The 144,179-nt window shown below is 36.5% G+C and overlaps 1 protein-coding gene, 1 non-coding gene and 2 pseudogenes across 3 annotated transcripts; 3 read left to right on the plus strand and 1 right to left on the minus strand.

The window, feature by feature from the left end:
- Nucleotides 1-15,343: 15,343 nt before the first annotated feature.
- On the minus strand, nt 15,344-114,290 carry LNPK (lunapark, ER junction formation factor). 2 transcript variants are annotated; one of them, XM_040228207.1, is made up of 14 exons: nt 114,119-114,290; nt 108,831-108,919; nt 107,202-107,243; nt 106,315-106,502; nt 89,464-89,522; nt 85,610-85,650; nt 74,803-74,886; nt 74,672-74,723; nt 45,669-45,878; nt 37,312-37,417; nt 35,953-36,023; nt 35,004-35,174; nt 33,374-33,456; nt 15,344-24,573 (listed from the first exon to the last, which is right to left on the minus strand). In XM_040228207.1, the coding sequence occupies exons 2-14, from the start codon at nt 108,855-108,857 to the stop codon at nt 24,565-24,567; spliced, it is 1,143 nt and encodes a 380-aa protein (XP_040084141.1). In that variant the 5' UTR covers nt 108,858-108,919; nt 114,119-114,290; the 3' UTR covers nt 15,344-24,564. The 2 variants fall into 2 exon arrangements, with proteins under 2 accessions (XP_040084141.1, XP_040084139.1); XM_040228205.1 differs by lacking the exon at nt 33,374-33,456.
- LOC120855208 lies at nt 75,246-75,312 on the plus strand. Its single transcript, XR_005719177.1, has one exon. It is a non-coding gene; the product is annotated as a small nucleolar RNA SNORD52 (small nucleolar RNA).
- LOC120854297 lies at nt 101,979-102,454 on the plus strand (annotated as a pseudogene).
- A 24,329-nt stretch (nt 114,291-138,619) lies between the features above and the next one.
- Nucleotides 138,620-139,093, plus strand: LOC120854298 (annotated as a pseudogene).
- Nucleotides 139,094-144,179: the final 5,086 nt, after the last annotated feature.

The following is a 144,179-nucleotide window of genomic DNA, read 5'->3' on the forward strand; positions in this document are numbered from 1 at the left end:
ACCATTCAATTTTCTAAATCTTGGGGTTAATGAGACAAGTAATTTAAAAAAATTAGATTTTTAGAAAAAGGGATTCAAATGGGCAGCATTCAACCAGAGCTTCTTTTTTCTTTTTCTAATAGTGGTGAGTACAATTTTGGTTTTCAACCTCATTACACTTCTATTCATAGAGCATGGTATAAAAACTTTAAACCTCAAATGTTTTAAGAGTAAAACAAATCATGCATCTACAAAAAGATGAGCATAATGGCTTTTTTCATAGTATGCTTAATCCACTTTGCAACTGGTCTCATAGCATGAGCTGAAGAACTCTCATTAGCATTAATATTCTCTTAACTTCTACTGTCTCATCATTTAAGCAATAATTTGAGGATCAATTCAATTTCATGGGAATTTCATTATTCCAGGCCAGCTTAGTGGCTTTGCAGCACAGAGAATTTTAGTTGTTGGGACACTGAAGTTTTCATGGTCCTTTGCAGAATAATTTAACATATGCTTGCCCAGCACACACAAATCATTAAACTAATGTCAAGGATGAAACCAGTTATTGAATACAGGAATAGCTTCTGAAGTATGGATGCCCATCAGCTCCCCACTTTTCTTCTCTTGGCTCCTAGCTTGTTTGCAGACACTAGAGCGAGTAGGTCATCCAGGAAAATACCAGGGTGGGTCCCTGAAGAGATTTAAGGAGATGTTTCAGGAATACTTGAGGCTCTGTTTCATCTGGTTGCTGTCTTGGGTTAATGCATTGCCTTTTAGAAGGTCTCTAAGACACCAATTTCTGATCTGGGAGACTTAACTGAAACTGCTTTGCAGAATGCCCTACATGTCATAGGTGTTCAATATATGTTTATTGAACTGAAATAGCATCCATGAGATCATGTCCATGTGACCTGCCCAGTTAGTAATGAGTGAAAGCATCACAGGACAGAGCAAGAGGCCTGAGTGCAGGGGAGGGCTGGGGGCAGGGAGATGGAAATAAAAATCCCCCTTGGAAAATATAGAATTATTTTGTAACTGAAAAGGGTTTAGAAAAGAGCTTCACTGTGTGTTAAGCAAACTATATTCTTGACACCAAAAATATTTTTATTGGTTGCAGGAAAGTTCAGAGAAGTCACCCTATAAGCGTCAGTTCAGTTCAGTTCAGTTCTGTCGCCCAGTCATATCCAACTCTTTGTGACATGAGTGCAATTGTGCAGTAGTTTGAGCATTCTTTGGCATTGCCTTTCTTTGGGATTGGAATGAAAAATGACCTTTTCCAGTCCTGTGGCCACAGCTGAGTTTTCAAAATTTGTTGGCATACTGAGTGCAGCACTTTCACAGCACTCATCTCACACGCTAGCAAAGTAATGCTCAAAATTCTCCAAGCCAGGCTTCAATAGTACGTGAACCATGAACTTCCAGAATTCAAGCTAGATTTAGCAAAGGCAGAGGAACCAGAGATCAAATTGCCAACATCTGCTGGATCATCGAAAAAGCAAGAGAATTCCAAAAAAACATCTATTTCTGTTTTATTGACTATGCCAAAGCCTTTGTGTGGATCACAACAAACTGTGGAAAATTCTTAAAGAGATGGGAACACCAGACCACCTGACCTGCCTCTTGAGAAATCTGTATGCAGGTCAGAAAGCAACAGTTAGAACTCAACATGGAACAACAGACTGGTTCCAAATAGGGAAAGGAGTACATCAAGGCTGTATATTGTCACCCTGCTTATTTAACTTATATGCAGAGTACATCATGAGAAACACTGGGCTGGATGAAGCACAAGCTGGAATCAAGATTGCCAGGAGAAATACCAATAACCTCAGATATGCAGACGACACCACCCTTATGGCAGAAAACAAAGAAGAACTGAAGAGCCTCTTGATGAAAGTGAAAGAGGAGAGTGAAAATGTTGGCTTAAAACTCGACATTCAGAAAACTAAGAGCATGCCATTTAGTCCCATCACTTTATAGCAAATAGATGGGGAAACAATGGAAACAGTGTCAGCCTTTGGGGGCTCCAAAGTCACTGCAGATGGTCACTGCAGCCATGAAATTAAAAGATGCTTGCTCCTTGGAAGAAAAGTTATGAACAACCTAGACAGCATATTAAAAAGCAGAGACATTTCTTTGCCAACACAGGTCCCTCTAGTCAAAGCTCTGGTTTTTCCAGTGGTCATGTATGGATGTGAGAGCTGGACTATAAAGAAACCTGAGTGCCAAAGAACTGATGCTTTTGAACTGTGGCGTTGGAGAAGACTTTTGAGAGTCCCTTGGACAGCAAGGAGATACAACCAGTCCATCCTAAAGGAAATCAGTCCTGAATATTTATTTGAAGTACTGATGCTGAAGCTGAAATTCCAATATTGTAGCCACCTCATGCGAAGAGTTAACTCATTGGAAAAGACCTTGATGTTGGGAAAGATTGAGGGCAGGAGGAGAAGGGGACAACAGAGGATGAGATGGTTAGATGGCAGCACTGACTCAGTGGACATGAGTTTGAGTAAACTCCAGGAGTTGGTGATGACAGGGAGGCCTGCCATGCTGCAGTCCACAGGGTAGCAAAGAGTGGCACACAACTGAGCAACTGAACTGAACTGATTCATTGGAAGTAGGAGAAGCCAGAGGAATAAGAACATTGCACCAAGAGTGATAGTTGTGAGGCTTCCGAACTTTGACACTTGTGAACCCACAAAACTTCAGCAAGATTCATGTTGATGTTTGGCAGAAACCAACACAATTATGTAAAGCAATTAGCCTTCAATTTAAAAATAAATCAATTAAAAAAAAAAAACTTCAGCAAGTCTCCTGGCTGATCTTGGAACTTCTTCCTGTTATGTTCTTTATAGGTGATCCTAAGCGATTTAGCAGCAGCAGCAGCAGCTCCAACCTTAGTGTAGCTTCCTAGGACAAGTCCTGAACATGATCACTTATGACATCCATGCAACATGTGTTAAGAAAATGAAATAAAGGCTCTTCTGCTATAAGAGTGGAGAAGGAAATGGCAACCCACTCCAGTACTCTTCCCTGGAAAATCCCATGGACGGAGGAGCCTGGGAGGCTGCAGTCCATGGGGTCACTAAGAGCTGGACACGACTGAATGACTTCATTTTCACTTTTTCACTTTCATGCATTGGAGAAGGAAATGGCAACCCACTCGTGTTCTTGCCTGGAGAATCCCAGGGATGGGGGAGACTGGTGGACTGCCGTCTATGGGGTCGCACAGAGTTGGACACGACTGAAGCAACTTAGCAGCAGCAGCAATTAAGAGATATACGTGTTTCAAAAGATACTTGCATTCTTCAGTCACAGGATTTATAGGGAAAAAAGCAGTAGCAAACCACTCCAAATTTAAGCAACTTTGTAATAAAAATACCAACACAAAGAATAATAAACCTAATAAAAATATTTTCATTTTTTTTAAAGCTCAAGTTAACTTCCTAAAAGACTACTGTAAACACAGGAATTTTTACCTCTTTTTAAAAAAAGATATAATTTTTTACCACAATAAAAGAGAGAGAGAAACTAGACAGCTTGCTAGAAGGGATAAAATAAAAGACAGAGGCTGCTTATTTGAGGAGACAAGAGTAAAATACCCAAGGATCAGAGAGAACCACACACTCAGCACTTCTAAGACAACGCACATAGCCAAGCTGTTCACAGATTGGTCTTTTCAACATAGTTTGGCCATAGGTCCTATTTATATGGGGCTTCTCTGGTGGCTCGGATGGTAAAGAATCTGCCTGCAATGCAAGAGACCACTGTTAGATCCTTGGGTCGAGAAGTTCCCCTGGAGAAAGGAATGGCTCCCCACTCCAGTATACTTGCCTTGGAGATTTCCATGGACAGAGGAGCCTGGCAAGCTAAGGTCTGTGAGGTCGCAGAGTCAGACACAACTGAGCAACTAACACTTTTACTTTCTATATTCTATGTTCTTCTAACTTGCTGCATTCAGCTGCTATTGTTTAGTGATGCAAAACATTAATAATCTGAGGGAAATCATGCATGACCAACATGACTTCTGAGTTATACTGGCCTCATTGTCCTAAATATCAGTTGCATAAAAGCGAATTCTTATTTTAGAACCACTACAGATTCCCCTGGAAAAACTGTAGGTAAACTACAATAGGGCTTCCCTGGTGGCTCAGCAGTAAAGAATCCACCTGCCAACGTAGGAGATGCGGGTTCAATCCCTGGGTCAGAAAGACCCCCTGGAGAAGGAAATGGCAACCCACTCCAGTATTCTTGCCTGGGAAATCCCATGGACCACTCCATGGGAAATTTCTCCATGGGAAATCCCAGAGAGCCCCGGGGGCTAGTCCATGGTGTAAAAGAGTCAGATATGACTGAGCAACTGAAAACAATAACAGAACAGATGAAATAGATGACAATAAGTGTAGATACCGATAGGTAGGAGACCAAAGGGTTTCCCAGGTGTGCAAGTGGTAAAGAATCCACCTGCCAATGCAGGAGGTGCAAGAGACGCAGTTTCAGTCCCTGGGTCAGGAAGATGCCCTGGAGTAGGAAACAGCACCCCTCTTCAGTATTCTTGCCTGGAAAATCCCGTGGGCAAAGGAACCTGGCAGCTACAGTCCATGGGGCCGCAGAGTCAGGCACAACTGAGAGATATTCTAGTTCTAGGGCATTGCTCAGTACCTTACGTGGAGGAGGAATTTTTCAGAGAAATAATGATCTTGAAATTCCAACATAACAAGGGAGCTTAGTCAAATAAAAAGACAGTTAGTCAAGTCATCCATCAGGGATACCCATGCTTTGGGAAAACAAGTGTTCAAGGTCTATTAGGGTTTTAAAACCAGGAAGGATCACTTCATTTATAGCCCTTTGAAGAACACTCATGGAAACCAGCATTTCTACTCTTTGAGATTATTCAGCTTAATGCATGGCCAACAGGCTATGCTTTAATCTGTTGCTTTTTCGCCAAAAGAATTTATCCAGGCCCTTTTCCTTTAGGCTCTTCTTAATGCTAAGCAGTTCACCCTTTTAATCTGCTTATTCAGCACAAAATATGAAACACAAAATAAAAGCAGTGGTTGACTTTCCATAACTGCTTTTTGTTTTACTTTGTTGGCCCCTTTTCACCCTATTTGAATATACTGCATCTCCTTCACATTTTAGTTTTAATGAGGTTATTTACCTTGCATACCCAATGAGATTATACCTAATAAATTCTCTTCTCTGAGATGTGTCTGAGAGGGCAGCCTATTTAACCGTTAAAAGGATTAACCTTTTAACTGAGAGTGGTCTTTAGGCTGGACACAACTTTCATGCCAAGCTTTCAATTACTTAAAGGTGTCACCAGAGCATACAGAGGTGTTTACATTTACATATACTAGTAGATCAGACTTAAAAATAGCTACATGCTAACTTTGCACAATGGCTGGTAAAGAAAGCTCACTTTTGCTATGTTTCACTCTTGCTCATGGGTGTTAATGAAATACATATGAGCTAATAATGCAAACCAGGAAGTAAATAATATTTTTAATGCCTTAATATTGCTTTATATGTGCTAACAAAATACATGGAGAGACAATCCATGCAGACCCTTCAAATTTCCTTTTAGTCAATAATTGTTTTCTTCCCCACCCAACTTTTTACCATAAGTGATAATGTTAATTACCTTAATTGTTTTCATATTGCCATTCCAGGTGGGGAACAACAGAATTGGCCCAAAGCCTATAAACAGAAAGGGCATGCTGCTGCTGCTGCTAAGTCGCTTCAGTCGTGTCCAACTCTGTGCGACCCCATAGATGGCAGCCCACCAGGTTCCTGTGCCCCTTGGATTCTCCAGGCAAGAATACTGGAGTGGGTTGCCATTTTCCTTCTCCAATACATGCATGCATGCTAAGTTGCTTCAGTTGTATCCGACTCTGCATGACCCCATGGACAGCAGCCCACCAGACGCCTGTGTCCAAAGGATTCTCTAGGCAAGAATAGTGGAGTGGGTTGCCATTTCCTTCTCCAAGAAAAGTCATGAGGTAAAAGCAAATGACTTAGGTAATCCACCATTTGGACAATAAGTTTGGCTTTACTTCATCAGCTGGGGGTTGGGGATGGAGATGAGGGAGGTAGTTGGTAGTTGGGGGTTAGGAAAAATAGAGGAAAATACTTATTTAGCTTATCTAGATCATTGCATTTCAGATAATGTTAAAAGGAATTTTCATAAATCCTTCTTCCTCCGAAATCCAGTTGACTTGTGCATTACGGCATATCTCACTCTCAGATCCTCATAAACATTATCACTTAATCTGCTTGATTATATGTTGTACTGACCTAAAAAGCATCTATTTATAGTGATATCCAGGAAGAGCATCTCTCAAGTCAAAACAATTTGGTCTCTACTCTCAGGAAAGGAGTAATTGAAAGGAGAATCTCCCCCTTGGACATAAACCATCTTGTCCATCTCCCCCTGCAAATTCCCAGAAAAAATCTAGTTTATTTACTAATGTTCTGGGGCTCGTGGATTATTCCTAGAGAACATAAATATTTATTGATAACTACCAACTGCTATCTACAGGGAATATAGCAGGGAACAAAACATTCAGATATTTCTGGCAACATGGATTACTTTCTACAGGGGGAAGAATTGCAAAATGAAGATGCCAAATATATAGTACATTAGATGGTGATAATACTGCTATTGAATGTTAATGACAATAGAGAAGTTTTAGACAATTTTAATAGAAGAAAAAAGGCAGGAAAGGGAATGGAGGGATATTTTAAGGAAGGTGCTGTCAGGTTAGGGAAGGCAGGTTGATATTTGAGTAAAGACCTGGGGTTGGAGTGTCCAGCTAAGCAAAAATGTTTAAGACAGAAGGACCATTAAGAAAAAAAGGCTCTGAGGCAGGAGTATGGCTGGCATGTTGGAGGAAGACCAAGGAGGGCGGCAAAGCCAAAGAGAGATGGGATAATTAGAACAGGAACATCAAGCAGGGTCGAGGGCAGGTAGTGTAGGACTTTATAAGCCATTGCAATGTCTTCGGCTTTTACTCTAGGTAATATGGAGAACTGTGAACCGAAACTATGGACCTCCATGCCTGTCACAGATGAATGGACAAAGATGATGTGTTATATACACAATGAAATATCATCCACCCATAAATGGGAAGAAATCCTGCCCTTTACAACAACATGAATGGACCCTGAGGGCACTGTTCTAAGTGAAATAAGCCAGAGAAAGACAAATACTGTATGATATCACTTAATAGAGAGTCTTAAAAAGACAAACTCAGAGAAACAGAGAGTAGATTGGTTGTTACCAGGGTTTGGGGATGGCGGGAGAAATGAGGAGATAATGGACAAAGATTATACAGTTCCAGAGATAGATGAACAATTTGTGGGATCTAATACACAGCATAGCGATTGTAGCTAATGATGCTGTATCATATGCCAGAACATTACTAAGAGAGTAAATCTTAACTTTCTCACCACAAAAAGAAATGGTAACCATTTGATAGGATGGAAAAGTAGCTAATAGTGGTAATCATTTTACAATTTATATCAAATCAACACATTGTACATCTTAAACTTATACAATGCTACGTGTCTACATCTCAATTAAAAAACAAAACAATAACATGCGTGCTAAGTCGCTTCGGTCTCAACCCTATGTACCCCACCAGTCCACGGGATTCTCCAGGCAAGAATACTGGAGTGCGTTGCCATCCCCGCCTCCACGGGATCTTGCCAACCCAGGGATCGAACTCTTGCATTGGCAGGCAGGTTCTTCACCACTAGTGACAGCTGGGACAAAAGGATGGGAAAATATGGGAAAGTTTTTGAGTAGAGGAGTCATCACACCCTCCTAATAGGCTTACTTTGGCTGCTGCTAGGAATGGATTGTGAGTAGAGTGAATGAGTGCCTGTTACAAATAACCCAGAGGAGCGATGAGAAGGGCTGCAATCTGAGAGAAGTATAGAGCTCATGTCTGAACAGCATGGAGTGAGATTAAAGGCTGCCCACAGAGACTGCCAATATGTTACAAATGAATTTATTTTATAAATTCTAATTTACAACATTTATGTATTATGAAATCATTCCATCACTGAGAACACAAATTAGTGGCCTTCAGTGTTAAAAATTGTTAAATATATTGTGTATACATTTTTTAAAGTTACTACACATCCACATTAGAAGATAAGTCAAATGTTTGAGGAATGACAGGACTTGTGGAGTCTAGGGGATTTGTGGAATATAGCGTGAAAACCAGCACTCCCTAGGCTGCTAGGAGAGATGTCACATCCTGTGAAAGCTGATGGAGGTGGCCTCAGATTACTCTTGGGAAACATCAAAAGGCCGGGCCTGTTAAAGTGACTGGAAGCAACAGGACGTCCCACTTCCTCCTAACTCTCCTGGGAGGGCCTGAGTCTTACAGCCCAGAACTACTTCCTTACCTGCCTTCCCAAACATCTGGTGATAATGTCTAATAGCAACATGTGTTAGTAGAAGTTTGTAGAAAGCATATTCTTTGTGAATAGGAACATCACAGTGCATGAATTACACATAAGAATCAGAGTCATGAAAAGTACATGCAAAATCCATAAAGGACTGGGGGAAAGCTGATACCCCAAATTCAATAGAATAGGACATGCAAAGTCCTGGGGATGCAGGTCAGCAAAGGATGATCACAGAAGGAAGGGAGAGGAAGGAGGGGGAAAGGGCCTAGAAAGGCAGCTGACTAATGTGAGGTCCTTTGTGAAGCCAGTGCATGTAACCAAAGTTTAGAGAAAGGCAGCTGGTCATCAGCGCCTAGATCTCTAGGTAAAATCCAAGGTGTGGGAGCTGTGGACAGCAGCAGTCCATACCCTTCCCTCCCTGGCATCAGTTGAAGACCTAGAGGTACAAAGAAATTCAAAATCAAGGTTTCTTCATTTCATTCAAAAATATTAAATTTCAGAGATGATAAGAAGATAATCTATATCAGAGGCACAGTGCCCTGCTAAGAAACAATTCCAGTTCAGCAAACACTCATGAAGAACATACTGCTTGCCAAGCACCACTCTAAGTGAGAGTTGAAGGTATGTAAGAGACAATTAGTCCCTCAGTGATAGTGAGATCCAGGAAGAAATATTCATCCTTATCAAATAAGCATTTGACATGTACTCAGAAAAAGATTTTGATAGACATCTTTTTTTAATATTTCTCAGTGCTTTCAGTAAAAATCTCAATGGGAAGACAATTTTTTTAAATGGCACAGAATCAAATAATTTGAATGTTGGTTTTAGAAATTCATATAATACCAAGAATAGAAAGGTAATTTATGTACAGAACAACTAGTAATCACCTTTTCTGTTTTTGTCATGAATCAACTCAACTCTGTATGGTAGCACAAAAGAGACAGAGCTAACAATGAAAGCGGAAAGAATGCATACTGCCCCTAACTAAGCAAAGGAGGAGCCAACAAGCAGTACCATATTCTTTTTTAGCTTCTAAAATAATAGTAACATCTCCAATACTGTTTCACAAAATCTGGACAACCCAAGGAGTGTTCATCTTACCAAAAACACTCTTCAAGATTTCCCTCAGAGTATTACTATGGAACATTTTTACAGGATATTTTAATTGCTTTAATGTATACAAAGTAAAGAGAATATTGCTGGTAAAAAGCAAATTTGAACAAATAGGTAAGACTGGAAGTGGTGCAATATAGTGAAACATTTGTGGATCAAGTGAAGTCGCTCAGTCGTGCCTGACTCTTTATGACCACATGGACTGTAGCCTGCCAGGCTCCTCTGTCCACGGAATTTTCCAGGCAAAGATACTGGAGTGGGTTGCCATTTCCTTCTCCAGGGGGTCTTCCTGACCCAGGGATCGAACCCAGGTCTTCCATAATGTAGGCAGACTCTTTACCCTATGAGCCACCAGGGAAGGTTCATTTATGGATCAACCTAGGTTCAAATCCTGTGTTTGCCACTTATCAGCTGTGTGACCTTTGATACATTACTGAATTTCCTGGAACCTCAATTTCCTTATCTAAAGAAAGGAGATAAATAATTTTCTATTTCAAAGAATTCTTCTAAGGATCAAATTACACTGTATATATAAGATGTCTTATACCAGGTTGGATATACATTAAACTTTCAGTTAGTTACGGTTTCCCTAGTAGAAAACCAGCACATCAGAGGGGCCTCCTCCAGGTACACTGCTGTACATAAACAGACATTTAAAATAACTACCCAAAAAGTAAATATTTCTACAAAGCTCTAAATGTATTATAAATTTACCTATCTAATTCTCTAAATCATGAAATTCATTCTCATCTCTCTCACAAATTGCCACAAATTCTCAATTTGGGAAGCTTGAGTCAGATTTTGCTATGCTGCTGCTGCTGCTGCTAAGTCGCTTCAGTTGTGTCCGACTCTGTGCGACCCCATAGACGGCAGCCCATGAGGCTCCCCCGTCCCTGGGATTCTCCAGGCAAGAACACTGGAGTGGGTTGCCATTTCCTTCTCCAGTGCAAGAGAGTGAAAAGTGAAAGTGAAGTCGCTCAGCCGTGTCCGACTATTAACGACCCCATGGACTGCGGCCCACCAGGCTCTTCCGTCCATGGCCTTTTCCAGGCAAGAGTGCTGGAGTGGGGTGCCATTGCTATAACTGCTATCATACGACGATTCTAGAGCAATCTGCACTAAGATACATCACTGTATTCTGTATTTGTGATTATTTCTAAATGTTTATCAGAACCCAGTTTTAGGAACTTATTTAACCATCCTTAAGAAGCCGTCTCCATAACTTGTGAGATTTCCAAAGAAATATATTAAGGGAAGATTAAAGATTATGGTGTCATATAACATAAAAATAAAGCAACTACTTATTAGAAGACAAAAACCTTTTGATTCGTTCCTCTTAATTAAAGGAATTAATTAATGAGCTGTGTATACTGCTAAGTCACTTCAGTCGTGTCTGACTCTGTGCGACCCCATAGACAGCAGCCCACCAGGCTCCCCCGTCCCTGGGATTCTCCAGGCAAGAACACTGGAGTGGGTTGCCATTTCCTTCTCCAATGCATGAAAGTGAAAAGTGAAAGTGAAGTCATTCAGTCGTCTCCGACTCTTAGAGACCCCATGGACTGCACCCTACCAGGCTCCTCTGCCCATGGGATTTTCCAGGCAAGAGTATTGGAGTGAGGTGCCATTGCCTTCTCCGGAGCTGTGTATGACTTTGTGCAAATAAAGGAAGGAGGAGAAAGTATGTAGATGTACCAGGGCTTCCAAACCATTCTACATAGGCGGAGAGCACTTTATTTAAGCTGCCGAAAGAAAAAAAAAAATCTAAGTTTCTCAGATTCTTTCCTAATTTCTAACTCCATATTTTTTATAAAACATCCATTTCTATTCTTTATTCCAAAGTAACTTAACAGAGGTCTCTATATTTTTACTGGCCAGATAAACTCACTTTTTTCTCTGCCCTTTTTGAAAATGAACTGTTTCCCCAGAATTTGCACATACAAAAACGTTCTGAATTTGGGAATGAGAGAACTATTAACTTGAATTAAAAATCTTTCTGTAAAACAGTGATTCGTTGGAGCTCATTACTCTAGATTTTTAATTTAAAAATTAGACTTTCTAAAAGTAATGCACATTCTTGATATTCAGGTTTGGGAAAGTTTGGGGGAAAAGATGAAAAAACGGAGTAACACATACTACAACCCAATATAATCAGTTAAAATTTGTTATATTTGTATAAACCCCTCTCTCTCATACATCTGTATCTATTTATAGATAGATCTATATTTATATAGTTTTATTTTCATATACTTGTATATGAGACCAGACTATATACACACCTTGTAACTTTATATCCATGTTTCTCTTAATGTCAAATCTTGAGTATTTTCTTTCATTACTAAAAATACTTCAAAAATATTTAAATGCATTATTTAAAAACTTGCCCACTCCTGAACATTTTGATCATCCACTTTTTTTCACTGTTGTAATTAATTCTGGGATGAAACTCACTTGAAAATGCAATAGGTTTAGACCTACAAAGCAAATCTACAAACTCAAACTTAAGGTAAGCAGAGATGATAGAGAAAGGAGTAAAACCAGGCATTCAAGCCTTTGGCCTGCTTTTGCTTGAGTGTAAAGGAAAAACTCATTACCACTTGACAGCTGTTCATGGCCTGTAAAGGGTTAAGGGTTCAAACCTCTTCCCAGTGACCAAATGCCCATGGCTTCAGGTGCTAGGGAATGGTCAATATTTGACTCAAGATTTTCATAACAGTTCATGTGAGAAAAGCTAAACAAGTGGAACACCACAGAGAGCCTCTTGCTCACAGTTTGGTTTAAGAATAAAACTGCGTGGGGACGGGGCGGGGGCTGCTTCCCTGGTGGCTCAGTGGTAAAGAATCCACCTGCCAATGCAGGAGACACAGGTTCCATCCCTTATTCATCCAGGAAGATCCCAAACGCCACAGAGCAACTAAGCTTGTGTGCCACAATGACTGCGCCTATGCTCTGGAGCCCAGGAGCCACAACTGCCGAAGCCTGTGCGCCCGAGAGCCAATGCTCCGCGAGAAGAGAAGCCTGCGCACCGCAACTAGAGAAAAGGCTGCGGATACCCAGCACAGACAAAAAGCAATAAAGAATGCAACTGTGTTTCTATCAATTTATAAAGCACATACATAAGCTAAAAGGTCTAAAGAGTGAAAGGGAACCTAAGGAAGAGAAAGCAATTAATGTATTACAGTGATAGAATGCAGAGAGAATAGCTTTTAAAATTTTGATCATTGTACTTTAGATTTCCTGTATTAAAAACCAAGAGAGGGAGACAGAAAAATATTGGTGAAAAGCTAATTTTATGATATCATTTCATGAGCAGGAAGTTCCTGGGTTGAGGGGAGGGAATAAGTAGCTGTTGGGGGTAGGGTGGTGAAAATTTATAACATCAAAACCAGTAGGATATCTTGTGATTCCTTACAATACCCCTATCTTATTCTCAAAATGCAGTCTCACTAACCTGATGAGTTTTAAGCAATTCTCATGTCTTCTAAAAGTGATCACTGATAAAGCTATCAGCAATCTTAAAACATGCAAGACTCACACACTGAACTTCAGTTCCATTTTTATACTAATTTTGCCACTGCTGTGGCACTGCTGCTTTGTACCTCACATATAGCTTCTGGCCATGGGGATAATTTGATGGATTCTCTAATGCCCAAAGAAAAGGATCTTGAGATTCAATTGTTGTTGTTTTTTTAATATTATTAAACATTAATGTTAACCAGTATCTTTGGTAGTTAGCTATTCTCTTAGAAAAGAGCTGCAGCATTCCTGCTCTACTGACTTGTGATCCCCTTTGAAAATCAGATGAAAGTTATGTATTCTCTTCCTAGAAAAATGTGCACATCCACACATGAAATTCTGCAGAACATTTCCAGAGGCCCTTGGCCTCCCTGGATCCTTGTTAACAACCTCTATACCAGAAAGAGAGAAATTTATAGAGAAACAGTAAACTGGATGAGAGGTATAGGAAGAGAGAAAGAAAGGATCAGAAGTAAAAAAGGAAGTTTCCCATTCTAGTCCACTTTCCCTATTTAATTTTCACAGCAGCTCTATGCATCACATATCATTTCTCAATAGTCAAGGAAACCAAGGTTTAGAGAGATTACCTAACTTCCCCACAAGGTCATACTACTGGAAATTGGCTGAGTCAAAATGCAAACCTGGTCTCCTAACTTTTTAAGTCCTATGAATACTTCGCTTAGGTCTTACTAAGTCAACTTACTGCTTCTTCATCTTGAGACTTAGGATAGAACTTAAGACCTATTAGGTTAACCACTGAGTAGACAATGAACTCCCTGAGAGTAGGGTCCATGTCATACTCATTCTACATCTCTGGTGCCTGACACACAGGAGGCACTCATTAATGGAGAAATGAATATTTAAATTAACACACTGGGGCAACAATCCCATAAATAGTGGTAGAAGCTACATGCAGCTGTGTATGATCATATCATAAAGATCCTTATCACCACTAAATACTCCTTTAGATGGTCACTGGGCACATGTTTCAAACCACAAATGGTAAACCTCTTGTACAGAAGCAGCATTTAATCCTTTTGAAAAATCATGTATTTATAAAACACAAAGTAGATTTACAGAAACCTGCCTAACATTATCATGTCAAGATCTTTTGATAGTGAACTATTTCATCCTATGAACCCCAAACTCATATTGAATATAAGTTCATAAATTAGGACTGCTTCCAAAGATACTTATTTTGTAACTGTTATAATAAGAACTTAAATGCATTGTTTTGTTTTTGCAGTAATTGCTCTGAAGATGAAAACTAAAGTACCATTTCAATGAGGTAAAGGTAATTGCTGCATTTACTGCTCATGTCATGTTGATGTATAACCATGTATCAAAGGTCATCTTTCTGTACTCATACATTATCAAATCTGAAAGCACAATATTTGATTCTGACCAACCTTTAAACTGCCCACAATGTGTGTGAAAAATAGATAGAGTTCTACCTTGGGTTTAAAAAAAAAAAAAAAATGAACCCATGTTTTGGAAGCAGAAGGGTCAAGAAGCCAGTAGCAAGGTTAGATGTCAAGACCATGAATCTTGCAGTGTCTTAGCTTATCAGTGAGGGCTAGCACAATGATCACAAGCTAAAATTGCTGTACTAATGAAGACAAAGGTCTAAAAAATTAGACAGCACAGCCCTCCTCACAGAGGGCAGTATCTTGTGGGCAATAATGCAGATATAAGGACATAAATCACTTTAAAGACAATAAAACCTATAATGCACAAATTGAATTCTTTACATGTCTATTGGAGGAGGCACTGTTGAAAACAGAAGTGTCAGCCACATACCTCTTGTTACTCATCTGCACAAGGCAGTCCAGAATTCTTCTTCATTAGAAGTCCTCTGCTCCCCTTTTCCTCTGCCCACTCGAAGCTCACAGCACTACTGTCCTGACTCACAATTTAGTAGTCTTGTGCCACCCTGTCCTAAAAGGAGTGCTGAACATTCATGCTTGCTTCAAACTATTGCTAACAACTGTTTGCTAGGATAAACTGGTCTTATCAGAATCTACTAAAACCTGAACAGCTGCTGCCCCTGCCTTTGATGGTTGGGGGAGGGGAGGAGGTGTGGCAGGGTGGAGGGCGGGGGTAGGGGGGAAATGGCAGCAGGAAAGGAAAAATCCCCACTGTTCAGTAAGGACTGTGGCTGTATTAAACAAATAAAATACCATTGACTTTCATCAAGCCCAACTACAGGAGGTTGCCCTGTTGAAGACAGAGCATACAAACATCAAAAAGAATCCAGGTCTTTAAAAACCAAAAGAAAACAATCGTGTTGAAAAGAGTCTACAACATCCACCCAAAACATGTTTCAAGCGTATAAATTTTATTTCAGTCAATACTCAGTTCATTTTATAAAATTCACAACATCCTATTCTGAAAAGTCATGTATTCTTTGGCTGTATGAAGACTCATAATTGAGAATACAAATTCATTCCAAAATTTGATTTCATCTATTCCTAGGAAAGGTTTTTTTTTAAACCCTACTACTTATAATTTAATAAAATGACAACTCTTGACAGGTAGGCAAAGCCTTTATAATTCTTGCTATAGACATTAAGGCACAAGTAGCCTTTCTCATTTTCAGAAAAAAAAAATAGCTGACTATAATTCATAAACTATAACACACTAAGCAAGTTTGAATTATATTTGCCATGTACAGTATACCTCATGTTTAATAATTTTTTGAGGAAAGTATTCAACTTTAAGATGTTTTTGTGTCTGGGCTCCAACAGATACAATGTCCAAAACCAGCAGCTTAATCCAGAAAATTATAAGTTAATGTCAGTTGCAACATTAAAAGGTCAGAAATAAGAAAATAAACATTAAAATGAGATTTTTTAAAAACACCATTCCATAGGTAATTAAAATATGGGATTGAGGGTGGGGAGAGTAGGGATCTTCAAGAATGGAAATTTGCTAAAGAACCCAAATTACAGATACAATTTAAAAATCATACCCAAATAACAGACTCACGTGAATCAAGGAAGAGCTCTGACTCTGTGGTCCCCCCTCAGCACACCAGCTCTTAGGCCATCTTCAGCTTGGTTCCTTCACAGTTACTAAGCATCTATCTCAGACATTAAGAATTCAAAACAAATGAATCCTCGCCACCCTCAAGGTGCTCACAGTTTCCATTTTCTCATATCTTGAGCTAGTCCTTCTCACTTTCTATCCCCGATTCCTGTATCTGTAGGAGTTTCAGACAGAAGTAGCATACCAACTGATCAACTCAGGTCTATCACAGGAAGCCATTCTCTAAAAAGACAGGTAGCTGACACCATGCCAGGTTTCAGTTTTGTTTTAATCTGTGCTGTTCTGTTGGAGGAGTGCAAAAATGAGAAATACAAGACTGAGAAACATGGCCTTTCTTCTGTGTTACCAATCAAATGAGGGAGACAGACTAAACAAGAGGTCAGGAGATTACCAGTTCTACATGGTGTATAAAGAACAACAGGAACAAAAAGCAAGTAGCTGCTTAGGGAGGTTGAGGAAGTCACTTGGATTACAGAGTTAGCTCTTCAGGAAGTGAGAGTTGACAAGAGTAGCATCATGGAAGATCAGTGCAAGGCATCTCTCAGAAGTGTGGTCAGAAGGTGAGGGAGAACAGTAGGAGACGAGGCCAGAAAAGAAGGGCCTGCTTACAAGCCACCTAAGGAGGCCAGACACAAATGAGCCTGACAGTAGTTTTTGAAATTTGTGTTTTAGAACGCTCCAACAGCAATGTGGACAATGGACTTTAAAAAAAGGAAAAAAAAAGACAAAAGCATCAGTTGAAATTTTCCTAAGTTGTGAGGAACAAACTTTCTGGCCATTTCCCTTCTCAATAATTCAAATAATTTGAGATTTGCAAAATCCTTCACACTATAAAATCTGCACTTAAGACTATAGCAGTGTTTCCCATTGTGCATATGTGTAGGTTCACGCATACTACTCAACAGATAATTTATTGTCTCTTCTATACACCAGGCACTGGGAATGTAATAAGCAAAACCAGATATGGCCTTGACTTCAACGAATTCAGTCTGTTGCAAAAGATAATATTATGAAAGAATTTCAAGAGGAGGGTACGTCAGAGTGGAAAGTCTGACAAGTGTTAGGTTAAGAGAAGACCGCCCTGAAGAAGTAACAATTGAGTTATCACAAAAATGAGAAACCCAAGAGCCTGAGTCTATTTCTTTCAGCCAACAGAGGAGAAAGCTCATAGGTAGTGAAAAGGACAGAACTGAGAGATCCTAGGTTTCAATTCCATTTACAATATCCATAAATTAAGTAATTTTGGGGAATTCATTTAATCCCTGCTTGACAGGATTCCAGCCCCTCACATGGCTGTGTGAGACTATATGAGAATGTATATGAAAGTATCCAGGGCACAGGGCCTGACCAAGAACAGGTATTCAAAAAAAATGTTCATTTAATTCCTCACTTTCTTCATCCTTCAAAACCAGACTTAAGATAGAAATATTTATTTTCACAAAAATAAATTTTTCCCAGTTTTCCTAAATCAAGTGCCAGGGATCTGGTAAACGTCTTTGGCAGTTGAAAATTTGGCCTATTCTCATATAATCCTGGAATAAGAACTTAAACTAATTTATGAGGGAGATTTTGAGAACTCTTTTTAATCTTCTCAGAGTGCTTCCAGATTCTATCAATTTTGCTGCCAAAAAAAAAAAAGGAAGGCATAAATATATTTTTAAAAAAGAGAAAAATGCATAAAACAGAAAATCTAGGTTTTAAAAAACATCAATATAGAGCTATGAAAGTGGATAGTATTTTCTTTCCCTAAAACCCGTGAGTGGTATAAACTGAACTACATATAACAGGAGCTTTGGAGGAAAAAGAATAGGAAATTGAATGCAATCTAAGTTTCATACAAAGGTTAACTGATAAAGGTAACTGGGGGGACACAACTATCTAATAAATAATTTTTAAAGGCATTTTTAAATAGTATTAAAGTAGAAAATGTAGATTAGTTTCCAAGGAGGAAAGAAATTAGGCTGATACAATTATGGATTGATACAAATTCTGTACTCATTAATAATTTTAATTCTTCACTTTATTTATATTCTTATGGTTATATTCTAATAAATGTACTTTTCTATATTTATCAGTCCAAATTCAAGAGCCTGAATCTGTGAATATAAATCACTTTAAAGAAGGTCACCAGCACACTTGTTAACCAGTCTCATTTGCTTCTGTTTTTCTGTATGTGCATAATAAAGTCAACTGAACAAGTGACCATGAGGAGGACTGACTAGGGCTCCTGTCTTTTTTCTAGCAGCTGTTCCTCTTTATCTCTGACCGTGTTACTGTGTGATTATCTCAATTGGGTTTCACTGAGACAGAAACTGAAGCTCTAGCAATGAACTATTTAAAACTAAGACACTAGTTTATTGTTTGCAGTTAACAACAACAACTCTTTGTTTTATTGCTTTACTAATTTGGTGGTAGTGTTCAGTCGCTCTGTTGTGTCCAACTTTCTGCAACCCCATGGACTGCAGCACACCAGGCTTCCCTGTCTTTCATTATCTCCCAGAGCTTGCTCAAACTCATGTCCGTCAAGTTGGTGATGCCATCCAGCCATCTCATCCTCTGTCATCGCCTTCTCTTCCTGCCTTCAATCTTTCTCAGCATCCGGATCTTTTCCAATGAGGCAGCTCTTTGCATCAGGTGGCCAAAGTATTGGAGTTTCAGCTTCACCATCAGTCCTTCCAATGAATATTCAGGAATGATTTCCTTTAGAATTTACTGGTTTGATCTCCTTGCAGTCCAATGGACTCTCAAGAGTTTTCTCCACCACAGTTCAAAAAAAATCAACTCTCTGACACTCAGCCTTCCTTCTTTTTAGTCCAATTCTCCCATCCATACATGACTACTAGAAAAACCAGAGCTTTGACCAGATGGACCTTTGTTCCCAAAGTAATGTCTCTGCTTTTTAATATGCTGTCTAGGTTGGCCATAGCTTTTCTTCTAAGGAGCAAGCATCTTTTAATTTCATGGCTGCAGTCACCATCTGCAGTGATTTGGGAGCCCAAGAAAATGAAGTCTGTCAGTTTCCATTTTTTCCCCTCTATTTGCCGTGAAGTGACAGGATCAGATGCCATGATCTATTTTTTGAATGTTGAGTTTGAAGTCAGCTTTTTCACTCTCCTCTTTCACTTTCATCAAGAGGCTCTTTAGTTCCTCTTTGCTTTCTGCCATGAGGGTGGTGTCATCTGCATATTTGAGGTTATTGGTATTTCTCCTGGCAATCTTGACTCCAGCCTGTGTTTCATCTAGCCCAGCGTTTCAGGACATACTCTGCATATAAATTAAATAACCAGGGTGACAATATACTAATTTGGTAGAGTCAATATATTTAGGTCTTTAATAATTCTAAAACAAGTCAAATTACAAACTGTAAGATTTGGCAGATCATCAATTCACAATCATCTCTATCTTGGTCTGTCTTCATGTAAATACTTTTATTATTTTAATAGCTCTAAGAGTTCATAAACTATATGTAAATCTCTTCGATAATTCTTACAATGAATTGATGTTATACTAGATAATGACACCACATTATTTTCTTTCAATTTTCTAAAGCAGATCTGTATCCATAATTGTCTCAAAATTGCTATAATTCCACAAATTATCCTCATTCTTTGACCCTTCCACTAACTGATTTGAGCACAATCCAACAGGCATTATTGCAGAGTAATACTATAAGGTAATATAAAGGAAAAAATAAGAAGTTTTAAGATAGTTAAGTAGTCACTGTCAGCTGGAAATAGAAATAAACATGTTACATATTTTAAATACATAAACTTAACACCAATAATGATTGGCAGTATAAAAACAGTGGTTTAATATAAAGCATCCTACATTAAGAGCTGAGATTCGAGTTCTGACTTGCTTAGGCGCTAACTCTCCCCATGACTTCATGTAAGACATTTAGTATTTCCAGCACCCAGCATACAATGTTTAATGAAAATCATTATATAATTAGAACCTCTCCCTCACTACATGAAATGATAGCTCTTCAGATTCAGTTATGTTCAGCAAACAATAGTGATTGTGTGTCCAATGCATTGGGCTTCCCCAGTGGCGCAGACAGTAAAGAATATGCCTGCGATGCAAGAGACCCAGATTTGATCCCTGGTTTTGGAAGATCCCCCCGAGAAGGGAATGGCCACCCACTCCTGTATTCTTGCCTGGTAATGAGAAAGGCCAAGTACAAGAATAAAGAGCAAAGCTTAATAATTAGCAAGATTTCTAAACTTGGATTCTGACTGGAACTATTTCACTTGAATCCAACAACTGAGTGTCCTCCTGTCTGTGCAAGTGGGAAGATATCCCAGGCAAAGGAAGAGCACCAGGAGACCGGGGGATTAGGAAAAAAACACTGCATTTGCAAACAGAGAAAACTGTGTAGCTGTACTAAAAGTGTGCGCGTACAGGGGCAGTGGCAGCAGTTGCAGTGAGAAATGCCAGAAGAAACTAGGAGCAAAGTTACACAGGCTTTGTAAGCCTTATGGGTAACTTTGGACCTCATCCTAAGAACAGTGAGGGTTTAAGCAATGGTACGACACCATTTGTTTTCCAGTTATGAAAACTCTTTCAGGCTGAAGTAGACAGAATAGACAGCCATGGACAAGACTGGAAACAAGGAAACCTGTTAAGGAACAGTTTTGAGATGAAGGAGGCCTGAATTAGAAGGCAGTACAACAGTAATAAGAAGTAAGACTTCTAAAGTCATATGTGTGTGTATGTGTTAGTTGCTCAGTTATGTCTGACTCTTTGCAACCCCATGGACTGTAGCCCACAAGGCTGCTCCATCCATTGAATTCTCCAGACAAGAATACTGGAGTGGGTAGCCATTCTCTTCTCCAGGCAATTTTCCTGACCCAAGGATTGAACCTGGGTTTCCTGCGTCACAGACAGATTCTTTATGGTCGGAGCCATCTGAAGTCATTTGCCTGCATTCAAATCTCAGATTTTTCACTTATCCAGTGGCTTACTCTCTATAACATGTTTTCCTATCTATAATCCAGAGAAAAAAATCCTCATAAGGTTGTTGCCAAGGAACAAATAATACTCACACAACAGTTAGCATGTTGCTTGGTACATAGTAAGAATGCAAATGTTTACTATCATTAATGTAACATTACTGGGATGGAGAAATGAGAATATAACTGAAAGATGCTTAGGAAACAGAAATTGACAGTTAAGGTACAGGAAAAAGGGGAAAGGAATGAGTGGACAAACTCTAGTTTCTAGCTTACATAGTAGAACTATTTGATAAGATGAGAAACACAGAAATTAAACTGAAACATGGAAAGTTGTTGAAGGTTTTGAAGGAGACAATAGTGTTCACTTTTTAATAAACTGATTGGGAGAGACGTTCATTCCAGTAGGCAGGTGTATCTATCACTCTATAAGTGAAGGAAGGAGATCAAGGCTGAAGATGTGAGAATGAGAGAAACAGATGGTAATTAAGTCCATGGGGGTTGATGAGAGCCTTTAGAGAGAGAATACACAGAGTGAAGAAATGCTGACAAGGTAGAAAGGTGAAACACCAACATGTAAATGATGGGCAGAGGAAGAGAAACCTGCAAAGGACACTGAGAGAAAAGGGGCAGAGGAATAAGAGAACAATAGTGTGAGAACGCAAAAGCCAAATGAGAAAAAGTGTTTCAAACTAAAGGGAGCACGGAATAAGGTAAGAACTGAGTTTTTGCTGAATTTAGCAACAAAGTTATTCCTTCACATAATAAATAATAAATGTGTCAAACATTGTACCAGGCTCTGGAGATACAAAGGTAAATAAGACAGAACCTTGCACACAAAGACTCTTAAGTCTTGAAGAAATACAGTAAACTAATAAACAGATAAAATACTCACAGATTATAACAGATAAAGTGACAGGATCAAGTAAAAGGCAGAGACCAGCTTTAGACCTTGAGAGGGCATCTCTCTTGAGGAAAGAACATTTAAACTGAGACCTAAGGTGGGAAAGGGTTTAGCTTAGTTACAGAATTGAAAAGACACCCTAAGGCTACAGCATAATGGTAGAAGAGAGATGGAGAGAAAAGCCAGACATGTTTGTAGATTATGCTAAGGGCATAGTGAGTTTAGATGATGACCTGTTGAGCATTAGTAAGTAGGGAAGTGAAGGTTACTCTAGCTCACAGCACTGATTAGTTTGCTTTTCCTCATTTATACCAGTCTTAATAATCAGAAATAGGACATTATACCATTCTTCAACCATTAATTGTTTATTATAATATCAGAAGAAACTTTTTTATTTTAATAGGTACTACATGATTACAGCATGTTACCCATTATATTAATTTACCTATTTTAACCTTCTTCCATAGATACTTCTGATATCTACTTAATTCTATCACTAAATTATATTTCTCTGAGATCACTCATTTTTCAGAATTTGAATGTTTTATAACAAGAAGACTCAGCAAAGTGTTACTCAAGTGTTATGGGCCAATAACACACACACCAAAAAACTGATGGGCTTCATCAAAAAAGAAAAAAAGACTATATTCTGTATTATTATTATATTCCACAGTTTCAGGTTCCTATTGCCTTAATCTATGCATTTATATACATGTATATGATAAAGAAAACCTACGCAGAAAACTTTGGCTTGATTCTGATCAGCCAAATTATATTTCATATCTTTTTTTCATTTCCTTATCTGCAAGAAGGAGAATTCAGAGCCCTTCCACATTTCACAAAGATATCAAGAGTATAAATATCTACTATCAGACAGTCAGCTAGGCCCACTACATAAATTACTTTTTATTGTCCTCATACTCCAAAAAGTAGGCATTCTTCCAATTTTAAAGATGAAAAAACATGACCTCAGTGAGGTCAGGTGACTTGCCCAAGACTGCAGAGCTAGAATTCAAGCCCAATCCTGTAATCTTGAAAACTCTCAGACTATTAACACATTTGTGTTCATTTAAAAAACCTATCAGATATAAGATATTAAATCATAAAGATGAATTTTTAAATAACAAATGGTATTTTATTTAATTTTTAACAAACCATATATAACTTAGAAATACTTGCCATATACACCATTCCTGTATATTCCTTCCTTTGGCATAACTTGATAGTTTTTTCTTAGTAATAGATAAAAAGAAGACAGAAAAGATAACAATAAGAATTATTATTCTGGGTTGAAAAAATTGCCAGTTAGTCTTTAATACACATATTAAATCCAATGAACTACTAGTAATTAACTGCCTATTCTCACAAAACTATGTCTCTCAAAATTAAAAACTACAAATGGCCTAAGGTTTTCCTGAATCAGAAAAATCTAACCTCTGATTAGAACCTCTAAATGTCACTAATTCTCTGAACTTGAAAGGTAACAAATTTGAATAAAAGGATCATAATTTTTCCTCAGCATAATTTATAGATTTACTGATTTGTGAGCTCTTCCTACTAAGACTTTTCAGGTACCTAAGTCATCTACCAAGATATTGTCTGAAGTAGTCTAGATACTTAACAAAAAGAAATTGCTGCCAGATCATCTTTATTTTCCTTAACAAAATACACATAAGAGCACAAAATTCATTTATAATATCAGCATTATTTTACAAATATAAATAATGTTCAAAATTCAAGTACAGTCAAGTGCAGAGATATTTCCTATATGTTAATATGTAAACATAAGCTAATTATATACATCAGGTACCTCTGGCCCAGCTGCAAAATAAGAGACATCAAAAGTAACACTGCACTTGACTGTTCAACTGCAAGAATTCACACAAATGCCTATATTGTTACTGTAATAACTTTCATACCTGTTGATGTAAATGCCTAAATAGATATTTTACCCCCTGCAAATATCACAAGAGTTAAAATTCTATCCATTTTAATAATGAAGTATTAAAAATCTTAATTGAGTTTCATTCCTTAAAACAAATGCCATTAGAACTTATTCCTAACCAAGGTTCTTCCTATGCCAAATGTATTTACAGGTCACAAGTAGAAAACAAAACTTCTGTTATATTTGTTTACTTTTAGAACAGAAAAAATACCTAAACGTTGTCTAAACAGTGTGGGTTTCTGTACATTCAAAAGGATTTTACTTTACTGACACCATTTGCTTTTCATTTTAATACCCAGTAGACATAACTTTGACATATTGAAATAGCTAGGCAATCTGAAATTCAAACGATACCAAGCATGTCTTTGAGGGGGCGAAAAAAAAGAAAGCACTACCTAAAAAAGCAATAACTGACATCAGCAAGACTACAAATATCCAGTTGAAGGCACATGGAAGCATTTACTACATTGTCAAAGATTCTCCACTTAGTTCAGGATTAGGAACAGCATCAGCTTTGGGAACTGTGGACTTGTCTTCACTCATTGAGGTTTCTTCATTCTCGGTCTCTTCTTGTTTCTCCTCTGGTTCCTCTATGCCAGATGCTTGTTCAGTCACTGGGTTTGTCTGCTCTGTATCTGGTATTTTGTCATCTGTCTGTTCTGTACTATTATCTAGAACATCTTGTTCTTCTAAAGATTCTGAAAAGATAAAGAGTAAAAACTTCAGGAATAGCCAATGTTAATAACTATTAAATAATATAAGTACATGCAAAGAAACTAAGAAACAGAAGAATAGTCTAACATTATCCTTAAAATATATCTTTTTAATGTACTTAAGTACTTCATGCATGCATACTCAGTCGCTAAGTCATGTTGACTCTTTTGCGATCCCATGGACTGTAGATCACCAGGCTCTTCTGTTCACAGGATCTTCCAAGCAAGAATATTGGAGTGGGTTGCCATGCCCTTCTCCAGGGCATATTCCCAACCCAGGGATCAAACCCATGTCTCCTGCATTGGCAGGCAGATTCTTTACCACTGAGCCACCTTGGAAGCCTATCCCTATAGCATACCATATATGAAATGGTACGAATGAAGGAAAAAACAATTTGGGGGAAACATACCCATAAACATAATTTTACCTAAAGTCCCATTGTTCACAAAATAAATGAACTTTCATAATACTTAAGAACTTTCCTAAAGATGGATTTGAAAGCTGAATGTCTGAATATATCAAAATTCCAATAGAATTATATAAGACAACAGCCCAGCAAAAACAGCAAATGCATTAACTCCCAGATTATGTTTCCTGAAGGAACTAGTCTCTCTTGCGTCCAGGCAACACTGTGACCGATGTATAAATGTGTACCTTTGTAGGGTGCATATGTGTGTATAGGTGGTGTGATTTCCCACACTGATTTACATCTCTATTATCCATGACTGTGGGGGTCTGGATCCACCTTTTCCAAAGTTCAAACTCTCTTCTGAGTTTCATTAAACTCATATCTCTTAATCATAATTTAATAATAACTTTAATTCTTCAAAATTTAAAGAATAGGAAAGGGAAGGAAGTGACAGGAGCAGAGTTTTGGGCCACTCAATTTCCAAACTAAAGATAAACACCTAAGTTTGAGGTGTTTGTTTTGTTTCTGTAATAAATAGCAACTAATATTACTGCTAGGAGAAACACGGTTAAACTACATCAGCAAAGCAAATACGGAGATTTTCATACCCTCACAGATGATCTCTTATAATATATTACAAATGCTATTGATTCAAAAATCTGGAGGACAGGCCAGTTTACGCTAGTAAAAAGTTCTAGTTTTGTTCCCTGTAGAATAGTAACCCACTCCAGTATTCCTGCTGGAGAATCCCATGGACAGAGGAGTCAGGCGGGCTATAGTCCATAGAGCCGCAAAGAGTTGGACACAACCAAAGCAACTTAGCATATAATAAATGCCAGCATTTTGATAACAAAATTAATACTTTTTAAAGAAAATATGCACACATGTTGACATGGAGGTTTTATAAATTCATGGTTTTATCAGTTTTAATAAATACAAATTATATCACATACTCTATGTGGAGTTGAAAATAATTTTTAAACTTATTTTTAAACAGATTTTTTGACTCTAGTTTATGGAATTAATTACAATCTCTTTCTTTCTTTTTATATACAGAACAAAAAGCAAAAATTGCATAGCTAGGGATATCCAAGTTAATGAGGTTTATTGTATGGAAATTTCATATGCTCACAAAAAGATGAGGAATGTTCACATGTCACAAAAATGCTATTTTTATTGTAAAAGGAACATAAAATGGCACTGTGCACCACTTGGAATCTTACAAAAATCCAAAGTTGAAAAGCAGGAGGTCGAGTTGTGTTATACAAAATTGTGTTATATCCAGTGGTCAAAGGAAAAGCAGAAAGTGAAAAGAAACTCTATGGACATATACAGACCATTTCTGCCACAAGGGCAAGCAAACTCTTCAGTGGAAAACTTCAGGAGTCAATAAGCGAAAGTCACTCAGTCACGTCCAACTCTTTGCGACCCCGTGGACTATACAGTCCATGGAATTTTCCAGGCCAGAATACTGGAGTGGATAGCCCTTCCCTTCTCCAGGGGATCTTCCCAACCCAGGGATTGAACCCAGGTCTCCCGCATTGCAGGTGGATTCCTTACCAGCTAAGCCACAAGGGAAGTCAATAACCATCTGTAATTCTACCTTTACAGAATTTATCCAGGGTAGAATTTTAAGAGTCACTGTCTTCTACAACTCTCTGGCCATAGAGCAATACTTACTTGCCAAGAATTTTACAAGTGGTTATGAGAAGGGAATGGCAAATCACTTCAGTATTCTTGCCTTGAGAACCCCATGAACAGTATGAAAAGGCAAAATGATAGGATACTGAAAGATGAACTCCCCAGGTCAGTAGGTGCCCAATATGCTACTGGAGATCAGTGGAGAAGTAACTCCAGAAAGAATGAAGGGATGAAGCCAAAGCAAAATCAATACCCAGCTGTGCATGTGACTGGTGATAGAAGCAAGGTCCGATGCTGTAAAGAGCAATATTGCATAGGAACCTGGAATGTCAGGTCCATGAATCAAGGCAAATTGGAAGTGGTCAAACAAGAGATGGAAAGAGTGAACGTCGACATTCTAGGAATCAGCGAACTAAAATGGACTGGAATGGGTGAACTTAACTCAGATGACCATTATATCTACTACTGTGGGCAGGAATCTCTCAGAAGAAATGGAGTAGCCATCATGGTCAACAAAAGAGTCCAAAATGCAGTACTTGGATGCAGTCTCAAAAACGACAGAATGATCTCTGTTCGTCTCCAAGGCAAACCATTCAATATCACAGTTATCCAAGTCTACGCCCCAACCAGTAACGCTGAAGAAACTGAAGTTGAACGGTTTTATGAAGACCTACAAGACCTTTTAGAACTAACACCCAAAAAAGATGTCCTTTTCATTATAGTGGACTGGGAGGCAAAAGTAGGAAGTCAAGAAACACCTGGAGTAACAGGCAAATTTAGCCTAGGAATGCAGAATGAAGCAGGGCAAAGACTAATAGAGTTTTGCCAAGAAAATGCACTGGTCATAGCAAACACCCTCTTCCAACAACGCAAGAGAAGATTCTACACATGGACAGCACCAGATGCTCAACACTGAAATCAGACTGATTATATTCTTTGTAGCCAAAGATGGAGAAGCTCTATACAGTCAACAAAAACAAGACCAGGAGCTGACTGTGGCTCAGATCATGAACTCCTTATTACCAAATTCAGACTTAAATTAAAGAAAGTAAGGAAAACCGCTATACCATTCAGGTATGACCTAAATCAAATCCCTTATGATTATACAGTGGAAGTGAGAAATAGATTTAAGGGCCTAGATCTGATAGATAGAGTGCTTGATGAACTATGGAATGAGGTTCGTGACATTGTACAGGAGACAGGGATCAAGACCATCGCCATGGAAAAGAAATGCAAAAAGGCAAAATGGCTGTCTGGAGAGGCCTTACAAATAGCTGTGAAAAGAAGAGAGGTGAAAAGCGAAGAAGAAAAGGAAAGATATAAGCCTCTGAATGCAGAGTTCCAAAGAATAGCGAGAAGAGATAAGAAAGCCTTCTTCAGCGATCAATGCAAAGAAATAGAGGAAAAGAACAGAATGGGAAAGACTAGAGATCTCTTCAAGAAAATCAGAGATACCAAGGGAACATTTCATGCAAAGATGGGCTCAATAAAGGACAGAAATGGTATGGACCTAACAGAAGCAGAAGATATTAAGAAGAGGTGGCAAGAATACACAGAAGAACTGTACAGAAAAGATCTTCACAACCCAGATAATCATGATGGTGTGATCACTAATCTAGAGCCAGACATCCTGGAATGTGAAGTCAAGTGGGCATTAGAAAGCATCGCTCCGAACAAAGCTAGTGGAGGTGATGGAATTCCAGTTGAGCTGTTTCAAATCCTGAAAGATGATGCTGTGAAAGTGCTGCACTCAATATGCCAGAAAATTTGGAAAACTCAGCAGTGGCCACAGAACTGGAAAAGGTCAGTTTTCATTCCAATCCCAAAGAAAGGCAATGCCAAAGAATGCCCAAATTACTGCACAATTGCACTCATCTCACGAGCTAGTAAAGTAATGCTCAAAATCCTCCAACCCAGGCTTCAGCAATACGTGAACCATGAACTTCCTGATGTTCAAGCTGGTTTTAGAAAAGGCAGAGGAACCAGAGATCAAATTGCCAACATCCACTGGATCATCAAAAAAGCAAGAGAGTTCCAGAAATACATCTATTTCTGCTTTATTGACTATGCCAAAGCCTTTGACTGTGTGGATCACAATACACTGTGGAAAATTCTGAAAGAGATGGGAATACCAGACCACCTGACCTGCCTCTTGAGAAATCTGTATGCAGGTCAGGAAGCAGCAGTTAGAACTGGACATGGAACAACAGACTGGTTCCAAATAGGAAAAGGAGTATGTCAAGGCTGTATATTGTCACCCTGCTTATTTAAGTTATATGCAGAGTACATCATGAAAAATGCTGGACTGGGAAGAAACACAACCTGGAATCAAGCTTGCTGGGAGAAATATAAACAACCTCAGATATGCAGATGACAGCACCCTTACGGCAGAAAGTGAAGAGGAACTAAAATCCTCTTGATGAAAGTGAAAGAGGAGAGTGAAAAAGTTGGCCTAAAGCTCAACATTCAGAAAAGGAAGATCACAGCATCCAGTCCCATCACTTCATGGGAAATAGATGGGGAAAACAGTGGAAACAGTGTCAGACTTTATTTTGGGGGCTCCAAAATCACTGCAGATGGTGACTGCAGCCATGAAATTAAAAGACGCTTACTCCTGGGAAGAAAAGTTATGACCAACCTAGATAGTATATTCAAAAGCAGAGACATTACTTTGCCGACTAAGGTCCGTCTAGTCAAGGCTATGGTTTTTCCTGTGGTCATGTATGGATGTGAGAGTTGGACTGTGAAGAAGGCTGAGTGCCAAAGAATTGATGCTTTTGAACTGTGGTGTTGGAGAAGACTCTTGAGAGTCCCTTGGACTGCAAGGAGATCCAACCAGTCCATTCTGAAGGAGATCAGCCCTGGGATTTCTTTGGAAGGAATGATGCTAAAGCTGAAACTCCAGTACTTTGGCCACCTCATGCCAAGAGTTGACTCAATGGAAAAGACTGTGATGCTGGGAGGGATTGGGGGCAGGAGGAGAAGGGGACGACAGAGGATGACATGGCTGGATGGCATCACTGACTCGATGGATGTGAGTCTGAGGGAACTCTGGGAGTTGGTGATGGACAGGAAGGCCTGGCGTGCTGCGATTCATAGGGTTGCAAAGAGTCGGACACGACTGAGCGACTGAACTGAACTGAACTGAAGGTTTAGTAAACCCTCCAATAAAGTTACATGAAATGAAAAAACAAAAAGCTCAGAACTCAGGACTCAACTCATCAATAAGCATGCTTCAGTGAACATGGGCCCACATAGTTTGTTATCTATTTGATAGATTAACTCAGTGTTAAACAGGAGAGGTATCAAAGTTTATGATTTATCATATTAAAGCTTTGTGATATAATTAAACAGACACATCCCCAGTCAAATACAATGCAAATTTTAAAATTCTGGGATCTTAAATAAGCAGTTAATACAAAAAGAAAAATTATAATACTTAATTTTGTTAACGTATATAGAGGTGAATTCTAAGAAATACCATGTGAATTCTACGAAAGTCAATTATTTTCATAATTAGAAAATAGCATTATATACAAAACTTGTTCACCAATACTATATTATATTTCAGAAAATATACAGAAGACTAAAAAATGGTGAAATGATGAATAGGATTTGAGAACAAAAAGTGTATTAATGACTACTTTTCTTCCGCCGGGTTAATCTGTAGAAAAGTAATATTAATAGCAGTTAACACTACAAAAATTTGGTACATGTCATGATACCTATAATGCAGATATCAGCTAGTCTAAACAACATAGATATTCAATGTATGTATGTCAATGTCATTTTGTGAGAGGTCATCCCAACAAGCTTTAAGTGAACTAGATGCACAAGATTAACAGAGATTTAATAACATACCAGTTTAATAACTAAACCACAGAACTTTATAAAAAGATTATTAAATATATTCCAAAAGTACTTACTTTATTTCTGTGGGAGAGTATCATTTGCCTGTTCTAATAAAAACAGTAAATTTTTTCTGTGAAGCTGTTAGTTTATATATAATAGCTTGGTGGTATAAAATTCATTACAGTAGATGTCAATATTTGGGCATAAAATACCAAAAGAGAAACCATATTTCATGTTCACACTAATTAAACAGGTCTACTCTCCCCTGTGCAGCTCCAGTTTAAGACTAAAATTAATACAAGGTTACCCAAATAACCTAATTCCATCTGTAGGAAAATTTTTTAAATCACCTTTGCAATCTGTAATGCCAAGAAAACAATCTATCACAATGTGATAAAACAAAAATGATCCATGGGATTTGTTCCTTACCTGACTCCTTCCCCTTCTACTCTCCTACCCCAATATTCTTGAGAGAAAAGCTTTTCCCACCAAATTATAACAATTGGCTTCTGGTTGTTTGGGTAAAGCTTCAATTCAGCTAGATAGCTCAACCTCATAAAACTGAATGTAACTGTATAATGAACACTGCCATTGCCTCACCTATAAACCACAAACATGCAAAAACATTTAAGAAGACCACCGTCCCTTTAGGTTTTTATTCTAGCTCTTGAAAGGATAATTCTCCAATAAAATTGAAGAATAGTTAACAAAACAATTTCATACATGTCCAAAAGAAACACATAATTTCTGCAGCAAAATACATGATTCTATTTATATTATGTATTCCAAAACTCCTAATATTTTGGTGATTTAGATTCTTACTTCTTATTCCTTTTTAGAATAACTTTAAAAAAAAATTGCCTTGCTAACATATCAGTACCTACTATATGTACAGACTATAAAATTTACCCAAAGGAAATTTGTTAAATTGAAATGGACAATTTGTCTTTAACTCATAGATTTTAAAGTTTTTTTAAGATTTTTCTGCCTTAAGAAAAACAGCCAACTTATATTCAAGGACCAAAGACACAAATTTCATCACAAAATGCAACTTACTGGCTCAATGAATAAAATTCAAATAAATGATAACCACCTATGAGAAAATAGCTCTCTTTAAACATAAAAATGTTGTGTAATTATTTACCATTTGTGAACAAATCCAGCAGATGAGTCATTAGAATGTCATTATTAAGCAATAATGTAAAACTATTAGGTGAAGGTGTTTCAGAAAAGGAAACCCACAGCTAAAAGATCTCTATGTCTAAAACCAGCATGAAAAAAACATAATATAGGCAAGTTTACATCTTGAGTAAGCTATACATAGCTAAAAATAAAGACATAAGTTTTTCTGATCTGATACATAGAATTCAATAAAAATCGACATTATCAAGTAGTACAATTTCCTAAAGCACCTAATAAGCAAAACTAAAAACAGAACTTTCCCTAGTTCAACATAACCTAATGGTAACAGTATATTGCTGAAACAAAAGAAAGGGAAGAGCAAAAATCAGATTATCAAGATAAATTTCACCTTATATAAATTTTACTTGCTATTTTTGATAGTAATAAGTAGACGCCATGAGTTTTATTACTAGCAAGTTATTTCCAGTGAATAAAAGCTATATTCTACTAAAATAATTACATAAGATCTAACTAAATATAACTGAACAACGAAAACAATATTAACGTTTTTTAAACATGCTAACTCCAAGTCACTATACTGGAATATTAATAGTGTAGTAACCTTGTACTCTAATTATTACCATATCTAACAAAAAGAATGCTATGAATCAATTATTTTGAAAAGCACATTTAAAAAAGAAGAAAAACTGATAAATTGACTTTAACATGGCTTAGCAGACACTCATTTCCTGTACTATTCATTTCACAATAAAAGAAACCAAAAAAACTAAAAACCAGCTCATTACTTTGACATACCATATTTAGTATGCTCTTAGAATAAAGTGAGAATCTTAATTTTTTTGTTTTCTCTAATAGTTTATTACCAAAACATCTGTGTACATAGTTTTAGAAAAAATTTTAGGAATTCAAATGAGCAGTTAACAAGAGGAATTTCTTTCTTCTAGCACTCCTTCTTTGATGAAAACTTTCCAAGGTTTCATGTGTTGTTCCAAGAGTGGTCCAAAAATTTCAAAAGCCTTATGCCTCATCCTAAATGCAAAATATTCCAGTAGAATGAAGATAAAATTTAAAGTCTTGCATCATAAACTGAAAAAAGGATTTCTTGTATTAATTCTAGATTCACATAAGTAAGCGGTTATGAACTATTCTTTGAAAAAAACATTAAGATGAAAGAAAGTTACCTTTTGGTTCCATCTGTAAATTCAGTAACGCAATCTCAAGAAGCTGGTTCAATACTTTTAAAAATATATAAAAATTAAAACAGGAAAGTTTTTCTTTCAGACCCTGAGTTTTGTGTAATTATTCTACACAGATGTGTAGAAATCAGCAATCTAAGCCCTTCATCACATTGGCTGTCAACAGAGGGAGTAGGTGATTGAGATGATATGCTCCTTACTTCACAGTTCAATTTAATCATAAAGGTACGCCACAGTGTTTAAATAAATGCAGCTTTATCTCTTCATCAGAAATACTTCCCGCCATTTACTAATGGAATCCAGCTTGAAATTGATAACCGTATATCACAGTGTTGAGAGACAGGAGTCTTGGAAAAAATTTTGTCTTCTGACAAACCAAAGAAGTAAAACGATGCTCATAATAGCCATTTTGAAGAATCCAAAAAGAAGAATGAAGAAGTTACTACTGTAGTGACTATCTTAACCAAATGGAATTGTTGCTTCAGTTTCTAGCATTGTGGAGCTATCACACCCTGCCTCAATGTCTTCACCTATTAACGTTACCTTATTAGGGTTGAGTTTGAGCCAGTTAAACTTCATTCCGGAGGTTTCTGACAGAAAATGAGACATCTGGGGTATTGCTCCTCCTAGATTAGATGAGAAGGAAAGGTATAGCTGGGTGTGGTTTGCTAACTTTGCATCTTGACCTTAGCAGAAGATAAAAGCATGGGACTCATTATCAAGATATCTATTTTGTTGGCTGTTTTTTCTTTTTTTGTCCCAACTATTGGCTTTCAAATATTCACTTTAGCTTTCATAAGCAAAGTTACTCATGGCAGGGACTCCAATTTTTCCTCTAGGCATCTTCAGGTTGGAATTCTTTAATTTTCAGTTCCAAGAGGCTCCAATGGCAAGGCAGACGATTTGCATGTAACAGCATGCAGCTCAGAGCATGACTTAAGCAAAAGAAAAAAGTCTGACATTGTGTTTGGAGTTGATGTTGCAGACATGGAGAAGATAAATACAACGATTCAGCGTTGAAGTACATAGGCCTCTTGTCATGGCTATCTGTATTCAAATTCATTTTGATATTTGTTAGTAAGCCAAAAGCCAAGCCCAAGTCAACACACATATTTTAGGTTCATTCTTCAAAGTTTAAAAAAAAACAAACATAGTCAAATTCTCATACCAAACTTCAGATATGTGAAAATTCACTGCCTTGTACATTTTTCTCAGTTAAAGCACTTTTTCCACTACTCAGTGATTTTATAAAGAAATCAAATATATGTAAATGATAACTTCTAGAAGTTAAAAGAATGAATACTGACTGCTACCTTAAACTATATGAACAAACCTTCCCATGTGGATTTTTTTTTTCCTGTATGGGGTGAAGCACCAAAATATCAGGGACTGTATCATAACTTTATAATTCAGAGCTGCTTAACAAATAGTTCCTCACCCAATATTAATAACAAGAAATAGTTGGCAATTAATAGTCAGATATTCTATCTCATCTTTTCCATTTTTTCATGAAACTTCCTTAGGAATTCCTAAAACAGAACTGAAAGATAAGTTCTAAAACTCAATGAATCCTAATAACTTCCATTTCTTTAAAATAAGTTTGCTTTACAACAAAGGCATTCATCAGCAATATTAAATTCTGTGGACCTTGATAAATTGTCTGTTTCAAAGGAACGCCAGTCCTGTCAATATAGTCATCCAAAGAATGTAAGGCTGACTTTTCAACTATAGAGCTTCCTGTTTTCGAGTAACTTCTAGTCACAGAAATGGTAAGGCATAAACCTATATTTATCAGTGTTAACTATAATTATTATAAGAAATTGACCCTTATATATATGAGTAGTGGCTTCATAATTATCTTAAATCTGCTTCATTTACATAAATTGAAAAACAATTCCATGAAAGTATTACTAGTTAAATCTCCCAACAGTTAATTAAAAAGATAACTCCATAAATAATATTTACCAAGCTATTTCTAGATCCTGCTTAACACAATATATATTTTAAAACTCAAACACATCAAACCAACTGCATAGGAGGCCATAATATCAGAGCAATACCTGATATACGCATGCTGCAAAATCTGATCCATTCTTGTCTAAAACAATTATGCTTTTATTGTTGAAAGCAAACATTATCAAGAGACAAAACTTTTTAATTAACATATTCATACCTTCATTGATCTGGTTCTCTGATGAAATTACATTTCCTGAGGGCAAGGAACCAACTGTACTTGAGCCTTCCAATGCCTGCCTCTTTTCAAAACTAAATTCTGGAAGTCTTGGAGCCTGGGGTCTGGTTTTTCTAGCAGGATTCAAGAAAAAACAGTAGGCACAACGAAAAGCTGTAGAGAATTAAAAAAAGAAACAAAAAAAAAACCCATAAACCAAAGAAACTTTAAGGACTAATAAAGTAACCCTCAAGGTTATTTTTACAAAGAATCTTTCAAAAGCCATTTATTCCTTGTGAAATTACACATGGTTTTAATAACATTATGGCAGGTGTTCTAACCAAAGTTTATTTTAAAGCATATTTTTAAATTATTATTAGAATTATAATACCAATTTAAAGCAGAAAAGATAATGTTACATAGCAGATTAACTAATAGCAAAACAATAATAATGATCTAAATATATTATAGAAATTACACTTCTAGTCACCATGAGGTATCTTAAAAGCCAGAACTTTACTCATCTGCCCCCCAAAATGTTGCATGTTATATATATTTGAGAAGCATGATTAATTTAGTTCAATATTTTTAAATAGTAGCTGCACATGAAAATACTCTGAAGAGCTTTAAAAAAAATGCTGATGCCGAGGCCCCACCTCAGATCAACTAATGCAGATTATTTGTAGGTGGAACCTGGGCATCACAATGTTTAAAAGCTCTTCAGGTTAATTCTGATGCACAGTGAAAGTTTAAGAACAGCTAGCCTAGAAGTTGTACATTGTATGAAGAAAAAACCTGAGTTGTCTTTTCTGCTTTGCTGTGTGTTCTATAATATGCCTAAACAACATATACAGAGCAACACCTAAAACAAAATGGCATTACATGGCAATTGGCACAGAATGAAATATTTAAGAGTAAAATATTTAAAATCTAACTGCCAAATAATTCTTACCAATGTACTCAAATTCTTCTTTCAAAGCCATGCCATTGTGAGAAAAACACTGCTGACATATAAGGGCATACCTACAGCAAAAGGGAAAATAAACAGATTAGTTACAAACGCAGACAAAACAAGCAGGAGAAGATACGTTAGCCATCACAGCTGAAGTACACAGATTACATAGCATTTAATGCAGCTAGATGTGCCATAATAGATATTACTTTGTAAACAATAAACAACACTCTTTATGACAACAGTCAAAATTTCAATTATTTTAAAATATTATATATCAAATTAAAAATAAACTAAGAAACAGTCAAATAAAAATTTCTTAGTAAGCAGAAATGTATTTGATAATAGAACACTTAAATTTTAATGTTTCCTAACACATATTCCTGGGGATGATAGACCCCAAATCCGTGGTCAGATAAAAAGTGGAAAAGATGAAGCCTCTTAGAGATTCACAAATGAGTATTATTAAAACCTCTGTGAAGTCTTGTAGTAAAGAAATGAATTTAATTTTGTTTAGTCCAGTCCAAAGGTTAATTTCTGTATATCATGATTTCTTAGCAATCCCAGTTACACTTAAACATCTTCCACATTTTCTATTTATATACCCTTTCTGTTCTCTGAGTAAATATTTAATAAATACCTGGCCCTATCAAAAAACATTTTATCTGTTTTGAAGAACATATAATTTTTCACATTAATATTAAATTCTAGTCTCTTTATTAAGACAATAATATTAACCAATAACCTTATCAAATATCTATTCTTAAAATACCCTAAGAATTATTTAAAAGTCTATACTATGACAATTGCTCTGCTCATATCATACTTATAATCCTAGAGTTATTATAAGGATCAATTAAAATAACTGGAGAAGAATTTTGGAACTCAAGAACTTCATGTCAAGTACATGAAGCTGTCCTCACTGTTATTAAAATTATCACTATCATTACATCCAGTACTCATATCTATAAAACTCCATTTCTTATAACCTACCAACTTTTCACTATTTACAAACCTTCAAATTCAAAAGATTCAACAAAATGATTCAAATTCTCTAAAAATAATGTTATAGTAGCATTATAGCAGTTACAATATTTTTTTTGTTATATATAATACATTTTAAAATATTTTATCCAAATACTTTATCTAGATAATCTACTACTGAAAAATAACTGAGTATATATTCTTTTGCAAGGCCATAAAATACTCCATTATGTTCTAAAATCAGGAAACAACTACAAAATCAGAGAACATTTAGTGCATGTGCACATGTGTGTACACACACACACACACACACATACCCACTCTGACCAATAAACTTTCTTCATTTTCATTTAGCTACACCCTAGTAAACATTACCTGTTCTGTGGACCGTCACCAACTAAATATTCAACAATTCTATCCAGAGCACCTCGTTCTCGAGGCAGAATGGGTCTTGCTAAAGGTGGACCAGGAGGATGAAGACCTAGTAAATAAATATACACAAAATTTATATGTGTGAAATACATTTAATCTTCAATTCAGTTGCCAAGAACTACTTATGCTTAAGAGTTTTTTTAATGATTTTAATAAAACAAAAATGATACTATCATCTCTGTATTCAAATTTTCATTAAAAATACTACAGTACAAAAATATATTTATATATGTGCTATATTAGAACCAGCAACATAATCTATTAAGGAATAAAACTATGTTGAGTTCTGTACAAATTAATTTTTTAAATGCTCAGACTCTTAAAAGTTTATGTAATGATAAACTAGGAGACTTCCACTTTGTACCATAATACAGTAATCAGAGTCAGATTTAATCTCCCATTTAAAACAACTAAAATACCATGTAAAATATATTATGCAATGGTTTTAGAGACACTGGATATCAAGTAATGTAGGATAAAGATCCCCGAGACACATACAGCAAATAAGATGAGCCCTACAACTGCCCCAACTTATTGTCTGGAGAGTTTTCCAGGTAGCAATTCAGGCAGAGTAAATCCAGGTGAAGTTCATTAGTCTCTCTGAGTTGAAGAGAAGCTGGAATGCTGGAGAGGCCAAGGCAGGTTGAGTTCACTGGGAACAGTACCAGAGAGGAGGGAATGCAGAGACCCAGAACACCAAAGATCTGCCCAGGATGCAAATGAGAAAAACTACCTGAGGACAGAGAAAGAACTGCCCCCAAAATACTAAAGGTACCGGTGCTCACATGGGGCCAAAAATATCACATGTTCCCACCAGCCAGGATGGAAAACTTCGTAACTCACAGGTCACTGGGTAAATATTCAGAGAGGCCTTGTACAGTAATTTTAAAATATTCTGTACCCAATACGGCAAAATTTACAATGTCTGACATCAGATAAAAAATTATTAGTCATGCAAATTGTAAAGAAAATAAAACCCATAATGAGAAGAATCAATCAGAAGTGACCCAGAAATGATGGAGATGATAGTATTAAGAGACAAACATATTAAAACACTTATTATGACTATATTCCATATGCTTGAGAATCTAGATGAAAACTGTAATATGTTAAGCAGAGACATGAAAAAAATTTATAAAAGATCCAAACTGAACCTCTACAGATGAAATCTACAATGTCTTAGATTTAAAAATTCACAGATGAAATGAACAGCAGTTTGGACATTACAAAACAATTAGTAAATCTGAAGACAGCAATAGAAGCCATGCAAAATGAAACACAAAGACTAAAAAGTTTTTAAGTGAACAAATCATCAGTGAGCTGTGTAACAACCTCAAGCATCTAGTATACGTATAATTGGAGTTCAGAAGAGGAGAGGAAAAAAAATTGACTCAAAAAAATAATGCACAAAAATTTTCAAAACCTGATGAAAACCAAAAACATACAGACCCAAGAATATCAACAAACCCTAAGTACCAGAAATAATTTTACACCAAGATACAGCATAATCAACCTTCTTAGAACCAGTGACAGAAAATCTTAAAAGCAGTCAGAAAAAGATACATTAGTACAGAGAAACAAAGATAAGAATGACAGATTAACTCATAAGAAAATAAGCAAGCGAGAAGACAATGAAACAGTATCTTAAAAGTTCTGAAAGAAAAACTATCAAATTAGTGAAATTATCTGTATTAGTGAAGACATCTTTTTAAAAATGAAGGCAAAATGAAGACTTTTTTCAGACATACAAAACTGAAAGAATTCATCACTAAAAGAACTGTACTACAAGAAATGTTAAAAGAAATCCTTCATGCAGAAGGAAAATGACACCAGACAGAAAGCTGGATCACACAAAAGAAAGAGTACCTGAAATGGTTACCATGTGGGTAAATATATAAAACATTATTTATATCGCTTTAGAAAACAATTGATGGCCTAAAGAAAAAGTAATACAAGTTTCCCTTGCGATCCAAAAGTTCCCATGAAAGCTTTCGTAAGCCAAAATGGCATAAAGTGAAGAAGCAATTACCTTAGGACACATCTTGCTAACGGATGCACAAAATAAATTGAGACAAAGCACAGATGCTCACAGACAAAGTTCAAAGCTATGGCGGCTTGATGATGAGATGCTGAGTGTAGTTCCCAGGGAAGGAGCTTGGTGGTGCCACTCTTGCTGCTCAGGATGCACGCTGCCTCTACAACGGCTCGCTGCAAAACAAATGCTGAACGCTATTTTCGCTTTTCATCTTTTTTTGTAAAAGCGAAAACCTTCTTCCGATTCTTTCAATTAGTAGAAACAGGCACTAATGTAGGTCTTTCATAAAAGCAAAGTGGTGTAAAGTAAACTTTCAAAATGCGGAGGATATATCTGTAATTCCTTGTGGGGTTTATAACACATGTATAAGTAAAACGTATGACAACAATACCACAAAGGCCAAGGGGAAAGAAACATTAAGTGTATACTATAGTTTGATTCTTAATCTGTATGAGAACTGGTGTCATACCATTTGAGATGAACTATGATAAATTAATGATACATATGGCAAACTCTAAAGTACCCACTAAAATAACAAAAAAGCACTATAGCTAATAAGGCAACAAAAAATAAATGATTAAAAGCAATCATAAAAGATACTCAACCCACAAGAGGCAGAAAACAAGGTAGCAGAACAAATGGGACAAATAGAAAACTAGCGCAATAAAAGATTTGAACTCAAACATACCAATCATTACATTAAATGTAAGTGGCCTGAGCATCCTCATTATGAGGCCAAGATTGTCAGAACTGATAAAAAAGCAAGATCCAACAGATGTTGCTTACAAAAAATCCATTTTAAATATAAAAACACAAATAGACTAAAGGTAAATGACAGGGAAAACTACATAAATACGCTAACACTATTCAAAAGAAACCTAGAGCACCTGTATTAATAGCAATCAAAGTAGATTCTAGAGCAAAGAATATAAACTGGGATAAAAGTGTAATTTCATAATGACAAGGAGTCAATTCATCAAGAGGACATAATAATCCTAAACCTATGATGTATGTGCATTATAACAGAGTTTCAAAACACATTATGCAAAAACTAAAAGAAATACAAAAAGAAACAAATACACAATTATAGCTGGAGATTTCAACAGCATTCTCTCAAGCACTGACAGAATAAACAGACAAAAAATCATTAATGATATGTAATACTACCTACTTAACCAATTTGATGCAATCAACATTTACAGCCATTCTACCCAGCAGGAACAAAACATATATTCTTTCCAAGTGAACATAAAGCATATACCAAGACAAATGATAGTCTGAAACATAAAACAAATCTTAATACATTCAAGAAGATTCAATAATACAAAGTATGTTTTCTGACCACAACATAATTAAACTAGAAATAAGCAACAAAAAGACATCAGAAAAATACTCAAATATTTGAAGACTCAATAATATATAAATAATCCAAACTTTAAGAAAAATAAAGAAATTAGAAAGTATTTTTAACTGAATGAGAACAAAAAACCAACATATCAAATTTATGATATGCAACTAAAACAATTCATAGAGGAAAATTTATAGCACTAAACACCTATACTGCTAAACACCTACAAACGAGGATAGATCTAAAATCCATGAATTCAGTTTCTACCTTAAGAATCTAAAAGGAAAGAGCAAGTGAAACCCAAAGTAAACAGAATAAATGAAATAATAAAGATCAGAGTAGAAATTAATAAAAATATACTAGAATAATAGAGAAAAGATAATTCTTTGAGAAGACCAAACTGATAAAGCTCTAGTCAGACTAATCAGGATAAAAAGGAAAGATACAAAATATTAATATTAACAATGAGAGAAATGACATAAATCCAGATAGTAAAGATACTCAAAGAATAATAAGGGTATATTATGAATAACTTCATGCCAATAAATTCTGTAAATTATGAGAAACAAATTCCTCAAAAGACTACCAAACTACCACAACTTACTCAACAAGAAACAGAAACTTCAACTTGCTAAAATTTTGTTAAGAATTTTTGCATCTATAAGGATATTAGTCTGTAGTTTTCATTTTCTTTAAAAAAGTTGAATTTTTTTTAAAAAAAGAAAAAATCTTCCACAAAGAAAACACCAGGCCTAGCCACCTCAACCTGTAACATTTAAATTTATTACTAAGAAATAATACCAATTCTATACAAACTTGTCCACAAAACTAAAGACAAAAAAATGCTTTCTCATACTGAGGCCAGCAATACTCTTATACCAAAACCAGACCAAAAAAATTATGAGAAAAACAAAAAATTATAAGAAAACAAATGAACAAAGAAAACTGACAAAACAAAATTACAAGAGAAAAACCAAAAAGCAAAAACAAAACAGACCAGTATCTTTAAGGAAAATTGACGTACACATTTCTAACAAAATTTTAACAAACTGAACCCAATAATATATATATAAATTAAAACATGACCAAGTCAAATTTACCTCAGGAAAGCACAGTGGTTTAATGTCTAAAAAATGTCAATGTTAATGAGGTGGATGAAACTGGAGCCTATTACACAGAGTGAAGTAAGCCAGAAAGAAAAACACCAATACAGTATATTAACACCATACAGCATACGTATGGAATTTAGAAAGATGGGAACGATAACCCTGTATGCAAGACAGCAAAAGAGACACAGATGTATAGAACAGTCTTTTGGACTCTGTAGGAGAGGGAGAAGGTGGGATGATTTGGGAGAATGGCATTGAAATATGTATAATATCATATATGAAACGAATAGCCAGCCCAGGTTCGATGCAGGATACTGGATGCTTGGGGCTAGTGCACTGAGATGACCCAGAGGGACGGTACAGGGAGGGAGGAGGGAGGGGAGTCAGGATGGGGAACACGTGTATACCTGTGGTGGATTCATGTTGATGTATGGCAAAACCAATACAATATTGTGAAGTAATTAACCTCCAATTAAATAAATAAATTTATATTTAAAAAGATATTAACATTGGAATAAAAAAATCAATCAACATATTTCACCATATGAAACAGTGATATTAAAAAAAAAACTAAACTAAAACCCTATAAGAGCATCTTAATAGATGTAAAAAAAGGATTTGAAAAAATCCATCATCTGTTACTGATAAAAACCTTCAGCTAACTAGGAATGGAAGGGTACTTCTCCTCAATCTGATAGAAGCTATCTATTTTTAAAAAAAAAAAAACAAAAACCCTATAGCTTACACTGAGTTGAATGATAAAAAAGTAAATGCTTTCCTCCTAAGATCAGCAATAAGACAAGGATGTCTGCTCTCACCACTTCTATTTAACACTGCACTGAAAATTCTAGCTAGTGTAATAAGGCAAGAAAAAGAAAGGAATATACATTTAAAAGGAAGAAGTAGAATTGTATTTAGTCACCAACAATCTGAAGCCTGTTTAGGATATATTATGGAATCTATATAAAAGTTACAAGAACCAGTGACTTTAGCAATATTACAGGATATAAGATCACTATACAAAAATCAATTTCTGTGTACGTTACCAGTGAACAATGGAAACAGTTAATAAAGTATTTCAACTAGGATAAAAACATGAAATAATCAGATGTACATTTAATCAAAAAAAGTACAAAAGCTATAAACACTGCAAAACATTGCTAAGAGAAACTAGAGAAGATCTAAATAAATGGAGAGATGCATTGTATTCCTATTACAAATTAGCCAGTATCAGAGATGATGACTGGAGAGTCAGGAGTAGAGGAATAACTTAGAATTTAGTTAATGATTACATTATATAAAACAGTAACAAAAATAAAGTCACACATTCAAAATTATGAATTGTAACTCCATAATCTCTGAAAACTGAAAGAGAACTGTTTGCAGGATATTCTAAAATAAGAGACTACACAGAAGGCACTGAGAAGTTAGAGAATAAAATAAACAAGATGTGATGTTTGCCTTTGTAAAACAAGGCCAGATAAAAATAAGATAGGCAGCAATGGACGTTTACATGGAGACCTTGTAGAAGACTTCCAAACAAAATGAGGTCTTGTTGAAACAAGCCCTGCAATACATGGATTAAAGGTCTTCAAAATGACTGTTACAAAACCTTTAAAGCATTAAAAAATGGCTTTAGGGCAGCAATATGATATTACTATTCTAAAAGATAAGAGATTTGCGTTGTAAATAGTCACAAATCTTAAGGCTGTTACCATCTTAAAAGGGGGGGAATGATATAGAATCATAGCTAATAAATGAAATTAGATTCTAGAATAAGTTTTCAGTATTAGGAATCAAGTGCATTTTTCACATTTCATTGGCTATTGGCATTTCTTTGGCTAATGTTAGGTAGAGTCATACTTAACATTCAATCATTAGCATCAAAAAATAAACTTGAATGCAGACATTAAGTGTCATCCCTCATTATCAAATTTTCAACTTAAATAAGCACGCCAAATTAAATTCTGAAAGCATTTAAGCCAGCTTAACTTTTGCTGGAGTATTTTACTTCTACATGCTTAAAATTTAAATGTCCATAAAAGAATCTGGATAAATAAAACAACAGATTTCATAAAAATATCTTAACTCCCTTGCATGTTAATAACTTTTAAAATAACACATCTTTGTATTCATGCTGTTACGGGTAACAGTAATTAATACAAACATCAAGAGCAATCATTGTAGGAATATTGGTCATTTTTACACAGCTTGGCAAATTATCAAGTACCTGCTGGTTATTAATTTTCAAACATATGGGAGCCCTGTGGTAATACACATTAAATTGATTCTCTTTCACAAATATGGCATAATGAAAAAATGAATTATTAATCTTCTCTATAAGAAATCACTTAGTTCACTCACATTTTTGGCAATGTACAACTTAAATACAAAGTCTTTTACACAGAAACTAATTAAAAACTTTAGTAAAATATATTATGTTTACATGATCATGAAATGGTAGGCTATTGAAACCCTGTTCTTACATGTGCTATTATATAGTTTACATTACTCTGTATAAGTTGATAAACTCTAATTTCTTTAAAAATAGTCAGATATACAAAATGTATTCTCACAAAATACTTCTTCCATTAAACAATTAAGAGCTTTACTTTACAAGTCATGGGTATCTCAAATCAACCAGTAACAACTGAAAGATGAAAAATTTTCAACCAATTTACTCAATTTCACAAAATATACAGTTGCCCTGAGTGACATCATTATATGTTAAGTTTAAAAGTATTTTTTCAATAACCAACAATTAAAATTTATGATTTGTATTCATTTCATTTGTAGTTAGCTTTCTTAATATATTTATAAATTAATAGTTTTTTAGTTTTCTAAAATCTTATGCTGTTTTCGAAGAAAAAGGAGGGGGATAAAATCTACTGTACTAGTAACATTTAGATTGCTTACTGATTTTATTAAGTCTATGTAAATGCCCTGAGTATCTAATATCAACTTCTGACGAGGCTCAAAGTCATAAATTATATGTAATTAGTCGTGAAATATGAAATTAATCTAAATTAAAATTAAATATCCTAAAATAAATAATTTATTATCATATTTAAGAATCTGACATGGGACTCGACATACAATAATGTGATCTGCTGAAGAAGACTTTCATGTCCCAGTCATACTCCAAAAGAAAGCTGCAGGGTAACATAATCTATTACACTCCTAAAATGGGATCTTCCCCTAGAGATCTACAAAACTGAAAAAGGAGAATCCAAAGAGATGAAATAGTAGTAAAGGCAGTATGTCAATTCAATAAGACCTTATGTTAAATTATCTGTCAGAAAATATTGAGGCTCTATGGCTTAAAAAAAGAAAAAATCTACCAAGCTCACATTAACATTAGTAGTATTACACACTACAGTACATGAATATTCTTCCTGAAATGTTAATCTGTCAAGTTTAAAAATATATATGAAGGGTTTAGCAAAAAGCATGAATACATTCCCAAAATGTTCTCTTCTATCCTCATTTTATATAAATCTGGAGCCATTCTAAAGCTGAATATAAAAAGATATGCTATACTGTTGACTACAGAATACTACAAAGTTTTATTGCCATTTAAACAAAGAAGCCATAACAGCTAAATGAGCTCAAGAAATAGGTTTCAGTATCACAAGGTGCCAGCTGTAAAGAGTTATGGCTAATTGAATATGGAACTCCTGCTTAATCAGATAACTGCTCTGCTATTTCCAAATGAAATGCCATTTCCACACTGTCTGAAAATGGCCGGTTTTATTGGTAACCAGAGAAAACAATATAAACTGTAAATAACATTAAGTGCTCTGTTTACCCATTCCAGGCACTGAAGTAGCAGGGGATCCAAAACGTCTTGGTAACACATTTGATGACAGGGCTGGAGTAACAGTTCTTTCTGGGGGTCCACCAGGGGCTGAAGTGTCCTTTGGTGGTCCAGGAGAAGCTGGAATTTGCGGAGGAGGGCCCTGGCTGGAGCCTGCTGGTGGAGAAAGGTTTCTTTGAGCGGCAGTTCGCTGACGAATCTCTGAAAATAAGAATAAAAAGTATATATTAGGTTTAACATTTAGCATACCACCATCAGTCAATATCACAAACGACTTACATTCAATAAAGCTTTGCAGCGCTAGAAATCATCTACAAGGTCAAACTGCTTATAAATAAGAAATCTGTACAATGTAACACTGAAAACTGACTACAAAGTACTCCATTTCTGAACCTAAAATTCAACTACATGTATATATTTACATAAGTCTTGATCTAAGTCTACCTACTGATACTATTTTTCAAAATAAATTCAAATAAAATAAAATAAAATCACCCAATTATGCATTATATCTTTTTATAATAAATCCTTCCCAAGTTATGATAAAGAAAGTTTATCAGAATCAGTGAAAACACCAGTGAAAACTGCAGAATTGTTTTTTCAAGATAAAAAAATGATAATGCTAAGAAATGAGCAAATAAGTATATCTGGAATTGTCATGTAATTTATGAAGTAATTAATCTAAGTAGTCATAGAAATGCTGAAGAAAGGTACCATTTCTATTCTCCTTTATACTACTATCTTTTGGGGTCAATTTTTTTTTTTGTCAATACATTCAACAGAGGAAAACTTTCACTGTGCACAAACAATACATTAGAATAACAAATTTTATCTTTTTGATGCAGAAATCACAAGAAGTTGGTAAATAAGTCAAATCCAGGCTGCTGCCTCTTTTTGTAGTTTTTCACCGAAACACCATAACACAGTTCTTTACATACTGTCTATGGCTGTTTTAGAAGAGTTTGAGTAAACACACTAGAGACCATATGGCTCTCAAAGTCATGCACTACATTTACTATCTGTTCCTCTACAGAAAATTTGATGATCCCCCTCTGTACTCCATAACATAAAATTCAATTCTATCATTCCTCATTCTCACTAATACCTTACTTGAATGTTGACGGTACGATCTCAAATAAAGATGCACTTCTAACTTTGTAATTCTACATATCACCTTAATTTATTACAAATATTGAAATGGTAAGCTAAAACTAAAGAAGTTATTAATAAATTTTAATTGGCATGATTGGTAAAAAATGCAGTTTCAGAAGCAAAATACTTTAGATTTGGACTCCATTTGACAGTTAAAAGATTTTCATAAACAGCTCATTGCAATCACAACTTGAGCACCAGATTTCAGTTTACTATAGCCTCGTCAACTATTAAGAACCTGGGTCCTGCGGTCAAAAAGGTTTGGTTAGAATCCCAGCTCCATGACCCCAGATGGGTTAACTTTGTTAAGCCTCTATTTATTTGCAAAATTAGGATAATAATATCCTAACTCAGAATTGTTATGAGAATTAAATAAGATAATGTCTTTAAGTTGACAGATCACATTTATTGAATACAAATTTCAGATGACAGTGCTTTCATTCAGTTAAGTATTTTCAAATCACCATTTAGCTGTAATTACTAGGACCAACAAAATTTCCATTGGTTCTTAATTTAGTCTCTAACCTAGCCACTTCAATAATAAATTATAAGCATGTTATCACTATATAAATAGATAGGTCCTTATATTTGGCTATTTTCCTTACAGTTTATAGAAAATTTTGAATTTTACCTAGATTAGTTATATCCTAATTCCAGCAAATTAACTGGTCACTTAATTACCTTTTACTCACAAGGAACTTCTTAAAAGATGGTTACACATTAGGAAAGCCATTAAATTCTACAAAAGGTACTGAGATCAGTGAAATCATCTAAGGATCTGATTACTGGAATTAATTTAAAAAACAAGGCATCAACATTTTAAATCATTTCTTTAGCAGATTTTTAGGTAAAACATAACTCCAAAGGGCTTCCCTAGTGGCTCAGTTGGTAAAGAATCTGCCTGCAATGCAGGAGACTCAGGTTCCATCGCTGGGGAATGCAGGAGACTCAGGTTCCATCGCTGGGTCGGGACAATTCCCTGGAGGAGAGTATGCTTGCCTGGAGAATTCCATGGACAGAGGAGCTGGGCAGGATACAGTCCATGGCATCACAAAGAGTAGGATACAACTATGTGACTTTCACTTCACTTTCAACTCTAAAATGGTATTTTTCTTCCAGATAAATGCTTAACATTTATTAGACTATCTTAAAAGTCTTTAACTTCTTGAACAAAGACTTGAGACTGCTTCCTCTGAGCATGCATTTACCCAGCGAAAATTAACTAAAGCACACTTTTAATGTCACTCATATGCTACTGAAAGGTAAGGTCTATAACTAAAAGGAACACCATATCCAGCATTCCATAAAAGAGATTTGGCTTCATATTATTTCTAAATCTAAAATTAGGCAGACAAAAGGGAAAACTGACATGAAAGAGTCAGGAAAGGGAGAAAACATAGTTTCACTATTTACAAAGGAAAAGAAGGTAACAAAGAGTTACAATGACTATGGTTGAAAACAGCTAGCAATACAATACCAAATCTATATTTGGTAAAGTACTATAAAATATTCTGGTAGTCTCAATGAAAAATAGCTAAGATTTACCTACTTTTAGCTATGTGCCATTTACAAATGCTTTGTATTATTAAATCTCTTAAAAAGTTTCTCACACTCAACAAAATAGTCATACTGGATATACTGAACATTTCCCACATTCAAACGTAAAATATCATCCCCTAACAACATTTACCAAGCACTCCACATTAAGTCTCATTAGGTACAAGGACTATCCCACAAAGTTACCTCTCTAGAGGGCATCCTTATCAATGACCAATCAATAATTCAAAAAAAAATCACACTAAGTATGAGGACATTCGCTTCAGCCATGTCCAACTCTCTGAGACCGTATGGATTGTAGCCTGCTAGGCCCCACTGTCCATGGGATTCTCTAGGCAAGAATACTGGAGTGGGTTGCCATGCCCTCCTCAAGGGGACCTTCCTGAACCAGGGATTGAACCAGCATCTCTTAATGTTTCCTGCATCATTAGCAGGCAGGTTCTTTACCACTAGCACCACTTGGGAAGCCCAATTTTAAATTCAAAATGAATCAAATAGAATCAAAATAAGATTGAAAACTACTATTTTATGATAAACAAAAGGAAGAAAACAAAGCTTAATGACACAGAATATGTTTTATGTTGTTAAAAACATAAATTTTGGAATCAAATTGTCTGGATTTAAATTTTAGCTCCACCCTGTTTATTAGCTGTGCAGGAAGGCTTTTCCAAGTTGATGAAATCTCTCAGTTCAGTTTCCTCATAATGAGAATACTTACCTCTTACAGTTGTTATAAAGAATAAATGAGATAATCAACACAAAGAGCTTAGCCAGAGCATAAGAAAAGTACTTAATAACTATTAGAAGTGGTATACATCTAAAGGTTCCAGCTTGTATAATAAATCTAAAGCTGAGCAATCTAGAATTTCTAAAGTAATTATTAAAACAAAATATAGATATTAGTTTGCAAATTAAATGTTTTCCTAGAGTTATTTGTGAACTTGTTTAAATGTATTATATAAAACTTAAATCTATTACTCTAGCTTGCTATTAAATACTTCTTGAGATGAATGTTCTATAATACCAATAATTATCCCTTAATTTATCAGATTTTTACATAATGATTCCTGATACACACAGGTAGAAGGTTTTGTCTTTGTTTTGGTATTAAGGTGTAGTAGCAAAAACATCACACAACAGTTAGGAGGCCTATATTTTCATCCTAGCTGATACCACCATTTCCTTATGTGAACTAAAAGTCTTTTATCCACTCTGGGTTTCAAATTTCTTTAAAAGAGTGTTGGCAGAACTACAAAGACAATCCTCATATTTTCCCTAATACTGGTTAAAGGCTTTCTGAACTATCATGTCCAGTCCTAAACATCATACGAAGAAATTTCAATGACTTAGGATTTTAGCAACGAACAGAAAAACGTCTTTAAGTCTATGAATGATTAGCATATGCAGATGTGGACACTTAAATTCAGGGGAATTTGGTTCTTTATAAATGTGATCATGAGATGCAGTTAGGTGGAACACAGAGATATATTTTCAGGAGAGTTTCTACTTTTGAATTTATATAAATTCAGGTCTCTCTTGTTTAAATTGATATGATTCCTTTAAATAAAATAATAAAGATCATGCATCTGATATCTCCTCCTTTTACTTTCTAAATGATCTAAAGTCTACATTCACTGTATCATCTTCTTCACATTCTACTCATACTAAAACTAAGCTCCTTTAAATTCAGCTTCTGCCCTACTTTTCTATCTGATTTGTTTTCTCAATACGTCAATGGCCTTTTATTAACAAAAATGACTCCATAACCTTTTTCTTCCCATAGAGGCAAAGCTTTAAGGGAAAAAAGAAAAGAAGAAAAACTTTCCTAACAGTTCATTCTTCAACCCAATGCAATATGGTCTCTGTCCTCCTTAGCTACCAAAGTATCATCTACCACTCGAAGTACTATTGCTTTGGTTACCAACTTATAACATCATCACTGTTATTATACATGGTGGCAATGGTTTCGTCACTAAGTCGTGTCCAACTCTTGTGATCCCATTGACTACAGTCTGCCAGGCTCAAATCCCTACTATTCGCTAGTAACTATATGAGGCATTTTACTTGCGTTTACTAATTTCATACAGTACTCAGGCCAACTTTTTGTGATAACTCCTATCCTGTTTTCAAAAGAAACCAAAGCTCAGAAGTCAAGTACCTTCCCAAAAGTCTTACAATATAATAAGAGATGGAGACAAGATTCAAATCTAAGGTTTTATGACAGATACCCTCACTCTATTATATATCCTGTCAGATTCAATGGACTCATTTCTCTTCTATCCACTTGACCCTTTGTAGAATATGGCAGAGGGTATCATCCCTACTTATGCTTCAACTTTCTAGATGTCAATTTAGTTCTACTTTTAATTCTGAGCATTTTTTTCCCCTGGGATGCTCCTTCTCCATCTACCCTTAAATGCTAATGTTCTTGCAGATTTTCTTACTCCATTTTCTCTCCCTGGAGAGAAATTTTCACTTGATCACATAGTTTCAATAAATATCACTTATACTTCCCAATGACTCCTAATCTGTATCTATAAACTCAACTTGTTTCTAAGCTCCACTTGAAATACTTAACTATCTATACATTATATCACCTGGATTTAACTCCCACTCAACAGATACAAAAGCAAATTTATTATCTTTGACACAAATCTACTTCAATTCTTAATGTTCCTTATCTTGCTTAAAATACTAACATCTAAACAACTGCCCAAGCCAAAAACCTTTACTCCCCCTTCCACTCCACACTTTTCAAATCTAATCACCATCAAGTCCTGTTAATCTACTCTTTAAGTCTGAATTCTCTCTTAAATCTCTTCCAACATTGTTGCAATAATTTATCTAGTGCAGGCCCTTATCTTTTACCTATATTAGCTAGTATTCTAATTCATCTCCATGTGTTCAGCCTGGCATTCTGGAATCCATTATCCATGTTACCAAAAAAAAACAAAAACAAACAAAAAGGCTGTTGTTTCTAAAACACAAAGCCTCCAGTGGCTTTCCGTGTTGCATATAAAGACGCAAGCTCTGTAATGCTGCATACAAAATCTTTCATAATTATCCCTTTGTTGCTGCTGTTATTCACTCCCTAAGTTGTGTCTGACTCTTTGTGATCCCATGGACTCCAGCATGCCAGGCTTCCCTATCCTTCACCATCTCCTGGAGTTTGCTCAAACTCATGTCCATTAAGTTAGTGATGGCATCCAACCATTTCACCCTCTGTCATTCCCTTCTCCTCCTGCCTTCAATCTTTCCCAGCATCAGGGTCTTTCCAATGAGTCAGCTCTTCTCATCAGGTGGCCAAAGTACTGGAGCTTCAGCTTCAGTATCAGTCCTTCCAATGAATACTCAGGGTTGACTTCTTTAGGACTGACTGGCCTGATCTCCCTGCAGTCCAAGGGACTCTCAAAAGAGTCTTCTCCAACACCGCATTCAAAAGCATCAATTGTGCAGTAGCTTGTACAACCTGTTTTTATTCCAATTCCAAAGAAGGGCATGCCAAAGAATTTTCAAGCTACTGCACAACTGCACTCCTTTCACATGTTAGCAAGGTAATACTCAAAATCCTTCAAGCTAGACTTCAACAGTACGTGAACTTAGAACTTTCAGATGTACCAGCTAGATTTAGAAAAGGCAGAAGAACCAGAGACCAAATTGCTAACATCCATTAGATCATAGAGAAAGCAAGGGAATTCCAGAAAAACACCTACTTCTGCCTCATTAACTATGCTAAAGCCTTTGTGTTGATAACAGCAAACTGGAAAATTCTGAAAGAGATAGGAATTCCAGACCACCCTACCTGCCTCCTGAGAAACCTCTATGCAGGTCAAGAAGCAACTGGACATGGAACAATGGACTGGTTCAAAACCAGGAAAGGAGTATGTCAAGGCTGTATATTGTCACCCTGCTTATTTAACTTACATACAGAGTGAAAGTGAAAGTGTTAGTTGCTCAGTTCAGTTCAGTTGCTCAGTCATGTCCGACTCTTTGCAACCCCATGAATCGCAGCACGCCAGGCCTCTCTGTCCATCACCAACTCCCAGAGTTCCCTCAGACTCATATCCATCGAGTCGGTGATTTCATCCAGCCATCTCATCCTCTGTCGTCCCCTTTTCCTCCTGCCCCCAATCCCTCCCAGCATCAGACTCTTTTCCAATGAGTCAACTCTTGGCATGAGGTGGCCAAAGTACTGGAGTTTCAGCTTTAGCATCATTCCTTCCAAAGAACACTCAGGGTTGATCTCCTTTAGAATGGACTGGTTGGATCTCCTTGCAGTCCAAGGGACTCTCAAGTTGCTCAGTCATGTCCTACTTGTTGCCTGCTACACTGAGAATTTCAGCCTAATTTCAGGAGACCATACAAAAAAGCTTTCTTTTTCAAACATTTTCAAATATTATTATTTTCTAATAGTACATATGACATGCCAACATTTAGTTGAGTTCACTTTTTTGTTGCTCTGCTTTTTAAAGAACTATAAAGCAAAATGTACTTTCAATTGATCTAAACATTTACTTTTCTCCATCACCTTGATAATTTATTTCTAGTTCTCTCTTATCTCTCAATGTTAAACAACCTGCACCTTGCGGTTCATCAAGGTCTCATTTGGTTAGTCACATTTTTTATAACATTCAAACAAAATTTATGAGTTCTTTTAAAAAAAGTTTCCTTTTATTTCCTTTAACAACACATTTATTAAGCAACCACTATGAGTAAGGCACTTCAGAATGGGATTCAGAGTTGCATATAAAAGTGGCAAGCAAAGATAACACAAAATTACAAATTACACTAACTCAAGGTAAATGTCACCAAAAAAAGAACTAATAAGGTACTATGGAGGGTTCAGGAAGGATATTAAACTCAGGAATGGGCTGAAGAAAGGTTTTGTGGTAATGGTGGCATTTAAGATACACGATGAAAAATGAATGGGGGTAGAAATGCCTTTTGGAGAAGGAAATGGCAACCCATTCCAGTGTTCTTGCCTGGAGAATCCCAGGGACAGGGGAGACTGGTGGGCTGCCGACTAATGCCTTTGTTACCTGTATTAAGGTATATGTGGCTTTTTTAAAAAGAAGTCCAAAATTATTTGAGTTGCCGCCATTAAAATGGAAGAAAGAGAATGTCTATGTCTCCTCCCTTGAATCTGTACTACTGCTATTTGACCAAGAGAATGTAAGTTCTAGTTTTCAAAACTACTTTTCTATCTCTTGGGCAGCTTGCTCTTAGAATCCAGCCACCATATTAGGAAAGTCCAAGTGGCTCCACTAAAGAGATCCATGCAGAGAAGAACCAATGGCCAGCACCAACTTGTCAGTCATGTGAGTAGGCCATCCTGGTAGTAGTTCCTCCATCCCCAATCAGGTAGTTCCAGCCCATGTTGGGTAGAGACGAGATATTTCTACCAAACTCTGCCAAAACTGTAAATTCATGAGCAAAACAAATGAATGCTGTTTTCCGTTCAGTCCAGTAGCTCAGTCGTCTCCAACTCTTTGCAACCCTATGAATCGCAGTACACCAGGCCTCCCTGTCCATCACCAACTCCTGGAGTTCACTCAAACCCATGTCCATTGTGTAAGCCACTAAGTTGTGGAGTGGTTTGTAATACAATAAATAAAAGCACAGCTATAACATGTAAGAACACCCAAAAAAGTGAATTTGCTATTTTATGTCTTCCCAGATTTTCTTAATCAAATGTACATCCCCTGAAACATCAAAATATGAAATATCATTATGTTTACTTACAAAAGCAAAAAAGATTAATGATTTATACTTTAATCTTCCATATATGCCATGGAACACAAGTGAGTAAACTGTAAAAACCTACTTAAATAAGTTGCAATCCATTTGCCAGAACCATTAATTTTTTTTTCAAAACTTTTTGATTTCAAACTTAGCTGTGGCACAATTTTGACTTTTGACTGACCTTCCTTTTATTAACTTCACTAGTAGAGATGCAGGGTTATATATAAAGGTAAAAGAGAATGTATGAGTGCCTTCCTTTTAAAACAAATATAAGAGGATCTGTTAAGGGTTTATTTTCAGCTATCAGATGACATCCTCCAAAAATCTTATCAGCCTTCCTACTTCAGTCATTCACTGTTATGGTCATAACCTAGTTCTAGAACCTTGCCATTAAAGATAACTGAACACTCAAGTTCAAGCACCCCACTCTCAAATCACACTTACATTTCCTACTTCCTTCCTCTATGACTCTTTCAATTCCAAGGGGATCTCAGTTCAGTTCAGTTCAGTTCAGTCACTCAGTCGTGACAGACTCTTTTCGACCCCATGGACCGCAGCACGCCAGGCTTCCCTGTCCATCACCAATTCCTGGAGTTTACTCAAACTCATCATTGAGTTGGTGATGCCATACAATCATCTCCACCTCTGTCGTCCCCTTCTCCTCCCACCTTCAATCTTTCCAAGCATCAGGGTCTTTTCAAATGAGTCAGTTCTTCGCATCAGGTGGCCGAAGTATTGGAGTTTCAGCTTCAGCATCAGTCCTTCCAATGAATATTCAGGACTGATTTTTTAGGACTGACTGGTTGGATCTCCTTGCAGTCCAACAGACTCTCAAGAGTCTTCTCAAACACCAGTTCAAAAGCATCAATCCTTCAGTGCTCAGCTTTCTTTATAGTCCAACTCTCACATCCATACAGGACTACTGGGAAAACCAGAACCTTGACTAGATGGACCTTTGTTGGCACAGTGATTTCTCTGCTTTTTACATGCTAAGTTGGTCATAACTTTCCTTCCAAGGAGCAAGAGTCTTTTAATTTCATGGTTGCAGTCACAATCTGCAGTGATTTTGGAGCCCAAGAAAATAAAGTCAGCCATTGTTTCCACTGTTTCCCCATGAAAGTGCCATGAAGTGATGGAACTGGATGCCACGATCTTAGTTTTCTGAATGCTGAGCTTTAAGACAACTTTTTCACTCTCCTTTTTCACTTTCATCAAGAGGCTTTTTAGTTCTTCTTTGCTTTCTGCCATAAGGGTGGTGTCATCTGCATATCTGAGATTATTTATATTCCTCCCGGGCAATCTTGATTCCAGCTTGTGCTTCCTCCAGCCCAGCGTTTCTCATGATGTACTCTGCACAGAAGCTAAATAAGCAGGGTGACAATATACAGCCTTGACATACTTCCTTTCCCAATTTGGCATCAGTCTGTTGTTCCATGTCTTGCTCTAACTGTTGCTTCCTGACCTGCATACAGATTTCTCAGGAAGCAGATCAGGTGGTCTGGTGTTCCCATCTCTTCCAGAATAAGGGGATCTATAATCCATTAACCATTAAAGAAGTCAGCAAACTTTTTTTTGGTAAAAGATCATATAGTAAATATTTAAGATTTTGTAGATCACATATGTATTTATGTTGCATATTCTTAATTCTGTGTTTTAGGGGTTTTTTTGGAACACTTTTTTTTTTGGTATATGGCATGGGGATCTTAGTTCCTTTCCTCAACCAGGGATTAAACCCACACACCCTGCATTGGGAGCACGGAGTCTTAACCACTCAATGGCCAGGGAAGTCCCTTGGAACACTTTAAAATGTGTAACTCTAAGCTCAAGCACCACAGAAAACAGACCTTGGCCCAGATTTGCAGACTGAAGACTGCAAATCCCTGTATTATTAATAATACTACCAATACCTTTTGACTGTCCATCATCTCCCTGTTATATCATTTCCTTTATGATCATCTCAGATTCAATAATACATCACTATAATTACCTCCTTGCATACAACTTCACCTCCTTGCCCTTTGATAATCCATTCCACTAAACCCCAACCCTGCTCAAAATCAACTCTCTGCTTACTCCAAGCCTACACTCATACAGCTAAACTCAACTGGAAAACATTCAGACAATATGCTTTAAATACATAACTATTAACTTTAAGTGGACATAAATGCCCCCTAGTATTCCTACATTCTGAAAATTATTTTATTCCTTCTCTTCAGGTCCCTCAACAACATTTTCCTCATCCTCACTCTCATTAAGAAAATAAACACAATCAGAAAACAATTCCAATCACCTACCTATAACTGCCTAAGTTCTCTGTCTGCCTTCCTAATACAGATGACGTGAGCACACTCCTATCAAGAGCCAACTCCACACTTGTACACTAAATCCCATTCTTTCTTGTCTCATGTATGGTTCTCCAACGGTCGCACTCTCTCCATCATCAATCATCTATGTCTTCTAGGCCATTCCCAGTAGCACATAAACATGCTATCATTTCTTTCACACATCATGTTCACTCATACATACATACATACAAAATGCTCCAGCTACCCATGTTTTTCAAGTCTCTTTACTCAAAAGAATTGTGTCTTCTCATTGTTTACAACTTCTCTACTCCCTTTCTTAAATCAACTCTAATGAATCCATTCCTCCACCAAAACTATTCTTTTCAAGGTCATCAAGTTCCTCAAAATTGCTAAATCAATGGCTAATTCTAGACCCTCAACTTATTTGGCAGTGGTATTTATCACAAATGATCACTACCTAGAAACTCTTCAATTAGTGTTCAGGACACCACATACTTTTGGGTTTCCTATCTCACTGACCATTTCTCAGTTTCTTTTTCTGGTTGTTCTTCATTACTCCAAATATTTTAATGTTAGAGTATCCAAGGGTGACCTTGGTCCTTTTTCTTCTTTCTCCACATTTACATCCTTGATAACCTCATCTAGTTTCATGGTTTTAATACAATCCACAAACTGATGACACCCAAATTTGTACCTCTAATACAGATAATTCCTGTTTGCCAGACTTGTATTCAACTACTTCCTTAGAATCCCCACTTGGACATCTGTCTAAGAGACATCTCAAAGATACATATCCAAAATCAAACCCTGTTCTTCATCACCTCATCTGAACCCCCATTCAAAAAGTGCTTCTTTTGTAATTTCTACCATCTCAGTGGGGCTTCCCTTGTAGCTCAGTTGGTAAAGAATCTGCCTGCAGTGCAGGAGACCTGGGTTCGATCCCTGGGTCAGGAAGATCCCCTGGAGAAGGAAATGGCAACCCATTCCAGTATCCTCGCCTGGAAATCTCATGGACAGAGCCTGGTGGGGTAGCAAAGAGTCAGACATGAATGAGCAGCTAACACACAAACATACAAACACACGTGAAAGAGGTGAGGGGATGAGTCATGGCAGATATCTGAGGGAAGTTACATTCCAGACAGAGGGATCATTAAGTGCAAAAATTGAATACAAAGCATGCCTGGATTACTCTAGATTTTAATACCGTGGAGGCCAATATGGCTGGGACTGGGTTGAACAATTGGGAGAATAGAAAGAGAGGCAATAAAAGAAGCAGCAAAGGATCGTATCATGTGGGATCTTGTAGAATGCAGACCATTGTAAGAACTTCAGTTTTTAAAAAAGTTTTTTTTGTCTTTTGTTTTGAGCTGAGGATTGACATGATTTTAAATTATATTTTAAAAGAAAGGTGACTGTGTTGGGGCTGCAAAGGAAATAGAAGTGGAGTTGTAGTTACCTAAGGAAAGCACTGATGTGACCTGAACCTTTTAGTAACATAGAAGTGGTTTAAGATTCTGCATATATTTTAAAGTTGGAACCCAAAAGAGCTCCTGATGGATTGGGTATGGTTGGGGTCAGAGACAGAGAAGTCAGAGATAACATCCAGGATTTTGGCCTGAGTAACTGGCAAGGTATTTACTGAGATGGGTAAGTAAGAAAGTAAGTGTTAGTCGCCCAGTCGTGCCCGACTCTTTGTGACCCCATGGACTGCAGCCCACCAGGCTCTTCTGTAGTCCTCCAGGCTTCTCTGTCCATGGGATTCTCTAGGCAATAATACCAGAGGTTTTAGGTTGCCAGTTCCTTCTCCAGGGCATCTTTCTGACCCAGGGATTAAACCCAGGTCTCCCACATTGCTGGCATATTCTTTACCATCTGAGCCACTAGGGAAACCCTCTTTGATAACTTTGATCAAATGTTACCTCCTCAATGTGGCATTCCCTGACAGCCCTATGTAACATTAAAACCCCATTCTCCCTCAAGACACTACCTATGCATTATCCTTTTATCATTTTCCTCCAACATTATACAAATAAATTGATAAATAAAATTGTCTACCCCCACCAAATGCACAAAAGGTGGTTTTTTTTTTTTTACTATCTTTTGTTCACTACTATGAACTCAGGGCCTAAAACAATGCCTGGCAGTACATACTCACTAAACATTTATTTTAAAACAAAACAAATTTTTTAAAAATCAGATTAGCACATACAAGTCAAATTTATTCCCCTGTACCAGTTAAAACCTTAAAAAGAAATTTAATTTTTCACTAGCCCCAAATATCTATATTAATTTATCCTAGAGAAGCTATTCAGGAATCCGCACTATGGCAAATTCAGTTTTTCACTAAATCCAAACTTCATTACTTTTTAATCCAGTAAGGATATAAAATTCTTCCATTTCTCAGTCCATTATTTCTATAGAACTAAAATAAATGCTGCACATCTAGTAACTATACCACTCTATTTAATACATATATGTATATACACACACGGGCTCCCCAGGTGGCACAGTTGTAAAGAATCCACCTGCCAGTGCAGGAGATGCAAGAGATATGGGTTCAATCCCCAGGTTGAGAGGATCCCTTGGAGTAGAAAATGGCAACCCACTCCAGAATTCTTGCCTGGAAATTTTCATAGACAGAGGAGCCTAGTGGGTTACAGTCAATGAGCTCACAGAGAGCTGAGCAACTGAGCACACACACATATATACACATATACCTATTTTTTGGTCATTTATATTGGATTAGCCAACATGTTCATTTCCATAAGATATAATGGAAGTTTTTGGCCAACTCAATAAATTCATATCAAATGACAATACTGATTTTCTAAGATTAAGTGTTCATTGATTAAAATTCCTTATTAAAAAAGGGTCAGGGTCAAACAGTTAAGATTATCAAAACCAAAGAAAAGTCTGAGAAACTGGCACAGCCAAATGAAACCTAATAAACATAACAACTGAATATAATGTGATATCCTGGGTGAGATCCTGGAACAGAGAAAGAACATTAGGGAAAAACTAAGGAAATTACTATAAACCATGGACTTTAGGTTAATAATAGTGAATTACTGGTTCATCAATTTTGTTACTGGTCCATCAATTTTAACAAATGTACTACATTAATGTAAGACATTAATAATAAGGAGAAGGCAGTGCAAAGGTACATGGGAACTCTTTACAAAGCTATTGCTTTGTAAATTTTCTGTAAATCTAAACATGTTCAAAAAGATTCGATCTACTAAAAAGGGGGAAGAGGGCCTATATCAAGAGTACAGAGTAGGATAGAATGAGCATGTGCTCACCTCCTCCCACAGGCACACCAAAATTACAACTACTTAGAGAGTAACCATCTCTGAGAATGACCAAAAGACAAGAAGAGAAGACTTCCCATAACTAAGATATAAAGAAGCCACAAAAAAGCAGGTAGGAGGGGCAGAGACACAGTCTATTCAGGACCCACCCCACCACCCCAGTGTGGCAACCCACAATGGGGAGGAAAATCACAACTATAGAGGTCCTCCCCAAGGACTGAGAAGTCCAATCTGCACATTGGGCTCCTCAGCCCGAGTCCTGTATCATGATAAGACCCCAAAATGTCTGACTTTGAAAACCAACAGGGCTCACATTTGGGAGAGCCAGAAGGGTGTAGGAAACTGAGACATAGCTCTTTAAAGGTGCAGGAAAAAACACACACAATCCTAAATGAAGCACAAGACAGCAGTGTGAAAGATGCCAGGATCAGACCTACCTGCTGATCTTAAGAAGCATTCTGCTGGGACTCCCCCTGAGCACTGAGATGCTGTCCGCAGCCACTTCTATGACCTCATATTACCCTGATGACACCAGAAGTGGCAGGTGCCATTCTGGAACCCTCTCAAGCTTATTAGCACCAGGGGCCTACCTTAAACACCAGTGTGCTAACAGAAACTGCATGGCAGCAGGCCTCAGAGCCAGATGCGAATAGCCGGCACTGTCCACCAATGTACCCCTAGTGATAACATGAAGCAGGTCATCTCAGCTACCTTGGCCCAGGGACCAGCTCCACATACCAGCAAACCCATATCAGTTGGTCCTGCAACAATAGAAAGGTGCACAGAGTCCCCAAAGGGTACACCCCTGAAGCATCTTCTGATGGATAGAAGAAAGCATGCACCTGTACACCTCCTACATAAGACCACTTCTCCAAGATCAAGAAATGTAATGGGCCCACCTAACACAAAGAAACAAATATAGAGAAATAGGCCAAATGAGAATGATCCAAATGAAAGAACAAGATACTCTCAAAAAAATGACTAACTGAAATGGAAATAAACCATCTGATAAAGAATTGAAGGTAATAATTATAAAATGCTCACCAAACTCAGAATAAGAATGGATGCCCACAATGAGAGCTTCACAGAGACAGAAAATATGCTTAAAAATCAGAGCTGAAGTACAATAACCCAAATGGAAAACATACTAGAGGGAATCAATGGGAGATAAGATGATACAGAAGAACAGACTGGTTATCTGAAAGACACAGAAGTGGAAACCACCCATGCTGAACAGAAAAAAAAGATAAACAACTCAGAAAAATGAGAATAGTTTAAGGCAGGGGTCTCAAACCTTTGGGATCTAATGTCTGATGTGAGGTGGAGTTGATGTAATAATAAAAGAAAGAAAGTGTACAATAAGTGTAATGTGCTTGAATCATCCTGAAACGACCTCTCCTCCCCAGTCCGTGAAAAAATTGTCTTCTGCACCGATCCCAGGGGCCAAAAACACTGGGGACCACTGGTAAGGGATCTGGGGGACAACATCAAGTAAGTGCACTAGCATTCACATTACAGGAATTCCAGAAGGAAGAGAGACAGACAAAAGGGTAGAGAAGTTATTTGAAGAAATAACGGCCTAAAGCTTCCCCAGTGTGAGGAAGGAAACAAACATCCAGGTCCTGGAAGAACAGACAGTTCCAAAGAAGATAAATCCAATGAAGTCCACACCAAGACATATTATATTTAAAATGTCAAAAGATAAAGAGAAAATCTTAAAAGCAACAGGAGAAAAACAACTAGTTACCCATAAGACTATCAGCTAACTCTTCAGCAGAAACTTGGCAGGTCAGAAGAGAGTGGCAAAATATATTCAAAGTAATGGAGGGGAAAAAAAGAAACTTCAATTAAGAAAACTACCCAGCAAAGTTATCATTCAGAATTGAAGGAGAGGTAGAGTTTTACAGACAACAAAAAGCTGGAGGAGATCACTACCATTAAAACAACCTTACAAGAAAAGTTCATACTGTTCATGGGGTTCTCAAGGCAAGACTACTACTATTGAGAATCCCATGAACAGTATGAACTTTTCTTGTAAGGTCAGTTTAATGGTAGTGAACTCCTCCAACTTTTTGTTGGTCCACTGAAGAAGGCAATGGCAAACCACTTCAGTTTTCTTGCCTTGAGAACACTATGAGCAGTATGAAAAGGAAAAAGGATAGGACACGGAAAGATGAACTTCCCAGATCAGTAGGTGCCCAATATGCTACTGGAGAAGAGTGGAGAGTAACACCAGAAAGAATGAAGAGACAGAGCCAAAGAGAAAACAACACCCAGTTGTGGATGTCCCTGGTGATGGGAAAAACTCCAATGCTGTAAAGAACAATATTGCATAGGAACCTGGAATGTTAGGTCCATGAATTAAGGTAAATTGGAAGTGGTCAACAGAAGATGGTAAGAGCGAACATCAAAATTTGAGGAATCAGAGAACTAAAATGGACTGGAATGAGAGAATTTAACTCAGATGACCATTATATCTACTACTGTGGGCAAGAATCCCTTAGAAGAAATGAAGTAGGCCTCATAGTCAACTAGAGTCTGAAATGCAGTACTTGGGTGCAAATTCAAAAATGACTAAATGATCTCTGTTCATTTCCAAGGCAAACCATTCAATATGACAGTAATCCAAGTCTATGCTCCAACCAGTAATGCTGAAGAAGCTGAAGCTGAACAGTTCTATGAAGACCTACAAGACCTTCTAGAACAAACACCCAAAAAAGATGTCTTTTCATTATACGGGACTGGAATGCAAAAGTAAGAAGACAAGAGATACCTGGAGTAACAGGCAAATTTGGCTTTGCAGTACAAAATGAAGCAGGGCAAAGGGTAACAGAGTTTTGCCAAGAGAATGCACTGGTCTTAGCAAATACCCTCTTCCAACAACACAAGAGAAGACTCTATACATGACCATCACCAGATGGTCAATACCAAAATCAGACTGATTATATTCTTTGCAACCAAAGATGGTGAAGCTCTATTTGGTCAGCAAAAATGAGCCAGGAGCTGACTGTGGATCAGATCAAGAAGGTATTGCAAAAGTCAGACTGAAATTAAAGAAAGTGGGGAAAACCACTAGATTATTCACGTATGACCTAAATCAAATCCCTTATAACTATACACTGGAAGTAAGAAATAGATTCAAGGGATTAGATCTGATAGACAAAGTCCCTGAAGAACTATGGACAGAGGTTCGTGACACTATATAGGAGGCAGAGATCAAGACCATCCCCAAGAAAAAGAAACTCAAAAAGGCAAAATGGTTGTCTGAGGAGGCCTTAAAGTAGCTGAGAAAAGAAGAGAAGCTAAAAGAAAAGAGAAAAGGAAAGATATACACATTTGAAGGCAGAGTTCCAAAGAATAGCAAGGCAAGGTAAGAAAGCCTTCCTCCATGATCAATGCAAAGAAATAGAGGAAAACAATAGACTGGGAATGACTAGAGATCTCTTCAAGAAAATTAGTTATCAAGGGAACATTTCATGCAAAAATGGGCACAATAAAGGACAGAAATGGTATGGACCTAACAGAAGATATTAAGAGGTGACAGATTACACAGAAGAACTATACCAGAAAAAAAAAAAAAATCCTTATGACCCAGGTAACCAGAATGGTGTGATCATCCACCTAGAGCCAAATATCCTGGAATGCAAAGTCAAGTGGGCCTTAGGAATCATCACTATCAACAAAGCTAGTGGAGGTGATGGAATTCCAGTTGAGCTATTTCAAATCATAAAAGATGATGCTGTAAAAGTGTTGCACTCAATATGCCAGCAAATGTGGAAAACTCATCAGTGGCCACAGGACTGGAAAAGGTCAGTTTTCGTTCCCAAAGAAGTGAAAGGAATTTGGCTAGTTTTAATTCCAAAGAAAGGCAACGCCAAAGAATGCTCAAATTACTGCACAATTGCACTGCTCTCACACGCTAAGCCAAGTAATGCTCAGAATTCTCCAAGCCAGGAGTCAACAGTACATGAACCATGAACTTCCAGATGTTCAAGGTGGATTCAGAAAAGGCAGAGGAACCAGAGATCAGATTCCCAACATTCGCTGGATCATTGAAAAAGCAAGAGGATTCGAGAAAAACATCTACTTCTGCTTTATTGACTACGCCAAAGCTTTTGACTGTGCGGATCACAACAAACTAGAAAATTCTTAAAGAGATGGGAATACCAGACCACCTTACCTATCTCCTGAGCAACCTGTATGCAGATCAAGAAGCACCAGTTAGAACCAGACATGGAACAACAGACGGGTTCCAAATAGGGGAAGGAGTATGTCAAGGCTGTATATTTTCACCCTGCTTATTTAACTTAGATGCAGAGTACATCATGAGAAATGCCGGGCTGGATGAAGCACAAGCTGGAATCAAGATTTCCAGGAGAAATAGCAATAACCTCAGATACATAGATGACACTACCCTTATGGTAGAAAGCAAAAAACTAAAGAGCCTCTTGATGAATGTGAAAGAGAAGAGTGAAAAGTCGGCTTAAAACTCAACATTTAGAAAACTAAGATCACGACATCTGGTCTCATCACTTCATGGCAAGCAGATGGGGAAACAATAGAAACAGTGAAAGACTCTATTTTCTTGGGCTCCAAAATCACTGCAGATGGTGACTGTAGCCATGAAATTAAAAGACTCTTGCCCCTTGGAAGAAAAGCTATGACCAACCTAGACAGCATATTAAAAAGCAGAGACATTACTTTTCCAACAAATGTCCATCCAGTCAAAGCTATAGTTTTTCCAGTGGTCATGTATGGATGTCAGAGTTGGACAATAAAGAAAGCTGAGTGCCAGAGAATTGATGCTTTTGAACTGTGGTGTTGGATAAGACTCTTGAGAGTCCACTGGACTGCAAGGAGATCCAACCAGTCAATGCTAATGGAAATCAGTCCTAAATATTCACTGGAAGGACTGATGCTGAAGTTGAAACTCCAATACTTTGGCCACCTGATGCAAAGAGCTGACTCATTTGAAAAGACCCTGAGCTGGGAAAGATCAAAAGCAAGAGAAGGGGATGACAGAGGATGAGATGGTTGCATGGCATCACCAACACAATGGATATGAGTTTGAGCAAGCTCTGGGAGTTTGTGATGGACAGGGAAGCCTGGCGTGCTGCAGTCCATGGAGTTGCAAAGAGTCAGACACGACTGAGTGAGTGAACTGACAAGAAAAGTTAAAGCCACTTCTCTAGGAGGAAAAGAAAAAAAAAAAACTAGAAATACGAAAATTATGAAGGGAAAGCCTCACTTGTAATGGTAAATATATAGTGGAGGAAGTGGATCAGTCACTTATAAAGCTAGCAGAAAGGATGAAAGGCAAAAGTAGTAAAATCATCTTATCTACAATAAGTAGTTAAGGGATACACAAAATTAAAAATGTGAAATATGACATCAAAAACATAAAATATGATGTAGGGGGGTAAAAAATAAAAGGCTTTGAGAAAGCATTTGAACTTAAGATCATCACTTAAAACAGACAGCAATATATAATACATATACAGGAACAAATAAAAGTACAAAATACACACATAGAACAAAAAAAGAATCCAAACATAATGCTAAAGACAACCATAAAATCTCAAGAGAAGAAGAAAGAAACAGAGAAGAACTACAAACACCAGAAACAAACAACAAAAAGGCAATAATTATATATAAATGGACAAAAATACTGTTATCAAAAGACAATGGATGGCTGAAGGGGTTACAATTGGAAGAAACACAAGCTGGAATCAAGATTGCCAGGAGAAATATCAATAACCTCAGACATGCAGATGACACCACCCTTATGGCAGAAAGTGAAGAGGAGCTAAAAAGCCTCTTGATGAAAGTGAAAGAGGAGAGTGAAAAAGCTGGCTTAAAGCTCAACATTCAGAAAACGAAGATCATGGCATCTGGTCCCATCACTTCACGGGAAATAGATGGGGAAACAGTAGAAACAGTGTCAGACTTTATTTTGGGGGGCTCCAAAATCACTGCAGATGGTGACTGCAGCCATGAAATTAAAAGACGCTTACTCCTTGGAAGAAAAGTTATGACCAATCTAGATAGTATATTCAAAAGCAGAGACATTACTTTGCCGACTAAGGTCCGTCTAGTCAAGGCTATGGTTTTTCCTGTGGTCATGTATGGATGTGAGAGTTGGACTGTGAAGAAGGCTGAGTGCCAAAGAATTGATGCTTTTGAACTGTGGTGTTGGAGAAGACTCTTGAGAGTCCCTCGGACTGCAAGGAGATCCAACCAGTCCATTCTGAAGGAGATCAACCCTGGGATTTCTTTGGAAGGAATGATGCTAAAGCTGAAGCTCCAGTACTTTGGCCACCTGATGCGAAGAGTTGACTCATTGGCAAAGACTGTGATGCTGGGAGGGATTGGGGGCAGGAGGAGAAGGGGACGACCGAGGATGAGATGGCTGGATGGCATCACTGACTCGATGGACGTGAGTCTGAGTGAACTCCGGGAGATGGTGATGGACAGGGAGGCCTGGCGTGCCGCAATTCATGGGTTTGCAAAGAGTCGGACACGACTGAGCGACTGAACTGAATTGAATAGGTGGAAAGCAGAGGAATAGAAAAATATACTCCATACAAATGGAAACAAAAAGAAAGCTGGGGCAAGAATACTTACATGAGAAAAAAACAGACTTTAAAGCAAAAATTGTAACATGAAACAAAGGGCATTACACAAGGTTAAACAGATGAATCTAACAAGTCATATCACTTGTAAATATCTATGTGACCAACGTAAAAGCATCTAAAAATATAAAACAAATATAAAACAGACATAAAGGGAGAGACAATAATACAATAATAGTAGGGAACTTTAATGCCCCATTTATATCAATAGATAGATTAGCCAGAGAAAAATCAAGTTAAAACACTGGCCTTACATGACACATTATACCAGAAAGACTTTATATATAAATACACTAAACATTCCATCCAAAAGCAGCAGAATACATTCTTTTCAACTACACATCGAACATTCTCCAAGATAGATCACATGCTTGGCCACAAAACAAGTCCCAATAAATTAAGAAGACTGAAATTATATCAAGCATCTTTTTTGACCACAACAGTATAAGACTAGAAAACAATTACAAGAAAAAAATAGAAAAATACAAGCACACGGAGGCTAGGCAATATGCTACTAAACAACAAACTGGTCAACAAAGAAGTCAAAAGGGAAATTTAAAAATACCTTGAGATAAACAAAAACAGACATACAACATATCAAATCTATGGAGCACAGCAAAAGCAGTTCTAACAGCTAAGTTTACAATGATACAAGCCTACTTAAGAAATAAGAAAAACCTCAAGTAAACCATTTAACATTACGTCTAAAGAAACTAGGGGAAAAAAGAATAAACAAAACCCCAAAGTTAGCAGAAGGAAGAAACTAAAATAGATCAGAGCAGAAATAAATGAAACAGAAACTAAAAAATAATAAAGATCAGTGAAACTAAAAACTGATTCTTTGAAAAGATAAACAAAATTGATAAAACTTTAGCCAGACTCATCAAGAAAAACCCAAATAAATAAAATCAGAAATAAAAGAAGTTACAATCAACACACCGAAATACCACAGAAAGAATCATAAAAGATTACTGTGAATAATTATAAGCCAATAAAATGCACAAAGGCTTCCCTGGTGGCTCAGTTGGTAAAGATTCCACCTGCAGTGAAGGAGACCACCTGGAATGTAGAAGACCCGGGTTCATTCCCTAGGTTGGGAATATGCCCTGGAGAAGGAAATGGCAACCCACTCCAGTATTCTTGCTTGGAAAATCCCATGAACAGAGGAGCATGGCAAACTACAGTTCATGGGGTTATAAGAGTCAGACACAACTTAGCAACTAACCCACCACCACCACCACAAAATGCACAAAGCAGGAGAAATGGATGAACTCCCAGAAACATACACTCCCCCAATAAAGAAATAGCAAACATGAACAGACTACAGGTATCAGTAGTGAAATTGAACTGGTAATCAAACAAAAACCCCAACAAAAGTCCAGGAACAAATGGCTTCACAGAAGAATTCTATCAAACATTTAAAGAAGAGTAAATACCTATCCTCAAACTATCCCAAAAAAAGAAGGATCACTCCCAAATTCATTCCAACAGTGCTCCCTTTACCCTTATACCAAAATCAGATAAAAACGCTATAAAAATATTATAAGCCAATACTCCTGGATAAACAAAGATGCAAACATCTTCAATAAAATACTAGCAAACCAAATTGAACAATACATTAAAAGGATCATACAGCACAATCAAGTGGGGTTTATCCCAAGGATGCAAGGATGGTTCAATATCCAAAAATCAATTAATGTTATACACCATGTTAACAAGACAAAAGATAAAAAACCTGATTATCTCAATATATGTAGAAAAAGCATTTGACAAAATCCAACATCCATTTATGATAAAAACTCTCAACAAAATGGGTTTGGTGGAAATATATCTCAATATAATAAAGTCCGTATTTGACACTCTGCTTATTTAACTTACATGCAGAGTAGTACATCATGAGAAATTCTGGGCTGGATGAAGCACAAACTGAATCAAGACTGTCGGGAGAAATATCAAAAACCTCAGATATGCAGATGACATCATCCTTAAGCCAGAAAGCGAACAAGAACTAAAGAGCCTCTTGATGAATGTGAAAGAGGAGAATGAAAAAGTTAGCTTAAAACTTAAAATTCAGAAAACTAACATCATGGTCTGGTCCCATCACTTCATGGCAAATAGATGAGGAAATAGTGGAAACAGTGATGACTTAATTTGGGGGGGCTTCAAAATCACTGCAGATAGTGACTGCAACCATGAAATTAAAAGACTCTTGCTCCTTGGAAGAAAAGTTATGACCAACCTACACAGCATATTAAAAAGCAGAAACATTACTTTGCCAACAAAGGTCCACCTAGTCAAAGCTCTGATTTTTCCAGTAGTCATGTAGGGATGTGAGAGTAGGACTGTAAAGAAAGCTGAGTGCTGAAGAATTGATGCTTTTGAACTGTGGTGTTGGAGAAGACTCTTAAGAGTCCGTTGTACTGCAAGGAGATCCAACCAGTCAATCCTAAAGGAAATCAGTCCTGGTATTCATTGGAAGGACTGATGTTGAAGCTGAAATGCCAATACTTTGGCCACCTGATGAGAAGAACTGACTCACTGAAAAAGACCCTGATGCCGGGAAAGACTGAAGGCGGGAGGAGAAGGGAATAACAGGGGATGAGATGGTTGGATGGCATCACTGACTCAATGGACATGAGTTTGAGTAAACTCCGGGAATTGGTGATAGACAGGGAGGCCTGGCATGCTGCAGCCCATGAGGTCGCAAAGAGTCGGACATGACTGAGCAACTGAACTGAACTGATGACAAACCCACAGCTAAGACTCAGCAGAGAAAGCTGAAACCTTTTCCTCTAAGATCAGGAAAGAGACAAAAATGCCCACTCTCACTACATTTACTCAACATGTATTGCAAGTCCTAGCCACAGCCATCAGACAAGAAAAAGAATCCAAATTGGAAGAGAAGAAATAAAACTGTCACTATTTGTAGAGAACATGATATTAAACATACAAAACCCTAAAGACATCACAAAAAAACTTTCAAACCAACTTATGAATTCAATAAAGTTGAAGGATACAAATTTAATATATGGAAGTCTGTTTCATTTCTATACACTAATAATGTACTATCAGAAAGGAAAAAAATTAAGAAAACAATCGCATTTATAATTGCATCAAAAAGAATCAAATAAATAGGAATAAATTTAAGTAAGATACTGTAAGATACTAATCTGAAAACTGTAAGACACTAATGAAAAAAATTGATAATGAAACAAATAAATGGAAAGATATACCATGTTCATGGATTGGAAGAATTAACACTCAAAATGTCCATACTACAAAAAGCCATCTACAAATTCAATGCAATCTCCATCAAAATACCAATGGCATTTTACACAAAACTAGAAAAAAATAATCCTAAAATTGATATGGAACCACAAAAGACTCCAAATAGGCAAAGAAGAAAAAAGACAGAGTTAGCATACTCCCAGAGTTCAAATTATACTACAGGGCTATAATAATCAAAGGGCTTCCCAGATGGCACTTGTGGTAAAGTGGGCAATGCAGGAGACATAAGAGACGTGGGTTTGATCCCTGGGTCAGGAAGACCCCTTGGAGGAGGGCATGGCAACCCACACCGGTATTCCTACCTGTAGAATCCCATGGACAGAGGAGCCTGGCGGGCTACAGTCCATGAGGTAGCCAACAGTCAGACACGACTGAAGCAACTTAGCACGCATGCCAGTGCAGGAGACGTGAGTTCAGTCTCTGGGTTGGAAAGATCTCTTGGAGGAGGAAATGGCAACCCACTCTAGAATTCTTGCCTGGAAAATCCTACAGACAGAGGAGACTGACAGGTTGAAGTCCATGGAGTCACAAAGAGCCAGACACAACAAAATGACTAAGCATGCATGCACACATACTAATCAAAATAGTGCAGTGCTCACAAAAGCAGTCACACAGATCAATGGAATGGAACAAAACTCAGGAATAAGCCATGATTATAGTCAGTTAATCTATGACAAAGGAGGCAGAAATATCAAGTGGTGAAAGTCTCTTCAATAAATAGTGTTGGGAAAATTGGACAGTTAAACACAAAAGAATCAAACTAGACCACTTTCTTATACCATATACAAAAATAAACTCAAAATGGATTAAAGACTAAAAATATAAAACCCCTGTAAGAAAACATAGGCAATAAATCCTGACAACAGTATATCTTTTTGTATCTATCTCCTCAGGCAAGGGAAACAAAAGCAAGAATAAACAAACAGGACCAATCAAACTAAAAACTTTTGCATAGCAAAGAAAAATAACAACAAAACAAAAAGGCAACCTTTTTACTGGGAAAAGGTATCTGCAAGTGATATATCCAACAAAGGGCTAATATACAAAATATACAAATAATATACATGACTCAATATCAAAAAAACAAGCAATCTGATTAAAAAATGGGCAGAGGAACAGAAGAGACATTTTTCCAAAGATGACACACAGATGACCAACAGAAACATGAAAAGTTGCTTAATGTCACTAATTATCAGGGAAATGCAAATCAAAATCATGCTAAGGTATCACCTCACACGTGTCAAAATGGCTATTACCAAAAAGACAACAAATAAAAAAGTGTTGGCAAAGAGAAAAAGGAACCCTCACATGTTGGTGGGATAAATTGGTGCAGCCACTATAGAAAATAGTATGAAGGCTGCTCAAATAATAAAAAGAACTACCAAAAGATCCTGCAGTTCCACACCTGGGTTGCTATTTGAAGAAAACAAAAATACTAATTTGAAAAGATATATGCACACCTATGTTCACTGCAATATTATGTCAAATAACAAGATATGGAAGCAAACTAAGTGTCCACCCATAGATAGATAAAGAAAATATGGTATACATTTATGTATACAATGGACTACTACTCAGCCATAAAACAGAATGAAATCTTGCCATATGCAACAACATGAATGGACCTATGGGTTATTCTGGTAAGTGAAGTAAGTCAGGCAAAAAAAGGTAAAAACCAGATGATTTCACTCATACGTCATACCTATAAACCAAAACAAACAAAACAGAAACAGATACAGAGAACAAACTGGTAGTTGCCAGAGAAATGAGTTGGCAAATGGTCAAAATAGGTGAAAGAGATTAAAAGGTACAAACTCCATCACATAATAAGTTTTGAGGATATAATATAATGTACAGCATGAAGAATATAGTCAATAATAGTATAATAACTTTGTATGGTGACAGATGGTTGCTATACTTTCCAAGGAGAGCATTTTTTAATGCATATAAATGTTGAATCACTATGTTATACACCTGAAACCAATACTGTATGTCAACTATACTTCAATAATTTTTTAAAAAATAAATACAAGAGATAAAAAGGTGGGTGGGTAGGAGGCTGGCAGTCAGGTTAGTATTATATCAGTAAGTACTATATTCCTTTTAGTGCTAAACCTAAACAAATCAAAAAATACTATTCACAAATTTCATAGTAAATCTTAGTATAAGATACATTGTGTTAAGTCACTTCAGTCATGTTCAACTCTTTTCGACCCTATGGACTACAGCCCACCAGGCTTCTCTATCCATGGGATTCTCCAGGCAAGAATACTGCAGTGAGTTGCCACGCCCTCCTCCAAGGGATTCTCCCGACCCAAGGATTGAACCCACATCTCTTACATCTCCTGCACTGGCATGCAGGTTCTTTACCACTAGCGCCTTCTGGGAAGCCCATAATATATATCATTTACACCTAAATAATAAAAAATGAGAGAAAGCTATCTATTATACATGAATCTAAGTTCTGATTTAGTAAACATTAAAGAAAGGTAGTAAAATAAAGACACCCCAATTAGATTCAGTTTGGAGAGCAGATCTGTTCAAGGGCCACATAATGTACACACAAAACACCCTTTAGTAGTTTTCCCCCTTTCCTATTATATAAGCTCAGAAATAGGTGAAAGAAACAAAAGAGAAGAAAAGGAGGAGGGACGAGAAAAGAGTAACAGGGAGGGAGGAAAAAAGGAAGGGAGGAAGGGACTAACAATGGTTTAAAGCAAAGAAATAAAGACAAGTTTAAACTCACAGAAACACAGAACTTAAACATAAATAAAATGTATGACTAAGTCACCTATCAAAAGAATAGTAACAAGATCAAATTAACATGAAAACTATAATTCTCAATAAGGGGAATAAAGTTGAGATATAAGGGGAATAAAGTTGAGATACAGTTTATAATTTTTTTTAAAACAGGGGAAAAAATTCCAAATAGTAATTAATATCTACAGACCTGGAAAAGTTATTAATACTAGAATAGTGTACCCTAGAAAAAATACTTTAAAAAATAGATTATAAGCTTCTTAAGGTCAAAAGCCATACTATATTCATCTCTTTATTCACCCTGGTGTCTACACATAAGTTATTTAATACAATTTTTTAACTGAACAATTCATCTGTATTATAGCTAAATGTTAATTTTCCCTAAAAGAATGCCCAAAAGTAGTGCTTCAGGAATCCAAATCAGAGAGACCAGAGATGGTTTTTCTATAGTTACAATATGACATTAGAAGGAAAAAAGTTTGAGTTTCAAAAGTTTCTAAGGAAAGATAAGTTCAGATTCTTAAATGAATTAACACTGCCTAATTATTAATAAATGCTTAAGAAAGTCATACATCTGTTCTTTTATAATGAGAGAAAATAGATTTAAAGTAACAGCACCAGCTTTCTGCAAAATATCACATTTTAAAAATATATTCATGAAGGTTATTTCAAAAGTAACTTTGTAAAGTTAGTAACAGTTATATAAAAAAGTATAGAAACCTGGCCTGCAGGCCACAATATTTTTTATAATTACTAGTAAGAAGTATAAATTGTAAAAAAATTTAAACTGATTATGAAAGTAGGTGTTACACTGCAAATAATTTTCTTTTCTTTGGTCATGCCATGAAGCTTGCTGGATCTTAGTTCCCCAGCCAGGGATTGAACCCATACCCTGTGTAGTAGAAGTGCAGAGTCCTAACCACTGGACCACCAGGGAATTCCCTAAAATTAAATTTATTTTAATCATCTTTAAACTTTAACATAACTTTTGATAAACTTCTATATTCATCAGAAGAACAGGCTAATATTTCTATTAACCAGAATTCTACTTATGAAAGATGGCAGAGATGAGATTCTTTCCACATACCTCCACCAATTAGAATACCTGAAAGTATTATGGCTTATTAATACTCCTGGTCACTGTGGTAATTAATAAAAGTACTGACTTCTCAAAGTTCTAAATATCACCCTAACTTTATAAACCAGAATCCAATTCTGATGATTTATAAGAGTAAAAATTAAATACAGTATATTCTGTACTGCAACAAAAGCCTTACAAACTACAGGTATACCTCATTTTACGGTGCTTCACTTTATTGTGCTTTACGTATACTGAGTTTTTTTTTTTTTCTTTTTGCAAAATAAACTATACAAATTGAAGGTTTATGGCAACTCTGCATTACCAGATAATGATTAGCATTTTTTAGCAACAAAGTATTTTTTAATTAAGGGATATATATTTTTTTCTTGACATATTGCTATTGCACACTTAACAGACTACAGTATGGTGTAAACATAACTTTAATATATACTAGGAAACCAAAAAATTCATGTGACTCACTTTATTACGATATTTACTCTTGGGGGTGGTCTGGAACCAAACCTGCAATATCTCTGAGGTATGCTATGTATTATTATATTCTAGAGACAAGAACAAAAAGGGAAGCCAGTGCAACCTCAAAAATATCTTTTCACACACTAGTCATGGGAATACTTTATATAATCACTTAATAACATTTTTTAAATTACATATATTTAATGATATAATAGTAATGGTTTCACTAGTAATCTGGCCATATAACCTCAGAAAGCAAGAGTTAATGCTATTATATAGCAGTAATTCAATATTCTTCTCATTTCTAAATTATCTTCCTCTTCCTAACTGAAAGTGTTATTTTAGAACTCAAATTTGACAAAAATCTTCATTTAATTTCCTCAAAAATAAATCAGAAAGATGTAGGAATTTTCATAATAGCAGATATTCCAGGAGGCTCTTATTTAAAGGGGGGAAATTACAAAATATTGGTGAAATCACTTAAATTTCAAAAGACTGTAACCAATTATATATTTAATCTCAACAGATAACATCTTTAATGAAAATGAAATAAACTTACTGCCATCTACTTTAAGTCATATCCCAAATAACCAAATACAAATTTTTTCACACCTCTATCACACTTTTGAACTCACTTGGGTAAATAGGGATCTTTCCAACAGCAGCAGCAGTTTCTACAAAGTTTATTTACCTTGTCCAGGTCTTGGAGTTACAGTTGCTCCAGCGGATGGTGGCTCAAACTCCTATCAAATACAGTAATGTTATTACAGTGTCCTACTACAATGGGCAATTTATAATAAAACGGTGATATCACAGCTTTACCTTTGCTTTCTTTGAATCTGGATCAAACCTTTCAAGAATTAATTTAGCTGTTTTATAAGTTTCTTTTTCCATGACTTCTTCAAGCTGCAAACAAAAATTTTCACAAATTGTCACATTTTAAAACACTCATACACTACATATTTTTATAAGTCCTATTTAAAAAGTATTCAAGTACAAGGCTTAAAATAAATAGCACATAATATATCCAGATAGCACAAAAGACTTCCTACATTCAAATAATAAAATTCATGGAGAAGGAAATGGCAACCCACTCCAGTATTGCCTGGAGAATCCCATGGAGGAAGGAGCCTGGTAGGCTACAGTCCACGGGGTCGCAAAGCGTCGGACACCAGTGAGCTACTTCACTTTCACTTTATGTTGGTGCTATCATCTCTGAATGTTCTAGATTCTAATGCTGTCCTTCATCCAGATATCCCTAAATTAGGAATGATGATTTCTCAGACTAGAGTCCCTGATACTGGTCTTGATGTCAAAATTGATTTCTGACTCATTTAGGGGGGAAAAAAAAAAAAAAAACAAATAATAAAATTCAGAATTTAAAATGGCTTCTAACCTCTAATATGCTACTTGTATTTAACAGCTTTACTACAAGGAAATACCAAATATTGCTAATTGTTTACGTATAATGAGGAGAATAATTACATGCACCAACTTCAATAATGGAATGTGCAAAAATCTATCAGCCATCATTATTGGAAGTTATTAGACATGACAAGCAAATGACAGGCAATTCCTCAGATTTATTTCCTCACAGCACTTAATGCTATTAATTTAAAGAAGATCGTTAGCCAAGAGCTTTACAAAATAAAATCTCTGTGCCAATTAACTGCTGTCAGCATCGATTTTAGATTATTTATTAGCAGAAGCAATTAGCTTGCTGCAAAATTCAGTGAAAACTCAGTAACTGGGAGAACAGCCATGCTCTCTCATGGAATTTGCTCAAATGACTAGAGTGAAGCTCTCCCTTTTTTACTTCGATTCAAACAACTTTAGAGGTAAAAAACAGAACACAGTAAGAATTTAAGTTAAAATTTTACTGAGTTCTATGCTCACACTAGTGACTATAATTAAAGCACTTCATTATTATAGCATTTTATTTACAATGCACTCAAGTCATTTTATGGCTTAATATGTGGGTTTAATTTCAAAAGTAATCACTAGTAAAGCATCATTTTAGCAGTTAAAGCCCAATATCAGAAAAAGTTTTACTTTAACATAAGACAGTCATAATTATGACAGATAGCTAATATACAGAATGAAAATGCTTTTGCAAAACTTGGAAGAGGAACTTTTCCTTTTCAGTGACCACTAACAGCCACTTAGATTCATTAAATGTCATGATTATTACAAAGGGCATTTATTTTAAAATGCAAAGCAGAGCACATTTACCAAGTTAAACTATAACTAAAATATGCTGCCACAATAGTAGTTAATAAATTTCTCATTAAAAACTCAATATTTAAGAAGTAAAAGTGCTTAGATGAATGATTTATTAATCTCGGTTTAGTGAAACTAAAACATATTTCTAATAATTTCAAAATTATCATAAAGTCTTAAAACAAGCACATCTAAAATTCTGATGTAAAGAAAATGTTTGTAACATTACTTCTTTAGGGTTGGGGAAAAACTGGGAATGGGGACAGAAGGCAAGATATGATCTATCCCCAAATGAACATAATCTACATGAAATAGCAAAGAACTGAATCCCTGACCTCTACAAATTAATTTTTGATAGTCCAGACCACTGTTACAACAACCGAATTATATGTAATAATGAAAGTGGTTTATATGTACACAATACCACAGCTACAATACTATATGTGATAAATGATCACTTAAAATATTGCTTGTACAACTAAGGAACCCATCTGTAGCTTTTATTCTACTTTGTACTCAGTCGCTCAGTCATGTCCAATTCTTTGGGACACCATGTACTACAGCCTGCCAGGCTCCTCTGTCCATGGTATTCTCCAGCAAGAGTACTGGAGTGGGTTGCCATTTCCTCCTCCAGGGGATCTTCTTCCTCACCAGGGATAGAACCTGCATCTCCAGCATCTCCTGCACTGGCAGGTGGGTTCTTTACCACTAGGACCACCTAGGAAGTCTCTTTATCCTACTCCAAATAGCATAAATTTTAAAAGCTACATGAGTCTAGTGGCTGATTTGGACAGCACAATTCTAGAGTAAGACTACAGCTAGGTTTAAAAAGAAGATTAGATACAACTGTGATCTTTAAAACAATACACGAAACTAAAAACTAAAATGCCACTTTTACAAATGATTGTCACTCCTAATACATCATTCAGCAAATATTCATGTTTATGTCTATGTACATGTAAAGTATCTTAAAATCATTTTAAAAAGCAAAAAATACAAATCCATTCTTTTCTGCATTTCAGGTCAATTCAGTCGCTCAGTCATGTCTGACTTTGCGACCCCATGAACCGCAGCACGCCAAGCCTCCCTGTCAATCACCAACTCCCAGAGTCTACTCAAACCTGTGTCCATCAAGTTGGTGATGCCATCCAACCATCTCATCCTCTGTCGTCCCTTTCTCCTCCTGCCCTCAATCTTTCCCAGCATCAGGATCTTTTCCAATGAGTCAGCTCTTCGCATCAAAAATCTTTTTTCATGTAATAGCTTAATTAACACATTTATTCCTACTACATTTTAAGCGAATAATCTGTTTCATATAGAGAGACATCTGATCAGTGGGAAGAATACAAACTTGAAACCACGGCATCAAAAAAGATCTAGGTTCAAATTCTTAATTAGCTGTAGAAAGACTTTAAGCAAATCTGTTAGCCCCAGTTTCTCCTTTAGTAGAGCTGAAAAAATAATACTATTTTCTCATAACACTGTTGTGCAATTTAAATAATATAGGAGAGTCTACAATAGCACCTAACACAAAACACACGATCTTCTGCGATTACCTCAATTTTTCAGAGTGGATCTGAAACAAGCTTTCAAACATGTTTTCAACTTCCAACATATTAATACCAGGACTCAGGAATGAGAAACTGAACTCTCAGAATACCCAAAATTATAAATTACTCTGTATACTTCAAAATATTTTACATACTTTAAATAATAATGAATGATGTAACAAAGAATGCATTGCTTTTCTGTGATATTGATTATATTGAAAGTTCCAGAGTTTTTTACTTAATATAAAGAGGGAGTCCTTGGTTCAATTCAGTTCAGTTACTCAGTGCTGTTCGACTCTTTGCAACCCCGTGGATTGCAGCATGCCAGGCCTCTCTGCCCATCACCAACTCCTGGAGTTTACTCAAACTCATGTCCATTGAGTCGGTGATGCCATGCAACCATCTCATCCTCTGTTGTCCCCTTCTCCTCCTGCCTTCAATCTTTCCAAGCATCAGGGTTTTTTCAAATGAGTCAGCTCTTCACATCAGGTGGCCAAAGTATTGGAATTTCAGCTTCAGCATCAGTCTTCCAATGAAATTCAGGACTGATTTCCTTTAGGATGGACTGGTTGGATCTCCTTGCTGTCCAATGGACTCTCAAGAGTCTTCTCCAACACCACAGTTCAAAAGCATCAATTCTTTGGTGCTCAGCTTTCTTTACTGTCCAACTCTCACATTCATACATGACCACTGGAAAAACCATAGCTTTGACCTTTGTTGGCAAAGTAATGTTTCTGCTTTTTAATATGCTGTCTAGGTTGGTCATAGCTTTTCTTCCAAGGAGTAAGCGTCTTTTAATTTCATGGCTGCAGTCACCATCTGCAGTGATTTTGGAGCCCAAAAGAATAGTCTGTAACTGTTTCCCCATCCCTGATACTCTGTGAGAATCCACCTACCAATGCAAGAGATACAGGTTTGATCCCTGGTCAGGGAAGCTTCCACATGCCACGGGGTAGCTAAGCCCGTGTACCGTAAGAACTGAACCTGTGTCATAGAGCCAGGAGCTGCAACGACTGAGCCCACGTACCACAAATACTAAAGCTCGAGCCTGTGCTCCTCAACAAGAGAACCACAGCAATGAGAAGCCTGTGTACTGCAAGTAGAGAGTAGCCTCCATTTGCTACAACTAGAAAAAAGCCTGTGCAGGAACAAAGATCCAGCACAGCCAAAAATTTAAATAAACAATATAAAAAAGAGAAAAATAAACACATCATTGCTTATTTATTATGAATCAACATTATTTTGGCAAGCTTATATATTTTGAGAACATATAAAAGTTATTTCTATGTGATACAGAATTTCATCAGAGAACACTAAAAGAAGGGAACACTAACACAAAATGAATGTCTTTTTTTTTTTGAGAGGTAATTCTACAATATTTAAATTATAATTCCGGAAATAAAATTTTAAAACACACAAAACATTAATTGCCCTATCCAATATTCTTGATCCTTGTTTCATAATGAATACTCCACATGTAGAAAAACATCTTTTGGGGTTTCCCTGGTGGCTCAGTGGTAAAGAATCCACCTGCCAATGCAGGAGACACAGATTCAATCCCTGAGTCGGGAAGATCCCACATGCCTCAGAGCAACTAAGACCATGTACTACAACCACTGAGGCTGTGTTCTAGAGCCCAGGAGCCACATCTACTGAGCCCACATGCCTTACGGCCCACGCTCCATAACAAGAGAAGCCACTGCAATGAGAAGCCTGCATACTGCAACTAGAGAGTAGCCCCCGCTTGCCATAACTAGAGAAAAGCCCGCATAGCAACAAAGACCCAACACGGCCAAAAATATATTAAAAAATAAAATTTTTAAAAAGAGAAAAATGTATTTTGGACTTCCCTGGTACTCCATTTGTTAAGAATCCTCCTGCCAATGCAGGGGACACCAGTTTCATCCCTGGTCTGGGACGATCCCACATGCTACAGAGCAACTAAGCCGAAGCACCACAACCACCGAAGCCCACACGCTACAGCTACTGAAGACTGCATGCCCAAGAGCCCATGCTACACAACAAGAGAAGCCACTGCAACGAAGCCCACACACCACAATGAAGAGCAGCCCCTGCTCACTGAAACCAGAAAAAGCGCACACACAACAAGGGAGACTCAGTGCAGCAGAATATAAATACATAACATTTTCTCTAAAAACATCTTTTGTTTTGCATTGACTTTGGTCAAATTATTAAGAGTGTGCCCAAAAGCATCTTCAATTCATAGCTTTAGGGTACGTTTCACATTTAAACACATATTTTTAAAATGATAAAATAATGTCTTGCTGTAGTTGTTCAGTCGCTCAGGCATGTCCTACTCTTTGCAACTCCATGGACTGCAGCATGCCAGGATTCTGTCCTTCATCTTCTCCCAGAGTTTGCTCAAACTAATGGCCACTGAATCAGTGACACCATCCAACTATCTCATCCTCTGTCATCCCCTTCTCCTCCTGCCTTCAGTCTTTCCCAGTATCAGGGTCCTTTCCAATGAGTTGGCTCTTCTCATCAGATGGCCAAAGTATTGGAGCTTCAGCTTCAGCATCAGTCCTGCCAATGAATATTCCGGGTTGATTTCCTTTAGGATTGACTGATTTGATCTCCTTGCTGTCCAAAGAACTCTAAAGAGTCTTCTCTAGCACCAAAGTTCAAAAGTGTCAATTCTTCCACACTCATCCTTCTTCATGGTACAACTCTCACATCCATACATGACTACTAGAAAAATCATACCTATATGCATCTTTGTCAGCAAACTGATGTCTCTGCTTTTTAATACATTTCTAGGTATATCAGAGCTTATATTTCAAGGAGCAAGCATCTTTTAATTTCATGGCTGCAGTCACCAGCCGCAGTGATTTTGGAGCCCAAAAAAATAGTCTCTCACTGTTTCCACTGTTTCCCGATCTATTTGCCATGAAGTAATGAGACCAGTTGCCATGATCTTCATTTTTTGAATGTTGAGCTTTAAGCCAGTTTTTTCACTCTCCTCTGTCACCTTCATCAAGAGGCTCTCTAGTTCCTCTTTGCTTTCTGCCATTAGGGTGGGTGTCATCTGCCTATCTGAGGTTATTGATATTTCTTCTGGCAATCATGATTCCAGGTTGAGCTTCATCCAGCCTCATTTCACATGATGTACTCTGCATATAAGCTGAAAAAGCAGGGTGACAATATACAGCCTTGACATACTTCTTTCCCAATTTTGAACCAGAAAATATTGTCTGCTTACCCTGATTTTAGTTTTGCTGTTGAAATCAATATTTTTTTAATAATTCAGATTTTAAATTATTTTTTGATTTCATATAGGCATATTTCACAATAATACTAACTTCTCCCTCTGTATTTCTTCTGTTAAAGTATTTACAAAGATATGTAGCCTATAGTGAATATTCAGACACTGGAAAATGCCAGCAAATATTATTGGGTAATATATTTGAAACTTCTAGTGAGATTAATAGCCCCACACAGAATCATATGCTAAAATTGTCAATTTAAGGACTTCTTTTGCTTCCAAAATTTATTTCATGGAATGTCACTTTGTACAGGATTCTGTACAGAGTATACTACAGTATACTGTGAGTGACATTCCATGAAATAAACTTTGGAAGCAAAAGGAGTCCTTAAAAAATAATAAATAAATTTACTAACATTTATTTATAAGAATAACTCACTGTTATAAGAGACAAGGCCCATAACATACTTATAACATGGCCACAAAAGCAAGACTAAGTAGATTGTGCCACTTCTCTTCTATGTGCTTCTGTCCTGTTACCTGAAATGTCCACATTATACAGCTCAGCATGTCAGCTGTTTTTGCTCCTGCTTTCAATTGGCAGTGGATTCTTTTGAACCAGTAACATTTGTAGTGATTGTTAAGTTTTAATTCTCAGAGAATTATAATACTTCTTCCCATGTTCCCAATTTCTCAAACAATTCTCCTCAGGACTTGGAAAAATATAAATTGCCTGAGAAATGCCAGGAAAGACTTACCACACAGAAATATCTGTACTACTGAGAAAAAAAGCACAGAATTTTCATGAAGCCACTTAAAGAGGTCATTTTGACTCATGTTTTGCTGGATTTTGCCTTTGAACTGTTTTAATGGAATGCTCATGGATACAGATGGATTATCTGTTGAACAGTGATATTTTTTTAAACTAAAAGTTTAAAAAAAAAAAAGACCACAAAATATGTGAGTGGCAAAATGTTCACATCTAGACTTGGGAGACTTTTTAGGTAACTAAAGATTAATCCCTAGCTTTATTTTAGTAAGTAAATACTTAGATAAGTCCTTAGATTTAAAACATTGTTTTAAAAGACTGTTCTTACTCATTTTCCTTTCTAAGTAATTTTTAATCAATTGATAATTCATGTTTACTGTTACAAATTACACTTTCACAAATTTCAAATTACATTACAGATCTATCCAGATTAAAGAGATGCATCCCTGAGGAAACCACCTTCAATAAAACGTCAAGCAGTAAATACAATTTGTATTAATTTTTTTAATGAAAGAGTTAAGAGTTGGGTAGTTTTAAACTAATAGTTATTTGTCATGTCAGTATATTTAAAGCTATAAATGTAGGGTAAAACATTTGGTTACATTTTGTTTTCGCTGAAAAGCAATGTCCCTTCTTTCTCCTCTCATTACCAGTACAATCATTAGCTAACACTGTACTCCTTACAAATTCACCCTTTTAACACCCATTGTTCTAAACAAAGTATAAAGTACTTCTGAAACAAAGCATCTCTGTTGAGAGCTTGGGCATTAAAGACAAGGGACTAGTTCCCAATCGCAACAGTACTGTAACCTGCAACAATCAATTCAACATAAATTGTGTTCCCTTAGAGTGCAGCCAACTTATTTTTCTCTAATCATACTGCAAGAGAAATGCCATTCTGAACTATTCTGTAATATTGATGCCTCATAAACCATTTATACATACCAAACAATTGAACTTTGAACTGAATTTCCCAACTGGCAGACCTAGATGCACATTTTCTATTTTGCGGTTCCATCAAGGGTTATTTAAGATCTCTCATAGAATTTTCTAAGTCTGTTCTGTTCCTCTACTGAGAATTCTTCCCCAGTCATATATGTTCTCTAAGATTCTGTTTTCTGGTCATGTAATTCCACTGACATTGAATCAACTTCTCATCACTTAGAACTTTTCTTTTTTCCTTTTTTCTTTTGTCTTCCTCTTTGCCTTTTCTATGTTAATCAGTATTTCTCCATTTTGGTACAAGTAGGGCTTGGCTTTCATCAGCACTATCAGATCTTCTTCATCACATCAGCAAACCAAACTAATCATATCACAACTTCTATATTATTGAGAATCGTTGGCATTTCCTCATTTTGAACTTCTGGCTGTTCCATAACACACAAAATGCCAGAAATATAATAAGATACAGTGGGAATATGTTTACAACTCAATTTAGGACCATCAAAAATGTCAATGCAATTTTGATAAATACCTCACAGAACACTGAGAGACATCAAACAAAAAAGATTAAGGAATCCTTTCAAAATTAAAGCTTCTTTATTTTTCAGGTACATAAATCCCTTGACTAGTGTCTTTTCTTATCAATTCACAGAACAATTTTTAACATCAACCTTAACCTTCATAACTTTTATTAGTTTCATCCATAATTGTTACTTATTACATTGTTGTTGTTCAGTCGCTAAGTAGTGTCTGACTCTTTGCCACTCCATGGACTACAGCACACCAGGCTCCTCTGTCGTCCACTATCTCACTGAGTTTGCTTAAATTCATGTCCATTGAGCCGGTGATGTCATCCAACCATCTTCTCCTCTGACACCCTCGCTCTTCTCCTTTTGCCTTCAATCTTTCCTTCAATCAGGGTCTTTTCCAATGAGTCAGTTCTTCGTATCAGGCGGCCAAACTATTGGAGCTTCGACTTCAGCCTCAGTCTTTTCAATGAATATTTAAGGTTGATTTCCTTTAGAATTGACTGGTTTGGTCTCCTTGCAGTTTAAGGGACCCTCAAGAGTCTTCTTCAGCAACAGTTTGAAAGCATCAATTCTTCAGTGCTCAGCCTTCTTTTTGGTCCAACTTCTTTTATGGTATAGAAAAACCATAGCTTTGACTACACTGACCTTTGTCAGCAAAGTGATGTCTCTGGCTCCTTAACAGGCTATCTAGGTTTGTCACAGCTTTTCTTCCAAGGAGCAAGCATTTTTTAATTTCATGGCTGAAGTCACCAGTCGCAGTGATTTTGGAGCTCAAGAAAATAAAGTTTGTTACTGCTTCCTCTTTCTCCCCTTCTATTTGCCATGAAGTGATGGGACCAGATGCCATGATCTTAACTTTTTTTAATGTTGAGTTTCAAGCCACCTTTTTTACTCTCCTCTTTCATCCTCATCAAGACAGTCTTTAGTTCTTCTCTGCCATTAGAGTGGTATCATTTGCATATCTGATGCTGCTATTTCTCCTGGCAATCTTGATTCCACCTTCTGATTTACCCAGCCCAGCATTTCACATGATGTACTCTGCATATAAGTTAAATAAGGAGGATGACAATATATAGCCTTGTCATACTCCTTTCCCAATTATGAACCAGTCAGTTCTAACTGTCACTTCTTGACCTGCATACAGGTTTCTCAGGAGGCAGGTAAGGTGGTCTGGTACTCCTATCTCTTTAAGAATTTTCCACACTTTGTTGTGATCCACACAGTCAAAGGCTTTAGCAGAGACAATGAAGCAGAAATAGATGTTTTCCTAGAATTCTTTTGCTTTCTCTATGATCCAACGGATGCTGCCAATTTGATCACTGGTTCTTCTGCCTTTTCTAAATCCAGCTTGTACAACTGCAAGTTCTCAGTTCACATACTGCTGAAGTCTAGCCTGAGGGATTTTGAGCATTATCTTGCTAGCATGTGAAATAAGAGCAACTGTATGGTAGTTTGAACATTCTTTGGCACTGTCCTTCTTGGGATTGGAATGAAAACAGACCTTTCCCGGTCCTGTGGCCTCTGCTGAGTTTTCCAAATTTGCTGGCATATTGAATGCAGCACTTTAATAGCATCAGCTTTTAGAATTTTAAATAGCTCAGCTAGACGTTACACTAAATTACATTAAATTGATTTTGCATATGATTAAGTATCATTAAGTTTCCATATAACATGATACTCCTGTCAACTATCATTTTTATATTTCAAAAATAATTATGTGAAAAAAGTATATGTAAATTCAAGTCAAACACCAAGTCCAATTCACTTAGTAAAACTAATAAATATCAACTTATAAATATCTGAAGTCCTTCCTCTCCCTTGGTCCTTGTCTTTCCAACCCATCTGAAGGATGCATTAACTGGCCCCACAATAGATGCCCATGTAATTAGAACTGCTGACAGACAATGGAAGAAATCAAATAAGAAATATTCTCTTCCCCACCCCCACCTTTTCTTTAGGGTTATTTTTCTTTTTTCATTGTTAAATTTCTTTTATAACCAATCCTCTTGATTCCCCTCTCTCTTAGCCTTATTATGTCAAAAAAATCTGAGAACTGACATAATGTTTGGTCCTTTTTTGGCCCTAATAATAAATCTAGATATTCACCTTTTTACCCCTCTGCCTTATTTAGTGCTTCAAAATGATTCATTTACTAACTTCTCAGCTTCCAACTGATATGGACTCTGAGAATCTCATAAGTCCATCTAACTGCTTTTTCCTGTCAATCATTATTTACTAGCAAAAATATTCATAATTTAGCTTCACCATTAAACTGCTATTTAAAAGCATACGTGTTCCTTGGAGAGTCATTACTTTCAGCATATAAACATTAATTATTCAGTCCTTAATTCATTAGCTTTATACAAATTAACTTAAATAAAAGTTAACTTACTATTTTTTTCTTCTGGGATTTTAAATCATCCAATGCTTCATCTAGAAAACAAGATTTAAACCAAAACTAAATCAGATACTAAGATGCTTAAGATACAGGAAAAAAATCATGTCAAATGATATACATTAAGCAACTGCAAGAAAACGTTCTCATTTTAGGATTTCTCACTGATCTGTACAGACAGAAGTTATCTCATCTTTACCCACATATATTTTATGTTTGCCTATATTATATACTACAAGCTCAGCTGGGAAAAAATGGACTTTACATAGAATAAAACACTTTTCCCAAATGTAAAAAAATATATTTTTTAAAATATTTTCAGAAACATTACTTTTTATCATTTCTCCTTCAACATCCCACCGATTCTCTTTTTATACATTGGTAATAAAAATGTTCTCTTTATTTATAAGGAAAAAACATTTTATTAAGCTATTTGATCTCAAGAAAATGAGCACTAAAAAGAAAACCTTTGAAAACCTATAGTATTACACCTGAGGAGGGACTTGGAAAGGAAGATGATACTAATTACTTTTCAAAAATTAAACTTTTCCAAGATTTGCATGCTTAGTTAGGTTGCATTGGTAGAACATAAACAATCATTTCAAAGGATATAATTTATGTAATTTATGAACATCAGTATCTGCTTTACAAATTTATTTTAGGTTTCTAGTTTTTCTCTAGAAATATTGAACTAGCATACTATCCCAGTGAGAAAGAAGAGACTTAAAACTTGATTTAAACATTTTACCACCATATGTAAAATAGATAGCCAATGGGAATTTGCTGTATGGCTCAGGAAACTCAAACAGGGGTTCTGTATCAACCTAGAGGGGTGGGATGGGGAAGGAGATGGGAGGGAGGTTCAAAAGGGAAGGGATATATGTATAGCTATGGCTGATTCAGGTTGAGGTTTCACAGAAAACAACAAAATTCTGTAAAGCAATTATCCTTCAATTAAAAAATAAATTAATTTTAAAAAATTTTACCAAACAGAATTTAAATAATTGTTCTTTATTTTTCATTAAATTTACTTACAAAATTATCTCTTCATTGAAGTTTTGGAGTAGCAAACATCTAAATATCAATTCAAATAATATTATTTACATAAAAATTCAAAGAAATATAAACTTCTGAAAAGATGATTTTACTACATTTTTTCCAAAATGTATTAAGTAGTCTTTAATGTTATAGCTGACTTATTACTGAAAGGAGAAAAAAACTGCTGACATCTTTAAAGAGAACAATCATCTTTACTTAGATAAGACCAAGCCAAATATTTAGCCTCTAACGCAGAGATCAGCAAACTTTTTCTATAAAGGGCCAGACAGTAAATGGCTTTATGAGCCAAAAGGCAAAATTAAGTAGGTAATTTTAAAGCAAAAGAGTAAATGAATTTCCACAAAACTTTTAATGACAAAATTCAAATATAATAATAATCGTGGTCAACTGTTCGTAACATAGGTCTACCAATGAAAAGAAAAATTTTAGGAGGTAGGTGGGGGAATAACATTTCACTTAATTGAGACTCAAAATTAGTATCCCCTACCACCAAAACTGATTGGAAAAGTCAATCTGTTAGTTTATCTGTAATGAGATTTTATACATTTTATTTTTGAAAATTTTTTCACACAGATAGGTGCTGCTAAATATTTAAATCAATTGATAACCACATGATTTTAACTGAGCATATTCACTGTGTGAAAGGCATTTATAAAATTCTTTAATTTCTTCTCTTGATATTTGTCTTTATTATGTCACTGCAAATTAATCACTTTCAGTTAAATGGATTTTGAAATATGGAAATTTCCTTTGTACTCGCATGAGGTGTGAAAAATACTGCTGGAACTGCAGTTTGAGCTCATATTATGTATCTGCTACAAATCTGTGTAGGAATGGAAATCTCAACTTTTCATAGCACTTTTTAAAAATTACTTTTTGTCATTAAATTGTTATTTGCTTTCTAAATCACTTTTATAGCACTATAGATTTCACATATGAGGACTGTTTCACCTTGTAATGTTAGGCTGAGTTCATTAAGAACCATTATCAAGTCTGTAAGACCTAATTTCCAAAGCTCAGTTCATTCACAGTGATTAAAGGCAGTCTGCCTCAGAAACATTTCGATCCTGGCCGAGTTCAAAATATCATAATAAAATTTTACTACTATTACTAATCCATCCAACTGCTTCTATTTCTTTTATTTATTTATTTGACTGTGTCAGGTCTTAGTTGTGGCACGCAGGATCTTCACTGAATCATGCAGGATCCTTTTTTGCGGCACAGACTCCCTAGTTGTGGCTTGCAGGCTTAGTAGTTGCAGTGCATGGGCTTAATTGCTCCGTGGCAAATGGGATCTTGGTTTCCCAACTAGGAATTGAACCTGCACCCCTTACATTACAAGGCAGATTCTTAACCACTGGGCTACCAGGGAAGTCCCCTCACTTCTATTTCTGATAAAAGATCACATAACTGATGATGATTAAGTCTGTGAGAGCACATGAAGTTCCCCATTGACTATTAGAGTTCAATAACCCATGACAGGTTCAAATATGCTTTGCAAGTATTGATATCTGCTGTTGAGTAACAAAGTGAATAACCACAGAATTTAAACACCTCACAGTTTCATGAGCTTTGTAAATGAATCCACTAAGCCTTTTTCTGCTTCACACATATTTTTACCACCAACAGTTGTAAATGAATCTCAGCAGAGTCCACTTCAGGTTGTATTACATTAGTGCTTTTTCAACTTCTTTAAAAATATTCTCTCCCAGCATGTTCTACACAGACTGTTTACAGAGGCTAATTCTTTAGTCACATCAAGTTCAGTACTGACGCCTCAAGTAAACTAACTACAATTGAGCTATATCAGTAACATCTGTCAACTCATCAAGAACCAATGACAGGGAATTCCCTAGCCATCCAGTGGTTAGGACTCAGCACTTTCACTGCAATGGTCCAGGTTCAATCTCTGATCAGGGGACTGATCCCACAAGCCAAATAGTGTGGCCAAAAAAAAAAAAAAGAGCCAACTGACAATCACTTGAAATCATCTGTCTTGTTTTTAAATGAACTATGTTGCTTCCAGTGTTCTTAACTCTTCAACCAATTGTTCTTGCTAAAAAGGCTACTAGCCAAGCAAGTATTTTCCCTAAATACATTTTTTTCATCTGCTGCAATTACATAATTTAATTAACTCACAACTGGTAAATAGCTATCTTTACTTCAGAAATAAGCCACAGAAAAACCTACTTTGAAGTTCCATTTTCACTTTTTATTTTTATGAAGAAATTCTGCTATGATGAGATATCCCATTTTAAATGTTCTAATTTTTCTGACATTGCTTCTCTGTGTGTTGGGAATATCATAATGAATAGTTAGCATGGTAGTCAATATATATGTATATTCTTTTAGTATAATTATACTGTCAATGCATAAAAAGCACAATGCTTTGTGTTTTGGTAATAATACATTCCACACTACTGTGAGACTGAAAGGAATAGATGCAACTAATAGAATAAATCAAAAGATGTTTAACTGTATTTTACTCCCTAATAACATAAATTTTCTATAAAGATAACCAGTATAATTTCTCTTCATCTAAAGAAATGACTTATTTTGTGTATTGAGTAAAAAAAAATTCTAAATGGACAAGACAGAAATAATACAACTGAAAAACAGAACCAGTTTGATCATTCATAAACTTTCTTATGCTTTAAAGTGAACAACTTCTCAATATTTACCCCTGTCATTTCAGTATACCATTTCATAACCTGTCATTCAATTACAAACCAATGTACCATATAAGATGGGTTTTTAAAAAGTATTTACAAAAACTTCAAAATTAAACTTACTATTTCTTTCTGTTCTCTTGGAAAAGAAGAAAATAAGTACTGTTCTTATGCTCCAGATGCTACAGAAGAAGCAAAAATCAGAAACAAAAACCATAATTAGGATACATGAATTAGAAGCCACATTAAATGAAAACAAATACACATTTCTAATTACAGTCAGAGACAATGTTTCCCTTTGTATTTTGAAAATAAAAAAGCACTCCTTTCAGAAGTCACCAGAAATCTACCTGTGCTTTCAAAGGAGGAATTCTCAATCTAAAATTCATGGACCTCCTGATGGTCCCTCCAAATTGTGAAATTGCTTTTGTGCACCTAAGTGCATTTCTCTGGAGAAACCACTGCCCTTCTCATTCTCAAACGGATCTATGAATCCTCCAAAAGATTAAGAACAAATTATAAAATTCCTTCTTACTAGGTAAGCATGAACTCTAAAACTTTATCTATTTCTATACATTAGGAAAAACACATTTTACAAATCCAGAGCATTATACAAATGTAAGTTGATACTCCTTCCCTGTTATTGAATATTAGAGGGAACTTTACCAAACAAGCTATCTTGAGATAAAATAAAATATTATAATCAAATAAATAATTGACAAGTAAATTTAGCTAAACATCTCCTTTCATAAATTTTGTGAGTAATTATTTAGGCTTTACATTAGTAAGACATCAAATGATATTAAGAGAATTAAAAGAAAATCGAAGAATGATCCTAATCACAGACTTGTCCAGACCATCTCTTAAATTCAATGTAAATAAACCAAAATTCCTTTCTCCATAGAACATATCAGAATAAGTATACAAACATTATCATTTTATAAAAGAAATACATTGTATCTAAATGTAAATTCAAATAATAAGTATGAAAACTAGTTCTTCACTCTGAAATATATCATTGCTATTCTTAGGAATCAGCCTACAAGGTCATCACCAGTGAACTCTGTCTCCTGGAGTTCACAACTCTGAACTTTATGTAGCCCGCTCTCACCACTGTTGGTCTGTGTGACCAATAGCATATGACAGAAGTAATAGCATGTCACTTCAAGATTAGGTTATAAAAACACACAGTTTCCATCTCAGGCCTCCTCTTCAGCTTGCTATCTTTCTCTCTTGGATTACTCACTCTGAGAGAAGCCAGCTGCTATGACATGAAGACCTTCAGGGAACTCTATAGAAAAGCCCATTTCATGAGAACAGAGGTCTCTGGCAAACAGCCAGGAAGGAGCTGAGGCCTGCCAACAACTACATGTGTGAGCTTAGAAGTAAATTCTCCAGCCTTAGTTAAGCCTTGAGATGACTGTAGCCCCAGCCAATAGCTTAACTGCAATTTATATATGAAAAAAGACCCTGGGCCAGAACCATCACCCAGCTAATAAGCTGCTCCCACATTCTGTACCTCAAGAACTGAAAGAGAAAATAAACATTTGTTAAGCTACAAAGTTCTGGGGCAATTTGTTACATAGCAACAGATAACTTGTACATGTTTTTTGTACTATGACAATTTATTTTTATGATATGAAAACACCAAAATAACCAGCAGCAGATTCCTATATAGTACTTGGACAACTACCCTAGTAATAAAAAAAAAAAAGACACTGGCCTTCTTTATCAAGGGAAGGGAGATGAAAAAAAAGGTTAAACATACAACTCACAACCCTCAAAGATGGAACCTCACATCTTATATTTAAAAACAGGCTCAAAATGGATTATGAACTTAAATGTAAAATGTTAGAAGAAAAAAGGCACAGCAAATAAAGAAGAAAATCTTCAAGACCTACAGCTACAGGGGAGTTGTTTTTTTTTTTTTTAATTTTTTATTTTGCATTGAGGTATAGCCATTAACGGTGTTGTGATACATTCAGGTGAACTGTGAAGGGACTCCACCATACACATACAGATATCCACTCTCCCCCAAATCCACCCTTACCATCCAGGCTACCACGTAACATTGAGCGGAGTTCCACGTGCCACACAGTAGGTCCTTGTTGATTATCCATTTTAAATATAGCAATGTGTACATGCCCATCCCAAACTCCCTAGGTATCCCTTCCCCCATCCTTCCCCCTCTCAAACATAAGCTCTTTCCCTAAGTCTGTGAGTCTGTTACAGAGAGGTTCTTGATAACAAAAGCACAATCCATAAAAGGAAAACTGTAAATAATAAATTTGGCTCTGTGAAAAACCCTTTATAAGGATGAAAAGACAAACTACAGACTGGGAAAAAATATTTACAAACCATATATCCAACAAAAAACTTCTATCTAAAATACATAAAGAACTTTCAAAACTCAACAGCAAAAAGACTAATAAATCAATTAGAAAATCAGACAGCAGATGAATAGAAATTTCACTGAGAAGATGATACAAATCGAAAATAAACACATGAAAAGATGTTCAACATTACAGCCATCAGGGAAAGGTGAGTTAAAACCATAGGGATCTATCAATACACACCTATCAGAACGATCAAATTAGAAAATAGTGATAATACCAAATGCTGGCAAGGATGCAGAGAAACTAGATCACTTAAACATAATAGTGAAAGTGTAAAAAGGTACCTCTACTCTGAAAAAAAAAAAAAAAAAAAACCTGTTGGCTGAGATGGAAAAGAATCTGCCTGCAATGTAGGAGACCCAGATTCAGTCCCTGGGTTGGGAAGATCCCCTGGAGAAGGGAGTGGCAATTCACTTTAGTATCCTTGCCTGAAGAATTCCATGGACAGAGGAACCTGGCAAGCTACAGTCCATGGAGTCACAAAGAGTCCGACACAACTAAACGACTGAATACAGACACACACACACACTCTGAAAAAAAGTTCAGCAATTTCTTATAAAAGTAAACATGTATTTATTTACATGTGCCTCTGACATTACACTCAGGTATATACACCAGAGAAATGAAAACTTACATTCAGACAAAAACCTGTACATATATATTCATGGAAGCCTCATTTGTGCGAGCCAAAAACTGGAAAACATCCAAATGTCCTTCAACAAGAATATGACTAACAAACTGTGCTACATTAATGCCATGAAATACTACTCAGCAATAAAAAGGAATTATTGTTATACTTAACATTTTGAATGGATCACAGGAATATAACATTTTGGATGGATCTCAAGAATATGCTGAGTTTAAAAAGCCAATTCCAAAAGGTTACATAGTATGTGATCCTACTTTATAATATTCTTGAAATAAAATTATAGAGATGGAAAACAGATTGGGGTGGCAGGGGTTAGGAATGGGGCAGGTGGAAGAGAACTGGTATGACTATAAAGGGGAAGCAAAAAGGAACTCTGCACAATTCTGGATCTAAATTGTGGGGTAGTTATATGAAGCTACACATACGATAAAACTAAACAAATATAAAATACATGCACACAAATAAGCATATGCAAAACTAGTGAAATCTCAATAGGCTCTATGAATTGAACCAATAATGATATCCAGCTGTGTTATTTAACTATAGTCATGCAAGATGTAACCACTGGGGAAGCTAGGTGAAGGAGAGACAGGACCTGCTTGTATATCTATTTTTTCTAATTTTCTATGAATCTGTGATTATTTCAAAGTAAAAAGTATTTTTAAAGGATGTGCTTTCAGTTTAGGAATATCTACTCATCAAATAGAAAAGCATCAACACTCATAAAGGAAAACTAAAGGAAATATAGTGAGAAGTAAAAGTACATTGTTATTAGGATACAGAAGACCTATATAACATAGCAAGGTCATTTTGACTGATAATATCAAATTCTGTGTACACGGGAAAAAACATTATCTTTAGGTATTCACGAAACACAGCAAGTAACCAAACAGCATGCCGCCAAAAAGTCTCAATAAGATCAAAGAAGCAGAAATATTATTAAACAACATGCTCGGAAAGAAATACATTAAAACTAGAAATAGGGTCTCAGTTCAAAATGGCGGAGCAGAAGCATGTGTGCTCATCTCCTCCAGCGAAAGCAAAAAACTAGCAACTAACTGTTGAACAACCGTGACAGGAGGACACTGGAACTCACCAGAAAAAGATACGCCACGTCCAAAGACAAAGAAGCGACAGCAAGACAGTGGGAGCAGCACATCAATGAAACCAAACCCCACACCCACTGGGTGGGTGACCCACAGACTGGGGAACAGTAATACCAAAGAAGCTTTCCCACTGTTGTGAAGGTTCTGAACCCCATGTCAGGCTGCACAGCCTGGGGATCTGACAAAGGGACTGGGAATCCCCAAGAAATCTGGCCTTGAAGGCCAGGGAGATTTGATTATAGGACTTCTATTGGACTGGGAGAAAGAGAGACTCAGTCTTGAAAAGCACAAACAAAATCCTGCATGTACCAAGACCCAAAGGAAAGTGGCAGTAATCCCACAGGAGACTGAACCAAAACCACCTGCTCATGCTGAAGGGTCTCCTGTGGAGGCCTGGGTCGGCAGGACCTCACCACAGGGACACTGGCAGCAGCAGGTCAGGAAGGTCCCTCTTGGCATAAACTCTCTAGACCCCAGGGCTGGGTCGCCTCAGGCCAAACAACTACCAGGGAGGGAGTGCAACCCCACTCATCAGAAGATAATGTGATTAAAGCTTTACTGAGCAAGGTCCTGCCCACCAGAGCAAGACCCAGTTTTTCCCATTGCCAGTCCCTCCCATCAGGAAGCTAACACAAGCCTCTTAGCTTCATCCATCAGAGGGCAGAAGGAAGAAGCACAGTTCCACAGCAGCTAAAACAAAAACCATATTATAGAAAGTTAACCATGATGAAAAAGCAGAAAGTTATCTCCCAGATGAAAGGACAAGATAAAATCCCAGAAAAACAATTAAATGAAATAGAGATAGGCAACCTTCCAGAAAAAGAATTCAGAATAATGATCATTCAGAAAATGATCCAGGAGCTTGGGAAAACAATGGAGAAGATGCAATAAATGTTTACCAAAGACCTACAAGAAATAAAGAGCAAACAGAGATGAATAATATATTGAAGAAAAGTGAAGTCGCTCAGTAGTGTCTGACTCTTTGCAACCCCATGGACTGTAGCCTGCCAGGCTCCTCCGTCCATGGAATTTTCCAGGCAAGAATACTGGAGTGGGTTGCAAGGAGTCAATGGCAGAATAACTGAAGCAGAAGAACAGATAAATGACCTGGAGGACAGAATGGTGGAAATTACTGTTGCAGAACAGAATACAGAAAAAAGAATGAAAAGAAATGAAGACAGTCTAAGAGATCTCTGAAAGTGAAAGTCACTCAGCGGTGTCCGACTCTGTGACTTCATGGACTATACAGTCCATGGAATTCTCTAGGCCAAAATACCGGAGTGGTTAGCCTTTGCCTTCTTCCAGGGGATCTTCCCAACCCAGGAATCGAACCCAGCTCTCCCTCATTGCAGGCAGATTCTTTACCAGCTGAGTGACCAGCGAAGCCCTAGTGGACAACATTAAACACACCAACATTCACATTATAGGGACCCCAGAGAAAGAAGAAAGAAAGAAAGGACCTGAGAAAATATTTGAAGATTATGACCCAGCAATCCCACTGCTGGGCATACACACTGAGGAAACCAGAATTGAAAGAGACACATGTACCCCAATGTTCATCGCAGCATTGTTTATAATAGCCAGGACATGGAAACAACCTAGATGTCCATCAGCAGATGAATGGATAAGAAAGCTGTGGTACATATACACAATGGAGTATTACTCAGCCGTTAAAAAGAATACATTTGAATCAGTTCTGATGAGATGGATGAAACTGGAGCCAATTATACAGAGTGAAGTAAGCCAGAAAGAAAAACACCAATACAGTATACTAACACACATATATGGAATTTAGAAAGATAGCAATGATGACCCTGTATGCAGGACAGCAAAAAAGACACAGATGTGTATAACGGACTTTTGGACTCAGTGGGAGAGGGAGAGGGTGAGATGACTTGGGAGAATGGTATTGAAACATGTATAATATCATGTAAGAATCGAATTGCCAGTCTATGTCCGATGCAGGATATGGCACACTTGGGGTGGTACGCGGGGATGACCCAGAGAGATGTTGTGGGGAGGGGGGTGGGAGGGGGGTTCAGGTTTGGGAACGCATGTACACCCGTGGTGGATTCATGTCAATGTATGGCAAAACCAATACAGAATTGTAAAGTAAAATAAAAAATAAATAAATTAAAAAAAAAAAAAAAGAAAATATTTGAAGAGATAATAGCTGAAAACGTCCCTCACATGTGAAAGGAAAGTCCAGGAAGCACAGAGTCCAGGCAGGATAAACCCAAGGAGGAACACATTAAGGCACACAGTAATCAAACTGACAAAAGTTAAAGATAAAATATTAAAAGCAACAAGGGGGCAACGACAAATAACATATAAGGGAACTCCCATCAGGCTATCAGCTGATTTCTCAACAGAAACAAGCCAGAAGGGAATGGCACAACATATTTAAAGCAATGAAAGGGAACAACCTACAACCAAGAATACTCCACCCAGCAAGACTCTCCTTTAGATTTGATGGAGAAACCAAAAGCTTTCCAGACAAGCAAAAGTTATGAGAATTCAGCACCACCAAACCAGCTTTACAACAAATGCTAAAGGAACTTCTCTAGGCAGGAAACACAAGAGAAGGAAAAGACCTACAGAAAATAAATCCAAAACAATTAAGTAAATGGTAACAGGATCATACAGATCAATAATTACCTTAAATGTAAATGGATTAAATGTATCAACCAGAAGACACAGACTGGCTGGGTGGATGAAAACATGTGCATGTATGCACTTTCACTTACATCACTCTGCTTGATCTTCCAAATTGTATGTAATTATGTTATACTGTTAGATTAATCATGTTCCCATTATGGCTTACAACTGTGACTATCTTTTATTTTTTTGTCTGACTATTGATTGTGAAAACTGATAACATCTTTTATTATTGTGAAAAAAATAACTAAGCCAAATAATAAATAATAATAAGCAAAAAAAACAAACATACAAACACACCCTGCCACCTAGAAATAACCCTTAAATTACAAAAACTTAAAAAAAATGCAATCATGTTTTAAAATAACCAAAGCAAATACACATCACTACATATTAAGTCCTGTGGGATAAAACTAAAACAGTCAGAAAATACCATGGCCTCAAATATATGCATCGTGTATTGTGTTAAGAAATAAAGATGAAAATAAATATATTGAAGCATTAATTTTGAGTAACAAGAATAAAGTAAACCTAAGTGTGAAAAAATAATAATAAGTCATTTTTTAAGCTTGTTCTTTGGAATAAAACAGCTAATAAAAACAATCCAATCAAAAAACAATTACAAATATACAAAATAAGAAACAATAAGGAAGCAACAATCATAGCTACAAGGAAGATTTTAAAAATCAATCAGAGACAGTGATTACTACTATTACAACACTGCAAATATATTTTAAAACTGTAGAATGATTAACAAAAGTAACCTTGGAAGAGAGAGAAAGCCTAAAAAATTAACTACTATTGAATTTTAAAAGTTGTTAAGAGCTAGCCGCTATCAAAAAACATGAAGCCCAGAAGATTTCAAATGGAATACTACTGAACCTGTAAAGGACAAATACTGCCAGTACTATTTAAACTGTTACAGACCGTTTAAAAAGAAAGAAAAGCTTTCTAATTTTTTACAAAATGACTGCAACTAAGAAAGTAGAAATTTTCCTAGAAATCAATATTTTAGCATTTGAATTCAATATTTAATATAATCTATCATATCAAGAGGTGTAAGATGAAAAATTATCTGGCTATCTCCATAGATGATGAAATAGCATTTAACAAAATTTAATAAACTTTCTTTAAAAAAGCTAAAAAAATACAGAAAGCTAGAAAATTCCTTAACATAAAATATACATCTCAAACCAAAAGTCAGAATAATGCCCACTGGGGAAATTAGAAGCATTCCCAAAGACCAAGTCAAGGATGACAACTATTTTCTCTGTAAGTTAACACTGTCCTGCAAGTATTAGCCAACACAATTAGGAAAGAGGGGGAAAAAAATCTGAAAAGAGTAAAAAAATTTTAAAGGAGGTGGTAAAATTATTGCTAATAAGATTGCATACTTGTAAACTCTCAAAGAATCAACTAAAATATTTATTAGAAACTGTTCACCTGAAACTATCATAATATTTAGTTGGCTACACCCTAATACAAAATAAAAAGGGTCAAAAAGTAAAAGTTTTAAAAGAAATAAGACAAATATTATGGTTGAATACAAAATTAGTACAGAAAATCAGTTAAGTTCATATATACAATCAGTTCTAAGATAGTAATACTAAGACATACTAAAATCCCTTAACTCAGATTCATTAAATTATTTCTGTTGTTCCTTTCTGAATGAACCTGATGTTATTTGAAAAGTCAGTCAGCATGATTTTCTGTTGAATATTATCAGTGACTTGCACTGTAAATTTATAAAGGTGCTCTAACATGAAAAATTAGAGTTTCAATAAAACAGAATTACACCTTAGATTCAGTAAACATTTTAAATCCTTCATATTCAGTGTTTTTACTGTATTAAAGTTAAAAATGATAAAAGTTAAAATGCAGCAGAATGTCTAAAACTCAAACAACATAAACCTTCCTCATTTTTATTGAAGGATTAACATTCCATAAATCTCTATGATGATTTTTCAGCAATCATCATATACAAAGGAGTTTTTACTTATTTGGTCCTTCTTGCCAAATTTAAGTGCTTTCTTCCTAACAACTGCACAAAACCCATCCAATTTATTGAAATGTTTTAAGATGAGACTTAGCAATATATAAAGCTAAAAGTGAAAAAATACAGGTCTCAGTTTTGTCCGTTTATTTAATCATCAAAGGCTTTAGCAAGAGTTATTTTCACATTCAGACAAACAAAAATAATTTATTTTGGTATAATGAACAAGCTCTATTTTTTTTAAGAAAATAATTTTGTATTAAACAATGTTGAGTAGAATTTTTTTAATTAATTGGAGACTAATTACAATATTGTGGTGATTTTTGCCATACTTTGACATGAATCAGCCGTGGGTATACATGTGTCCCCCCTTCCCGAACCCTCTCCTCCCTCCCCATCCCATCCCTCTGGGTTGTCCCAGCGCACAGCTCTGAGTGCCCTGTTTCATGCATCGAACTTGGACTGGTCATCTATTTCACATATGGTAATATACATGTTTCAATGCTATTCTCTCAAATCATCCCACCCTCAACTTCTCCCACAGAGTCCAAAAGTCTGTTCTTTATATCTGTGTCTCTTTTGCTGTCTCATATATAGGTTCATTGTTACCATCTTTCTAAATTCCATATATATACAAGCTTTATTTTTTTAATTTTATAATGGAAAGGGAGATATAACTCAACACCATTTTCCCCCAATGAGTTGAAATGTTATCTTTATCATGTATAAAAACCATATGCAATAAAAATTCCTTTGGAGATTTATTTCTGGATTCTTGTGTTTCTCTTCCTTTGGTCTGCGTCTCTATTTAGACCAAACTTTTACTTAATGAAATTTTATAATACATCTGAAGCCTGGTAGACCTCTGCTCCTTTTCTAAATTTTTCAAGACATTCTTATGTGCTTATTTTTCCATTAAAAATTATGGAATAAGTGTACCAAGATTTTTAAAGTATCATTAGTATTTTTATTGTGATTACACATTTTTAGACTAATTTAGGGAGAACCAATCTCATTACAATACTAAATCTCCCTATCCAAGAATAGGATTTGTCTCTTAATTATGTCTCAGTACATAATTCTTTAAATACAAAATTATATCAAGTGAATATCAATGTTTTAATAGCTATCAATATTATAAAAGGGATGCTTGCAAAATTATTTTCTTAGCTACAAAAACTAAGTAGTCTCCTTGAGTAAATATCAAGAGATGTTCAGATACCTTCTTCTTTACAACTATAGTTGATGAGAGATACTTTATTATATTGACTATGCCAAAACCTTTGACTATGTGGATCATGACAAATTGTGGAAAATTCTTAAAGAGATGGGAATACTGGACCACCTGACCTGCCCTCTGAGAAATCTGTATGCAGGTCAAGAAGCAATAGTTAGAACTAGATATGGAACAGACTGGTTCCAAATCGGGAAAGGAGTACATCAATGCTATATATGGTCACCCTGCATATTTAACTTCTATGCAGAGTACATCATGAGAAATGCTGGGCTGGAGGAAGCACAAGCTGGAATCAAGATTGCCAGAGGAAATATCAATAACCTCAGATATGCAGATGACACCACCCTTACGGCAGAAAACAAAGAAGAACTAAAGAGCCTCTTGATGAAAGTGAAAGAGGAGAGTGAAAAAGTTGGCTTAAAACTCAACATTCAGGAAACTAAGATCACAGCATCTGGTCCCATCACTTCATGGCAAATAGATGGAGAAATGAGACAGACTTTATTTGTGAGGGCTCCAAAATCACTGCTGATGGTGACTACAGCCATGAAATTAAAAGACGCCTGCTCCTTGGAAGAAAAGCTATGGCCAACCTAGACAGCATATTAAAAAGCAGAGACATTACTTTACCAACAAAGGTCTGTCTAGTCAGGTCTATGGTTTTTCCAGTGGTCATATATGGATGTAAGAGTTGGACTATAAAGAAAGCTGAATGCCGAAGAATTGATGCTTTTGAACTGTGGTGTTGGAGAAGACTCTTGAGAGTTCCTTGCACTGCAAGGAGATTCAACCAGTCCATTCTAAAGGAAATCAGTCCTGAATATTCATTGGAAGGACTGATGCTGAAGCTGAAGCTCCAATACTTTGGCCACCTCATGCGAAGAACTGACTCACTGGAAAAGACCCTGATGCTGGAAGGGATTGGGGCAGGAGGAGAAGGGGACGACAGAGGATGAGATGGCTGGATGGCATCACCAACTTGATGCACATGAGTCTGAGTATAAGCTCTGGGAGTTTGTGATAGGGAGGCCTGGTGTACTGCAGTCCATGGGGTCGCAAATAGTCGGACATGACTGAGGGACTGAACTGAACTTAATTATACTTGATACTTTATTATTAAAGTCCATGAAACAAACTTTTAACTTTCTTCAAAAGGCTACAAGTTATGTCTTTTTGCTATCTAGAGGGATTGAGGAAAAATATATCACAATCTGTTGGGAGAAGAGAAAGTGGGAAAGAAGCATAAAAATTGTATCAGTATAAGATCAAACCTCTATCCTCAAACAGTTTTCAAGCAGAAAAGTAAGAAAACATAGCAAACAGCACAAAACCACCTTCCTCAGTTACTTTGCTTAAATTCTCCCCCTCATAAATTCATTTTAAGAGGAAAACACACATACAGGGAAAGAAAACATGGTTAAATCCTATGGGGAAGTCAACATTTTATGCTAACTGGTCTCTGAAATGATCTTTTGAATGGAATTTCTAGAAAGGTATAACTTGTAAGAATAAGGTATCCAGAAATAAAAGTTGATAAGGTTGCTCGAAGAGTTAAAGATAGAGATGAACTTTACGGTTGTTCACTCAAAAAATGAGCCAGCTCCCAGGGTAATGCATTTATCAGCCAGCATAATGTAGAAATATAAAAATTTAACTGTAACCCAAACCTTCCCTCACTATGGAGCACGCAGTCTTAATAATTCCTATGAAATCAGTTCACCTTAATTTCAGTTTTAGTAACAGTTAAAGAGATCAGAGAAAAATAAATATATTATCAAATCTGAAAAGCAGCAAAACAATAGACTGGAATCTCACCAAGTTCCTCCATATTACATCCTAAGAAGAAGACATAATAAAATCTTGAGTATTGATACTGTATCATAAAAGATAATTTGGGAATAGTTATGATTAGGCAATATATGCTCAGTCCTAAATCTATAACTTCTCTGCCAGTAAAAGCATTTGGCTTGGAATGCAGAGACAGCAGTCACTTCTTGTAGTTATTAGGTAGAAGTCTAAACTTTAAAATCAATGCAGACAGTGATGAGAGTGAAGCAATCCATTTTATTGCTTCTTCTGCCTCCATTTCTTTAAGCAAAACCTGGTTAAGACCTCAAAAAAAAAAAAAGTTTCCAAAGGGAAAAAAAACTCAAAAAAAAAAAGAAGTTTCCAAAGAAAAAAAGTCCAGGGGTAAGCTTGGGCAATAGCTCACATTACACTCAAAAGAAAATGTCCTGTGGTGACTCTTCTTTCTATTTACCACATTCACTCTCAGGTTGCTATATTTTATTTCATGCTTTTTTGACTGTCATCAATCAGAAGGACAATTCTGTTCTTTGTTGGATAACTGGGCTATGCTTCCAAAAGTGACAAGCACACTGAAATAGAAACTGCAGCAGAGAACCAGGTCACAGATGTGAGTGAGAGAGTGAGAAATAGCTCTGAAGTGTAACACGCCAAGAAATACTAGAGGTAGCTGATGCAGAACAAGCAAAAGGACACAGTAAGAACAACAAAGTTTCATACTCAAAGAGTGGAGAGATCAAACAGGAAAAAATAACAAACATTTTTAAAGAAACTAAGTATTTTTTACTTTTAAAAACAGTGTATGGCTTTCCGCCATCTTTCCGTGCTGCCATAATGGTGCGCATGAATGTCCTGGCTGATGCTCTCAAGAGTATCAACAATGCCGAGAAGAGAGGCAAACGCCAGGTCCTTATTAGGCCGTGCTCCAAAGTCATCGTCAGGTTTCTAACAGTGATGATGAAGCATGGTTACATTGGCAAATTTGAAATCACTGATGATCACAGGGCTGGGAAAATTGTTGTGAACCTCACAGGCAGGCTAAATAAGTGTGGAGTGATCAGCCCCAGATTTGATGTACAACTCAAAGATCTAGAAAAATGGCAGAATAACCTGCTCCTATCCCGTAAGTTTGGTTTCATTGTACTGACAACCTCAGCTGGCATCATGGACCATGAAAGAAGCAAGACGAAAACATACAGGAGGGAAAATCCTTGGATTCTTTTTCTAGAGATGTAATACATACAAATAAAATGCCTCGGAGGAAAAAAATTTTTTAAAAATAAAATAAATAAAAAGTGTATGATTTATTTGAAAAAAAAAAAAAGTCTTCTGAGTCAAAATAGCTGATGACAATCTGTGGATAGGCACTGGAATTAACACAGTAGAGTTTCCTGCCAAGCATTCTTTTACAACTAGATAAAAAATCTTTTATAATCAGAAAATCAATTTTCATATGGAAATGGATGTCAAGTGGAATTTAAGTATATAACGACACTTAAATCAACTAATATTCCCACTTACTCACTTTCTAAATTTTTCTCTCTTCATTTAAAGGAAAAAAAAAAATAGGAAGGAAACAAGGGAAAGAAGCTCAGCATTATGAAATCTGTGACTACATGTGGGGTTAAGAAGCATTCCAACAGATTTCAAAAGAGAAGAAAAAACTTTTAAATGGCAGAAACAATTATTTTGTAATATGCATGCACTCGATTTTTGGCTCTTTAACCTACACACAAAGTTAAAATTCTATCAGCTCCAGGGGTTCCTAAAGACTAAACAAAAAATGTTTACTACAGAGGTCCCAAAGAAAAAGATCGTACCCACCAAGGTCAAAGCAAAAAACTTGTTACACTCTGATTCCTCCTTTTCCCTTACCTTCCATTTCTTCCCATCAAGTTGTCTCAGTTTCACTTCCAAAATATTTCCAAATCATTTGTTCATCTCTACGGTCACTGGGAAGTCCAATTCACCTTCATTTTTAAATTAAACTTCTATAACAGCCTCCGAGCTGATCTCCTGGTTTCTACTCTTGTCCTCCTCTTACTCCATCTCCCTAAGTAGCACATATGATCTTAACTTGGATATCATCATGCCATTTTCTACTAAAACCTTTACACATTTACCATTTCACCCAAAATGAAATTCAGACTCCTCTCTGTGATCTCCCTGACCTATATTGTGCAAGCTCACCATGTATTGCTCTTCCTCTCCATTGCTCATTCTCTCCTCACACATTCCAAATATACCTATGTTTTTGATCCTCGCCTAAGTAATACTCTCTCATACTTCACAGCCTTTGCATTTTCTTTTGGAAAAATCATCTTAGAATTTTGTTTTTAATTTGAAGAATACATTTATATTAAAAATTAAAATAACACCAAAAAAGCAAATGGAAAGAAATGAATACTTAAAATTCCAAAGCCTAGAGAAAATTACCATTATTATTTTCAGAATAATCCTTTCTGATATCTCTCTGTGGGTATACATGCTATTCTACATTGTATATGTAAATAATCTTCCATATATTCTAACGCTTTCCATACTGGTTCTCTCTCATACTTTAGTTCTCACTTCAAATACCAGCTCCTCAAAAGAGGCCTTTTGGACCATCCTGAAGTATCCTACTCCTCTCTATCACATCACCTGTTTATTTCCCTCATTGCACTTATCTTTCTCTAAATTAACTATGTTTGTTTACTTGTCTCTCATTTTTTGTCTATCCAACCCCAAAAGAATGCAAGCTCCATGACGACAAAGATCTTATCACTGGGGGATAGATCCAAACCTAATATAATACATTGCAGGTACTCAATATTTACTGCATGGACAAATGATGGCTTTGACTAATATTTATATACTGCCAAATCCTAAATTTGTACCTTCTATTTAAATTTCTCTCCTGAACTTCATAGTCATAGTTAACCATCCTACTTGGCAGCTTTATCTGGGTAGAACACAAGTATTTCGGTCTCAGTGGGCCAACTACCTGTTCCCTCTCATGTTGTTGCTTATTCAGATGAATGACACTACCATCAGCCAAATTTCCCAAGCTATGAACTTCAATTTTATCCTTGATGCAATTCTCCCCCTCCCCATCCCATATCCAACCAATCATGAAGAACCTCTCCATATTACCTCAATTCTACCTCCTAAATCTCTTCAACCCATCCACTTCATTCAGACCATCTGTTCCTCTTCAATGCTGCTACCACCATTCAAGTGCAAATTACCATTATTTCTCTCCTGGACAGCTACAATAACCTTTTATCTTGCTGCTCCAGATCCATTCTTCAGTTCACTTCAGTTCAGTCACTCAGTCATGTCCAACTCTTTGCGACCCCATGAATTGCAGCACACTAGGCCTCCCTGTCCATCACCAACTCCCGGAGTTCACTCAAACTCACATACATTGAGTCGGTGATGCCATCCAGCCATCTCATCCTCTGTCGTCCCCTTTTCCTCTTGCCCCCAATCCCTCCCAGCATCAGAGTCTTTTCCAATGAGTCAACTCTTCGCATGAGGTGGCCAAAGTACTGGAGTTTCAGCTTTAGCATCATTCCTTCCTTCTTACTCCCCTCTAATTTACTCTCCACGCTGTAGCCTCAGTGGTATTTTCAAGATAACAACACAATCATGTCATACTTTTTAAAAGTCTTCAGTGGCTGCCCACTATTCTTAGATTAAAAGCTAAAATCCTTATCATGGACTATAAGGCCCACAAGAAATATCCTTTGCCTAACTATCCAGATTTTTCTCCATAATCCAGTCTTCAGCTTTCTTTCAGTTCTTTAAACCTACATGCTCTATCTTCCCTTGGCATCTTCACATATTCAGTTCCTTCTGCCTACTACACTACCCACCATATCACACCACCCTTGCTACACATATTCAACCTTCAGATCTCAAACTCAAACATCACTTCCTCAGGAAGGCTGTGGTAGGCAGAATTCTAAAGATATCCCCCCCTCTCTCCCCAAGATTTTCATTCTCTGGTTATACAAACAGTTATCTAGGTACTGCTATGAAAGGGCTTTGCAGATATAATTATTACTCAATTGATTTTAAGATAGGAAGATTAACCTGGATTATCCTGGTGGATCTAATATAATCAGTTAAGCCCTTAAAGCAGAAGTTTCTCCCAATCAAGGGCAAAATAGGAAATCAGAGAGAGAGAGCAGAAGTCAGTCAACACATCATTTGGGCCTAGAAGCAGATTCTTCCCACCAGAGACTCCAGGCCAGCTGATAACTGATTTAAACCTGCAAGACCCTAAGCAAAAAGTCCAAACTACCTGGATTTCTGACTTACTTCTGTGATATAATAAATGGGTATTACTTTAAATCACTAAATTTGTGGCAGCAGTAATAAAGAAAACAAAGGACTGACCCCCACCTCCACCTCTCTGACCCCCACCTCCACTCCAGACTGTGTTAGGGGTCCTGTCAAATGCTCCCAGACCATTTGACACTCTCATAATACTCATTATACTTAAGTTAATGTATGCAGTCTAAGATCTGTGGACAAAGGTTTAGTGTTTTTGTGTACCATACACCACAATAATCCAACATCTACACAATTGGTACCTATAAACATTTGCTGACTGAACAATATTTTTCACTCAACTTTCTGTCAAAATTTTCAATCATGATACATCTCCTGTAAAGTAGTATATTACAAAATATTTCTATAATAAGGGTCAATTGCTTTATAGCAGTTACTAAAAAGAGGGGAACAGTAGAAGAATGGAATACATTCGCAATCACTGGGGCAATTGTTCTTTTTGTTTCATAAGCGTTCCCTCACTTACCATTACCCACAATCAGAAATGCCCACTCCATGCCCAATACTCCTAGGGAGCATGACCATCTATTAGAGAATCACAGAAAGATTACCATATAGAACCATTATTACAAATGTCACTGGGTCATATTCCTCAAGTACACTGGACTGTAAATAAAGATTTAGAACAACTGTTCTACTTTTTTAAAGAAACAGTTTTCAAACTGCAAAAAAAAAGGAAATTTATTCAATCTGCAACAGTACTTTATTTCATAATAAAAAGAAACTGACTATATTACAACTATCTAGTCAGAAAGAAGAAAAGTCAACAAAAAGAATATTTTACTTACATTAACGGGAAAGCAAAAAATGGAAGTGTCATGGCAAGTCTTGCTGTAAGTTCATCCGGAAGATACCATAAGTATACAATTAAACATGTAAATAGATAGAGGACTGAAGAGTACAGAATTAATCTTCCAACCCATAATTTTTGTAATCTCTGATTTTTTTCCCTAAATTCTTCCAATGCTTGAATTTCCTGTGAAAAGAAAAATTCATAAAGAAAGTAAACTTTTAAAAAAATTTAACATGATAGAGAAGTTATAGAGAAACAACCCTTAAAATTCAATGAAATATAATACCTTGATATTTGAAACAGAACATAATATGAAAAGACAATTAAAATGAAGTATAAAATATATTAAAATGCCTATAATGATTTGACAAATCTCTTTATGCAAGATATTTAAAAATAATATTTGATAACCTATCAAACTAGCAAAGCTCAGAGGTATAAAGTTGGCATCAATAAACAGTATTTGTTAAAACAAACAAGTAGTAATTCTCTTTGTACAAGGCCAAAAATAAAGGTGACTATAAAAAGGATTAATAAAAATTGAAATAGTGATCCATACTAGATTCCCTCGATCTATTCATCATTCTCAATATTCCCAAGGAATAAGTATTTTTTATGATAGAAACTGTAAAAAGCTGTGAAGTTTGCAAGCTGATATAAATAGTTGCAGACTATTTCATAATCTACTTATCTATAATGGTGTAACATTGATTTACACTATTATTTGACAGAGTTCTTAAGTCACTGATAAGACTTTGGACTTTAACATGAAAGTTCTCAGACTTACTGTATATCACCTCTAAATTCCCATACCAGATCTAGTCTCCAAAGTAATATATACTAAAATAATATTTTGTAACACCCCAGAGCCAAAGAACATACCTTATCTATATTTTCCAGAACCTCTACAGTTGAAGGTTTCGTCTGTTATATAAACAGAAATAGGAGACAGCATTAAAGCTTGTTATCGCTAACTTGGAAACACTTTGACTTTTTTAATCATAAAAGGACATTTTAATCCAAAACTAAGTTTTTTCAATATTACCAAGCAATATGTATTCCTGTTTATTTACAAATGAGATTTAGATTTAAATAAAAATTATAAGTATAAACAAAATTACACAAGACTAAAGAAATAAGATGCTCCTATTTAACTTATTTTTAGGCCCAAAAGTACTTTCAACTCTGTAGCTCAATTTTTACTCTCCTTAACCCCAATAAAACATACTTAGAAATTATTGGGAGATAATTTGTTTAAATTTTCCTTTAAGGAAAAGTTTTTAAGATATGATTATTTGAAAGAATTCTATTATTATTATAAATTATTAATTCTAAATAATTACATTAAATTATTATAACTAAAAATTCTATTTAAAAATTCAAAACTAAAGATGTTCTGATCTACTATTGCTAAAAGTTCACTTAGGACGCTGGGGGTCAAAAATCAATAAGCTACCTTCATTCTGAATTCCTAAAATACTTTTCTGAAGATCAGATTTTTAAAGGGCATCTAAGAATACTTCATTACAACAGAGCTTGTTTTTCAGAGACATTTTTTATATCACCTAGAATAAAAATCAGCCAAAATGGCTCACATAACACTTGAAAAAATAATTACTAATTATATACTCAATAATGATAATCATCAATTCATTGTAGTACCCACAGGAATTGTTAATATTAGATTAAACCATATGAAATTGCTGTTTATGTAGTCAAAACTGTTGAAGACTGGTAATTTCATATGGTTCAACCTAACAAGAAAAATAAAGGAAAAACAGATTAATTCAATCATCAGATTTTAAAGGGGGGCAGAGTGGACAGTATCAATAAAACGTCAATCCAAAGCAAAGCAGTTCCAGCAATAGTTCAAAAACTAAACTGTATATCAAGTACTGCTAGATGCCGTTACTATGGTAAAAGGGAGTAAAAAAAATAAGCAAAGCAGTTTGTCCTAGACTACATTACCTTCTCTTATGTTAAAGAAGAGCATTTACCAATATATTTTATAATCCTAAATTTAAAGACTTAGCCAATAAAATAAAACTCTATTTTTAATTGTGTTTAACCTATTAATTCCTAAAAGTACATCTAGTATCACTTCAGTAAATATTTGTGATAAGCTTTAAGCAAAAAGATACAACCTATAAAAACATTAAGTACTGCATAGAATAATTTCAACTATCTTTCAAGTAAGATTGAAATTTAGGTGCTATGGAAACAATAAAAGACAACCATTTGTACATGAAGGTATAAAGATAGAAATAAAAATAATTCATAAGTCAAAGTGAAATAATCCTGTTAAACAGAGACAGGAGACACCTATAAAGCAAGTATAACCATTAAAGTCCAAATAAAAAACAAATTCACAAGAAGGAAAAAAAAATTAAATAGAGTTAGGGATAATTTTAAACTACTACTCAAGTTACACCACAAAGGAGACCTTTACAAATAACTTTATGGGACACTTTTACATTAGACTAGGAACTGTTATAAAGAAAACTAACTTACCCTCCATCGAGAAAATAATCCACCCATTTTTCATTTGTAGAAACTGGGCACAATAATAAATATCATCAGTTGTCCAAAGGAATTCACAGCTAGAAATAAAGCAATTATTTTTAAAGTTTAAGTTAAATATACAGCATACTCACTATAAAATTTAAATGTTGCAAAACTATAAAATAAATAAAATACTATAAAATATTAATTTCCTTGGATTCCACTTATGTGAGATTTTAATTCAGATAGACTTGCAGATAGTCCACCTTTTAAAAAATCTTTCTTCCAAGGCAGAACATATTTAAAAGTGAAAATAACGCTGGAAGGACTTAAGTAGCAAGGCATTTTAAAAGTGTGTATTTATACCACTTTGCAATTTTCTGTTCCTTAAAGTAGGTCCTCTATGTTGTTCTTGCAAGAAAAGTTCTGCTATACTTTTATTCTACATTCTTAAATACAGCCATTTCTATCATTTGGCTGTCTCCCAACTAAACTAGTTATTTGGAGTTAGGGGTGCTCTACAATGTTCAGAATAACACCACTTTACAATAATAGAAAGTCAACTGGATTCTGAGTAAGAAAATAAGGGTTACAAGGCTTCTTGTGACAATGAGCATATCATTTAATGTTTCTGAGCCATAATTTTCTTTTCTGTACATTAAAGTTAATAATACTACCACTTTTCACAGGATAATCTTCATTACTACCATTTTACAGATAAGAAAATTAAGTAGAAAGAAATCAAGTGATTTGTGCAATAACTCAGAAGAAACATTACCCAAAGGAACTCTATCTTCAGACTTCTGGTCTGTCCACAACCAGTCAACACCCAAATAAGCATTTCTCTCTGAAACTCTGTTTGAGTCCCTCAAGTTAGTTAAAGTGTCATGTCAGGTAGTTGTATCTCCTATCCCCATCTTTTGGTTGTTTTTCTATGACTCTCAAATGTATGCGATTCTCCAGGCAAGAATACTGGAGTAGGTTGCCATTTCCTTCTCCAGAGGATCTTCCCAACCCAGGATCAAACTGGCATCTCCTGTGTTGCAGGCGGTCGGTCTCCTGAATTGCTGGTAGATTCTTTACCACTAAGCCACAAGGGAAGCTATATTAAATATTACCATACATTTAAAAAATGTATCAGCAATATTATAACCTAAATAAATTTACCAGTCAATAATTACATAATTTTTAATTCTTTTAAATTGAAATAGTTAAAGTATATTTTCAAACTTACATATTTTTACAAGGTTACAGTTACATACTACCAATTATAAAACTGCTTCATTTCCACCCAAAAAAAGTTAGGACATAATTCTTACATTTTTTTAAACCCATAAATGTAATCACAAAATAATGCCAGTACCAAGTAAGTACATACACTCTGAAATACTATTTTTAGGTTGGAATTAGCATAAGGCATGCCTACCTTGAACTTTCTTGGTTACAGAAGTAACAAAAAATCTAATTATAAAACATACAATGTGACTTTTATGGACAGAAATATCTATCATCTATCCTAAAAATTTCTGCAGTTTATAAATGTAATCAATGCTATAAAGTCACATTTAAGTTGCAATCTAAATATTATTATTAATCCTTCAATAGTAACTCAGTATTCAAATTTCTAAAATGTGGCTGTAGGTAACCCAGGAACTTTAATGAATAAAAGTAAACATTTCTAAGCTAAGACATTAAATAGATCTTAAAACCATATATGCTAAACATCACCAAGACACATGGCTGGGGAGGGAAGATTCAGATGAACCACTTAACTTGTATACTTTCAAAGTATACATTATCCCACGTATGCATGGTGTACAGGACAGTGATTTGTACACAACTGACCTACACATCCTGGTTTGAAACAGTGATGTGCCTCCAAGTTTACAGCTACCATAAACTAGATTTTTTAACATCTGAAAGTAATGACAATAATATTTAAATGCTTAGTACTCAATCTTCTAGCAAGCCCTAAAACAAATGTTTTTCATAAATTTTGTCATTTAGATACTATTATCCATCTGTTTTACAAATGAGGAAACTGAGGCTACAGAAGTGAAATAATTTGCTAAGTTCCCAAAAACAGTAAGTACTAATAGAAGAGCCAGACACAGTATTTTAGTTTTGATTTTTTTAAAAGCAACAAGTTAGGGGTAGGGGACTAAGAAGTACAAACTATTATGTATAAACCAAATAAGTTACAAGGATATATTGTACAGCAAGGGAATATAGCGAACATTTTATAACTATAAATCGAGAATAATCTTTAAAAATTGTAAATCACTAACTTACATATCTGCAATTTATATGATATTGTAAATCAGCTATAGTTCAATAAAAAAGGCCAAAAAAAGAAACGTTATTTCCAATAACTCAAAATCAGAAATAAAATCTTTCTGTAGATTAGACTGAATTATTTGTACATAAAAGCACCCTCAGACATTCTCAAACATCTGGTAAACGGGGTTACTGCAGTGGAAAGTTATAAGCACAAGATCCAGGCTTGGTACAGTGTATCATGTAGCCCAATTCCTTTATTTGATTAAATTTGAATGCTTAAGTCTACATGGAAGAGAAGCTAAATGATGTGCCAAAATCATGTACCTCCAGGTAGGGGCAGAACTGGTATGAGAAGTCTTCAAGTACTACTTCTACTTGTTTACTGCATATCACTTTTAAAATACATGTCATATGAAATATATGCATAATACTACAATTAATACCAACTTTCACATCAATTATTTGCTTGAGAATTGTTTTGGTATTAACGAAACATTAAAATTACTATGAAACCTTGGGCAAATAAAGTACTTAACCTCTCAGTTACTCATTATCTTCATCTGCAAAACAGTGATAGATAAGAATCCTCTCAAATGTTAAAAAGCATTCTAAAGTATTTACAACAGTGTCTGACACATCCTAATTTCTCAACACAAATTGTTGTTTTTACTGCTGTGGCTGTTGCCTTTCTCCAGTCCATCTCTGCTTCCTTTCAACACAGGGAAAATACATGAGAATCAAACTACTAGCATTTTTTCTGAAGCATAAATCAATTTACTTGCCCTTGAGTGGACAGATGGTTCAATCTCAACTGGCCTATTCCAAGAACTCTTCTATGAACATGTACAAAGAGTCTCCTTCTACTTTGATATAATGGGACCTGACATGACCATAAGAGCTGGGTGCATCTAATGTGTTTTTCGATAAAGAACAATGCCCACCATATTATTCGAATGCTTTCTACTAACTGCTATTCACACTCAGGTTTAGGTGTCAGAATTTAAAATCTTGAGACATGTTATTCTTAAATTTTCAGCTTACTTCAAGTCATACTGAAATAATGGAATAAAAAAGGTCTGGATTCAAAATATGACTAACCACACACTAGCTATGTGATCTTGGATAAACTAAACTCTCTAAGCTTCAGTTCAGCATTTGTTTAGCGGTGAAAATATACTTCACATAATTGTTGCATGAGTTAAATGAAATCATACATTATTTAGCACAGTGTTCAACAAATAATGAAGTGTATAATAAACTATAGAACTTATTACTACTATTACCAGAAAACACATGTAGTACAGCAATACTTCTCATATGGAACACATTTCTTTCTACCTTCTTATAAAGAAACTGTTTCATAATTTTAAAATTGGAAAACAAAATTAGTTTGCATTTTAAACTGAAACTGTATTGCTCTCGTTTCCTCCAGTATAAAAAATAAAGCAAAATACTCTAACAACTCTTCCATTAAAATAACCCTGTAGGGGCTTTAATAGCAAAGGAAGTTTAGTTTTATCAAGTTCCAAACTTAAGTAGAAACTATTCAGTCACCATCAATAGAAACCTCTATAATATACTGGACTATTCAACTTGAGATTAAAAGGGTTTGTTCTAGAACTCTAACTTCCAAATATCCTAACTGAAAAGACAATTCTGAAATATCCCAAACCACCACATTTATTGCTCAAAAATAAAATTACTGAAAAGAAGTACACTTCTAAAAGCACTTTTATTATTTAATGATTAAGTTCTGGTCTTCACGGAAAGTCAACAGTCATTCTAAACTAAATACTACTCAAAAAATGACTAGAAATCTTGATTGGAAAGATTTCTACAACAAATCATACCTGTTGTAAGCCATTTCTTCCTTATATTCTTTCAAGTTAATAATATATAAACACCAAAGTTTTTAACAGTATTGGGTTCATCCCAGTAGATGACAGAAAAACTGAAATTCTAATTGTAAATGCATCACTCGTTTAAAAATGTGTTCAAAATCAACTTGATTCCCCTAAAACTAAACTACGGGGGCTGTTGAGGACAAGAAATTAGCATTCCCTGCCAGTTTGAACATATCCCTGAAACCAAGCTTACTCATAACCATACAAATTGCTGTTGAATTTTGTGCGGTGACAATTTTGTCAACAGTGACAACCCAGGCCACAGAGAAAGGAGAAAACAGTCGACAAATGGGCACCACAAACCAGAAGCCTACTGGGAAAAAACGGAACATGGAAAATTCAGTGAGTCACAGATTTTACTTAGCACACCATCAGCAAAACTGAGTACACCAATCCCAACTTTCTCTTAATCCCCTTACACAATATTCAAGAATTAAAACTATTGATGCGGTTTAGATTTGCTCTTCTTCTGCCAGGCCTATGACTCCCAGGGAATCTCGCCCTTCCCTTCACCCCACCATCTCTCACATAAGGACAACGGCAGAAGAGAGGCTTCTCTAAGCAGCACACAATCCACGCCCACACGCCTGGGCCGAGCAGTATGACACTGCCAGTTTTCGGTCCCTTCCCGATCTCTCCCACTCGCGGCGCCTCCGCACAACTCAGCAAAAGATGACAAGGGTAGAACCCACGCAAAGCGATAGCTTACTGTACGACCTTCTGACCCTTCGCTCGGACAGGGAGGTGGGTCAAAGGGACGGTGCTCAGCTCAACCCAGTCACCGCACCACCACCCCTCGCCTCGAATCTCTGAAAAAAGGCTGGGGAACCAACTCCCCTCCGGGGACAAAAAGGGGTCTCCAACACTCCAGAGCCATCCCAGCCCCTGCACCGGGAAACCAAGGGGATCAGGCGGTGAGACGGGGTCAGCGCGCAGCCGGGCAGGAGCTCGATTAGCCGCCGCCGCCGCCGCCGAACTGGTAGGCCACTCGGCATGAGGCGGAGCGCCCGAGAGAGGCAAGCAAGGTAATCGGGAGCGTATTTCCCAGGGAAAAGCTCAGCGCGCCTCCCTTCTGCCGAACCTTCCCAATGACCCTCATTTTGAGCCCTCTACCTTCAAGTAGAAACGAGCAAAGCCCGGCGCTGGCGTCCACCTCTGCCAGTTTCGGCCACCACCGCGCAGTCCGCCGCCAGAGCGGACAGCACCAGCCACTGACAGGGATACGGGCCCGGCCAACTCCTTCCCATCAAACCCCGCGCTCCCGCCGCCGGCCAATCAGCGCCGCGGCCGGCGCGCGCCGCTCCCTCGTCACGTGACCGCAACTAGGGCGGGCAGTTGGGAGAAGAGACGGGGGGTTGGCGGTAGGAGGTCTGTGCATCCCTGTGGCTTCCGCGGCCAAACGGGGTGTTCGTCGTCGCGTCTCACAGGTGGAGTGTCATTTGTTTTGACTCTTACCAATAGTTACTTACTCCTCCTCTGCCTCCTGCTTTTCTTTTGGAACCTGTTCTGCAAAGTCTCACTGACTAAAGAAAACCCCGAAATTGGTCCTGATGGCCCTAGACCGCCGCGAGAGAGAGGAGTGGGTTTGACGGTGGAAATAGGTGCACCTGGACAAGAGCCCGCCCTGAAGAGTGCGGGATCAGCTGTCATCCAGCCGGCAGCGGAGCCAGTTAATACTACACAGCTTAGGAGAGATGGGTTCCCAAACAAGCGAGTGAAGAAATTCAGCCTGGACTCCAGGAGTGCTTGAGACTTTAATGACTCATGGACTTCAAAAAGGGTCCTTTGATGACTGGGCCGCTTACCTCACGATTATGTGGTAAACGTCAACTGCCCGAGGATGTTGCTTTCAAACCGGTGGCTTAACAACATAAGCTGAGTTTTCTAACTTAAAACGCTTAAGAACACTCCCTTGGCAGGTCTTGGTACTAGGTCCACGAATAAACCACCTAGGTTTTATTTGCCTCAGATTTGAAACGTTGGCTAAAGTGCATTAAATTTACTAGTCAACTGAGAGTGACAAGTCTCAATAACAAATAGTACTTCAATCACACAAGGTAATGTTGGAGAAGCATAGAGAAACTTCAGCAAAAGCTCTTGTCACGATTTACCCCTGTGTTCAAATATTTTTCATGGGACTTCTATTTTGTTCAGTTACATACACGTTTTAAGTGCCCATGGTATTTTAAAGAGTATAATCGTTGTATTGTGCTATGTTTAAACTTTGACAACCAAACAGGTAAATTATGAAAAGAAAGCAAAGTATTTAGTTGGTGAGAATAATTTATTATACTGGAAGCTACCAGATAATTCACTGTAGAGTTGCTTAACTGCTAAAATGTTTAGTTACAGCTTTGTAAATGTGAAGGGAAGGAAACCAAAGTTTCTTCTCATACTCTGGGTAAGACACTTTACATATCTAAAAGAAAATGAAACATTTCACTTATTTTGGTATGGAAATTTAACCATTTTGTTTTTCATCCTTTCTTATTTTAAAGTTTAAAAAAAGGCAACTTAGAGAATGAACTTTTGGTTACCACGGGGGAAGGGTAGTGGGGAGAGAGGGTTAGGGCAGTGTGGGACTGACATGTACACACTGCTCTATTTAAAATATATAACCAACAAGGACCTATGTATAGCACAGGGAACTCTGCTCAATATTATATAACAACCTAAATAGGAAAAGAATTTGGATATGTGTATGTATTTAAAATAAATGAAAGGCCTGTACAGTTTTGCAAAGACAGCTCCTCACCTCAGGACAATCTCTTTTCCTAGAGAACAAGGAAGAGATACTTTCTATTTGCTAATGATTTGTTTTCTAGTTGTAATTGATCCAACAAGACTTACTGAAAAGAGGACAAAAACAGGTGGGGGAGAACAAAAGAGCTAACTGGGTGCAAGAAATTCCAAAAACCTAATCCTGAGACAAAATGCCTTAGGTAGTTGATATAGAAAAGGAGAAATTTGGCCTGAAGGGAAGACAGAGGAGTACTAATGAGATCATTAACTTTTTTAACCCTCCCAATCACCTTTTAAGGTAATTATCAGTTTTCAAATGAAACTGAAAAGAAAAAGGAACTGAATAAAAATTATATACATATAGTTGAAAATAATACTGTCCTCCTCTATATCACTGCCTCCTCTATATCAAGTGGTAAGAGTTTGTAGGCAAAGTGAGAGAAGATATTAGAAGCAGAAAGATCAGCATATGCACTATATGGCTGAACTAAGGCTCCAGCAGTCATTCCAAATATTTATTGAAGACAAGACCATGTGTTACATTCTGAGAACACAGAGATAAGTAAAACAGCTGCCCTAAAGCCACTGACCGGAGAAGGCAATGGCACCCCACTCCAGTACTCTTGCCTGGAGAATTCCAGGGACAGGGGAGCCTGGTGGGCTGCCGTCTATGGGGTCGCACAGAGTGGGACACGACTGAAGCAACTTAGCAGCAGCAGCAAAGCCACTGACACTAGTGAAAGAAACCTTTGAGAAAAAAAAAAATATATATATATAAGGTAAATAAGTGTTGTGGTAGAAGCAAATGTTCAAAAGATCGGAAAATTCTAAGGCAACAACAGCCAGAGGGGTGTTTTAGCTGTAAATACTAATACTAAAAATTGTCCTGCAATAGATTCTAAAGACGTGAAAAGCAGAGAGATGATGAGCAAGGAAACAAACTGTTCTAAGCAAAGGAATTTGTAAAGATCTAATTCAACAAATAAGTGAGCCACATTTATTTAGATAGATAAATGAAAGTTGCAAGAGATAGGTGCTCTGAGAGCTTAGAGTCAGTCACTGATCTGGTCAGGAAAGTTAGGTAAGGCATGTTTGAGGAGGTCACCTGGAATACAGATCTGAAGGATGAGAAACTGAAGAAAGGAGAAAAGGAAACAGAGGGAACAATATATGTACAGCCTTTTGTCAGGAATGAACAGTGCAAGCCCAGGGCTCTGAAAGGAAGTCACTGTGACTAAAGCATAGTTTGCAAGGAGACCAGACTAATCAGGACTTGCTTGGCCATACTGAGAACAAAATGGGGTCGGGATTTAACCTGATCAGATCCGTGTTTGGAAAAGAAATCATTCCCGCTACAGTGTGGCGATATGAACAGGATCAGTCTTGGACCAGTTAGGATCTATGAATCATGGCTAATGTTGGTAGTAAGTAGTTCAGGTGGATTGGGATGGGCACAAGGAGATGGAGACAAGTGAGGAAAATGGAACAATTTAGGAAGTGAAATAGGTCTAGGGAATGGATTTGGGTAGAGTGGAACGAATGGGGATTGAAGGAGAGGAAAGAGTCATGACCGGATATCTGGCAGGCACAGTGGATGGAAAGCAATGTTCACTGAGGTGTGGAGAACACTGAAAGAGAGTCAGATTTGGGGGGAGATGGTGATTTCAGTTGATTTCAACAGGCTGAGTCTCAGATGTTTTCATGACTTAAAAGGAGAGATGTCACATAAACAGATCTATGGGTCTGCAGCACTGAGAAGTCTGAGCCAGAGAAAAAGTGTTCGGGTTTATAATATGTTCTTTTCCACAAAGTACTTATTTTTTCAAAATGCAAATATTATAAGTATTGTGGAAAAACAAAAAAGTATAAGTCTCTAAAGCTGTTGGCCCAACTTCCTTTGAAATTACCTGAGGCCTTCATTTAAAAAAAAAAAGTTCTCTAGTATGAGGCATCAAATTTTGAAATTTTAACAAGTGCCACCAGTGAGTCTTCCTCTCAGGGAGTTTCTCTGGAAAGTGGTACTCCAGTGCCAGAGGCCACCTGCATGAGAGTTACCCTAAGTGCTTATTAAAAGCACATCCCTCTGGGGATGGGAGGATGGGAGAAAGGAAGATGATGCAGTACCAGGTAGCCCAAGATTTCACCCTCCATCCTTGACAGAGGTGTCCTACAGTGTCAGGCAGTTCAGAGGAAAGCTGGTGTCCTTTGTTGAATGATGCAAATGTAGGCAGCAGGGAGCCCTGACAGGCTACTGTAACAGCTTTCCTGGCTCCTAGCCCAGGCCTCCTGCCCTGTCCACTGAAATGGTGCTCAGCCTACTCCAGTGCTCTCTTTTTCTACCACTCCCACCAAAGCTTGTCCTTCCCTCCCTGGGGAAGGTGTTATGGGTGTTATGCTTCATATACTCCTACCAATTCAGAGGTTTCTTTTAGCTAATCTGGCCAGGGTTGAGAGGGAAATAGATTCGAATGCTATGTTTCACTCTCAGCAAATTCTCAAGAACTTACGTTGTAAGCATTTTGTTTTATAAAGACTGAATTGTTTGTTCTCTACGTAGTCTCACTGTAACTTCTCTTTTTCTCTATGAAGCGCTGTAGATGTAGAGGAAGAATTAGAAAGTAAGGGGGGAAAGAGATTAGAATTATTTTTTTTTTGATGGGAAATAGAGCAAACAGATGTATACTACTTAAAGACTATAACCCAAAACACTCATGTAACCCACATTGGGTCAAAAAGTAGAATGTTAGCAACACCCCAAAAGGCCCCAAAGTGCCCCTTCCTGTATAACCCCCAAGTGCTTAGGGTTAATAAACACTATCATGATTATTAAAATATTGACTTCCTTGCTTTTCTTTACAGTTTTATTGCTTAATTACTCAAACAGTATATTTCATGCCTGGTTTTTAACTCAATGTAAATTGAATCATAAATTTTTTTTTCATGTCTTGATTTCTTTTACCCAAAGTTATATCTTTAAGATTCATCCATGCGGCTGTAGGTTTTTATCCATATTTCTTTAATTGTAGGTATTAATTTCAGGGAGAATAATATCCTTCAACATGAGCCTCCCCTTTCTGGCTTATGGTATGACTCCACATTTGTTCAGGTGTGCCCATGTGTTTTCCAAAAAACTTTTTCATTTTCATCACACGAGTTTCATACCTTTATAGTAGGTAGAATTCTAAAGATGGCCCTCCAAGATTCCCATCCCCTGATTAATCAATAAAATGATAGTCTAAATACTGCTATGAAGGACTTCTGCAGATGTAAAAGAGGTAACTCTGAGCTCCAGAGAATCCAGGCTCCAGGGACTGCACCTTGAAGGGTGTGTTTGGGTTGGAGGGCCCATGTGTCGACCAGGAGGTGAGCAGGCTCCACTCTAAAACTAGCCTCTAGAATCACCTTTCTAGCCTGAGGCTGTTCTGTGCATCCTTGGTGGACACAGGTGGCAGCTACTGCCATGCCTGGGCCCTGCACCAGGCTAACCACATGCTGTTACTGCACATTAGCTGCAGCATGCCTGGATTCCTGACCTCCAGAACTGTGAGATAATAAATGAGTGTTATTTTAAGATGCTAACATTGTGGTAATGTGTTACAGCAGCAAAAGAAAATTAATATGCACCTTTCTTATTGAGCAGAAATCTTGGTGGCTTATCAAGTAAGCCTTCACTTGAAGTAGGATGATAACCACAGAGGTCACACTACTCAAGACCTGCAGCTGAGATTGCTTCACCGTTTAGAATCCAGACTAAAAATGCACCTGTATCTACACCTGCCTCTGAAGCTATGTTTGATAGATAGACAGTACTTGGGAGGAGAGGGATGGCAAGTCAGGGAAAGCACAGCACCAAAAGCCAAGCGCTTAGGGTGCCATGAAAGGAGCACAACAGCTCCTCAGCCTGTTTGCTCATATCACGTTCAGATGAGTCCAGCCCACACTCCAGAAGCAAACGAGCACTAAATGTGGTTCCCGTATCTCAATAAAAGAGAGGGGACATAAAGTCTAGATCGCTGAGAAATAACGGAAAATAAATACTGACATCAAGTCTAATGCTGAAGATTCCTATTATCATAAGTAATGCATAATTCCAGAGACCAATTGTATCTGAAAAGCATAATTTAAAATTAGAATACAAAGTATCTTGGCATGTAGATAATTCCATGTGAGTCCAAACTAATTATTGTAAAAGAAAGGAACATTTTCTTCTTGAAAAGAAAAAAAAAACTTTGCTTGTTCTGAAAAATATATATAAACTAAGAAAATAAATTATTGGCTTGCTGTCCAGTAAGTCCAAAAAAGGTGGCATTCTAATGCTTCCTGAAAAATGAGGGTACACATGGCAAAACAGGGATCTGGTGAAACTTGAGTCTTCTCTTGTATGCATGTAAAGCTTACACATAAAACAAGGAAGATATCACTTTAGCTAATTCACACTGAGATTTATTTTTAATAGGAGTCATAAGAGTACATGGGGTTTTACAAAGCATAAAATATGGAAGACAAATTTTCTGCCTTGAGCTTAGTAAAACACATGTAGGTGGTAGCTAACAGGAAAAATATTAAGTCATGATGATTTACAAGTGATCACCAATGGGAGACTGGATATATTTAAAAAAAAAAAAAAACATGTCTTATAAAAACAGAGAGTTGGGAAATGCCAGGGATTTGAAAAAAAAAAGTTTGAAGGAAGAATGAAAGATGTGAGAAAGACAAAGTTCTAAGAAATGAGCAAGGAGGAAAAACAAGATAAAAATAGAAGAAAAGACTTGCTGCTGTGAGGCATGAGCAAATACATGAGAAAAAAAATGTAGGATTGATTTGCTTGGCACACCTCTGAAAACAGACAACTGGAAATCCTAACTATACAATTCATTTCTTAGAAAGGTTAAGAGCTAAATTTCCCAAACAGTAGACACTAAACCAAACTTCTTGCTCAAACCATATTGTTCCATCTGTAACATTTGTTTATATAAATAAAATTCCATACTACTCTATATGCAGCTGAATTGTGAACAACTTCAAAGCTTATGAATATTTTTGAGCTATAATGCACAAGAAACTTCATGTTAGACTATATATTCAAAAGCACTAGTTTTCTTAACATATACCTATATTCTAGAAAATACCATATGCTATGGCAATACTGATATCAGACGCAATATTTCTCTCCAAGATAAAGGCAAACTTACTGTATAGTGTATTCAGGGCACAAACCACCTCCCTTGCTACCTTTGTAGACACAGCAGCTCTACAGTTTTCTCTTTATTATCCAAATAGGTCATACTCAGGAAATTATCTGTTCAAAACATTTGCCAATTTTTAAATAGCATTATTTGTCTTTTTGTTAATGAGTTTACTATACCTTTACAGTGGCTTAGTGGTAAAGAATCTGCCTGCAATTCAGGAGACGTGGGTTTGATCCCTGCATTGGGAAGATCTCCTAGAGAAGGGAATGGCTACCCACTCCAGTATTCTTGCCTGGAGAATTCCATGAACAGAGGAGCCTGGTGGACTAGAGTCCATGGGGTCCCAAAGGGTCCAGCACACTGAGCAACTAACACTTTCACTTTTTTTTCACATAACTTTACAGTAAACAAATGAGGTGGTGTGAGTCCTCCAACTTTGCTCTTTTTAAAAATTGTTTTGGCTATCCTAGTTCTATATGAAGTTTTAAGTAAATGTATCAATTTCTAGGAAAAACTTTGCTCCGATTTTTATTGGGGTTGCATTGAATACATAGAATAGCTTGAAGAAAAGTGGCATATTAACAATACTGAGTCTTCCAATCCAAAAACAGAGTATTTCTTTCTATCTATTTGGATATTCTTTGATTTCTTTCATCATTATTTTATAGTTTTCAGCATACATGTCCTGCATATTTTTGTTAGATTTGTATCTAAGTATTTTATGGCTTTGGTACTATTTTAAATGATACTGTGTTTTAAAATTTGATTCCCAAATATTTGTTGGCAATATGTAGAAATAAAACATTTTTATATTTTGACCTTTTATCCTGTGACTTCTCTAAAATGGTTTATTAGTACTAGGAGGTTTTTATAAATTTCTTGGTATTTTCTATGTGGAAGAATCACATAGTTTTAACAGAGTTTTTTTTTTCCTTCCTTTCTAATCCGCTTTTTTCATTTGTTTCTCTTGCTTTTTTGTACTATATGGTACTTCTAGTACAATATTGAATAGAAGTAGTGAAAGCAGACATCCTTGCTTTGTTCCCTACTTTGGCCACCTCATGCGAAGAGTTGACTCATTGGAAAAGAGTCTGATGCTGGGAGGGATTGGGGGCAGGAGGAGAAGGGGATGACAGAGGAGGAGATGGCTGGATGGCATCACCGACTCAATGGACGTGAGTCTGAGTGAACTCCAGGAGTTGGTGATGGACAGGGAGGCCTGGCGTGCTGCAATTCATGGGGTTGCAAAGAGTTGGACACAACTAAGTGACTGAACTGAACTGAACTGAATCTTAAGGGGAAACACTCAGTCTTTCAATTTTAGTATATTAGATGCAAGTATTTTGTAAATTTTTTTATTAGATTAAGGAAGTCCCTTGTTAGTTTGCAGAAAATATTTATCATGCTGTTGAATGTTTATATAGTTAGGATTTCCAGTTGTTAATTTCAGAGGTTTACCAATCAAATCAATCCTTTATTTTTTGTAGTAATTCCATTTTTGTATGGAATTTTATTTATATATACAAATGTTATAGATGGGACAATATAGTTTGATATTGAATGTATGATTGAATGGTGAATTTTGTCTAATGCTTTTTCTTCATCTATTGAGATGATCACATAGTTTTTCTTCTTTAGTGAGTCGATATGATGAATGATATTGATTTTCAAATCTTGAATCCTATAATAAGCTGTAACCACAAGCATAATAATCCTCAATGAGTTCTGAATGCTTTGAGTGAATTATTGAATGTGAATATAGATTGGTGTCAGAAGTCTAGAGCCCTGAACCCTCAAATTTCACAGTTTGACTAACTCTAGGTAGCATGCAATCAACATATTTACATTCAAGAACACAAGTTTCATCTCTTCTTCTGTCTTCACTGTCCGTAGGTCAGGCTCCCAATATTAGTTTGGGGGGGTTCTTTTGTTTTGATTGAATGATTGATTTTTTTAATTTATTTGCTAGGCTATTTTACATTTTTTCATGTACCACTTAAAAGTCTGAGATTTGAGATTTGTAGATCCATTTACAAAGACTTAGCTATATAACTTGGGTCTGTCCCACTGTGGTAAAATAAAAAATATAAAATATATATATTTGGGCTTTGTTCCAGGTTCTTGTCATAGAACTCCTAAAACCTTGGAATCTCATATATGATAAGAATGCATTTGATATGTTGATAAGATGATTCTCGGCTGAGGGGCTCCTAGATAATTTCAGAATCGGAGCAGATCACCAGAAAGACAAACCTTGATTAGAAGCTTAGAACTTTCAGACCCATCTCCCGACTTCCAGGGAAGGGATAACGGCTGGAGATTGAGTTAACCACCAATTGCCAAGGTTTAAGCAATCATGCTCACATAAGGAAACTTTCATAAAAATCTCTAACCCATGAGTTGAGAGATCTTCCAGACTGGTAAACATGTTGAGGTACTAGGAAGAGAGCACAGCTGGAGAGGGTGTGGGAGCTCCAAACCACCCACTTTCCCCATACCTTGCCTTATATGCATTTCTCTCTTTTGGCTATCCCTTTATAATAAACCAGTGGTTGTTGTTGTTCAGTCATTCAGTCACGTCCGACTCTTTTGAGACTCTGTGGACTGCAGCACGCCAGGTTTCCCTGTCCTTCACCATCTCCAGGAGATTGCTCAAACTCATGTCCGTTGAGTCAGTGATGGCATCCAGCCATCTCATCTTCTGTTGTCCCCTTCTCCTCCTGCCTTCAATCCTTCCCAGCATCAGAGTCTTTTCTGATGAGTCAGCCCTTCACATCAGGTGGCCAAAGTATTATTGTTTCAGCTTCAGCATCAGTCCTTCCAATGAGTATTCAGGATTGATCTCCTTTAGGATTGACTGGTTGGATCTCCTTGCAGTCCAAGAGTCCTTGGAGACTCCTTGCAGACTCAAGAGTCTTCTCCAACACCACAGTTCAAAAGCATCAATTCTTTGGCACTCAGCCTTCTTTATGGTCCAACTCTCCTATCCATATATGACTACTGGAAAACCATAGCTTTGACTATACAGAACTTTGTTGGCAAAGTAACAAAGTTGTCTCTGCTTTTTAATATGCTGTCTAGGTTTGTCATATCCTTTCTTCCAAGGAGCAAACATCTTTTAATTTCATGGCTGTAGTCACCATCTGCAGTGATTTTGAAGCCCAAGAAAATAAAGTCTGTCACTGTTTCCACTGTTTTCCCATCTATTTGCCATGAAGTGATGGGACTGGATGCCATGATCTTTGCTTTTTGAATGTTGAATTTTAAGCCAGCTTTTTCACTCTCCTCTTTCACTTTCATCCAGAGGCTCTTAGTTCCTCTTCGCTTTCTGCCATAAAGCAGAAATAAACTAGTACAAGTGAGTGAAATATTTTCCTTCATTCTATGAGTTGACTGAGCAAATTATTAAACCTGAGGGAGGGAGGTTGTGGGAACCCTGATTTGTAGCTGTCAGATAGAAGCATAGGTAACCTGGGGACCCAATAGTTTTGTGACTGGCATCTGAAGTGAGGGCAATCCTCCAGGTGTGCATGCATGCTAAGTTGCTTCACTTGTGTTCAACTCCTTGTGACCCTATGGACTGTAGCCCGCCAGGCTCCTCTGCCTATGGGATTCTCCAGGCAAGAATACGGGAATGGGTTGCCATGCTCTCCTCCAGGGGATCTTCCTGACCCAGTGATCGAACCCTCATTTCCCGTGGCTCCTACACTGCAGGCAGCTTCTTTACCGCTGAGCCATTGTGGAAGTCCAATCTTCCGGGACCTAGCCCTTAACCCTGTGGCATCTGATGCTAATTTCTGATAATTGTGTCAGAATTGAATTGAATTGTAGGACACTCAGTTAATGTCCAGAGAGTGGGAAAATTGGTTCATTTTAAAGAAAAAAACCCACACATTTAGTGTCAGATGTATTGTGAGTAAAATACCTCACCCACACGTGTGCAATTCAGTGATGTCGGCTGGCATTATTCTGGTTTATCACAGATTTGGGGGAATCATCTTCTCTAAGTCTCCCTCTTCCAGGATTTCCCTCCTATTCTCCAGCCCTCTGAAGCCTTGTTTCCTGATCTTCTAGCCAGAAAGGTGGGATTTCTCTTGGATTTCTAGATGTCCATTTTCCTGCCAGTTTCCCACAATTGGGGCAACCCACTGGGCAAGGCAGGGGAGGGAAGAAAGGTTTTTTAAAAAATGGGAATGCTCCCTACCTTCTCTGTCCCTCAGCTCCCTTTTCTCAACCCTTCTGGACAGAAAGACAAACTGCTTCAACTCCACTATAGGTCAGCCCTCTGTAAGACACAAACAAACAAAAAAAGGAAGTAAAAGAAGAGAGAAAAGAGTGCCATGCTCTCTGGCCCACAGGGATCCCCTTTTCGGGTCTTATGGACAGAAAGATAGATAGGATTTCTCTGAGTTTTAGCTGTCTGTAGTATTGATGTTGGAGAAGGAAATGGCAATCCTCTCCAGTTCTTGCCTGGAGAATGCCAGGGACGGGGGAGCCTGGTGGGCTGCCGTCTATGGGGTCACACAGAGTCGGACACGACTGAAGTGACTTAGCAGTATTGATGTGCCAGCTGTACTAGGAGCCTACACTTAAGACGATGAGCAAGAAAAAGGCAAAAATATGGGAAATTCACGGCCATACAGCTCACTTCTCCAGGTTTTGACTCCTTTCCCCAATCTGCCTGCTTTTCTTTACTTTCCAAGGTCCTCAGAGAGTTGCTTTTTGCGTTTCATCTAGTGTTTTTAGAAGTAATCAGCAGAAAGATAGGCTTTAGTAGGCTTATAATTTGACCACATCAGTTCAGCCTGCTAGTTTTTCATTGACTTTTCATGTGACAATAATTTTATAATATCATTTTCTATAAAGAGTAGAATGATAATCCAGTCTTTTGTTGATTTAAATGGTTTGCATTACTGATTGTTTAGGAAAACATTTCAGCTGTTAATATGTAAATTTTAAGAATGGCTATCAAGTGAGGGAAAAGTGCTACCAGATTGCTAGATTTTTTCATCTAGGCACCATAAAATGTCAGAGTTTTCACATTTCTTTGTGCAGTAATTAATCAAAAATAGTCTTTGAATCAATAACAGTTATTACTCATTCTTTATGTCTTTGTTGCAATAGCATATTATGAGTTTTATATTACTTTTTGAAATGTAATCATTTTGTGTCAAATCAAAGAGTTATAAATCCTTTTCTATTGTGTTAATATGATTCTTTCCTCTCATTAAGTGCATTATCAAACTATACAAGAGCCTATTCATCAGTTCTATTTGAAATATATCTCTTCCATTGGTTAATTCCTGCCTTTGGTGATGATTTCAAATCTTTTTTGTTGTTGTTACAAATACTTCTTGATGTCAGAATAATTTCTATTGACTTAATTGCTTACCTTTTCCACTTTTGTTTCATATTCCATTAATTTTTATCTGAATTTTTTCTCAGTTTTTTATAAATAGATTTAAAGATGAAGAAGGATGGTCTCCTTTATATAATTCAAATATAGTGACTGCAATTTCTTAAATATCTTATAGAAACATTTTAAAGTGTCTTTCTATATTACAGTTATAGTGATGTATTTGCTGGGTGTCAATTTTTTGAATAAGCTTTTTGGTTTACTTTTGTGTTAGGGGTTTCCTTCCAAATCTTTGAAAAATGTATTTTAGGGCCTATAAAATTTCCTTGACCCATGTTGCAAAGTTTGAACAACTTTACAGAGGATAACCCATTGTATTACCCTTAGACTTTTTTTTAAATCCAAGTTGATATGTTTATGTAAAATACTCCATTTATGAGAGGAAACTGAAATGAAAATAGCTGTTGTAAAATGCCAACATGGTTAACAACTGTAGAAGCAGCTTTTTCTCTTATAGATTAAAGGAATAAACTGCACATGGTATACATCCTGCATACTTATTAATATCTTTAAAGAGTGCTGGGAGCCCTTTTCCTCCCCTATGTCTAGACGGACAACACTCCATGAATGTTTTCAACCACAGGTTACTATTTCCAAAAGTTATTTCACATTGTTGAATAAAGCCAAAGGCTGGTTTACAGTTGGTGAAAAATGTCAAAACCATATATAGTTTTCGATCACAGAAGTAGAGCACAACAATGGCCAACTAATCAGTGTCTGACACATCTGGCCTGGAAGCTACAAAAATGGAGTAACATTTGGTTTCTGGTTTATTTATCTGTTAACCCTTCTATTATGTATTTTCCCATTACTTCTATTCATTCTTCATAAACTGTGACTTTCCCCCCCTCAATTTTGGGCATTTTTACAAGTTCTCATGCAAAGATTAATTAAATTTAATAGTTATTTCTAGGATTCCCATTAAATTTCTGTTATTTGAATGATTATATTTCATCATGACCTCTGAAATTCCCCTTAAAAATGCAATAACCTCAACTACTTCTTTTTCAGCACTTCAAAATAATTTGGAATGTTCTTACTCAGCTGGTTTTTGATTTATGGGTAATCTAAGAAAAGATAGTTGTCTTGTGCTCCATAGAATAGTCACAGCTTTTGAGGGCTATCAATAAATTCATTTAGTCTGTAAAACCATCCAGTGTAAGTAATGTCTGTCTTGTTGAAAATAATTTAACAATGAAACAATATTTATGATCTCTTTTTGCTTTGGGATAAACTAGCCAGAATCTCATAAGAGTGTGACTCCTTAAAACTTTTTTCAAAATATCTTTTTGAGAAATATCTCTCTTGCTCATTTTATGTTCTGTTTGATTCTATATAAATATTATTGGACTCACAATTTTGAAGGAAAAATTGTCTTTAATTAAAATACTGAATGACATTATTACTTTTTAGCAATAGGGCCATAATAAAAAAAACCACAGTTCTTATTAAAGTCAGTGAAGTCATAAACAAGAAGCTGCTGCCAACATTTGCTGACTATACAAACTGTATTTTGCTTGATTATTTTCTGTTTCTCCAGATTTTTCATTTCCTCTTTGGGAGTGCCCTGATTCTCACAATCTTTATCTCTTCCACTGTCACTACATTTTCTTGCCTCTAATGAATCCATCCTTTTCTTTATGATTTTGGCATTTTTAGCATGTATTCCAAGATAATAAGAAATCTTTTGGTATTTTGATGCTTAATTTTTGGCTTCTAAAAAGGACACTTTCTTAATGAAAATTCAACTTCCAACTCATAATTTTACTCATCTGATGATTGAAAGAATTTTCCACAAACTGTCTTCTAGTCCATACATTTCAAATCTTGTTTCTCCTCCACTGACAAGCTGTTCCCATCATCCAGGCACCATTCATCTGGCAGAAGCCCCTGGCCCTGGCACCTTCATATCACCATGCCAAGCGAGTTGGCAGGAAGGGCAACTGAAGTATGCTGAGAGGTTATTCTTACCCTGAGATGGTTAGCAATAAGCACAGGAGTGGCTGTGAAACATGTAAATATATCCCACAAACAGAAAACCCAGAAGAACTATACGAAAAAGATCTTCATGACCCAGATAACCACTATGGTGTGATCACTCACCTAGGGCCAGACATCCTGGGAAGTCACGTGGGCCTTAGAAAGCATCACCATGAACAAAGTTAGTGGAGGTGATGGAATTCCAATTGGGCTATTTCAAATTCTAAAAGATGATGCTGTTAAAGTGTTGCTCTCAATATGCCAGCAAACTTGGAAAACTCAGCAGTGGCCACAGGACCGGAAAAAGTCAGTTTTCATTCCAATCTTATCCCAAAGCAAGGCAATGCCAAAGAATGTTCAAAGTACCAGACAACTGCAGTCATCTCACATGTTAGCAAAGTAATGCTCAAAATTCTCCAAGCCAGGCTTCAACAGTATGTGAACTGTAAAGTTCCAGATGTTCAAGTTGGATTTAGAAAAGGCAGAGGAACCAAAGATCAAATTGCCAACATCCAATGGATCATAGAAAAAGCAAGAGAATTGCAGAAAAACATCTACTTCAGCTTCATTGACTACCCTAAATTCTTTGACTATGTGGATCACAACAAACTGGAAAATTCTTTAAGAGATGGGAATGCCAGACCACCTGACCTGCCTCCTTAGCAACCTGTATGCAGGTCAAGAAGCAACAGTAAGAACAGGACATGAAACAACGAACTGGTTCTATATTGGGAAAGAAGTGTGTCAAGGCTGAATATTGTCACCTTGCTTATTTAACTTATGCACAAAGTACATCATGTGAAATGCTGGACTGGATAAAGCACAAGCTGGAATCAAGATAGCAGAGGGAAGTGTCAATAACCTCAGATATGCAGATGACACCACCCTTATGGCAGAAAACAAAGAGAAACTAAAGAGTGTCTTGATGAAAGTGAAAGAGGAGAGTGAAAAAGTTGGCTTAAAACTCAACATTCAAAAAACGAAGATCGTGGCATCCTGTCTGATCACTCTGTGGCAAATAGATGGGGAAACAATGGAAACAGTGACAGACTTTATTTGGGGCGGGGGGTGGGAGGGTCCAAAATCACTGCAGATAGTGACTGCAGCCATGAAATTAAAAGACACTTACTCCTTGGAAGAAAAGTTATGACCAACCTAGACAGCATATTAAAAAGCAGAGACATTACTTTACTGACAAAGTTCTGTCTAGTCAAAGCTCTGGTTTTTCCAGTAGTTATGCATGGATGGGAGAACTGGACCTTGAAGAATGCTGAGTACCAAAGAATTGATGCTTTTGAACTGCGGTGTTGGAGAAGACTCTTGAGAGTATGTTGCACTTCAAGGAGATCCAGCCAGTCAGTTCTAAAGGAAATCAATCCTGAATACTCACTGGAAGGACTGATGCTGAAGCTCCAATACTTTGGCCACCTGATATGAAAGGATGACTCATTAGAAAAGACCTGGATGCCGGGAAGGATTGAAGGCAGGAAGAAAAGGGGATGACAGAGGATGAGATGGCTGGAAGCCATCACTGACTCAATGGACATGAGTTTGAGCAAGCTCAGGGAGTTGGTGATGGACAGGGAAGCCTGGCATGCTGCAGTCCATGGAGTTGCAAAGAGTCGGACACAACTGAGCAGCCTAACTGAACTGAATGGAGGAAAGTCAGAAGGAAAGACACTGCAATCTTCACTGGTTGGAGTTAAAATATCTTACTTGGGCAAATTTAGCAAAAATATGTAATTTTGAGAGCACCATCACTAAATTTCCTATCAAGAAGCTTTATTAACATTTTATTCCAAGGAGTCTTGACATATCAGCCTCCTTAGTTTCTTGGTAAATCTGCCTCTGGACATTACTTGCAAGCTTTCTCCACAATTTTCCCAACTGCCTGAAATGTCTTGTCTCTTTTTCTACTCCTAGCAAATCCCTACTCTTCTTTTGAGGCTTAATTCAAATGTCAATAATTCCCTGAGAAAGAACCCAGTGTATTGGAAAGAACTGGGGCTCTGGTAAACGACAGAAAAATGGTTTCAATCTTAGCTGAGCCACATGTTTTTCTGTATGTCCCAAGCAAAGTACTAACATCTTTGAGCCTCAATTTCTTTATATACAAAATATGGAGAAAATATACTTATCTTGCTGACTTGTAAGAATTCTAAAAATTTAGCATTTCATCAACTCTATTTTTTCTCATTTCAATATCTCTCCATAGAATATTGGGAACATTGAGAAAACGGTACATAAGAGAGGCTTTAAATTATTTTTTTCTCTTCTTTTAACACTATGTTATTATTTGAGTGATCGAAAGAACTAGATGAAGTGAATGAGGCATTTACATCAAATCCAAGCTATAGGGAGGTATCAAAAAACTCAGTAATCAGCATAAACTTTATACTTGTTAAGATGAATGCAAAAAAATCTGTAATTAATAAAATGTCAAAAAAAAAGTTTAATGGAATAAATATTGCAGATTTTTCCTTTGCCTTAGGCTCCAATATGATTAACATTGGTAGTGGTGATCAAATCTTGATGAAAGAATTTAGAATATTACCTTTTTATAACTATTCATAGCAATTTAAATTATTGTTTTATATTCAGCTGTTTTTGCACATGCCATCTTTCAACACCTCCAGTATTAATTTTTCTGGCATTAAACTTTGACCCTCCACAACAAATTATTATGAACAAATTATCTTTGTTTTATCCTAGAAATATTGTTTGTGTTATTGAGAAGTAGGTTACTGTTGTGGAAATCAATTTCTATTAGAGATAAATTCACTCTAGAATTATCTACTCCATTTTTTCCTACACTGAAGCTATTTAAATTTCATTCTCAACCTTTTTCAAAATGACTCATTTCAGAGTAGTTCAGAGACCTTATGCTTCCTTTAGGAATTCTATTTTATACCAGTAAGTTGTTCTCATTTTCCATCTAAATTATTTAGCCAAATTTATTTATTTGTCCTTATTTCTCTGAGGTGATTGGAGAAGGGCATGACAAGCCCCTCCATTATCCTTGCCTGGAGAATTTCATGGACAGTGGAGCCTGGCAAGCTATGGTCCATGGGGTTGCAGACTGAAACGACTGAGCTTGCATGCACGCACTGAGGCGATGGGAGTAAAACAGGTCAAATAGTCTACCCGAGATAAGTTCTGTGATGTGTATTCTCATACACTATGGGTGAACGTATAAATCAGCCCTTGCTTAAGGTCAGTTTTAAAATAACCACCAAATTTGAAATATGCATGGCATATCTTACTTTTATAATTAAAATAATAATTTTTTTAAAAAGCAATTTTGTCCTGTTTTATCTTTCTAGGTGAAAGAGTACAAGATCCCTGGCTTCAAGGACCTCATACTTTTAAGGATGAAGAAGAAATGAATAATGTTGGTCTTTACATAGGGCAATATATTGAAACTGTTTTGAAGTGGATTTTCATATTATAAATAGTAATTATTACCTGTAAATATAGCTCACTTAGAAAGTACAAGCAGAGTCTAAAAAAGTTTGATATTGCCATAATTCTATACTTTGAAATTAAAGATAATTTTATGTTGATGTAAACAAATCCTCAAACTCAGAATAAATGAATTATTCACAATATTTTTCTTTTTAAATAATTTTGTTTATTTTTTGAATGGGTAGCACACACATATGATACAAAATTAAGTTGCAAAAGGGCATAAGGTGAAAATTGTCTCTCTCCTACCCTGTTCTCAGCACTTACAGGTCCCTTCCCTAGAAGCAAACACTATTGCCAGTTCTTGGTTAGCTTCTCAGATGTCTTTTGTGAATATATGGATATATTTCACTCACTCTTTTTTTTTTTCAAACAAAGATTAGTTCATCCTCTACACTATTAAGCATATATCTTAAGAATGGCAGTCTTTTAATAGCTGTGTTATATTCAATTAAAAGGATGTAGCATTCTCTTTTTTTTAATTTTTATTTTATTTTGCTTTACAATACTGTTTTGCCATACATTGACATGAATCAGCCACGGGTGTATACAAGCTCCCAATCCTGAACCCCCCTCCCACCTCCCACCCCATATCATCTCTCTGGATCATCCCCATGCACCAGCCCCAAGCATCCTGTATCCTGTATCGAACATAGACTGGCGATTCATTTCTTACCTGATAGTATACATGTTTCAATACCATTCTTCCAAATCATCCCACCTTCTCCCTCTCCCACAGAGTCTAAAAGTCCGTTCTATACATCTGTGTCTCTTTTGCTGTCTTGCATAGAGGGTTATCATTACCATCTTTCTAAATTCCATATATATGTGTTAGTATACTGTATTGGTGTTTTCTTTCTGGCTTACTTCACTCTGTATAATAGGCTCCAGTTTCATCCACCTCATTAGAACTGATTCAAATAGGATGTAGCATTCTTCATCATCAATATTTAGGCTGCTTCTGATCTTTTAACAGTTACAAGCAATACAAAAAAGCTCATAATCGTTTACATGTGCCATTTCTTTCTATATCATGTACATCTGTAAGGAAGAATATGTAGAAGTAGAATTGCTGGGCTAAAGGGTCTAGACAACTATACTTTCAATAGATATTGCCAAATTATCCTCTATAGAGGTTGTACTAAGTTACATTCCCACCAGAAATGTCTTTCTCCCAAACCCTGGCCAACACAGTGTATGATAAAAATGGTATCTCATAACACTGTAAATCAGCTATACTTAAATTTTTTAAAATGGTTTCTCATTGTAATTTTGTAGTTTTCTAATTATGAGGGAGGTGGATTATCACTTTATGTATTTAAGAGCAACATTTACTTTCAAAACTCATTACATTAAGAGCAGTCAATATTTCTTTCCAAATATGACTAGATTTTTTTCCTTTCAATGAAAAAAAAGATTCCTACTGAGTTGTAACTTTGCAATAGCTACCATTAAAATAAATGAATAAATACATAGAGAGAAACAAATAAATAAGCAAACACTAAAGAGAAGAGTGAAAAAGTTGGCTTAAAGCTCAACATTCAGAAAATGAAGATCATGGCATCTGGTCCCATCACTTCATGGGAAATAGATGGGGAAACAGTGGAAACAGTGTCAGACTTTATCTTTTTGGGCTCCAAAATCACTGCAGATGGTGATTGCAGCCATGAAATTAAAAGACGCTTACTCCTTGGAAGAAAAGTTATGACCAACCTAGATAGCATATTCAAAAGCAGAGACATTACTTTGCCGACTAATGTCCTTCTAGTCAAAGCTATGGTTTTTTCCTGTGGTCACGTATGGATGTGAGAGTTGGACTGTGAAGAAAGTTGAGCTTTGAAGAATTGATGCTTTTGAACTGTGGTGTTGGAGAAGACTCTTGAGAGTCCCATGGACTGCAAGGAGATCCAACCAGTCCATCCTAAAGGAGATCAGCCCTGGGTGTTCTTTGGAAGGAATGATGCTGAAGCTGAAACTCCAGTACTTTGGCCACCTCATGCGAAGAGTTGACTCATTGGAAAAGAGTCTGATGCTGGGAGGGATTGGGGGCAGGAGGAAAAGGGGACAACAGGGGCTGAGATGGCTGTATGGCATCACTGACTCGATGGACGTGAGTCTGAGTGAACTCCGGGAGTCGGTGATGGACAGGGAGGCCTGGCGTGCTGTGATTTATGGGGTCGCAAAGAGTCGGACACGACTGAGCGACTGAACTAACTAACTAAAACACCTTAGAATTTAAAGGGTTTTTCTGCCTTTTCTGGAAGAATTCAAAAGTATATCTTTGGACTGTAGCAAAAATGTGAAATTTCACTGAGATTATTGAATTGCTTTTGTAGCCATGATATTATTCAGTAATAAAAAAAGAGTCAACTTCTGAGACTCAGAAAATCCCTCTTCTAATGAGAGCTCGTCTTTAGGGAACTTCTAACATTATTATTGATGAGTAACATAAGTATAGTATAAATTCAATGCAATATCATAAATAACATTCTTACATTGTTGCTAGTGTTGCAAAATAATGTAAATAAATATAAAGGAATGTCAATAGTAACATTTTTCTCTATTCTATGTCATTTCACTGTTGGTATTAAACCACTATCTTTTTTAATTTTTAAAAATTTTTCTTGGAATGTAGTTGATTTATAATGTTGTCTTAGTTTCTGTTATACAGTAAAGTGAATCAGTTATACATATATCCACTCATTTTTAGATTCCTTTCCCATATAGGTTACTACAGAGTACTGAGTAGAGTTCCCTGTGCTATGCAGTAGGTCCTTCAGTTCAGTTCAGTTCAGTTGCTCAGTCATGTCCGACTCCTTGCGACCCCATGAATCACAGTGCACCAGGCTTCCCTGTCCATCACCATCTCCTGGAGTTCACTCAAACTCACGTCCATCGAGTCGGTGATGCCATACAGCCATCTCAGCCTCTGTCGTCCCCTTTTCCTCCTGCCCCCAATCCCTTCCAGCATCAGAGTCTTTTCCAATGAGTCAACTCTTCACATGAGGTGGCCAAAGTACTGGAGTTTCAGCTTCAGCATCATTCCTTCCAAAGAACACCCAGGGCTGATCTCCTTTAGGATGGACTGGTTGGATCTCCTTGTAGTCCATGGGACTCTCAAGAGTCTTCTCCAACACCACAGTTCAAAAGCATCAATTCTTCAAAGCTCAACTTTCTTCACAGTCCAACTCTCACATCCATACAAGACCACTGGAAAAACCATAGCCTTGACTAGAAGGACCTTTGTTGGCAAAGTAATGTCTCTGCTCTTCAATATGCTATCTAGGTTGGTCATAACTTTTCTTCCAAGGAGTAAGCATCTTTTAATTTCATGGCTGCAATCACCATCTGCAGTGATTTTGGAGCCCAAAAAGATAAAGTCTGACACTGTTTCCACTGTTTCCCGACCTATTTCCCATGAAGTCATGGGACCAGATGCCAAGATCTTCGTTTTCTGAATATTGAACTTTAAGCCAACTTTTTCACTCTCCTCTTTCACTTTCATCAAGAGGCTTTTTGTTCCTCTTCACTTTCTGCCATAAGGGTCCTTATTAGCTATCTATTTTATATATAGTAGTAAACCATTTTTTTTCAATCGTTGTAGAAGTTAATCTTACTAAATAAAATCTAGCACTTGAAGGAGAAGGCAATGGCACCCCACTCCGGTACTCTTGCCTGGGAAATCCCATGGACGGAGGAGCCTGGTAGGCTATAGTCCATGGGGGTGCTAAGGGTCGGACACGACTGAGTGACTTCACTTTCACTTTTCACTTTCATGCATTAGAGAAGGAAATGGCAACCCACTCCAGTGTTCTTGCCTGGAGAATCTCAGGGACAGAGGAGCCTGGTGTGCTTCCGTCTATGGGGTGGCACAGAGTCGGACACGACTAACGCGACTTAGCAACAGCAGCAGCAGCACTTGAAAGATATAAAAATCTTAAAACTCTTCTAGTTAGTTTGTATTGATAGTATGGAAATCACTTAGTACCTTTGAGTTGTAAGTGCAAACTATACTTTTTCATATCTTTTTGGGGGAAGGGGAAATTTGTTTTCTTATTCTCTACTTTCAACCCACCACATCATCCTCATCCAGAGAAATAGTTCTCTCAAGTTACAGATAAGATGCCAGTTAATCAATCTGGCTAGTCACTGGAGTGAAATATGTCACTGCCAGATCCCCTGATACCTTGTATAGTGGCACAGACTCCTGGAATTGAAAGAGAGCCAGCTCAAGGAGTCATTTAATCCAGACCTCTCTCTTCCTGCAAGGCTCTGCCTGAAATGTCTAAGACAGATGGTTTGTCCTTAAAATTCACCAGGGACAGAGATTCTACAATATTCCTCTGGAGCCTTTTCTAATGTTTAATCACTATTACTGTCAGGTCAGTTTAAGCTCTTTCCTGAAGTTTTTCCTCTGCAGACATGGAAAACAGTTGGTCAGCAACCTCTTTATAATCACCTTTCAATACGCAAAAACAGTTACCAAGGTTCCCTTCAGCCTTGTTTTTTCAAGTTTACACGGTTTATCTGCCATTCATTTCTAATATATCAGTATTTTTATCTCTATATCACTATTTTATCTCATTAAACATTTTGATTACTTTTCCTTAAACTCTTTTCATTTCTTCTATATCACTCTGAATTTAGTTTTATAGTAAGTTCTGTAATTGTAATGTAGTTTTAAATTTTTTAACAATTATAGGACAAGGTAACTATGCTTTTGCTTATTCACTAAATAAATACTTATTGAGTATTTTATGCCAGCAAGAAAAAGATAGGTAAAGCTCCTGCTCTCATATAATATATATTTTAATAGAAGAAACCAAGAATAAGCAATTTAAATGAATCTATAATATAATGTTATGATAAGAATAAAGCATCTTGTATTAATTAGAAAACAGCTAGGCTGCTGTGATCAGTTGTTGTTGTTTAGTCACTAAGTCGTATCTGACGCTTTCGTGACACCATGGACTGTAGCCCGCCAGGCTCCTCTGTCCATGTGACTTCCCAAGCAAGAATGCGAGAGTCGGTTGCCATTTCCTTTTCTAGGGGATCTTCCCAACCCAGGGTTTGAACACGCAACTTCTGCATTGGCAAGCAGATTCTTTACCACTGAGCCACCAGAGAAACCCCCACAGTGATAAAGACCCAACAATAATTCAGTGGTTTGAAGAAGAGGTTTGTTTCTCACCTAACAGTCCACCCTGACTGCTCTGGATCATCAAGAAGTCATTCAGGGACCCCAGCCCTTCCATCATTTGGCATCATCAAACCTTAGGTCATTGTCATTATTCTTATAGTACAAGCTGGATCACCCAGAGTTCCACCCAGCAGAGAGGAGAAAGACAGTATGTGTGAAGCTATCCTAGGCCCAGAAGTGGCACATATCACTTGCACTCTGTTCCACTGAAGAGAACACAGTTATAGGGCCATGCTTGGCAAGGGAGACCCACTAACTACGTGCTCACGAAGAAAAGGAGAATGGATTTGAGGGGAGTGCCCAGACAGGGTGTTGCAAGCACTGCCGATGTTTCTCCCCAGTAGCCTCAGATCTTGTTTTACCTCTTTATGTGTTTCTGCTTTCAAAATCAAACACTGGACTGTTTTTCAGAAGATGTTCTAGGAACACTGGAAAGTCTTAGGAATTTACTTCCCCCAACTCTACCTCAACCGGGGGGGCTGATGTGTGCCACAGTATGAAAGACCAGCCCCCTTACCCTCTGCTATTAGGACAACCCTGAGGTATAACTTACATTTTAGATTCCCTTGCAAATCACAGGCTGAAACTACTCTCTATCAGAGTTGGCCTGAGATTCATCCTTGCTCGTATGTCTTCTCTTTCCTGTCCTGCTTTCCACATCCCCTTCTTGGTTTCCCCCAGGAGTACTTTCTTAATGAATCACTTGCGCATGAATCCTCATCTGATGGTCTGCTTCTAGGAAGCCTGATCTAAGACACTAGGTAAAGGGCTAAAGGTGCTGGGTCATTTTCAGTGGCTTCCCATATAAGATCAGAAGGAATATCTGGAAAAGTAGGAAAGACTTAGCTCGCAGCTATCACTATTACTATGGGAAAAAAGAAAAACTAAAATGTGTATTTCTGCTGCTAGGTGCACATTCATATATATAAATTTAGCTTTTGTAATGTGGATATCTACAATCTGTTCAAAAAGTGAATGAATCTGTATCTTGTGTATTATCAAATTGATCTTCATAAAAGCAATCTTCTAATTGGATCTTTGAAGATAAAGGGAATAAAATTACTAGAATGGACAACAGAAGTGCTCAGTGACACTTCAGCACTGGGTAACCCTCAGGTACTTAGAGTCTTTCCAAATACAGAAAGTCATGGATTCTAAAGCACTGAAGAGTGACTTCTTTTGGAGGGCCAAATATATTGCCTGTCATTGTTTCGAATAAGGGGAATGATTGCTGAACTACATGGAAAATAGGGTGGGGAGTGTTGGGTGTGAGGAGGAAGAAGGACTGCAGAAGAAGCAACTGGCAAAAGATTAGCTGATTTAGTTTTGACTTTACTAATTGTTACCATCTATGATTCTCTTCTATGATCCTAATTAATAAATTAACACAGAAGTTTATGTCACACAGTAGTTTTATAATAATACTAAATTATGTAAATATTAGACTTATTTGTGTATTGCAGAATTACTAGGTTTTATATGAATAATTAACCCAGCAAGATAAAATTTTTAAAAATAGATTTCTAAGTTAAAGCATCACCTTTGATAAATACAAAAATCAGGAAATATAGATGTTACTTAAAGTAAAATTCTCTTTCGCTCAGGCCCACAGCGCCAGCAGGATGGGCAAGTGTCGCAGTCTTCCTACTGCCAAGAAGCTCCGTAGCCACTGACAAGACCAGAAGTGGCATGATACACAGTACAAGAAAGCCCATTTGGGCATTGCCCTGAAGGCCAACCCTTTTGGTGGCATTTCTCACGCCAAGGGATTGGTGCTGGAAAAAGTAGGAGTTGAAGCCAAACAGCCAAATTCTGCCATCAGGAAGTGTGTCAGGGTTCAGCTAATCAAGAATGGCAAAAAAATCACTGCTTTTGTACCCAATGATGGTTGCTTGAATTTTATTGAGGAAAACGATGAAGTTCTGGTTGCTGGATTTGGTTGCAAAGGTCATGCTGTTGGTGACATTCCAAGGTTGTCAAAGTAGCCAATGTCTCTCTTTTGGCTTTATACAAAGGCAAGAAGGAAACACCAAGATCATAAATTTTGATGATGAAAGCACGATAGTAATAAATTTTCATATACCAAAAAAAAAAAAGTAAAATTCTACAAGTTCTACCCTGTCAGAGCCCTGCGGACTCTTCTAAGACTCTGTGTTTTACTCATAGTTAAAATTGTATATCTATTTTTGTGCTTATTTGATTAATATCTGTCTCCACATTAAACTATAGATCTGCAAGAGCTAATTTTGATCATTGTTGTATCTCCAGCATCAAATGCAATGCTTAACACATAATAGGTACTCAAAAAAATTTTTTGTTGATCCAAAGCAATTAATAAATATATAAATAAAAATAATTTATATTAAATTTCAAATAATAGAGTCTTTACCATCTAAAGTAACTGGTATAAGAATTCTCATACATTACTCTGTAAATTATAGAAAATGGGTAATGCAAATGATTCTTGTCCTTAGAAATGCAAATAAGTTATATACAACAGAATGCCATTGATTATTGCTTATATACAACAGAATGCCATTGATTATTGCCCTATGCATAGATCAGTTTTGCATCATTTGCAAATATATTTTAGCTTTCCATATTGCCCACATGTATGTGGTTCTTTGAATTCTTCTTTGAATTGCATGTAACATTATACAGTTTCCTTCATCAATCAATGCATTAAATTAAATATTTGATAGGTGTTTGTATTTGTATGAGTCATGACTACTTTCTCCTAGAAAGTATGCTTTAACAACTTAACAACATCTTAAATAAAGCAAATAGTCTATTTATGTATATGAAGATATATGGGAATAAACTACATGAGCAGTATGCTGTGCCTAAGCAGGAACTGACTAAACTTCTTTAAAGAATTTTATTAGTCAAGCTACAAAGAGAGTACGAAGGAACTTTTTTATCACTATTTTGCTTTTTACCACTATTGTTAGTTCATGTAACAAAGTACCAGCTCTGCACTGTATCATTCAGACTCTTCCCTAGCTTCCTAGGATTTGCATACTTGGAAAATGTTTTACAGAGATCATCCATACAAGTATTTCAAAATACTTGTCCTGGTTTGCAGTTAAATTTGTTCTTTTATTTTCTGTTTTCTTTTGTTGTCATTATTTTGCTCCATGTTATATACTTTAAAACTGAAGAATTTTCAAAATTGGAAAAAGAGACAGCTCAAACTTTGGAATTTCAACTCCATACATGTTTCAAGAGTGCAAAGGTTGTATTGGGGGCAGGGAGCAGGACTAAATTACATATGATTTTTTTCAAACAAATGCCAAACTGTATCTGCTAGTAAGTTTTACCTAGCTTGGAAACCAAACTCAGCCACATAGTATGAGAATGCCAGATATACGACAATAAATATTTTTGGCATAGTTTCAAAGCTACATAATGCCAGACATAGACACGTAAAAGTAATGGCAAAAACTACAAAGATTATAAAAGGAATAAAGTCACAGTTCGTAATTCATACGATTATGTTCAATAGCACACTTAGACAGCTTTTTACATAATAAGATCCACATGTAAAAGCATCAGCTTATTTTACTCAGAAAAAGATAACAAATATTAAAATGGCTTTTAAAAGTAAAATTTTGTTGAGAGCTTGTAAATGTATGTTTGCAAGCTGAAGGAGAAAAACTTAAATTGTCTTTTTGTTTCTATTTAGATACCCAACTTCTGCTTCCCTTTTTGTAACACAGAACAATTGACTAAGAAAAGAAAATGGAGTTTTAAAGATTGGACTGTCTCTGAAATATTGTCACTGTAATCTGAATATTAAAACTGGAAAACACCATTCTTCTAAAATTAAATAAACTATGTCTTGCATTGAGAGAAAGGATGAAGGAAATATCGTTGTCAGATGTTCAAACCTTGATTTGACTACTGGGTACAGATTGTGGGGCTCAAAGCCAAAGTTAATAAAGCAGTCCAAAGCAATTTCATTTTATCCTCCATTGCAAGGTTAGTATCTCAGGCTGGTTTTTAAGTGCAGGCTTTCCAGCAACATTTTGTGCTACTTGTAATATCTTGTTTTGGACCTAAAGAACTCCAACTAAATTGCGTTTGTGATGGGTTTGATTTCCAGAGATAAAAGAAGCATACTTTTGCGTTTTCATTTTGTTTAATTTATAGATTAGAAGTGGCTGGCCATCAGGGTGGGCTAATGAAAAGCAAGACTAAGGGGGAATGCTAGTGAAAGAAGGATGGAAGAAACCGTAGAATCTGAGATAAACTGTCAGTCCCTTAGGCAAGATAAGCCAGAACACCACAGTGCCAAGAACAACTAGCTCAGGTTTCAGTTCTCAGTCACAAGCAACATAGCGAACTGAAGTTCAATTTTTAAAAAAGAATTTTACCAGGATGGGAAATAATAATTTAGTAGGTGAACAGAAAATAGTCACATTTTGAGATTTCATAGCAAGGGCAATAAAATATTTCTTAGTACTATAGGTATATATGGTATTGATTTTTTATTTTGTTGAATAAAATGTAAAAATTATTTTTGCTTCTTTTCAACCCAGTGAAAACTTATAATGTAGAATAAGTTATATGGCATCTCTTATCTATCAACTGTTATAAAAGGGAAAAATGTTTTGTAGACATATTTTCCTTAGTTCCAAATTTTGCAGGAAATTTTTAAATACCCCTCTAGTGATGCACTATTTGTATTGAATACATGTGCAACACACTGGTGGTGATAGGCACTCTTACTCAGATGTGGGTGAAAACATTTGTTACCAAAAGATACTTTCAAACTGAGTTCTATCCCTATTTACACATGGATCCCTTTAATGGATGTTGAGAGTCTTGATTTAGAACTTTTAATAGGCTCGTTTACATTTTGCAAATCTCTACCTTTGAAATAAAAATGCAGTGATCCACCCATCTGCAGACAATTAAGACCAGCAGCCAAGTATAAAAGGGTGGAGAACTTTTAATAGGTGTTTATAGATTGGAAGCATCGACTCCCTTTTAAATGAAAGAAGCCTAAGAAGAAATAGTAAGTGTTAAGGATAACCATGAAATTCATTTAACCCCCCAAGCAGAAGATCTGTTATCAAAGAATTAGCAGGATTCTACACCTTCCAACTTAAGGTTCTTAGCTTAAGTACTCAGCAAAAGTACTTAGAAAAGAAATATCTTATTTAGAAGTGTTTTGATTATAAATTCTTAACTGCTTTAAGGTCAAAAACACAAGCCCACAGGAAGACCGACAGTAAGGTATGTGATATAAAAACAAATATTTCCATAAAATCTTTGCCCTAGCAAAAAGGGAAATTCTTAGTAGGTTCAAGGTGGGAATTTAGGGAATAGTATTTTTTTACAGGAAATACTGGTTAGGCGTTTTATATAGGGGGTTCTGCATTTGTGAAAGGATAATTTGCTCTAAAATATGTGGGCAACCAGCCTAAATTCTCTAATTGAGTAGTTTGCTCATAACCCCAGGCCATTAGGTGAATGTAAACTGTTACAGGCTTAGTAAGAAAATAGTCCCATTAGGATTTTTGTATTTGTATGTGGTTGTGGGTTAGAGCAACTGTTTCCAAAATCATGGATTAATGAAAAGCTCTTTTTTCTAAGTTTGCAAATACCAGCTTTGAAATGCTCAAACTCAAATTAAGCCAAGGATTCTTTTTTTGCTGTTTTTTATTTTGTCTTTTACAGTTAAAAATTCTTTTTACAAGATCGACGCTGAGCTAGAAGTTCCACTGTAAGTTATCTAAGGAAAATTAGAGATAGTTAATTGACTGGTTGTTAATAAAGGAAAACACTCAAGCTTTCTTTGATACTGTCATTCAAAAACTTTGCTCATATCCTAAAATTCCCCTCACTGGCCACTGCCAAGGAACTTGACAGAAAACGGGTATGCCTTTTAGAAACTAAAGACTAGGGCAGAAATTCACGAAATGTTGTGTGCCTGTGTTTCATTTAGTACACGTGGGGTGGGTAAGCTCCTATTTCTGTGAAGAAGACAACTTTATGTGCTGCTTCTTGCGTCCAGTCTTGGGCTCCTCTCTTATAATGGGTCCCTTCAGCTAAACAGTCTACTTTTCCTGTCCCAGGATTCTTGTTAATTCATCACATTGTTTCTTCCTAAGCATAGTATACTTGCATAGCAGAGCAAGGAAGGAACCCAAAATAGGCTGTGTAATGCTCCTTTCAATCAATAACTATAAAACGCAGAAGAAATTCAGTCAAAGGAGGGAAAATACCTGACCAAATATATTAAATTGACATATTCAAATTGACATAATCTGTGTCTTGTTCGTGTCTCCATTTTCCCACTGAAACTGGCTCTAGTACTAATAAGCTTGTGGATGCTAGTTTTATATCAAACCTTCTTTTAAAAACTGAATTACACAAGACCTTTCCTTCACAATTAAATAAATAACAAAATCACAGAGCCCAATACCAATCTCTTAGGCCACTTTGGGCAGGGCTAGGTGTTTTCATAGGCTGGTTAACTTTTTACTGTCTAGTTTCCTTTTCTCCACTTAAAATGTTCCTATTTCAAAACCTTATAACAGTACAGCCATATCACAAATATATGTTTGCCTAAATCCTTTAGTTGGAAAAATCAGAATGATACGATATGGGAGGAAATAAAAAAATAAAAAGAAATCCTAAAAAGAAGATACCAAAGCAGAATTGTTCTGAAATAATATTGTAAGAAGTAAAAAATTAAGCTCATATACAGGAGGATGTGAAGAAGGAATTTTAAGAGGGCTGTGCTCTATTGCGAAAGTACATGTAAACGCCATCCCTTGAAAGAATTCCAGAATAGTTGGATAGTTTTGAATAGCTTTCTTAAAAATTTTCTAAGAGATATAACAAAGAGATTGTATTTATTATCTTCTTTGGATTGAGATTGAAGGTAGAATACTTGAATAATAAATTTTGGACAAGTTGAGAGATGAGATTTGCTGAAAGAAATAACGATAAAGGAAATATAAATTGACTCTAGTAACAACCAAATGGAGAGAAAGGATTTATCTTCAAAATTCTTCCCTTAATTTATCATTTTCAAAAGTAATAAAATAATACTATAGAGAGGAAAAGCAGTGATTCATCAGATTCTTTCACATACCAGTTTACCAATATTTTTAATACCAGTATAACTATGAATTGTGTTAAGAGCAAAATGAAAATACGTATGTAGAT

This window comes from Oryx dammah, unplaced genomic scaffold (genome assembly GCF_014754425.2).
Source record: "Oryx dammah isolate SB20612 unplaced genomic scaffold, SCBI_Odam_1.1 HiC_scaffold_27, whole genome shotgun sequence".
NCBI lineage: Eukaryota > Metazoa > Chordata > Mammalia > Artiodactyla > Bovidae > Oryx > Oryx dammah.

What these genes read in the sequence shown, in the direction of transcription:
- LNPK (XM_040228205.1), bottom strand. Translation starts at nt 108,857, where the DNA reads ATGGGTGGATTATTTTCTCGATGGAGG. An exon ending in AATCCCAGAAGAAAAAAATA is followed by an intron (nt 74,887 to 85,609) that starts GTAAGTTAACTT and finishes TTTTGTTTGCAG; the next exon opens with CTTGAAGAAGTCATGGAAAA. An exon ending in AACTCCAAGACCTGGACAAG is followed by an intron (nt 45,879 to 74,671) that starts GTAAATAAACTT and finishes TCTTATTTTCAG; the next exon opens with AGATTCGTCAGCGAACTGCC.